At 44.5% G+C, this 116,986-nt stretch overlaps 2 protein-coding genes across 8 annotated transcripts; both read left to right on the top strand.

Annotated features, from left to right (window-relative positions):
* The first annotated feature begins 1,199 nt into the window (after positions 1–1,199).
* RNF157 (ring finger protein 157) lies at positions 1,200–71,710 on the top strand. Of its 6 annotated transcripts, none has more exons than XM_083429899.1 (20): positions 1,200–2,466; positions 26,056–26,174; positions 39,216–39,304; positions 43,065–43,211; positions 45,272–45,389; positions 46,072–46,138; positions 46,700–46,743; positions 47,715–47,762; positions 48,618–48,689; positions 49,005–49,164; positions 49,614–49,726; positions 51,147–51,385; positions 51,610–51,718; positions 52,329–52,440; positions 53,379–53,563; positions 54,594–54,659; positions 56,217–56,265; positions 59,716–59,826; positions 66,282–66,322; positions 68,700–71,710. In XM_083429899.1, exons 1-19 carry the CDS (start codon positions 2,379–2,381, stop codon positions 66,320–66,322), a joined length of 1,977 nt encoding a protein of 658 aa, XP_083286025.1. In that variant the 5' UTR covers positions 1,200–2,378; the 3' UTR covers positions 68,700–71,710. The 6 variants fall into 6 exon arrangements, with proteins under 6 accessions (XP_083286025.1, XP_083286027.1, XP_083286024.1 ...); XM_083429900.1 differs by lacking the exon at positions 1,200–2,466 and adding an exon at positions 2,542–2,876; XM_083429901.1 differs by lacking the exon at positions 59,716–59,826.
* Positions 71,711–74,853: 3,143 nt separating this feature from the next.
* On the top strand, positions 74,854–90,075 carry FOXJ1 (forkhead box J1). Of its 2 annotated transcripts, XM_083429925.1 has the most exons (4): positions 74,854–74,883; positions 75,756–75,933; positions 77,343–77,924; positions 85,500–90,075. In XM_083429925.1, the coding sequence occupies exons 3-4, from the start codon at positions 77,403–77,405 to the stop codon at positions 86,316–86,318; spliced, it is 1,341 nt and encodes a 446-aa protein (XP_083286051.1). In that variant the 5' UTR covers positions 74,854–74,883; positions 75,756–75,933; positions 77,343–77,402; the 3' UTR covers positions 86,319–90,075. The 2 variants fall into 2 exon arrangements, with proteins under 2 accessions (XP_083286051.1, XP_083286052.1); XM_083429926.1 differs by lacking the exon at positions 74,854–74,883 and having other exon boundaries at positions 75,571–75,933.
* Positions 90,076–116,986: the final 26,911 nt, after the last annotated feature.

Consider the following 116,986-nt stretch of genomic DNA (forward strand, 5'->3'; position numbering starts at 1 on the left):
ACTGATTGGCCTGCAGGAAAAGACCAATCAGGCTCCAGGAGGGAAGCAGAATCAGCCAATCAGACGGGACTCATTGTGTAAATAATGTATATAAAAGCCTGAGGTTTGGGGGGCAATTCAATCACTGTTTTATAAGCTGCAATAAAGAGCATGAAATCACTACAGGACTCCCGAGTATATTTCAGTATTCAACTATACTCATACCAAGTTGTTCCAAATTATTTATCAAATGACAGAGGTGACATTGAAATCTGATGGATTATCATTGCTGAGTTGCCCAGAGGATGGGTGTTAAATAGAGTGACTAAAATGTTACTTATTAATCTTATGGTGTGTGGTGCAGGGGAGGGACTTATTGGCACACAACTATAGAAGCTATTAAGGAAGGGCTGCTAACAGTGTTTGAACTGGCACAAAGGTAGAAATTTTATTCATTTCTTTTAACAATTTATGTAGTTTAACACCATAGTTATGAACGCAAGAGCCTGCTGGATCAGGCCAATGGCCCATCTAGTCCAGCACCCTGTTCTCATAGCGGCCAACCAGATGCCACCCCGCTCCAGTTCATTCTCAACCAAACCTTGATATAGATATGAACTGTGGAAAGGCTTTCTGTCTCAACTTCAGGGTTTCTTTGTGGTTACACGCCGTTCTAAGCATTCCTGTTGATGGAATATTTATTTGACTTCTATTCGTTCGTGACATCTTGCACAAATTATATGGCTTTTGTTTGTGAATTAAGAAACAATTGATAGTGTTTCATAAATATTGCCAATACAATATTAGCCCAAGTGTTGCCTTTTGTTAATCAGTCAATATCAGAAAGGGCACCCACTCATGGTATAATGGAATCAGCATGGTGGCACAGGTTTGTTATCGCTGCGGTTTATGAAATAGTGTCATACGAATGCAACTTTACAGCAGGCAGAAATTCAACAGGTGAATGGTTTGAGACATAGTAATATAAATAAAGCACACAAAGTGTATACGAATGTCATGCATACATTTAAAGGCACAGGAAGCCTTTCTTTGAAAGAAGGTAACAACTCTAAGGCAACAGAAGAGTCCTGATTGCCCATCTTTGCCTTCTAATTCCAGCATGTTCTTATCCCAATCGAGATATGGGCATGCTCCTTTTTATTTGTGTGCCTATTCAGGAAATGTTAGAGGACTTGAATTGGGCCCAGAAATGAGCTGGCAGCCTATGATTCGGAAATAGTGTATGTATGTAAGACATTGACGGTAAGTAAATTTCCTCACAGCGCCACCGCCGGACTTCTTTTAAGAGTAAACAAGGCTAGATGGGCTCCAGCTGTAGGGGCCCGGGCCTGCAGCCTCGCGGCCCACCGCTCCCAGGCAAGGGTGGCGCATCTTGGAAAACAAATTTGCAAAGTTGAAGCAGAAAAAGATGGGAGGCAGGCAAGCAGGCGGGTGTTCGCACCCTCGCGAAACTTTTCCCTTCCCTTGCAGCAGGCCGGCCTGTGGTGACTGAATGCCTCTAGGAAGCACCGCCTTTTATTCCAGCGAAACGTCCCCCAACTCCTACCAAGGTGAACTTGGGCAGCTGGCCGGCGGCGGAGGCCACACAGCCACCAGCACCGCGGTCGCTGCTGCTGCTGCCGCCCTCGCCCTCCCTTCCCTTCCCTCCATCGGGCCATGTGCCAGGGAGCTGCTGGGGCCGCGAGAGGAGGCGCCGCTGGCTGCTTAGCAGGCGGCCTCCATTGGCTGGAGAGCAGGGCTGCCGCTCACGTCAAGGCGGCGCCCAGCTCCTTTGCAAAGCTGCCTCCGCCGCTGCTGCTGCAATTGCAGGGAGAGGAGAGATGAGATGCTGCTGGTGCTGCCGAGGTTGCCTTCTGCACTCGTAGCAGCAGCGGCCGCAGCCCAGAGCTTGAGCTATGTGCATGATGATGCATGCAGCGCCGGCTTCTTCCCGCCCCATCCCAGCTGCACTGCTCTATAAGGGATTCCCGTTAGCCCAGCTCGCCTAAACGGTCCCCAGGTTGATTCACTCCTTTCGCTGCGGGGGGGGGGGGGGGCGACTGAGGAGGAGAGGGAGCGGAAAGGAGGGAACGGGGGTGGAAAAGATGGGGGGAATGGCTGCCTCTGTCCCCTGCTCGGTAGCAGCAGCAGCAGCAGGCACCGCCACCCCCCTGGGGGCAGCAGCAGGCAAGTCAATGCGGCAGCTTCTCCAGTGAGGGACCAGCAGCGCAGTTGCAGGAGGCAGCGGCTGACCTGAGTGCCTGCGCGCGTGTGTCTCCTTGCTGCCTTTCCGCGCCTCTCGTCTCGCTTTGCAAAGGTGCGAGCTAGGGAGGCGTCTCTCTCCAACCCCCGACCGCCTCCTCCCCGGATGCCCTCTAATACTGTACTACGTCTCAAGCATGGGAGCGCTAACCAGCCGGCAGAACGCAGGAGTGGAAGAGGTGGACATCCCGTCTAATTCCATCTACAGATATCCTCCTAAATCCGGTAAGGCTTAGCCGGGATGGGAGGAGGAGCAGCAGCAGCGGGGAGAGGCGAGGAGGGGAAGAGATCGGGGAACTAGCAGTGTGACGAAGCAAGGGCTGGACAGTTGAACTCCAGGCGGTAGCCGGGGGGAGGTCGCTGGATTTCGGCTTTGCACAAGCTGCCTGGGACGGGGGTGAAAAGCAGGACTTGCCTTTTACCGCACTGAAGCTGCTTCTTTGGCGGGGAGGGGGGCGCAGCCAACGAGTTTTCGGAGAGTTTTGGTGTCAGTCGAAGAAGGTCTCCCATGCAAGTAGCTCGAGAAGGTCTGGCGGCCGAGAATGCGGGTTTCTTTCGCCTGGGTCGACCTCCTCTAAAGCGCTCCCGGTGGCATCTGAATTGAGATAGCAACATTCATGGCATCATGCTTGTTGGTAAAGAACCTTTAAAAAATACTAAGAATTCTGTGGTGTTGTTGTTTTTTTAAAAAAGCCGAGCCTAAATCCAATGAAGGATTGCAGTTCCTTTTGGCTAGCTGTTCTCTCCGCCTTTCCTTGAGCAAAAAAACTCATTACAGTATGGTCCTGAATCGAGTTTTTTCAGCAGAGGAAAGTATTCCCCCTAAAATATGTGTGTGTCGTATGCCACCCCTTGGAATGTGGTTTTCGTACTTGCTACCTGTATTGACATTTTCACATGCTTGTTTATATTCTAATTGCTGTTTGGAAATATCCCACCCATCCTGCTAACAGTTTTTACGCTGTTGCTCACGATGGAATGTTTTCCAGTATTGATGGGACAGGGATACTGGGTTACCGAAGCTACACATGTAGCATTAGGTGAGATGAAATCAAAGTACACTACAGTACTGTACTTTTCTCACTCTCCTACATATAGGTGTAGAACTTCATGGTCTGCTTGTAAGTTTCCTCCCCCCCCCCTTTTTTTTTAAAGAAGCTAGAGGTAATGCTTAATTTTTCTAGTAGGGCTGTTTCCCATACTATTTGGTACCATTGGTCCATGCTTACTCCTGACAGGTCTCTCCAGTGTCTGGTTATGGTGTTTCTGGCTGCTGAAAGTACCCCTCCCCCCCCCAATGTCTCAACAAATGAAACGGATTTGTAAAAATGTTACATGGAACAAATACGAGAGACATTACACATACTTCTGTAAAACAAGAAAATCTTTAATAAAACAAAAAGAATAAAGCTAGAGGTAATGGTAGCTAGGAGAGACAGGATAAAATGGGATTAGAATTTAGCTTGCATGCAATGTGTTGGGTAGCTGCTTTTTTTCTTGACACTGTTCCTGTGCCTTTAACAGTAGTCTGGCATGCAGAAATTATGACAGGTTAATTTCCATTTTTTAAAAAAGGTTTTCCTGCTCCATTTTTTTTGTCAGGCAGCTATTAAAGGAAGGAGGCCATGTGCAAAGGAAGGTACTTAGGAGCTATTGTGCATAAGAGAGGATTTGAGCAGATAGTATTAGCCATGCAGGAGTTGGGGAAACATGTAAGTGCCAAATATTCTTCATCCTGCCTTTTAAAGGTGTATACTCTTTGCATCTGATCATTCTGGTTCTGGGGTCCCCAGTGTACGTGCCAAGGCTCCTCTGCCCTCTCCTCCTGTTGGCTTTTTGGTTGCATTTGGTTGGGTGGGTGGGTGGGTTTACCTGTTTTGAGTGGGTACTTCCTTCTTTCTTCTAGCTCATTTGTTTTGGGGTGAGTGTAAATGCCTTGCCTGCTCAGGGGCGTTCTGAGCATCACTAGCTTTTCCTCCTGTTAAATGGGTATTTATTTATTTTTTTAAAAAGCCTGTGAGCTCCAAAAGGTTGTGGACCCTTACTGTAGTTAATTACACAGGAGAATGCTTTGCAAAAATGGGGGCAAAAGTGTACTGCACATCCTAGTAACTTGTAGCAGTTGCATTGAGACACTACGCTACACAAACTGATAGTTTCATTTCTTATTCAGCTATCAGCATTCTGAATGCATTCCTGTGCACACTTAGAAACCCATCCCGTGGACCTCAGTGGGACTTAACTTTTGAGTAAAACTTGCATAGGGTAGCCTTTGCTTGATTACTTAAGATTAACTCCAGTTTCAGTAATTGGGGCCTGCATCTGAATACATGTGCTTTAGAAAGAAGGTGCCAGGATATCTTACTAATTATAAATGAAGGGTGTGGTCTTTTTTAGCTGCTTTCCATATTTATTGCTGGAATTTTTAGAAAGGGAGCTGTGTATTTTTACTAATATTAGTGTGGCACATCAGGTTCCCTTGAAGTCATGTTTCTATTAATTATTTTTAATTGTGTGTTTTGAAGATTTAACTCCCATTGGGACAGTGTAATTCAAAACAAAAGAGGTTTGGTGCCCTCAGATACTCAGAAGGGCATCTAAGCCTTTTGTTTCTAGTCCCTAGTGAGCAATCTTTGGAGTCTAGGTGATTCCAGAGTTCTTGTTGAAGCTCTGCACTAAGTATATTGTTAGGAACGAGTAGTGACTGTGTATGGCAGTACCAGGGGGCTGGGACTGGTGCAGAGGCCAGGGGACATGCCTAAGGAAGAGGCAATCTGTTGAGGCCTCATCATAACCGCTTCTTGCTTAAGCAAGAAATTGTCTGAATTTCTTGAGTTCACTTGTCAAGGTCTGGGTAATGGTTGCTTTCATATATCATTTCTCAGCTTAGTTGACATCCAAGACCTCATATGGAGTGCATGTTTGCAGAAGTTGTGACCTTAGCTTTCACAATAGTTTCTCTTGGTGCTACAAACATGCTTGACTTACTTTTGAATAAACATTCATAGTAGGGTTGGGTTGTAAGGCCTACTATGTTAAATAGGGCTTACTCCCGTGTAAGCTTCTACAGAATTGCAGACTTAGTTTGAATTTATATGCATACTTAACTGGGAGTAAGCTACATTCATTGTGGCAGGATTTACTTCCAAGTCAACATGTCTAGGATTGGGTTGCATGACCGCAGCTTTCTGTCTGTTTCCTTGATCCTAGCTGTCATTTAATAGCTGCTGAAAATATCAAAAGCTGCCTTATATTGAGTCAGACTATTAGTCCAGCTAACTCAGTTTTACATTGGGTTACAAACACTTCGGGTTACAGACTCCACTAACCCAGAAGTAGTACCTCGAGTTAAGAACTTTACCTCAGGATGAGAACAGAAATTGTGTGGTGGCAGCAGGAGGCCCCATTAGCTACAGTGGTACCTCAGGTTAAGAATGGACCTCCAGAACGAATTAAGTTCATAATCAGGGGTACCACTGTATTGTCCCAGGCCTACCTTGATACGTTGAGGATTATTGTTGTTTCATGAAGAGTTTTTAACCACTGCTCATTTCACTGTTTATCAGGAGCATTTCTCTTCCATTAGAGTAACATAAAAGTTCGAAGTCCTTTGTTTTATTTAATTTTCAAGTCACAACTTTATGACCTTTTAAAAAAGAGGGGGACGTAAGGTTGTGTTTACAGCAGAAAATGATTTGTTTGGCACTGGAGATTGTTAACAATAGGTGGTAATTTTGTTAAGCAGTTAGTTATTAAGTTAAGGTAAAAGAAAAAGGGTCCTTAATGATGTCTCCATTGCCCAAATTACTTGCTGATTACCAGCAAGGACCTTTGCAGAGTCATTGTTAACATAAACTCTGTTTCTGTATTGAGAATACATGCCTGGCTTTTTCAGTAGGCAGAGCAGCTGGAATCGGTTTGCTAAAACATCTGCCTGGCTGTTGGCATTTAGCAACTTTTCTTCCACCAATTGGGACAGAAGGTGTTTTCTGAAAGATTCATAAGCATAAACAGATGATGCCTGCCTTTCCTTTAAGAATTTTTTTTTAAATGGCCACACATTGGTATGGTGCCCTTTCTGTGGAGTTATGCCTTGTCCTTGATGGGCTGAGTGCGGTAGGAATGGCCTTTCCGTTTGGGCCATCAATCTCTTTAACGGCTGCTGGTCGTTTTCTTATTTGTGGCTAGTTTATTTTTTATAACAGAAAGCTTTTCAGCAGCAGCTACCTCTTGAAAGAAAGAGCCTTTGGTGTGGGGAGAGTCATTTGGATGCATGAATAAGCATGCCAAGTGAACAGATCAACAGTGTGCTTGGTGCTGTATAAAACACAGGCTGCACACAGTTCCTGCCCAGAAGCTGTGTCTGTGATAGGTTAATAACACATCAACCAAGAACACATGAGCCTTTACACCTGGGGAGTGTGGCTCTCCAGGCCTGCTTACCTGGCCCTTGGGGCACTCCTGGGACTACACCCCCTCCAACCTGCATCCTTCTCTGGCCCTGATCCACCCCCTCCTAGAATGTTTTTGGATGCTGGAAGGCACCCTTGAATTGTGATAGTGCCTCATGCTTGTCTGGATGAAGGCTGGAGAGGTGTGTGTGTATTGTGGTGATAGTGGTGGGTATCACAGAATCGTAGAGTTGGAAAGGACCACAAGGGTCATCTATTCCAACCCCCTGCAATGCAGGAATCTTTTGCCCAACGTGGGGCTCGAACCCGCGACCTTGAGATTAAGAGTCTTGTGCTCTGTCGACTGAGCTAGGTAGAAACGTTTGCATTCTGCATGTCTGCAATGTAGCCTACTGTGCAAAGGTCTCAACCTTGGCCCCGCCCACTTCTTTTGCCTATGGCCCTGCCCACTTTTTCCTCTAGCACCCCCCTTCACCCCCCCCCCCCCCGTCAAGGCTGCCCTCTAGGTAACGCAGCCCTCAAGCTAAAAAAGGTTTCCCACCTCTGCCCAGGCTGTGTGCTAAATCAAGTAAGATGCTTCAGGTGCCAAAGGGAGAGTAGGGATGGACTGTTACCTACCATTACCCACGGCCCTCTCCCATCTAGTCTGACTGTGAAGCCACAAGGGTGAGGTTTATTTAGGGAGCAATGTTTTAAAGGGAGATGTTTTTAATTTACTCTACAGGGTGGGATGCTGCCCGAGAGGTGCTGAGCATCAGGTGCGCTGATGGCTGGCTGTACCTAACTCCCCACAGGATGTGGGCTTGTTGGCAGAGGAGGGTTTAATCTCCCTAGGTGAGAGGTGGGGAGAAGGTGTCTGTATTGCCTCAGGTGGGAATGAGTGGTGTTTTTCTCCCTGCTGTTGTTTTATTGAGTGGACCTATTTTTCTCTGCATGATTATAGGTTGGTTAAACATTTGGGTGTTTTATTGAGGTCAGAATTGAGCGGCTGAAGTGATGTGCGTATAAGGAAAGTGTGCTTGTTGGGGGGCGGTTCTGTTTTTTAGAATGTGTATTTTAGAATGATTTTGGTGATTACGTGTGCGTTTGTAATATTTATGATACTTTCATGATACATAATGAAATTATTTTTGTAACTCTATTTATTTTGATTTGTGTATGTTTTGCTTTGGTTGTTCTCTTACTTCTTTTGTACATCGTTCAGAGAGCTATTGATTGATTGTGTTCCTTAAAGTGTGGAATTGTTTATTAGTAGTACAATATTGTTTTATATTTAAATGTGGAGTTTGCCTTACAATTCCCCCCCTATTGATTCATTTTTGCTGGGAAACATTTTGTTGAAATATGCTATGGCAAACTAAGAGGATGCACTGCGTATTTCTTACCTCAGAGCAGAATAATGTTGTGAGGTAGCATAAAGTAATTTGTGCTAGTAAATGAAGATCAAGAGGAAGAAGTAGAAGCATCTAAGGTTAAAAACTTTGTACATACTTGACTCTTACGTTATATGCCTTTTTGGTTTTTTACTGTAAACATTTTAAACATGGCAATGTCCAGTATTTAATTGAGAAATCTGACCCAGGGTTCTAAGCACACTTCTCTGCACGTCCCAGTATCCACCAAGATTGGTGGCGGTGTCAAAAAGAGAAAGTGAATACATAAAGCATTGGAGTCTATCAGCTAGGCATCTTCCAGATCTATCATCTGTCAGCAAGGAAGGGTACAGACTGGCTGAGAAGGTGGTCATGCATGCGTATGAAAGAGAACAGGATGACAACAGTTACTTTTGCCCTCCCCTTTGTGGCATACAGTCTCCCTCCACCCCCCAGTGTCCACCAAGGGTCATTTAGTCCAACCCCCTGCAATGCAGGAATCTCAGCTAAATCCTACATGGCAGATGGTCATTCAACCTCTGCCTCAAAACCTCCAAGGAAGGAGAGTTTGCCACCTCTTGCGGGAATCTGTTCCACTGTAGAAAAGCTCCTACTTTCAGAAAGTTCTTCCTGATGTTTAGTCAGAATCTCCTTTCTTGTAACTTGAATCCATTGGTTTGGGTCCTAGCTTCTAGAGCTGGAGAAAACAAGCTTGCTCCACCCTCCATGTGACAGCCCTTTAGATATTTGAAGAGGGCTATCATATATTATATCAGTCTCCTCATATATTATATCAGTTTCCTATATTATATCTATCAGGCTAAAGATACTCAACTGTTCATCTTAAGTCTTGGTTTCCAGACCACTGATCATCTTGGTTGTCCTCCTCTGCACACTTTCCAGCTTGTCAATATCCTCCTTAAATTGTGGTGCCCAGAATGTGCTGCAGTACTCCAGGTGTGGCCTGGCCAAGGCAGAATAGAGTAGTACTATTACTTCCCTTGATCAGGACACTAGACTTCTGTTGATGCAGCTTAGGTGGTGAGAGGGAGGGGTTCTTAACTCCTTTCTACATTTGCTGTTTCCACTGCTGTAAATCGACCAAAGTGCTTTCTCGTTTAGAAGAGACTTGTCTCTCCTGTGTCACCTCTTTGCTTCCACTGGAAATGGTTCCGCTTCATTTAAAGGAGCTGTTAGGCTGCCATGAAGCTCACACTGCCTCTAAATATGAAAATTCAGTTAGCTATCATGGCGCAATGGTCAGTGTCTGTCTGTGGGGAAACTGCTGTATTTAAGTAGTTGTTGCTAAATGTGGTCAACTATGTTAAGTGGGAAGAAATTAAAGGAAGAAATAGATGGTGCAATTAATTGGTGGCACTTGTTAGGGCGGCAAACAGGATGGCATCAGAGTAAGGAGAGTCTAGTGAATATTATCATTTTATTTGGCTGCTTGGACAGCAGTGCTTTCTGTCACGGCGCTAGAACATTGAGCATCTCTGTTCAGTTAGTGGCCTCTTGCTTAACCATGTGCTCTCTGCCAGAGCAACAGTGGACATTGTCATTCATACTCGTAGGGAAGGCACACACAGGAGAGAGAAGAGTGTGACAAAGGGTGGGGGAACCCCCAAGAGAGCCTGCCCAACTGTAACACAACAGCCCTGCAGTGCTGTCAATGGGACCTGTTCTCTGGTAGTTGCTGCCACCACCCTCTTACTTATTCTTGCAGCCTAGATGGGACAGGACCTGGGATACACCAAAGCAAAAACTTTTTTAAAGGCTCCAAACCATTGCACCCAGCACTTCTCAGTCCAACCTGCTCACAAACTGCTGGGGGAAAGCAGGGCTAGATTCCAGCTGCCTTATCCTAGCCCAAGATCAAAGCATCCTGGCAAAGCCTTCTAAACTTCCTAAAACCCAGGAACTCTGAGGCCAACGCACCCTGCATTTTTCCATACGGTTCTCTTACAAATGAGAAAACCTGAAAATATTTTGATTGAAGTACGGGGTAAAAGCAGTGGGTCCCCAATTGATGCCCTCCGGATATTTTTGAATGGCAACTCCTCTTGGTCCCAAACAGTCTGGTCAAATGTTGGGGATGATGGACATTGTAGTCCAGTATTTGGAGGGCTTCACTGGTTATGGCTGCAATCAAAAGTATGTAGAGATAGGTTCAAGCTCACTAACTAGTCTCCCCCAAAGTTCCTGGGCTCTTGTCAGCAGCAGATATAAATAAGCTCTACGGTGCCTGTTCCAGAGAGTGCTGCTTTATTAATGGCTGCATGATGTTCATTCAGCTATTGTAACAGTGGGGTTTCTTGGACAAGAATACAGACAGATGTACTTAATCTCCGTAAAGATCCTTAAGTAGGCCAGAGCACATGTCAGAACCACCACATGGATGCTGCCAAAAATATGGTCATCTTGTGGCAAGTGATTACTGGCTGTAATGAGTGCTGTATGGATCTGTGCGACCACAATATGAGTCTCCTTGCTACTATTCCATGTTTCTGATAGTTGTTGGCAAGGCTAATGGAGATACACAAACTACTCTTGGGATGGTGGTGATTTTACATTTCTATCCTGCCCTTGCTCCAAAAGGTAGCAAATTACAAAGCAGCAAAACAGTGCATCAGCAAATAAAATATAAGCACTTGAACTTCAGGAATATCTAAAAAGATTAAAATCATCTGAGAATTGTCACGTATCCTCACAGCTTATAATGTCAAGGCTGCAAGGAATACAGTCTTTCAGCCATCAAATGCCTTGGTGAACAGAGATGTTTTAAAATTCCTCTTGATGGGGACAGAAGCAGCTCACCTGGGGGCGGGGAGCATTCCACATATGGGGTGCCACTCCTGAAAAGGCCCTATCGTGCCAACTGTTCTGCCTCCACCTGTATATAGCAGTGTTGCATAGGCATAATGCCAACATTTTGGAAGTTAGACTTTTCGTAAAGTTGGGGGGGGGGACAGTCTTGGTGACCCGAGTCAGCCCTGTGTAGTAAAGTGATTGGCAGGGACTTTCTTGAATTTTTTTTTAAAACAAGGATGCAAAGTTCCAGCAGCACCACACAAAATCTTATCAGAGCGAAATTTTAAAGACTATCGATTGCAACCACGCTGCTCTGTTGCGGCTTCAGTTCACTGATTGAGGTTTGGATATGAGTAGTTCTTGACAGATGGTGTGCTCTATAGATACCTGGTCAGTTCTTTTAACATGAAATAGGGTTGTATATTTTCTGCAAAGTAGGTTTGGGTAAAAATGGCAGAAGTTTTACGAGTGAGAAGAAAAAGTGGTAGGTGGACTTGACTGTAATTAAATCTCAGCCCAGGACTGAAAATTACTTGTGTGGAATACCTATTGGCTGTATGCGTTCAGAAATTGTAAACGGTCTTGTATTTATAGTAATGCAATAGATTTCTCAAGAGATGCGTTTTTCCCCTACTCCATTTTGCACTGGCGCCCATGGAAGGAGGCAGTCAGCTACTTCTGGTAAATGCATAGGCTTATTCTGTCGCAGCAGATGAGCTGTTTACTGTGGAGAAAAGGAAGTGCTGCTTGGATTTATTGACCATTCATACTAAATACTTCTTCAAATAAGCCTCCAGATACATGGAGCTTTCTGCTGTGATTTTCCTGTGCTGTGGTTTTCCCCCTGGAAATTCCCAAACACACTCCTGGCCTTGCTGGAGCCCTTTTTTGGCCCTATGTGCAGGAAAATAGGGAGGGGGGGATACTGATAATCTGATCAGGAGGTGGAAGAGTTTGAAGGTATGGCAGGATTCAGGTGGGAAAAGATACCTTGACTCTCTGTTTAAATATGATTATATTGCCCACTTCTGTGTGTCAGTGTGGCAGAGGAGAAAGCGTGAGTTAGGATTAAGAGAAACACACCCTTCCATAAGGTTCCTTATAACCATCTAGCCTTGAGTGCTATACAGTACTTACTGTTCAATGGAAGCCTAACCCCTCAACCATTTAATGATATTTCTTCCTGTTGTAGTGATCGTAGTGTGCAGTGCTAGACGCTGCGTGATTTTAAACTTCATTTTTGTTGCTGCTTTTCTTTCTTATACAGGGTGAGTCCTTTAAAAGAGACCCTGTGGATACAGAATATACATGTTCCACGGGGCCTCTTTTAAAAGACTCACTCTGTGTATTGCAGTTTATTGTACTGAAATTTTAATTCCATAGAATTCAAGCTATAATACAATAAAATGCAATATAATAAAAGAACACAATAAAAGCTCGTATGAATATTTAATGCAATGAATGTGCCATCTTCAAACAGATCCACACACACACACACACTGCAGACTACCTGAATGTGGCCTGCAGACCAGATTTTGGAACCCCTTGGTGTGGATGATTCACAAGCCTGTGTGCAGCTTTTTATTTCTAACCAATTTAATACAATTGACATAATCAAGTGGTAAAACTCTTCCTGGATTAGCCCATTTCAGGCTCTAGTGGTTTGGACCTGGGTGGGGTTTTGTATGTTTAAGTGTGCCCTTACGGGAAGAAACCCACTTGTAAACTAGTGTAATGGAGAGACAGTTTAGAGGTTTTTAAAACAAAGAAAGCATTTAAACATGCATTGAAATAGAAAAATATACATAGTAAGAATTATGCCAACCAATCAAACCATTACAATATAATACTCACTGTGTTGTGAACACATAAGATGTAGGGAACCTTTGGTCTGCCAGATGTTGCTGAACTACAACTCCCATCAAGCCTGGCAGCAAGCATGGCCAATGGGCCAGGGATGATGGGAGCTGTAGTCCAGCAACATCTGGAGGGCCAGCGGTTTCCCACACCTGCATTAGGTGCATCGTTGCTTTACACTATTTAGCACATTTTATTTCCCACTTTCCAATGTGAGGCTCCAGACTCGGGCTGGCTTAGCTTCAGTAAAACGGCTGTATCACTTCTTCCTTAGAATAAGGGAATGTGCATGATCTGGTACTCTTTTATGTGGCTATAAATCATGAATATGAATGGAAACTCACTTGTGTTAAACTGGTTTATTAGAACCTCAAGCATATTGTGAAATATCTATTAATTTCCTTACAATAACGCTTGAGGAATATTTTAGTTAAAACATCTATTACAATATATCATAAACTAATTCTGGCTGAAGCAGAAATTGCTGACCTTGTCGAGGCCTTCCAGGTTTTTCATTAAATCTGGTTAGTTAACTAGATCATGTCCAGCAGAGGTTTCACGTTGGACAGACAATTGGGCCTGGCTGACCAGGACTGCTCTCTTCCGTGCACAGGTAAACAAATCTCCAAACTGAGAAACAGACAAGACATTTCCCCCCTAACCCCACCCCCAAAGTTGCATCATACGTATCTTCTTCAGCTTCTCTAGATACTATCCAGTAAGACCGGTCGAAAGCAGTAAGGGGCTCATGGGAAAGGAGGATTTCTGCACTTAAGTGGATTATCTGAACTGCAAGCAGCACAAGGGCTGTCTGTTTCCCTTGTTGATGTACAAATGGCTCCAGGATAAATGCCGCCTACTGCTCACAAGCCCTTCCCTTTCTGTAAGCATCTGTATAAAATGTTTCTATCTTAAATTCAAAACAAAACAAAACAATAAACCAGGGCAAAAGTAGGCAGCTAATTAGCCACTGCTCTGTCCAGGGCACAGCTGAGATTTTTTTCCTAGGCTTTCCACCTTCTGGGCCTTCAACACAATGTTAAATCCACAAAACAAGAGTCATTGGGAGCATAAGTAGGATTGAACGGTGTGCAAGCTTATATTTTTCTCCTTCACCCCCAGTTGCTCTGGGTTTGGCTTCTCTCACACACATTGGACAGCTTCATGTCTGTATTTGCAGGTGTTGGCATCTACGTTATAGAAACCTTGGTCATGTTCCATGTAAACTGCTTAGAGAGGTTATGGATGATTAAGCGGTTTGTAAACCTTGTTGAATAAACTAACTGACTAACTAATTAACTAACCAACCAACCATGTCCTAATTTTCTTTGTGACCTCGGAAGTTGCAGATTTCTTGAGGAGGACTGCATTTCCCACAATAATTTAACTCTCTTTAATGAGGTTTTAGTCCTCTTGGGGCAGGTGTCTGTTAAACAGCTGTAATTTGGTTCTTATTTCTTGAGGCAGAGGTTTCCCTCTCCTTCAAGCCTTTCTATAATAATATAATATAATATAATATAATATAATATAATATAATATAATATAATATAATAATATATTAGAAATAATATGTATGTCTTCTAGGACCAAGACCTTTGGAAGTGGAGATGGGGGGAAATGCTGTTTTAGTAGTGGCATTTCACATAGGTTGGGTGACAAACAGAAATGCTAAACATCTCTTACTACTCTAATCAAAATCTGATTAGACCAAAAGCCTTGCTTTTAATCAGCGATTAATGTATTAAGACTTCCAGCCATACTCTCACAGATGGGCAGTAATGGGTGGGTGGGTGGGCAGCTAATGTTGGCTTCGGAGTATAGCTACTAGGGCACACAAATTGTCTTCCTCTATCTTTTATGTAACCCTGAAGAGGGGAGGGAACTCTCAAATGCACACATTGATCCAGAGCTTTATCTGTGTTTAGTTGCTGGTGTCCAAATGATTATGCAGCAAGTGAAGTAGAAGGCGCTATATGCCTCAAAGAGATTTCCTCTCTCCAGTCAGTGAGTATCTAGTCAGTTTTATAGATCCTTCACTGACTACGAGCCAGACAAAGAAACAAGTCTCAGCAATACCCTTTTCATTTTTAGAATGAGGTTTTTCCAGCTTATCTGTTCTGCTGTGCTATTTTTAAAAAAACCTTTGAGGAAGAACTGTGATGATTATAGAGCCACAATTGCATATCTGAGGTTTGAAGGCTGAGTGTTCTTTGAATTTTCTGCCATTACAAAGCATGCAAATCTTGTTCCTTATACAATCAATATGGAGGATCTCTCTGTATAAGCAAATAAAATTGTTTCAGAAATGTTAGTTTAAAAATGGCTGGGTTTGCAGCAAGTTAAAAATTATGGCTTGAAGAGTAGGTGGTTTTTGTTGCCAGCATCTCTCCCCTTACCAAACACATGCCTTAAAAGTTGCCATGTCGGAGGCTGAAATTGTTGTTGTTGTTTTTAACAATCAGATATCCTAATAGAGCAGGGGTCTGAAACCTTTAAGACAAAAAGAGCCACTTGGACCCGTTTCCGAAGGGGAAAAAAACTGGGAGCCGCAAAACTCGTCATTACGGTGCCTGACTAACGCACGCACCGCCCCCATGCGACGTCACAGCCAGTACAGCGCCCGCCACAGTGGGGAGTGTTGGGGCGCACAATGCGCCTCCTCCCCTCACTAGTATCCACCCCAGAGCCGCGGCAAAGGTGTAAAAGAGCCACATGCGGCTCCGGAGCCGTGGGTTGCAGACCCCTGCAATAGAGGATCCATTTCATTGGTCTGGTGCCAATCCATTGTGTGGTTTTTAAAGTCAGCTTTAAGAGTGCCCATTTTAGTCGATGGGCAGCTTAATGCAGCTATGCATGTCAGTGAAGGAAAATAAGGACTTGGAGAAGACCTGGAAACGATATGTGACTTCTACCACACAGTTTTAAATGGTGAATGTGCCACTACCTGACAAGCAAGTAGAAGGCTAGTTAGAAGTCGTGGTAGTAGCTGCCACCATATCTGGATGGGGTGTGGGGGGGGTAGGTAGGTAGGTAGGTAGGTAGATCATTATGAGTGTGGGGGGTAGGTAGGTAGATCATTATGGGAATGGGGACCGTGGTATCTTTAGGATCTACAGTTTAATTTACAGACATATACAACCTGAGCACAGTGTTCCAACATGAACACTCCCATTAGCTTTCTGGGTTTCCCCAAAACCATAGCTTTGGATTCAGCACAGAGCAAGACTCATCCGGCCAGGTAAGGTGGGAAAAGGCCCACTCTCCTCTTCCTGGAAGCATCTCCACTTAGTGTTGCTATGGCAACATGGCTCACTCTTGGAGATGCTGATGACAATACTTAACTGGCCAGCTAAGACCATTAGTTTACAGAGAGACTGGTTTGGTCAGTTCCGCACATTTCCTCTTGTAGGTTCTAATCCAGGCAAAGGCAAAACTCCGGCCCTCCAGACTACAATTCCCATCATCTCTGACCACTGGTCCTGTTAGCTAGGGATGATGGGAATTGTAGTCCCAAACATCTGGAGGGCCAGAGTTTACCTATGCCTGTAATCTCATGGTTACAGAATCACATGTATGGAAGCAACCCACCAGTATCTTCCAGAGCAACCCTTCAAGCCTCAGTATGTATACAGGTGCCAGGCAGTGTTTTTGAGTTTGGTTGAGTAGCAGTCAGTGATGGTGTGCAATTCCTTGACATTAAGAATGCATATTGTGGCTTCAGTTGTATTCTGTGGCTTGGCTTACTTCCCTGAGTGATCTGCTCGCTTGTGTTTTGAGATCTTTGTTATAGACTGAGGTTAAGAGCTTCTAAAATCATAATCATAAATACCACCCCAAGGGCATTTTTTCCTAATCTGTAACATGAGTAAATGCTTTTTTTGTAATGCGTGTTAAGTGTTCTGTCAGCTACATATACGTGATCTGATATGTATTCTGCAGCTTGGCTCACCTGTTTGAGTTATCGGATCTGCAAGTGATTCCAGCTTTCCCCCTATGCTTCTGACACAGTTATATTGCATTAGGTTGATCTGTGGTTTCCTGATGAGGTGTGCGGATGGCTTTGCCAGGTGGTGGGGGGCTTAGAAGTATATGAAGTGGCTGTACACCTTTGATGAATAGAGTGTTTTCTGCATATATAGCAAGTCATTAGGAAAAGTGCATCTGTTATTAATCTGGACACTTGCTATGCTTGTTGCTGTGGTGATCGTGTATGCATGCAACCGGCGGAAATTAGCTTTGTATGTAACAAGTGATTTTTAAGCCTTACAGTGGTACCTCGGGTTAAGTACTTAATTCGTTCTGGAGGTCCGTTCTTAACCTGAAACTGTTCTTAACCTGAAGCACCACTTTAGCTAATGGGGCCTCCTGCTGCCGCTGCGCTGCCTGAGCACAGTTTCTGTTCTTATCCTGAAGCAAAGTTCTTAACCTGAAGCACTATTTCTGGGTTAGCAGAGTGTGTAACCTGAAGTGTATGTAACCCGAGGTACCACTGTATTTATTGAACTTCTGTTTGGTCTGTATGGGAGCAATGGTAAACACGTTCCGACTATCAGGTTTGATATAGGAAGTAGTGAGATACTATAGGAAGCATTTTGAACCCGTTAAAGTGCAGTACAGTTTCTCATCCTCATCTCACAAAAATCAGAAAGATCTGTTTTAAGCAACAAGTCTTTTAAATATGCTCATGCACCCAAAGTATGAAAGCTCTAAAACTTAAGGATTCTTCTTCTATTTATTTAGGGTGGAATTTAATGTAGCTCTGAGCTTCTTGTTCCATCAGCACAAGGATTTATCCTTGTGAAACAGAATGTTCTCCCCTATCCTCCTCCCCGTGCCCCCATTAAATTGGTTCTAAAGGTCCCCCCAACCACCTGGAGCAGCTTTGCAGAGGGTGCAAGGGGTGAAAAGTGCCAGGGCACAAGCAGAAATCCTTGCACTGGCAGAATGTGATGGTTCATTTATTTATTCAAATATTTATAAATCTGCACTTTCATAAAGGCATAATGCAGCAGTATGTAGCAATACAGGATTACAATAGAATCAGTAAAGGCATAAGGAAAAACACAAATAAAACATCTGTAAACACTGGTTGATTTGAAAGGAAACAAATACGTATTGCAAAGGCCTGGATAAACAATGTTAATTTTCAGAAGACATCTAAAACTGGGATAGCTAAGTTGGTATAGCATGAGGCTTTTAATCTCAGGGTCATGAGTTTAAGCTTAATGTTGGGCAAAAATATTCCTGCATTGCAAGGGGTTGGACTAGATGGCCCTTGTGGTCCCTTCCAACTCTGTAATTCCAAGACAAGGACGATTCCTGCTTACCCTCCAAAGTGAACCTAACATCAGGATTCCCCACCCACCAAAGCTGCAGAGAAAGTAGAGTGATGTCGAAAGGGAAAGGGTGGATATGTGCAGTTTAGGCTCTAATCACAACAGGTTGGACTGTAGAATATCTTTACTGCTTACACAGAAGTGATATTAGCCCAAAACTGGAAATCGCAAGAGATACCAAAAATAGAAGAATGGCAGGTGTAGATGTTGGACTTTTTGGAGCTGCCCGACCTGACTGGAAGAATCCGCGACCAGAAGGAAGAGGAGATACAAGAGGACTGGAAGAAATTTAAAGAATATTTAGCTAAATATTGTAATGTAAGATAAATAGAAAATTCTTGGAATTAACAAATAGGCTTAGGGGTAGAATAAGAATATGTGGTACTAAATATTAATGATTAGAAGAAGAATAAAGGAGAAGAGGTTAGTTGATGAAAGGAGTTAATATTATTAGAAATATGAAATCGGAGATCTGTTATACAGGTGATATAATGAAATTCAGATAGAGGGGATTTGAGGAAGTCAGTTACCAATGTTAAGAGATTTAGGTATTTGAAGTAATAATTTTCTTATGTGTTTAGTTTATTTTCTTCAATATGCTTTTTTCTTTTTCCTGTGTGAAAAATCTGGACAATCAATAAAAGAAATTTGGAAGGGAAAAAAAGAGAAAGTAGAATGATGCTGAAAGGGAAAGGGTGGATATGTGCAGCTTAGGCTCTAATCACAATAGGTTGGACTGTAGAATATCTTTACTTATCACAGAAGTGATATTAAGGTGCATTGCCATGTTCTCTCCAGGCTTGTCCACCTTGCTTCTAGGATGATGCAAACTTTTGTGGGTTCTGTCTGGCTAATAACTATCTGTACACCAGGGTAATGAAGAGTAGTCTCTCTGGAGAGGTCTTTGTAATTAAAGCAGCCAGTTGTGACACCTGAGATTAATTTTGGAAAGATAAAGCTACCGCTCACTATCTGTCAGGCACATAGCTGTGTGGGGTCTAACCAGTTGTTTTCTAAAAGCGTAGTTCTGCTCTTCCTGCCTGACACTTGGTTGTTGCTGTGCGTTTTTGTCACTGGGAAACAACAAGCAGCTTGCTAGGCTGTCAGGGAGCATAGGTGAATTTCGTTTTTCTGGTGGTTGTGTTCACATAACAGATGGGCAGCTGAGGGGAGGCTCAAACTGAGGACTGCGTAGTTCACAGCTGAGTCTCTTAGCCTTGGTTATGGGAGTGTGTGCTACACTCTCTTGCGTATTCAGCACTGAAAAGCAAACTTGAACTCAGAGCCATTTGGCCATTATGCTCCCTCCCATAGACCTTTTTGTGGATAGGTTGCTTTGCTGCAAATATCAAATAAGATCTCTTTAGCACCTCATAATGGATTCTTTGGAGACCAGGATCTAAAGCTACATGTGCAGGGTGAGGTATTATGTGTAGACAAGATGAACTGGAAGCTCATAGAGAGGCAAGAGGAGGGATTTTTGATAAGTACTGTACAGGTCTAAGGTTGTGCATGGAATTCCCGGACATACCCGGATTACTGCAATTGGAAGCAGTGTCTGGATGGAAATTGGCATAGCAAAAAAGCTCAACAATATTTGTGTCTGGATTTTCACTTTCTGGAATATGGCAACCTTATATGCGCAGCCCTTGCCAGGCTCAGCTTTCTTCTGCACAACTGAATCCTGACCTCCCATTGCATCTGGTCACCTAAATGTGTGGCTTGCTGTGATTCTGCATCTGTTTTTCGAAGAAAGTTGCAAGGTTTTAACTATGCTCACTTTTAAATGAGGTCCTGCATCTCTCAGCTTCTTCCATGTTTCATTAGAAGGCTAGATTAACTCTCTGGTCAAACTGCATTCCTTTTCTCTTGCCCCTCAGTCATGTGCCTGCATTGGTTTTGGTGAGCTCCAGGGTTCTTTCAAATGTCTGTCTGTCTGCCTCTCTCCCCCACAACTCTTGTTTCCCTATAAATTATGTACATGGAAAAAATGGGGCCAGAAAGCAGCAGGCATCAATAATTGATTGCAGAACCTTCCTAAATGATGAGCTGCATCTTGGCGTCTGTAGAGGTGCCTGGTGTTCTTCTTGTTTGGAAACAATTGTATAGGGGTGTTGTTGTTTTTTTGCTGACAAATATACAGTATTGATATTTGCAAGGGGACGCTGCAGGTTTTTCAGTAGATGTTTTATAAAAGAGAGCTTTGTTTCATTTTGAACTGTTGCCCTTAAATTTTTATTTCTTTTAAAACATTCTGCACTGCCTTTCATACACCATGAAAAGGCAGTGTACCCCCCCAAAAAAGGGGGGGGAAAGGGAGTGTGTTAAACTTAAAATTCAGAATGAAATGTCAGCTACTAGGTCAATGGCAAATAAGTTCAAGCCTCCTAAGTGGAGGTTTTATTTTTATCCACTCAATATCTCTATTAGTTTTGAAATTGTTGTTACCCGTGCAGTTGTTTTAACTGGACCCGTTTCAGTCTGGGTTCAGGCCTGGGCTTGGCACGGAATTGGCCTTGGTTGCCCTAACAAATGACCTCCTTCGAGGGAGAGGTGGCAGAGTGCAACCCTACTACTGCAGGATCTCTCAGCGGCTGGGGGGGCTGCACGTCTAGGTTTTGGCAATTTAACTGTGACACTCTTCTTATCCCAATGCTACTTAACATCTATATGAATCTGTTTGGAGCAAACCAATAGGAGGTTTGGGGTACAGTGTCAGTATCCCGATGACACTAGGCTTTGCTTTGCTATCAGATCTGAGTCAGAAGAGACAGTACATAGATTGAACCAGTGCCTGGATGCAGTTGTCGAGTGGATGATGGCCAACAGATTTGAAGCAGAGTCCTGCTAAGGGACACGGGTGGCGCTGTGGGTTAAAGCCTCAGCGCCTAGGGCTTGCCGATCAAGAGGTCGGCGGTTCGAATCCCTGCGGCGGGGTGCGCTCCCGTTGTTCGGTCCCAGCGCCTGCCAACCTAGCAGTTCGAAAGCACTCCCGGGTGCAAGTAGATAAATAGGGACCGCTTACTAGCGGGAAGGTAAACGGCGTTTCCGTGTGCGGCTCTGGCTCGCCAGAGCAGCGATGTCACGCTGGCCACGTGACCCGGAAGTGTCTTCGGACAGTGCTGGCCCTTGGCCTCTTTGAGTGAGATGGGCGCACAACCCTAGAGTCTGTCAAGACTGGCCCGTACGGGCAGGGGTACCTTTATCTTTACCTTTACTTGCTCAGATAGTGACTGTGTTCACACTTCCATTTACTGTGCAATCACTGTGTTTCCAGGGCAGAGTTTTTAATCCATGTTCACCCGACAACGTCATACGAAATGCATTTATATTTTGTACTTGGTTGTGAGATACTACTGCTTGATGCTGCTGTTTCTTATCACAAGACCATTCCGCTGTGAATTGATTGCTTGTTTGTTTAAAAATGTGTATATAGCCTTTCTGCAGCAAGTAATACCTCAGGCAGCTAACATACACACAAAAAGGATAAAACATACAGTGGTACCTCAGGTTACATACGCTTCAGGTTACAGACTCCGCTAACCCAGATATAGTACCTTGGGTTAAGAACTTTGCTTCAGGATGAGAACAGAAATCGTGCTCCGGTGGCAGCAGGAGGCGCCATTAGCTAAAGTGGTGCTTCAGGTTAAGAACAGTTTCAGGTTAAGAACAGACCTCCAGAATGAATTAAGTACTTAACCAGAGGTACCACTGTATTGTAAATGTTGAGGTTCTGTCTGGAAAATAGAAGTAGATGAAGATAAATCATGCTAGCTAGAGCACTCATCAGACTGGTTCAATATGTGCAAAGCCATGTACAAAATATTATGAGAACTGAAAAGAAAGTTTGGTTTTCTAGAGCCTCTGACCTGGTTTAAGATCCATCTTTGTGATATTGACTCATTGTGCAGGCTTGTTACCCAAGCTGAAGTTTCTTTATATAAGCCATAGTAACCCAGCAAAAGGAGTCATTGCAAGGCCAAACATAATAGTCTATAAAGTCACCTTGAAAGTTTTACGGGTGAAAGAGTGGGCTATCAATATTTTTAAAATAAAATAATGTCCCTCACCAGATTAAAATGTGCTACGGAAGCAATTACTAGAGTAATTGTCGTTACACATTTCTGTAACCTATGGAGTGATGATTCAGCTGACTTTTGTATACCTACCACCAATCTTCACCTCAAGGTGAGGGCAGCAGAGGAGTGAAGAGAGCACGTTTTGAATTAACTGTTGCAGCGTGCGGCTTTTAATAACGGCCCTCAACCCATCCAACTGGAAAATAGCTTGTGAAATAGAAATGTTTATATACTCCTTAAAGATGAGTATGTAGTTCTTACTTCTATGGCCTGTTCTATAAAAGCATTAGTATGGTAGCAGCGGTGATGTGGTTTTGCTCGTTTGGATCAGAGGACGGGCAGAACTTGAATAATTTGCAGTTTCAGGAGAGTAGCCATGTAAAAGTTTGTAATGGCAAGGTATGCTCTGTGTAATACCTTCAAGGTTAACCAAGCTGTTGTGGAAAGGACAACAAATGAAACCGCTCTGCCGGGGAAAGCTCTTATCCTCGTTTTCTTTAAAAGCCAAGGCCTATCTATTACCACTAGCATTGTAATACTAGATTGTTAAAAGTGCATTTGACCTTTTTGCTAAATCCCGTAGTTGGGATAAAAGTGCATTAGAGGGGGCATGGGTAGTGTATGTAAACACGTTGCAAGCCTGCTGTGAGTGGTTCTCTTCTAAGATGTTCAAACAAACAGTCAATAAAAGATATGTGAAGGAAGCTGTATGTGAGCTGTAAAGAGAGAAGTTTGTTACCCTTTTGTTTAAATTCCATACAGAGTTTTCCAAGTGTTGCCATATCCTATTATTTTTATGTGGCAGGGTAGTCTCAAATTTCACCGCTGTGGAAGTCGATCACAATCTGAGGAGACTTTCAGAGCAATTGCAAGATTTCCATTTTTGTACAAATGTTCTCTTTTTTTGGTGGTACCTCAAACTGTTTTTTTAAAAAAAACATGCACTGGGTGATACACAGAGTTTGTCATATTCCTAAATCCATTGATTTCAGTGGTTGTGCTCGTGATTGTGACTAACTTTGGATGTGATGCATAAAGCTACTTTTTCAGTATGGAACATAGTGCCTCAGGGCAGATGACCTCAAGGCTTTCTTTAACACGGGCTGGAAAATTTTCCATGGCTATATTTCTCTGCAGAAAACGTCAAACTTCTAGAAATGCATCATTTATGCATTTACTAACTTGTTTATATACCCTGCCCTATATCACATTGCGGGGTTCACAATTTGTGCAGGCGACACGACATCAGCAAAACCAAGAACGAGTAAAATGTTCTATAAAATATTCATCTTAAAGCTGTAACATTAGGCTGCAAGATTAACAGTTCATACATTCTTGAGGAACCAAGTACTAACGTGGTACCAGAACAGAGCCAAAGTTGGTGCTAGCTGGACCTCAGAGGAGTGGTCAGACCACAGACATGGTGCCACAACAGACAGGGCCCTTCGTCTTCTGTTGCTACATACTCTGAGGTGTATCTAGGCTCCCTTGCGCCCTTGGCAAGGAGCTATATTGGTGCCCCACAATCCCTTGCACCCTTGACAAGGAGATACTGGCTGCCCAGAAGAGCAGCCCGGGATGTGTACACATGGGTGGGCGGGTTCCTAGCCAGTCTGAGTCAGTCGATAGGAGTGATTTTGCGTCCCCCCTCCCGGGTCTGCACCATTTTCAGGAGCCAACTTGACCAACCCCTAGGTATGCCCCTGCAAGTAATGTTCCAAACTTAAAAATGGAAAGCGGAATGCTGGTGGTCAACAAAAGAGGTTCAAAGACTGTCTCAAGGCAAATCTTTAAAAAATGTAGTATAAACACCAACAGTTGGGAAACACTTGCCTGTGAGTGCTCCAATTGGAGAACAGCCTTTACCAAAGGTGTAACGGGCTTTGAAGACACTCGAACTCAGGACGCAAGGGAGAAATGTGCTAAGAGGAAGGCATGCTTGGCAAATCCACACCGTGATCAACTCCCGCCCGGAAAGCAACGTCCCCACTGTGGAAGGACGTGTGGGTGCAGAATTGGCCTCCAAAGTCACTTACGGGCTCATTTTTAAAACCGTGTTTATGGAAGACAATCTACGAGTGATCACCAAAAGAAGCAGCAGCACGTAATGTACGACTCTCAAAGGTGGGATGGATGCAAAGAAGGGCTTCTCCAGAAGAATTTAATGCTTAGGCAAGACAACAGAGGGAGAGGTGCCTCCTTCAAACGTCTCAGTCTGAGGCTGTCTAGGGCTTTAAAAAGTTATTGCTGACATCTTGGAATTTGGATGGGAAATATATTGGCAGTCGGTGCGGTTCCTTTCGAAACCAGAGTCACGTAGCTCAAGCTAGCTGCTCCACTCGGCAAACTAGGACCTGGTACTAGCTGCAGCATCTAAGTCATCTTGAAATGGCAACCGCTCAGAGTGCATTACAGCAATCCAGGTTTATCAGAGCATGGGTTACCATGGCAAGCCTACTTGTATACAGGAATGGTTGTAGCTGGTGAATCTACTGTCCAAGGACCAGCTGGGACTTCCAGGTATCTAAGAGTAAGGTAAAGGTAAAGGGACCCCTGACCGTTAGGTCCAGTCGTGGCCGATTCTGGGGTTGCGGCGCTCATCTCGCTTTATTGGCCGAGGGAGCTTCCGGGTCATGTGGCCAGCATGACTAAGCCGCTTCTGGAGAACTAGAGCAGCGCATGGAAACACCATTTACCTTCCCGCCGGAGCGGTACCTATTTATCTACTTGCACTTTGATGTGCTTTCGAACTGCTAGGTTGGCAGGAGCAGGGACCGAGCAACGGGGATTCGAACTGCCAACCTTCTGAATGGCAAGTCCTAGGCTCTGTGGTTTAACCCACAGCACCACCCACGTCCCATCTAAGAGTACTCCCATACATATTTGCTCCTTCGGTGGGGGGGAGGGGGGAGTGTATCTCTGGTAGAGATGTCAAATAAATTCAGCACAGGTCTGTCTGTTTTGAGTCCTATAATAGAGAATAAAACTGATCGCAGAGGTTTCCCTTTTGAATATGTACAGCTAGCCTGAACAATGCTGCTAAACCCTACTGCGGGGAAATGTATGTGTTACTCTGGCAACAGACCTTGTGTTGTCCCTGCAAGTGTTGCAGTCTCCTTAAGTGATAGCCTTTGGACTGTTTCTCAGCATCATTATTATTCATGGTTTACAATTGTGGGAGAGACTTAAGTGCACACCTGTGAAAAATGCTGTACTGGGATGGCAGAGTTAAGCAATACTGTAAAAATATGGTGTGGAATCTATAACTGTGTGTGTTTGTGTGTGTGTGTGTGCGTGCGCCAACCAATGACTTATAAAATGTAGTTATTAACAAATAATGTAAATTTAAGCCTAGCGGCTAAGCGGCTGAGCTACAAATCAGGAAGTCGACTTATTTATGTGAAGTTCAATACACATAACAATTAAAAGCACTGTAAAAGTGCCAGCTACCCCGTTTTTCCTTTCCTTTTTCAGTTTGCAAATTTGATAACTCTGCCAGGAAAAGTGGGTGTTGGAAGAGAAACATCATATGGCTTGGAGGCAGGCATACTGTACATTTGTAGGGGTAGCAGGCTGCAAGGAGGGACGGGGGAATAAAATGTTTGCTACTGACTCACCTCTTCTGGTTTCGGAGTTTTGAATGAAACCAGTAAATATCTCCACAACCATGAGGGCTAGGAGCTTACTGTTATTTTAAAATTGAAGCATTCATTTTCGTGAGTTATTCCACAATGCATTGTACTGATTGTGTCCATGTTGATAATTAGAACCTCTGTGATGGTTCCCTTCCTTCATAGTACAGTGGTACCTCAGGTTAAGAACTTAATTCGTTCTGGAGGTCTGTTCCTAACCTGATACTTTTCTTAACCCGAGGTACTACTGTATACTGAACTCTTTTCTCTGCTCCTAATTCTAACCAGCCTCTTTGTTTCCCTCTCTTTTTCAGGAAGCTACTTTGCCAGTCACTTCATCATGGGAGGTGAGAAGTTTGATTCTACACATCCTGAGGGCTACCTTTTTGGAGAAAACAGTGATCTCAACTTCCTTGGGAACAGGCCTGTAGCGGTAAGGAGAAAAAAAATCCCATTTTCATAAAGTTAGGATTTGTAGCTGGGGGGGGGGGGGTATGAGTGGACATGGAACAAATATTCCTTTTTAGGAGTTTTTGTTTTGTTTTGCATGCATCCTCACTCTACCTACCTCGCAGGGTTGCTGTACGTATAAAATGGGAGGACTATGTACAGGACTTTGAACTCTTTGGAGGAAAGGGGGGATATAAATATAATAATATGTAAGCTGTTATGTGCACTTAGTCTGATGGGAAGGCATTTTTATGTTAGATCTGTTTCAGAATCCAATTCAAGATCCCTAAAAACACAATAGGGTTCTTAACATGCCTTGGTAGCTCTTAAACCTAGCTGTGAATGTTCATTGGTTCTGAAGTGCTGTTCATTTGGTGACATGGGCAACCCAGATGCAAATTGGTGACTACTAAGAAATGCATTGTTTGCAATGATTCACATAATCAAGCGCTTCTCTGAGGGTACCAGGAGGCAGTATTGGGTGCTTTATCTAGAAGGATGTCTGAAACATCCCTCAGCCACATGTTATCCTTTGTACAATATTCCCCTGAGACTCAGTTCAAAAGCAAATGTGGAATATCTAGTTAGCATGAACTGTGTAGGAGGGATGGTATGGCTGCAGGAAATGTTAATGCATTTTGTATCTTTTGAATTGTGACCCCCCCCCCCCCCCGAATCTGCCTGAGATCGATAGATGCAGGGCAGTTACACATTTAGTAAATAAAAAGAATAAGAATAAGGTTGCTTGTTGATGTGCAAGGGTTTGAGAGGATGTGTTTTTTCCCTATGATAAGGAGACGTGTGTCCTTCTTAGCACTGTAGAGTGCGCTTCCTTAAACAAACAACTCTTAAACAGAGAGCAAGTCCATGTTAGAATTTGCAGGAATCCAATGTGTGCAATCGTGGGACGCGGGTGGCACTGTGGGTAAAACCTCAGTGCCTAGGACTTGCTGATCGTAAGGTCGGCGATTCGAATCCCCACGGCGGGGTGAGCTCCTGTCGTTCGGTCCCAGCTCCTGCCCACCTAGCAGTTCGAAAGCACCCCTAAGTGCAAGTAGATAAATAGGTACCGCTTTCTAGTGGGAAGGTAAACGGCATTTCCATGTGCGGCGCTGGTGCTGGCTCGCCAGCTGCAGCTTCGTCACGCTGGCCACGTGACCCGAAAGTGTCTTCGGACGGCACCGGCTCCAGGCCTCTTAAGCGAGATGAGTGCGCAACCCTAGAGTCGGACACGACTGGCCCGTACGGGCAGGGGTACCTTTACCTAATGTGTGCAATACTGAATAAACATTGCAAATAATAATAAAAAGTGTATAGACTTTGTGTGTTTATGTATGGCACGAAGTGCTTTTACAGATAATTGAGGAGGAAGTGCCATTATTTGGTTTAATTAACTTTGTGATTCGTGTGTCTGAGGACTGTACAAGCGTCTTGTGGATTAGAATTGCTGAATGATCTGCCTATATCTCGTCACCTAAGGGTGTTTTTTACACACTTGAGGTTCCAGGCAGTTCAGCATTTCCTATATGCTCCTGTGTCTTAAGTAGTTAATTCTTAGCTTCCCTTCCACTATTTACAAGAGAAGCCTGGCATTTTGATGCAGAGTATTTTGGACAAGCTTTTGCTCTTTTTCCACCCCCACCCTTCATTCCTCCGCTTGGGTCTGTGTGTCTTGATGTGTTTGTTCTAAAGAGCAGCCACAAAGTGTCCCTGATCCTATTTCTCAGGCTGAAGAAGCCTTGCTTTATTGCCTGCTAGCTCAGCAAAGCGTTAAATGTCAGACCGTGTTTCAGACCTCCAGGATGTGCAAGACATTAATTATGGACAGAGGGTCTTCTATCCTTCTTCCCTGTCACATTCAGAACGTTGTCCTTTGTGTGAAACGATAAGGTGGGGAGGTGCATTTCTACAGCATCCAGAAGTGGTGTTCTATGAGATGGATGGATGAAGCAGAACAGCTTTTCAGTTTAACAGAACTTTTTGCTGTGCTCACCCCCTGACTTGCCTGTAGGGTTGCTCATGTGTAGGGAGAGGGCTGTGGTTCTAGGCATGCCCATGATGTTGCACCGTCTTGTTGCTGCAGTCGCACAAAGGGCTCTCATGTCAGGCCTCCATAGTCATAGCGCCACATGTGACATCAGGTGTGGGGCAGATGGGCGTGGTGTGGGGAAAACACCTTTGCAGTCCAAAACTGGAACCCATACTAGGGTAAATAGGTCTGTGAGGTGGAGGTCTCCTGTCCCTGCACTAGACCTCCGCACAGGACACCAGCAGGAGACAGTTCTCTGCTGGTGCAAATACAAAGGTGGTTCAAAGGTAGTAGTGTTGATCCAGTAAACTCCAGGTCATCATTTGGGGAATATCTTCATCTTTAAATTGAGAAAGTAGCTGAAAACAAGGAACAAGCAGCCCAATTTGTCCTTGTTTTTTAGCAGCAGTGTAACCTTGTTTGAGGCATTTTCCCTGGGCCAATTTGGTCACGTGCATTAGCAAACATCCTGGAGAATTTCTCTCCAAGATACAGCTTCCTCTCTACGTCTCTCACAATGTCCCTGTGTTTGTTTGTTTGCCTTTTGGCTATAGAGCTTTTGCATGTACATGTGACGCTTTGCCACTTTCAGCTTCTTCAAAACAGGCAACCTGTTTCTTACGATGTACGTTAAATAATAACTGAAAGAAGATGAAGGCAAGCTATTGATTTGCTTCTAGCTTTGATACACCTGGTCCCCCTCTCTTTTGCCCTACCCACTTAACCATCTAGCCACATGATCTGCAAATATTCCTGGCCTAAAGCTGCTTCCAAAAAAGCCTTATGTTGAGTCCTGCCCAGCTATGGTGTATATTCACTAGGTTCACTGTAATTTATTTCTTGATCTAAGTGCCCACCTTAGTCCCAATAGTGCTATACAGTGAGAGGACAGTTCTTTCCCCCCTCTGTTGAAGATCCAGGTGTACAGTGCTTGTGCCCATAACATTTCCTGCGTCTATGCATTGTTTATGCACATAACCTGTTCTGTATTGTGTAATATCTTATTATCTGGAATTCAAAATCCTGCCATATATTCTCAGCCCCAATCACATCAACCCTGAACCAGGAAGCCTCTGCAATGGAACTTAGTTTTGATTTGTGATGCAATTATATTTCGCTTCTCATTTTGTTTAAAATAATGCTCAATGTAGTTTCACAGCAGAAAGACTAGTAACATAGCTAAAAGTAGCTAACGTTAAAAAAACTCGTGTTACTACCTGCAGCTTTACCAAAGAACTAAAAAGCCTAAGAAAGGATATCTTCATCCAATTGTACTTCCCACCCACCCAGTAACTACTGAGAGCGGTTTCTCTGCAGGTTCCCTCTAATAGAGTACAACGTTTATTTAAAACAAAATTGTTGTTCTGAGACATTCCTGAACTTTCAGGGCCGGGAAACAGAAAGTTGATCTGGTGTCTCTGTTTTAGGACACATATTGGAGCAAGTGAGCATTAAGAAATGGAGCTGGCAAATAATATCATAGCATTCTTTGTTCCCTTAACTTCCTGACCATGCTGTGTGCTGTTTATTCATGCTTTCTTCCTCCCCACCCCCTGTTCCCTTTTCGTTATGCTTGACCCATTGATTGTCCTGATCCAGTGGAATACAGAGGGCTTCTTTCTCTGGCAGGGAAAGGGGCATCAGAAGCTACACATGTGCCGCTTCTCAGTCAAGACAGAGAGTGACACTTTTTCTGCAGAGATGCCTATTCCCTCCGTCCTCTGTCAGGCACTACTTCCTTGTTTTGTATACTAAATGGCCCCCATTTACTCAGTAATGGGGCATTTCCTCCTAGCAAAGCATTTGGCCTAGATAATGTTTTCGCTTGCCTGTGAAGAAGCCCGCTCTTGCTGAGCATCGCTTGCTGAGCACATTGTAGTGATTAGTCTCGTCACAGCCCAGGGCTGGATTCGAAATGATTTTCTCTGGCTTGGCAGGGCCAACATAAACTGTGTTAAAGTTACAAGTGCATACTGTCTGTTCGCTTTTTTAATCCACTCATGGAACTCTTTCGTGGTGTGAGTGGATTGGTATCGATTGCTGCCTACCAGTTCCACAAATTGTTTATTTATTAAAATGTTTAAATAGAGACCATCTGTTATGTGGGCATCCCAAGGGATAGCTCAGTTGGTAAAACAGGAGACTCTTCATCTCAAGGCTGTGGGTTCAAGTCCGATGTTGGGTGAAGATTCCTGCATTGAAGAGGGTTGGACTAGATGATTGGGCAGCTAATGAAGAGGCATGCCTGCACCATTTTGTGTTCCTATCTCCTCTTCTGCTCTTTTGGATGTGGCAATCATGATCCCATGTCCATATTGCAGCCATTTTGTGTTATGCCATACGCCCACAGCAGCCATTTTGTGACTGGCACCCACAGGCTCTCTCAAAATTCCAAATGTGCCCATTGGCCCAAAAAGGTTTGCAACACCTATTATAGGACACCAACGATTTTATAAAAGGTAGAGTTGAATCAAACAGGCTAGATATCAGCCACACCAGCCACCAAACCCCATTAATCAGGGTAGATGGATTAATTGGCATTTGTTAAATTGCCAAGAAAAGTAGAATGATTTGAAATCAGCTGTTCTACTTAGGAATTCATTCCAAAGCACTAATTGCTTGCTACAATCGTTAGCATATGACTTCTGTCAATATTATCCTGAGTGTTTTAACATTTCTAAATATATTTTAGAAGCCTGTTTTTATGCACTCTTGTGGTTCATGTAAACATGAGAGAATGCAATAATAATTGAACATTCATTCTGTTAGAGATGTAATCATAGAACTGCAGAGTTGGAAGGGACTGTGAGAGTCATTTAGTCCAATCCCCTGTATTGTAGGAATATTTGGTCAAATGTGGGGCACAAACCCATGACCCTGAGATCAAGAGTCTCATGCTCTACTGGCTGAGTCAATGGCTAATGTTTGGTTTCACAAAGTTTCATGCAAGCTGAAACTATACATTGCAGAATGAAAAATAAACTTTGCCACTTTGTGCTCTGTTCTAAAGGCATCGATCAAAAGAGTTTGAAGGATTTATTTGTGGTAGGAACAAAGCCATGAGCTGTAGAAAGTGGATGACGTCAGGAGTCAAGTCTAATGGACTTGTTTGGTATCTGTGTGGTTATAGGAAGCTGAAATGTAGCTATATACACAAACATATGGGGTCCTCCAGATTTCTATCTCCAGTACAGCTTCATTTAATCTTTACATGGCAATTTACTAGTAGAACAGTAAACGTTGCTTCCCCTCCAGGCAGAGACAGTGTCCGTATTCTAGTTCCCTAAGGGAGATTGCTTATCCCTGGACCAGGTACCTGCTAATTTGTTTTTGCGCTTTTCCAAGAGCAATAGATCCAGTGCAGAGGTTTCCAAAGGACATAGTGAGCCCCTTGGGCTTACACGAACAATGCCCTGTTTCCTGCTAGGCATCCCACTACTATATGGAGATCCCAGCCACGGTTCAGATTGGCACATCTTGAAAATCTCTGGTAGCATGGTTAGAAGCAGTGCTGCACTGCTTTGAATAAATAAAGCAGTTTGAGGGTTCTTTCCCAAGTCCATGCGCACCTAAGTGCATATTTGTGGTAACAGCATTCAGCATTCACATCCTTTTTTTTCCTTTTCTTGCGTCAAAGCCATTTGGCCAAGGAGTGACTTGATATCCTCCCCCCTTTTGCCCTTGCTGTTGAATTATTTTTGGCAGCACTTGAGGATCAATGCATTTTTCCAGTGTTCTGCCGACGCAGCAGATTGTAAGGTAGAATCCACCCAGCCACACTGGAGGCAGAGATAGATGAATCACTATAGAACTTAGGCTGAAATCCATCTAAGCGTGGGCATGCACCTATAGCGAAATTTCTAGGAAGTCAGATTGTGCTTGCTGACATTCAACTGGATTAGAATATTATCTGCTGCAAGTGTCTTGATAGTGTGTGCCATTGGCGACAACAATGCATTTCCTGCCTCGTATACCCTAGACCCCATTGTCTAGAAAATAGACGGTGATGGATCCGGAACCCACAGAGCCATGAGAAAAGTCAGTGTGCATGCATTTACCTGTTTTGCACAATTTCTTTATTATTAAAAAAATCCAGGTTTTTGGAGACATGTATTCTGTTTTGTCAAGGGAGAAGGTTAAGGAGTGGCAAAATACAAAATGCCACAGAGGTTGTGAGAATCATAGAATCTTAGAATTGTAGAGTTGGAAGAGACCCTGAGGATCATCTAGTCCAATGCCCTGCAATGCAGGAATATGCAGTTGTCCCACACAGGGATCGAACCTGCAACCTTGGCATTATCAGCACCACACTCTAACCAACTGAGCTATCCAGCTTGTAGGATTAGAAAACTCCCTGCAGTGAGGCTAAGTCCTCTGTTGGGTAATCCTAGATGGGCTTGCCCATTCTATCCAGATTATACTTTAAGGATCAGCATAGACATTGGATGTCATTTTATATAGTTATTAAAATTAAGGATTTTTGTTTTGCAGCAGAACTCAGAATTGACCATGTTCATTGCTTTAATTTCTTTAAGCAGCATTCCCACTAATAATTGGTTTAAATTAGTTTAGCATTGATTTATGCACACATTGTGGCTTTAAGAACTCAAATTTGTGTGGTTCTTCCAGACGTAGATGAGTCTAGATTACTTTTGGTAGCTGTGCGAGATTTGGGGCATCCCATGGAAACAAACCATGGACCCAGGTTTGGATGTATCATAAAGCCCCGAAGCATGACTTGGCTCCCAGTAGAGTGGTAGCAGTGGAGGAGGAGCAAAGTGGCCATGAGTTTCTCACTGTGCACCAGCATGCTTGCTCAATCATGCAAAGTCATAATTTGTCTTAGTGTCATCTGAGAACCAGGCCAATGATCGGCTCTCTGGATAAAAGTATCAGAAGAACTATTGCTCTGCACACAAGGATGTCGAACCTTTGGCCCTGTGGACATGGCTGGACTCTCAACTCAATGTGGCCCATGGTTAGGGATGGTAGGAGTACAGCAGCTTCTGGAGGAAGTTTCCCCTGCAGGAAGCTGGGAAGATTTCAGCTGTTTATTTGTCTACACATACAAGATTTGGTACAAGTCTCCTCACTGCCTGCAGTGAGAGCACTTGGTGCTTTGGCTTAATTTTAATTGGCATCACCCTACCCTATCTAAAGAAGTACAACAAGGCTATATATTGTCTCCCTGCTAATATAACTTATATGCAGAATTCATCATGCAAAAGGCTGGACTGGATAAATCCCAAACCAGAATTAAGATTGCCGGAAGAAATATCAACAACCTCAGATATGCAGATGACACAACTTTGATGGCAGCGAGGAGGAATTAAAGAACCTCTTAATGAGGGTGAAAGAGGAGAGTGCAAAATATGGTCTGAAGCTCAACATTAAAAAAAACTAAGAGCATGGCCACTGGTCCCATCACCTCCTGGCAAATAGAAGGGGAAGAAATGGAGGCAATGAGAAATTTTACTTTCTTGGGCTCCATGATCACTGCAGATGGTGACAGCAGTCATGAAATTAAAAGACGCCTGCTTCTTGGGAGAAAAGCAATGACAAACAGGCATCTTAAAAAGCAGAGACATCACCTTGCTGACAAAGGTCCGTATAGCTAAAGCTATGGTTTTCCCAGTAGTGATGTATGGAAGTGAGAGCTGGAACATAAAGAAGACTGACTGCCGAACTGATGCTTTTGAATTATAGTGCTGGAGGAGACTTCTGAGAGTCCCATGGACTGCAAGAAGATCAAACCTATTCATCCTTAAGGAAATCAGCCCTGAGTGCTGTCCTTCACTGGAAGGACAGATCGTGAAGCTGAGGCTCCAATACTTTGGCCACCTCATGAGAATAGAAGACTCCCTGGAAAAGACCCTGATGTTGTGAAAGATTGAGGGCACAAGGAGAAGGGGACGGCAGAGGACGAGATGGTTGGACAGTGTTCTCGAAGCTACCAGCATGAGTTTGACCAAACTGCAGGAGGCAGTGGAAGACAGTGCCTGGCGTGCTCTGGTCCATGGGTCACGAAGAGTCGGACTAAACAACTAAACAACAACAATCCTATCCTATTTCCTCTTCCTGTGTGCATCTGCTAAAGTAACAACAAAACATTACCACTTGGTGGCACCAAAAGGCTTGACATAAGGCTCCTTGTTTGCATTGCAGTGTGTAGCAATGCAGCCAGCTATGTTTCCTTTCTTTGTGAATTGGGGGGTTGATATGTCAGCAATCTGAGTATACTATTCTATGGTTTATAGTGTTCCTAACATCTTGGAACAAAGCAGAGCTGGTATTGTGTGCTCTACGAGGTAAGTTGGTGTTCTGCAGTGCAGAGCATTGTTTGGCTCCAGCCAATAAACTTTCACATGAACTTGTGTGGCCTGACATCAGTGGCCCTTCTGAGACTGGACCCTGCCATCGTTTGATTGGCTACAAAACCTACATTTCTGTGTCAACGGTATTGGGATTGTCATGATGCCTGTGTTCCACATCTGGTAGAGCTAGGCTGAATGCTTTTAACAGTTCATTCTTTCTGGGCGTTCTTTATGCTGTGTTGTAGTTGCTTATGTCAGCCAGAAGCTGTTGACTCAAAATGAAAGGATTTGTCGTGAAGCAATGTAGCATCCATAAGCTATAGATGAGTATATCGCGGCTGTGACAAGTCCAAATGGGAGCTCAATGAGGTTTCATTCCTCAAACACAAATCCAGTCTGAATGACCCTCTTGAGGCTTATCCTCTGGCCTGGCCCTGCCCCCATACCTGGCTTTTCTGATAGGCTGTTAGTATCTTTTTGTTTGTGAGGACTTGGGGAATGGGTACGGTGCACACTGATATTTTATCAGTGGGGTTTGAGTCGTGATTGATGTTGGTTTTTAATCCACAGTTTTTTCTATGATTTGTATCTGATTTTGTTAATTTATTTTAAATTTTCTGTTAGACAATGTTCAATTTTGAACAGCACAGTATAAATGTTTCAGAATTTTTTTAAAAGGTATTTAAATTCATTATTCAGCTCTTGATTAGAAATTCTGCAGGAATTAAGCAGGTACTTAATGAAACAGGCACAAGACAGATTGATCTACATAGCTGCCAGGATCTGCTGCTTCACTGAACAAAAGGAAAGTTTTTACATGCAACATTACCTTCAGTAAACAACAAAACAATATTAACTTGGTAAGAAAAGGCAACATTCATCCAAATTAGGACCCACGGGTCTATTGTATTATGTGTTGTATACTGTAATTATATCAATAGATCTAGCAATATTTACAAATTGGTTAACACAGTGCATGTTCAAACAGGAAAATGTCACAATGAAAAACAGGGGTTCTTCAAAGGAAAGAGAGAGAGAGGACAAGCAAACACTCAACCAAATGTGAAAATAGGCAAGAATGAAGCATATAGTTCATTTGTTACAAGCATTCCAACATGCTAGGGTTTGAAACGCCATATATTGGAGCCACACCAGACAGAAGACTGAGGGCTTCTCCACGCTTACCCTTTTGCCCAGCTCTCTCCAGGCAAAGGTCCACGCTTTAACACTCTTTAAAGCTGAATCGGAGCAAATGTCAATTCGGGGTTTTCCCAGGGAAAGCTCTGGAGCTAAACAAAAGTTGCTCTGACACAGAGCTTTATAAAGCGTGGACCATGCCTAAAAAGAGCGTAGGAAAGGGAACACTGGATAAGCCCTTGGGAGTGGCCATGTGTGTGACAGAGCTCTTCTTCAGATAGCACCAAACCCTTTTGAAATGAATCCTAATTCTGCCTTGATATCTGTTCTTTAAAGTTGAAATATTTTTTATCAAGAGCACTTCAGTGAACCAAGGGCTTGTCCACATGCGCAGAATCTGGATTTGCACGGGCCTGTGTCCCCATTAATGCAGGGGCATCAACATGACACCCTCCCCATCCCAGTGTTGTCATGAACTGTTCCCCTTTGAAATGTGGGTTTGCTTGCTTGCTTGCTTGCTTGCTTGCTTTTAATCTTTGGAAAGTCCAAAGCCATTTAAAACCGCCACATTTGAAATTAGAAACTTCTCAAACAATGCTGGGTTGGGGGTCCACATTTTGCTCTGATGTGGACAAACCCCAACACTAATAACTCAAGAGTACATCTATGTTAGCTGCTTTCTTCCCAGCATTGATGCCCCCTGCATGGGTTGCACAATGCTGTGCTAACTGCCTGTCCTGCTTATTTCCTTTCCTTCTAGGGAAACTGTCTTGCTTAACTCTCTCTCTCTTCCCCTTCTTTTTTATATGCTTCGACTAACTAATATCAAGCAGGCGTAAATAATCCCTTTTCTGCTTCTGGAGCACAGTTGGTTAAATAGGCAAATCTGTAGTCATTCCGTGACAGGCAGGCAGAGAGTAATCTCTGCACCCACCTCCAGATACTGATCTAAATCGGCATTTTGCTGCATCAGCAAGCTAAAAATATCCCCTCTGTTTACTGCACTGGGCACGGTAGACTTCTACGAGAGCAATAGGAAAACAGGGAGGAGGCAAGCAAAGCATGAAAGGGTCTTCAGAAGTAGTGCCAAAGCAGCTTCCACCTCCTCACCTGTATATGTGTATATATACTGAATCTCGGTGCAGGTAATGGCTTCTGTTGCTATCTGTTTTAAGACGGTGATAGAAACTTCCTGCTTGCTCTAAATAAATGAATAACTTGGAACAAAGGTTCCCAAGGCAGCTGTAATGTGTCCATAGTGCATGCATGGGATGTATTCTGCTGCTTGGGAGGTTTTCACTGTCTCAGCAGGCACAGAGGAAAAAATGTACTGTATTCCGATCTTTCAAAGCAACCACTCTTCCAGCAAGGGAGGGATAAACCACAACTGTACCAGTCTGGGGTCTCATGCATGCCATACATTTAGAGCATGTGGCTCCCCCCCCCCCAAGTGTTATAAGAATTTTAAGGTCTTAGATATATAATAAATGTTCATAAATGTACCAAGCAAACACGTACATAAATATATAAAACACATGTCTGAAGCAGCACAGGAAGACAGCCCTGAAACCATTTTGACTCCCAAGCTGACCAAATGTTTCTCTGCAAGGAGGGAGGAGGTGAAAAAAACCTTCCTTGTTACAGGAATTGGGTAATCACCATTTCAAAGGAATGGGCAGGCTACCAGGAAAGGCAGTCAGATAAGGCATTATCAGATAACCTGACAGACAGGAAAAACAACATTCAAATTTCTGTTGTAGACTGCCTTTTCTGTGATGTAGGTATGATGTATGGAGGGGTGGTCTTGAGCTCCAGGGCAGGGAATTTAAAATGTCTATCTAAGGACAGGCACAACTTTGTTCTGGGTTCCTCCTTCTTTCCTGCGTGTGAGGGGAGCACCCTGTTGCAACAGATCAATAAAGATCAAGCTTTCTAGCTGCTTTGCTTCTCAATATTCTCTGGTTGGCCTCTGTTATTTTCTCCTACCAATAGGGAACCTATGTAAGGACTCTATGTGGGATCTTGGATACCCCATAAGGGAAAAAGGGCAGATTTTGTTTACAACACAAGAATCCTGGAAACTGTAGTTGACCCCTCCCAGAGCTACAATTTCCAGCCCCCAGCACAGTTCCCATGATTCTTTGGTGGAAGCCATGTGCTTTAAAATCTCTCTGGGATAGCTCAGTCGGAAAAGGATGAGACTCTTAATCCCGGGGACATGGGTTCGAGCCCCACTTAGGGCAAAAGATTCCTGCAATGCAGGGGATTGGACTAGATGACTCTTGTGGTCCCTTCCAACTCTATAATACCAGGTAAATGTATGGCAGAGATGTGACACAGAGCAAAATTTTTACCAAGCCGTTTTTAGAGAACACCCCACCCCAAAAAAGAGAGAGACAAGCTTGGCTGTGCCCTTCACAGGAAGTAAATGTCCATTCACTAACTTACTGGGCCTACTAGTTGCTGGAGCGCAAGGAAGGGAGCTCAGTCTTCAGATTCCAAGCTGTTGTCCTGCTTTTGCCTGCCACCTCCACTTTCTCCTTCTCCATCTCAGTTGTTACAGGGAGCTACAGAGTCTCCCTTGTGCCCTGAGGGGGCATGTGCCTTAAGAACTGTCTCCCGCCCCCATGGCATCCCTTGAGATGTTCAATATGCACGTCTGGAGCCACTCATAATTTGCCATGCAGGTTTAGCTGCTGTTTCAGGATTCTTAGCAGCAGCAGCAGCAGCAGCAAAGACGAAGAAGAAGAAAGGGTGCAGCCATTTACTGGCACCTCCTTCCAGTGTTCTAGGCCAGGGAGATCATCTGCATATGAAGCATTATATCCCTGGGCTCCTAAAATGCAACTCCTGACTTCAAGTCAAGAGGCTGCTGCTGTTCACAGACCTGGAGGTGCTTTTCTGGCTGTAGCATCATTTACACTACCAGATTGGCCTAAACATGTCATGTTGAGAACAAGCAAATGGAAACAAACAAACAGGCTCATCTATACTTCTCCCAAGCCTAAAAAGCATGGGGCTGAATAGTTTTCCACTTGTTCTCTGCTTTTTAAGCATGCACCTTAGTGGTTTTGCATTTGCCCTGCAACATTCCTATGGAAAACACATTTTTTTACTGCTGATTTGGAACAAGCGGCAATCTGAAGAAAATCCAATTGCTGTTTGGTCCTCCGCGGTAAGCTCTGGGTTTCCCCAGGGGGAAGTAATGGGGCAGGCAGAGGTGTGGACGAGCCCAGAGAGGCGGCTTCCAAAGGTTCAGGAACAACAGTTTAAGTTCCATTGCATTTCCAGTTGCGGGACTCTTTGATTTGTCATGATTCAAAATGTATCTGGCTTGTTTCTAGTGATTGTTTCTAGTGATCCTTAGAAAAGTCTCTGCTTCCCTTCATTTTCAAGGGCAAGCAATGTGTCTGTCAGGATCCTATTGCCTATGCAATACTGAGTGAACATAGAAGTTAGGCTTGTGCCAGTCACAGCAGATGGGGCCTTAGAGACCGAGTGATATCTTAAAATGTCAAATTCTCTTTCTTTCCTCTCTGTCTAGTTTCCGTATGCTGCCCCACCGCCCCAGGAGCCAGTGAAGACACTGCGAAGCCTGATCAACGTCCGAAAGGACACTTTGCGCCTAGTCAAGTAAGTCGCTGTTGCTCCACAACAGGGGTTTGTAGCACTCTGATGTTGAACCATAATTTATTTTAAACCGGTTTAACTCAAGGAGCTGACCTTATAACTTCCCAATCCCAATTCCTTTGGTTGTGGGGACAAATCATGAGCTCTGCTTTGCATGTAACATGAAGCCAACCTCTGGTTGCTTTCCCTCCTGGCAGAAGTGGGGAAGGAGCAACCTGGGAACTCTTTGAGCAACGTGCACTAACACACTGCCCGTTGTTTTAAACTACGGTTTAATGTGATGTGTAAACCAGGCAGTTGCTGTCAACCTTGGTGAGCCCAAAAAATCTGCAAGGATTGGGTCTTTTTCAGCCTTGCTACCAGAAATCCTTTTGAGTGATGAAATGAATCTGGGATCTTCTGCATGGAGAGCATGTATATTCTGCCTATGAGCTATGCCCCTTCCCTTCCTCACTTCATCAGATAACTCTGTAAAAGCATCTTAAGGCATAAATGGTTTTTTTTAAGGTGCCAAACATACCTTGGCCTTCCTAAATAAAAAAATATCTCTGCAGTGTTTTCAAATATATTCCTGGACCATGAGCACTTGTCTACTAGGGTAGGTGGGGTGTTACACACAGTGAGTGCTGTGTGCCTTTGCAGTTATTCATTCCGACAAAGGGTGCCCTCTGTTAGGTGCCTGAGAGCTGGTTTTTCTTAATTTCCTGGGCACAAAATTACTGCGTTTAAGTGGCAGAATGCATGCATGGTGTGCCAGTTATGAATGCTGCATATGTGTGTAAATGAGCAGGTTTCCCTTCAATAGAAGAAACAGAGGCTTGGTCCTTTCCCCAGTTTCGGTTAGTGCTTTTAAATGCTTAGGTCTTTGCTGCTCATTAAACATGAAAGGATCATCCTTCCCCCAGCCTCCCGCATACTTGGGCAAACTCAGCTGCTCAGAACACACATGCCATCCACAGATGAGAGTGCCATGCCTTGTTTTGCTCCTTTAAACCCCCCTCCCCCCCCATTTGAACTTGACTTCAAAAAGCAACGCTTGAATTTAGGTAAGTCTCTTTGCTCCGTTTTGATAATGGTCTGCTGGAAGCCATCCCATCAGCTGCAGTACAGCAGGGGAGATCCGTTTGTAGCTCCTCAAGATTAGTGGAGAGATTATCTGGCTGTTTTGGAGGAGGAGTTACACAGATGCCCTGTAAGACAACAAGACAGGCTGTTTGCGCCTTTATAGCTCTATCTTCTCCACTTGGCTTTCAGGGTCACTGCAGGTGACAACAGGATTAGACGGAGTTGAATTCACTCCTGTTGCTGGGCTAAAGTCAGAGCCAAATAAAATCCAGCAGTTTAGAGCTCAGGATCTGAGGGGTTGCTGTTGGGGGGGGGGGCTGACCTAGCAAAGACTGGGCAGTATAGCGGCAATAATGAAACAGGCCTTGGTGAAGGGATGTTCTCTACCAGTTTAACATGCTGAGAATTTGGTTCCTAAGATTGCCCTTTCCTTACTTGCATTCTGGATTCAATTTGCATTTGTGTTTTCAGCTATTTTCAGAGGGATGTTGCCAAGGCCTGGGAAGTCAGGCATGCAGAAAAGGCAGAGGAAAGAAAGGGGGGGGGGGAGCCTTTTGGTAGCCCTTCCCCCACCACTGCTGCCAGTGGCTGTGTGCATGGGTATCCAGAGGGGGCTCCCTCTCCAACAGTGGGTGGGTGTGAAGTAAATACCCCAAATACATAAACAAACAAGGATACATAATTTAGCACCACAGAATTGGTCTGCCATTTCTGGTAGATCTGGTAACCATGATGTCTGAGAGACTAGTACTCAAGAGCCACATCCGTACTACAGTGGTACCTCTGGTTACGTACTTAATTCGTTCTGGAGGTCCGTTCTTAACCTGAAACTGTTCTTAACCTGAAGCACCACTTTAGCTAATGGGGCCTCCTGCTGCCGCTGCGCCACCACTGCACGATTTCTGTTCTCATCCTGAAGCAAAGTTCTTAACCCGAGGTACTATTTCTGGGTTAGCGGAGTCTGTAACCTGAAGCGTATGTAACCCGAGGTACCACTGTATATATTTAAAGCACTGTGATACCACTTTAACAGTCATAGAGGATCCTGGGAACTGTGGTTTGGGGGGAGGGGAATTGTCAGGTCAGCACCCTTAACAAACTACAGTTCCCATGTGTCTTTGAGGTGTGTATGTAGGAAGCCGTAACTGTTAAAGTGGTATAAGAGTGCTTTAAATGTTTGGCACGGACGTGACTCCTCTGTCGTTTCTCAACATGGTAGTCCTGGCATCTTGATGATGCTGTACTTCTACCCACAGCTGAAACTCTCAGTTCTTTATCTGACTTTATCTGACCCACAGCTTTATCTGACCCACAGTTCTTTATCTGACCCACAGCTGAAACTCTCAGTTCTTTATCTGACTCCCACCCACCTTTTTAACTCATTGCACTGCTTGCTACAATCAATTTCACACATCCGGCAACATCATTTCCGATAATATTGACTCACACCATAGTAATCCATTTTAAACAAAATAATAATAATAATAAAACAGCAAGAACACTGGGTTTCTCTGGCCACACTTACTGACTCTGCAAACATAGCATGGGGCACCACAGAAACACAGGATTTCATTTCCAAAATGGTTACCTTCAGGGTCCATCTCAGCCCCTTACCCCAGAGGGGTGTGGTGTGGCCAGAAGTATCAGCTTTGGGCAGAGGTTTGTTTTGACAGACTTGATGTAGCAGGGATAAAATGGGTGTCTGGAAGGAAGAAGGGGATGGCATCACATTCTGTTGTCTTGCTGTGGCAGGTGGGTGCCGACGTCTGGCCAGGCTTAGCAAGTGGGATGCTTCAGGGCTACCGTATTTTTCGCCCTATAGGACACACTTTTCTCCCTCCAAAAATGAAGGGGAAATGTGTGTGCGTCCTATGGGGCGAATACAGGCTTTCTCTGAGCCCATTCTGGCGGCTGGGGTCGGGAGAAGCTCAGGCTTCCCCAGCCCCTCAAGCTCTGGGAGCGATGGTGAGGTTGCGCAGCCTCGCCTTCGCTCCCGGACCCCCAGCCCCGAGGCTAAAAATGAAGCCAGGACAGCTAGCGGGATCCATCCCGCTTGCTGTCATGGCTTCTTTGCTCTTTGGGGCTCGGGGGGGGGGGGAATAATCCCCCCCTTTATCCCCCCCCAAAAAAATAAGTGCGCCCTATGGGCCGGTACACCCTATAGGGCAAAAAATATGGTAATTTAACTGAGGACCTGGAGTTTGTGTCAATGCTAGATGGGCTGCATGCACACAGTTGCCTCCAGGGGTTAAATGTTTTAAAGTTCTGCTGCTGGTGTGCTTGCAGCACAAGCCATTTACTTTCTTAATGTTTACTTTAGCATAGTGGTAGCCAATGTAGCACCATTCATTTGTTGTTGGACTCACCATCCTTGAATGCTGGCCATGCCTGCTGGGGCTGACGGGTGTCGTATTCCAACAACATCTGGAGGGTTACACCTGTTTTAGCAGAAGAGAGGTCAAATCACTTCTTGGGCATTTTGAGTTGGGTCCTTTCTGTTTGTTGCAAGGTCTAGAGTAGGCATAGGCAAACCCGGCCCTCCAGGTGTTTTGGGACTACAACTCCCATCACCCCTAGCTAACAGGACCAGTGGTCAGGGATGATGGGAGTTGTAATCCCAAAACACCTGGAGGGCTGAGTTTGCCTATGCCTGGTCTAGAGCTAGACTAATTTCTTTGCCTGTGTCTTTATCTACCAGGTGTGCGGAGGAAGTGAAGACTCCAGGGGAAGAAGTCAGCAAAGCCAAAGTCCATTACAATGTGGAATTCACATTCGACACTGATGCCCGGGTGGCTATAACAATTTATTACCAGGCTACTGAAGAATTCCAAAATGGTGTAGTGAGGTAAATATAATGAAAGCTGGGTTGGGGAGTGTTTGCTTCCCACAGAATCAGACGGCTTAATAATAGTACTGTATTTCTGAAATTTTCTTGCATACATACTCAGATGGGGTGTCTGAATTTTTTTGCACCACCAGTGAATGGAGGGAGGAGGTGAACTGCACCTCCTGGCTCTGCCAATAGGATACATATGTTCAGCGCAACATTTGAAAGGAGAGCCTATTCACATGTGCATAGGAAAGCAAATGGGCTTTCCGTACAGTTGGGAAGCCTGCACCATTTCTCCCAGCCCCAACTTGGTGTTAGATGTATGTCTAAACATAAGAATAGCCTGCTGGATCAGGCCAATGCCCTATCTAGTCCAGCATCCTGTGCTCACAGGGGCCAACCAGATGCCTGTGGAAAACTCTCAAGCAGGACCCAAGCACAAAAGTACTCTCTCTTCCTTTTGTTTCTAGCAACTGGTATTCAGAAGCATTAACTCCTGGGAAACAGCTGCACATAGTGCAAAATGAATTAATCTGCCAATGGCTAGAATGCAGAGCAGTTTAAAAAAACACCTGCTTTAGAATTAATAGAACTCTGGGTATTTTGAGAGGCACCTTAAGACTAACACAGTTAATTATGGTGTACTCTTTTGTGGGCTAGGGCAGGGGTCTGCAACCTTTAAGACAAAAAGAGCCACTTGGACCCGTTTCCGAAGAAAAAATAACAACTGGGAGCCGCAAAACCATTGCGACATTTAAAACAAATATATCTCCGGACGTCGGGACGGTGCGTGACTAACGCACGCACCGCCCCCATGCGACATCACAGCCAGTACAGCGCCCGCCACAGTGAGGAGTGTCGGGGCACACACTGCGCCTCCTCCCCTCGCTAGTATCCGCCCCGGAGCCGCGGCAAAGATGTAAAAGAGCCACATGCGGCTCCGGAGCTGCGGGTTGCAGACCCCTGGGCTAGGGTCTACATCGGATCCTTAGTTGGTGAGTGTTTTTGTATATATATGGGTGGAAAGGGAGAGAAAATGTTAGCAGTCAGGCCATAAGGAAACAAAATACAAGAAAATAAGGAAACTGGAATTGCTTTACAGCATAAACATGTAAAATAAGGGCAGTGACCATTCGCAAAGCAGTGTGAATGAGAACACAAACATCCTGACATTGCTAAGTTTATTGAAACATCCATTCTGGGATAGAGCAAACACTAGTATAAAATGCATGTAGTTTGCAGTTCTCTTGTATGCTGCCGTAAAGCTAAGTTGGCAGAGTCCTCAAGGGACGAGGCTGCAAATCACTGTAGGTTCAGGCAGGGAGCCAACATGCGTAAATCATTCTGGAAGAGCAAGGGCAGGTGACCAGAGAAAAGGCCACACACATTGGGCCCAGAAGCAGAATAGATTAAAAGCACCTAAACAGCAACAAAAAGCCAAGTGGGTTGTTGTAAGGGCCTTGTGTTGAGCTTGCTATATGTGCAGGGGGAAGAAATCAACTAGACACAAGTTAATGGATGGGCAGAAAGATTACCTGCAAGGGCCTGTGTAGCAATTTGAGCTGTGGAATCTTAGAATCAGTGTCAGCCTGTCGCAAGGGAGAATTCATCCTAGAACAGCATTTGAGAGCATGCACAGAATCAAGAGTAATATGGCATCTGATAGCATCTCTGCGCATTTGCAGAAAAGGCAATGTTGCAGTGGCATACCGAAGCCAATCTGAGTTGAATTATGTAGATGCTATCGGGATGTAGATGAGTGACTCACCATGGATCAATGTCAGCGTGGGCTACCACATGCTGGGGTTGTTCTGGAAATCGGCCTTGAGGATACCATTAGAGAATCTTGATTGGAGGCTTGATATTCTGGATAATAAGGAAGTGGCTGTCGGGGGACATTAATATAATGCAGACCTGAAATCCCTTTGAACTAGTAAGAGCCTGTTAGAGATAAAGCTGGTTTGCTGCATGGAGGAAGATCTTTGTCTTGGAGTGCATTTGGGGGATGCTACATGTTGAGATTCAAGAATAATTAGCAGATGTTTAGTCTTTGCTGTCTTCCCTTTCCATGGTAGTTACATCCCCAAAGACAATAGTTTGCAATCGGAGACTGTCCACTACAAGCGAGGAGTGTGCCAGCAGTTCTGCCTCCCCTCCCACACTGTCGATCCCTCGGAATGGACTGAAGAGGAGGTAAGGCAAAGTGGGTTTGGACAGTGGCATAGTGTGGGGGGTGCAGGGGGGGGGCGGCCGCACCGGGCACAACATCGGGGGGGGGGCGCTCACACTCCCAGCTCTCTGCCCCTACCTGGCTCACTCACTCTCTCTCACTGCAGTGCTGGCTGTGCAAATCTGATCCGAGCCGCCAGGTCGCCGCCCACTGTGGAGGGGAGGGTGCCAGGCGTGCGGTGCAGTGCGGAGAGAGAGCGAGGGACTATCTGGGGGAGGGACAGTGCAGCGGGGGGGCGGGGCGCAAATTACTTGCCTTGCCCCGGGTTAGGGGGCGCAAATTACTTGCCTTGCCCCGGGTGCTGACAACCCACGCTACGCCACTGGGTTTGGAAATGTGGGAAGGGAGTTTAAGGGATACTTTCAGCACTGGAGGGGAGGCATAATAATTAAGGAGTCCTTAGTACGTTGTAAGGACCCATCCTGATAATACTAATGCGGCAGGATACTGCCCTATGGGAATTTACAAACAGAAGCAAGCAGGCTATATTGTAGTATAGAGGGAACTTGAGTCCATTCATCTCTTTTAAAAATGCAGTATTGAGACAGAAGCACTTAGCAACTCTAGGTGTTACTGGGGGCCGATGCCCCTGCTCACTTCGCTCACCGCTGTATATATTCCTTTCTTCCTTCTTGTTCTTTGCAGCTGGCCTTTGATCTGGACCGTGAAGTCTACCCCATGGTGGTTCTAGCAGTGGTAGATGAGGGAGATGGTAAGCAATGCTCTTAAGGTTTGGATTCATTTTGGCACTGAGTTAACAAGGATGCTCCAATTATTTTTGCCTGGCAAGCTACAGGCTTGTACTTTTTGCAACCCAGCTTCTATTTTGATAACCACATCCCAGCTATCCATCGGATGCCCTGCTGAGTGACATTAGCAAACAAATACACTCTGAAAACTGCCTATAATGAGCTATTTGTACACATTTAATTGATCTGTTTATAGGTTTTACCAACTTGAATTTTGTTCGTCAGTGGACACCTGCACCTGTACCAGGGGTGACAAACCTATCACCCTCCACGTATTGGCAAGCTGTAGCTTGCATCATCCCTGGTCATTGGCCATTCTGGCTGGAGGTGATGAGAGCTGAAGTGCAACTGTTAACTGTGTATTCTGTGAGAAACCCAGCCAGATGGGCAGGGTATAAATAATAAATTATTGATTGATTGATTGATTGATTGATTATGGAAGGCTATCCCTGACCTCTATCATCGATATACAGGCTTCTGCATGTGTGTGTCAATCACTCTCATTCTTGCCTGTTGCCTTGCAGAGCATATGGGCCATTGCCATGTACTCCTGGCAACGTTTGAGAAGGTGAGTGTGGTCTGTCTCTTGACTTCTTGTCCAAGCTAGCTTTTATGCCCAGAGATCTGGGCTCCCAAATGGGGGTAAAGAGTTTGCTCTGAATGCAAGTCCGTGGTCAACGGGTTAGGTAGACTGCTGAGCCGCTTGGGTAAGTTGGCAAAGGGGCAAGCTCTGTAGACTTCTCCATCCTCTGCTTCCCACCACATTCTCCAAGTTACGTGACTTTGGATCATGAGGAATGGCTTGGAGAGCTGCCCAAGCTTCCAAGAAGCAGCCAGGCTCTCTGAACAATGTTGGCCTTTTTGGTAGAAGAAGAGAAGTTCTGGGCCCTTTTCTATATAACAGGATTTCATGGAATCGGAGGGGATCTGAGGATGGTGATCCTACTGAGCACCTGAGGTTGCAGGCTTTGCACACTGCTTGTTTGACGCTCTGCTACACAGCGATATTGGTAGCACTGTCTTATTTGCCGTATGCCCAAACACCAAAGAAGCGGGGCATTAATGCTCAGCAGGGATATAATCAGAAGACATGCCTGTGGAAACAACCCAAACTCGCTTATACCAAAACAAATCAAGTGTCTCCCCACCCCCCAATTCCTTCAGTTAATTAAATTTAACACACACTCACCCCTTGTTCGCAGGCTGAGTGAATGTAAAAAATATTTACGTGACTACACAGTGAAATAAATATAATGGATTAGAGACTGCTTTTGAACTGTAGCAATCTTTTGTGAGCGTTTGAATAGTAAAGAAGAGTGCTAGGAGAGTTGAAAGGGGAGTGATTCTTAGAAGATTCCTGGAGCACAAGGCACAACATGAATAGGATGCATTCCTTTTGCATTCTGCTACAAGGCGGACGCGTTCTTTTTTAAAGCGGATGCTCTTCAGTAGGCGAATTCTGTTTCATCGCAAATGTATTCTGTGAAGCCTCTTTTGACAGACTAAAGCCCTATCTGATCGTTTGTGTTTTTCTCCCAGCATGCCGACGGCAGCTTTTGTGTGAAGCCCCTCAAACAGAAGCAAGTGGTGAGTGTGTGGTTGGTGCTTGGTGGTGGCTGTTTGCTGCTTTAGTTCAGGTGTGTTCCTGGTTACCACTTTTCTGGGAAAGCTGCCTAGAATCACTGAAGACCCCGAGACACAAGTATATTTGGGTGATAGCCAACATTAGTCATACTCAGATTAGATCCATTTTAAGTCCATCCATTTCAGTGGGCTGCCTCTAAGCTGGATATTGGCCAGTTGGGAGGGGGAGCATATGATTTGGGGTCAGATTTGTTTGGGATCTGCATCCCAGTCTAGTCTCAACCGTCTGTGCCTATTGCAGAGAGCATTTAGATAAAAACACGTGTTTGGAAGCCTATGTCTGATGAAGAAGCACACAATCTGCTTTCAGGAAAAAAAATGAAGAATTCTAATTTTACCTTCCAGAAATGTCAGGCAATGCTAAATAATAAAAAAATAAAATTAATATATAATAAAACCACAAGTATTTGGCAATCTTTTTTTAAAAAAAAATCTATGCAATTTTACACATATTTTACTTACCAAACAAAATTAATTATATGAATTTAACTAAAATATATTTTGATTTCCCAAGTCATGTTACAACTTTTTAGCACTCCTCCTTTTGGGAATTTGAAAGTTGAAAAATTCAACATGCCATAGCATTTAAGTATTGCAGAGAAGCATGGAGTTACTTCCCCACAATATGGGCCAGTGTGTTTAGGTGGGCTGAAGCAGACTGGTATCTTTGGATTAGAGAAGTTCTTGTTTCTCACAGAAGCTGTCTGTAGTCCTCCCCCTCCTCCCGAAGGAGCCCATTTTTTTACTCTACTTACCTCCAGTTACTTATGTGTTGATTCTCTTTCCCTGCCCATGTAGGTGGACGGAGTGAGCTACCTTCTTCAAGAGATCTATGGGATAGAAAACAAATATAATACACAGGATTCCAAGGTGAGTACTGAAGCAGAGGATGCAGGGCAAGTTCACACGATGTAAGAATACACATGAAACAGACTCAGGAAGGATTTTCATATGAGAGAATTTGCCTTGGAAAGCTGCTGTGGCAGAAATTTTAAAATTTAAAAGGGGAGGACCTCTTAACATTTAGTTACTGCTCAATTTTTACAGTTCTCGTCTCCCCCACCTCCAATACATCTGTGTAAACACAGGAAAACAGCCTTCCCATTTATTCAAACTCATTAAGGAAATATTTGAACGTCACATTTCCCCTACCTGTTTTGTATTTTGCTTTCCTTTCTTTTCCAGGTGGCAGAAGATGAGGTGAGCGACAATAGTGCAGAATGTGTGGTCTGCCTCTCTGATGTCCGGGACACCTTGATCTTACCTTGCCGCCACCTTTGCCTCTGCAATACCTGTGCTGACACCTTGCGTTACCAAGCCAACAACTGCCCCATCTGCAGGCTGCGTAAGTCCGCGAGCTTCTTTACATCTTGATGTTTGTCCAAATTAGAGGTAGCCATATCCTGGAAAAATCAGTAGCTTATCCTATTTGATCCTCTGACTTTGCATGCAGTATCTTATTTTTAATTATTATTTTTTTGTCACCATCGGCAAATTATAGCGTATGTTGTTATTTTGCACCTGTCTTCTGAGGGAGCTTCCAGGTAGGGGCTTATTACTGCAAAGAGTCATTCAAATATCTCGTATGGGCTATTGACAACAGGGGTTTCCAAATCAGATTTCACCCAGTAAGGGTAAATCTGGATTAAATTTATGAGATTGCGTTCCGGTGTTTTGTGGAAACCACATAAAATTGTGTGCATGAGGAGTTCCACTGTCTGACAGTGAGCATCCTTAATATTTGTTGTTGGAAGCTGTTTTTATTTCTCCTACCCTTCACCTCTTGCCCTGCAGCATTTCGGGCTTTGCTACAGATCCGAGCCATGAGAAAAAAGCTGGGACCCCTTTCCCCAACCAACTTCAACCCTATCATCGCCTCCCAGACATCTGACTCGGAGGAGCACTCGGTTAGTATAGGTGTGCTGGTGGTCCCAGTGTTGACACTGCCCTGCTGTCTTTGCTGAGCAGGTCTTGCGGGCTGTGAAATAGTTTGCTGAAGAGGAGTCAGGCACAGAGAAGGCTTCTTTAAAAACCTTCCCTGTAGTATCGTAGGCACAGAGCCTGTTGCGGGACTGCTGTACAGCCAGTGGCTTTGGGGGACCTAGGAAAAGGTGCCACTGATGACAAGGGCTACCAGCCTTCCTCACAATGATTCAGGTAGCGTGGCAGGAAATTCCATGCAAAATCAAGCGAATCAGCCTTGAGCCAGAAGCCATGGGTTGAAGACAGAGGAGCTAGGGTTTGGGATGCTTACTTGGGAAATGAAGCCATTGTGCCTTACAGCAATTTACTCTGCCCCAGCAGAGTAGCGTGAGTTGTTCACCTCCTGCCAGTCTGCATGTCCAGAATTTAGTGCAGATCTGGTACCTATCTAGGGGGCACTGGGATTCGTTCTAGGTCAACATGCAGAATAGATTTAAGCTTTCTAGACCAGTGTTTCCCAACCTTGGGCCTCCAGCTGTTTTCGAACTACAATTCCCATCATCCCTGACCACTGGTCTTGCTAGCTGAGGATTATGGGAGTTGTAGTCCAAAAACAGCTGGAGGCCCAAGGTTGGGAAATGCTGTTCTAGACAATAGTGCTTCAGACTGCAAGTGGAAGGTAATAATATCAATTTCTCCTCCTTTTTTGCTGGTTTCTTTTTTAAACAGCTTTGCATTTAGAAAACTAGATACTGGGGAGAAGAGCAAAATTCTAGTCTTCTCCCCTCAATACTTTAGTTTTGAGTGCATGTGGACTTCCACCACCACCCAATGGATAAATAATTTTAACAACGTGACTTTTTCCACACGGTGGGCAGCCTGAAGAGATCTGAGCCCAGAACTAATTTGCCACCACATCTGCAACGTCAGGGAACTAGGCCTGAAATGTCAAGCTTAGAACAGAAAAGTTTGCACCGTATCCTCTTGACTATGGAAGTTTGTTAGAATAGTAGCAGGTTGTGTGTTGGATGATTCCTGTGTGTTAGTTCCCCCCTCCTTTCCTCACTCTCTATCTCTCTGACTTCTGTGCCCTGCACGGCTCCAGCACCCAAGGGTGTTCCTCTACCCATTTCACAGTCACAACTTCTTCCAGCTAAAAGATTTCAGGCTAAGAAATCCAAGCGATCTGGTCTAGAATAAAGCATGAAAATATCAGCAACTTTATGTGAAATAAGCAAGTCTCCTATTGGTGATCTCAGTCTGTCTATCTCTCTTGCTCCTTTTATGTATGAGTCAGATTCCTTTGGAGGGGGTGGAGCTTACTCCTCTGTGCTGAGCTCTCTTGTAAAAAGCTATGTTTGATACAGAGGGAGAGTGTTCTTCTCACACCCATCTCCCCTCTAGTCTTCAGAGAACATCCCTCCGGGCTATGAGGTGGTCTCTCTTCTGGAAGCCCTTAATGGGCCTCTCACTCCATCCCCAGCAGCTCTCCCACTCCACGTACTTGGGGACAGCCACGTGTCGGGCATGCTGCCCTCATATGGCAGTGATGGCCACCTGCCTCCCGTCCGGACCCTGTCTCCCCTTGACCGCTTGTCGGATTGCGGCAGCCAAGGACTCAAGCTGAAGAAGAGCCTGTCCAAGTAAGTAGCTTGCTGACATCTCCTGCACTGCAGTGGCTGTTCCCCAAACTGCAGTGGCTAAGCTACAATCGCTGGCACCTGTCTGCTGTCTCTTGCTGTATCTGCTGCCTTCCAGATGTATCTAGCTGCTTGTGGACGTGTCTTCTGTTGGCAGCTTGTAGCTCTTTAGAGCTCCCCCTTCCCTTTGGGTTTCTAGTAGAAAGATGTGGTTTGTTTTCCACCAGGTCAATATCCCAGAATTCCTCAGTACTACATGAAGAAGAGGATGAGAAGACTGGCAGTGAATCTGAAATCAGGATTTCCAGGAGGAAGTCTCCTCGTCCTCATGAAGAGGTGATTGTTTGTTTGAAACGTCTTGGGTTTATATTAAAAAACCACCTCTGCTTCCTGGGAACAGGAGGGTTAAAGAGCTTTTCTGCCAGAGATGCCAGGAGTTAAACCCAATGTCTTTGTCGCTCATGCTAAGGAAGCGTGCTGGCAGAGCTCTCCTGAACCTGGTTTAGGAAGGGATTTCAGAGGCTTGGAAAAGCCCACCTCAAAGAGGAAGTGAGATTTGCTAACTCAGGAATTCTTCTCTGGCTCAGATTGTAATCCAAAGCCAGGGAAGAATTACTGGCTTCCCTTGTTGCTAAATACTTTGCCAGGCCAGGAGAGATTGAGCAAAGCCTTTCTTGGCCAGAGATTGTTGGAGCACTGCCAAGGAACTAGGTCACTTCCTGTTTTAAGGGGCTAATTTTTTTTGGAACTTTGATTGCCTTGGTAAAATGACCTGAGAGCTTTCTCATTTGTTTTCAGAAGACCTCAACTCTTATGTCCATTAATCTGAAGCAGGTTTGGGGGAGTTTGCCTATCTGTAATGGCAAGGCTAAGCACACAATTTATGGCAGTAGTTCCATCAGTGGAAATTATGTTTCCCTCTTAACATCTGATGCATTTTTTTCAGGAATGTGGTGTGACGCCAGAAAGTGAAAACCTTACCTTATCCTCCTCAGGAGCAATAGACCAGTCTTCATGTACAGGGACACCTCTCTCTTCTACCATCTCTTCTCCAGAAGGTATAGAAGGAAAGCTGACTTGCTTTGATTCTGGGGGCACATCTTCAAAAGACCCCTCAGCAAGCATATTAGTGGTTTTCCTCAATCCCACACTGCTTCCCCTATACCACCTTTTTGTATGCCTTGGCAGAGGACATAGGCTGAACACCAGTGCACAGGGATAGACCACAAGATGCACAACCTTGGCTTTGAAATAAATAAATAAATAAATAAAAGGTTTTGCAGATGTGCCACCTTTTGGCCTCCTTGCTTTTATGGATATTGTGTTGATTAACTAATGGGTTGATTAACCCTTGTTGCTGCTATACAGTTGGAAAGCAGGCAGATCAGTGAGTAGCTTTATCATAAGATTTGCTAGAAAAATGCAACCTGTTCTGTTGATAGAAGTAATACGACTCATGCAACACGTTGGCGACTAATATACACACAATAATTACCAAAATGATTATACATTCTTTATCAATCTTCTGAGAAAAATACAGAACCTTATGCAAAAGCCACAGAGACATTATAACGGAAATCAGACATTCTAAGTTCATCTTAGGTTGGGTAGTTCGCAAGTCTCTGTGGCTATGCATAAGGTTCTGCATTTTTCTCAGAAGATCGATAAAGAATGTATAATCATTTTGGTAATTATTGTGTGTATGTTACTCATTATCGTAGGATTTGAGCTAGAAGAGACAGCTCATGAAAGACACGTGATCAGGAGCCGGGTGCAGTAAGGAAAACGTGTGATGTACCGACTGAGTTAAGAGCACAACAGAGCGGACCTTTTCCTTGCACAGGACTGAGGCTCGGGTTGGATCTTGGAAGCTCTTAAAAAGCTTGTTTTTTTTTAAAAAAAATGCTAAACTTGTATCTCAGCTATTTTATTGTGTGTCCCTTTATAACCAGCCTCCCTGGCAATGTCTTGCCTGTGCCCTCCTCTCTTTCCTTAGATCCTGTTAGCAGCAGCCTGGCCCAGTCGGTCATGTCCATGGCTTCCTCTCAAAGCCAGCACTCTGAGATCAGCACTGACACCATGTCTTCCATGTCAGGCTCCTATGTAGCTCCTGGCACTGAGGAAGAGGGGGACATGATCCCATCGCCTGCTGTTGCCAGTGGGGTACCTTCAGAAGGAGATGTAAGTATGGCAAGCCTATTCAGATGACCAAGCAGCAGAAACTGCGATGTGGAGTAGTTCATTTCTGTGATGACAGCCACCCTTATTAAGTCAGGGATGGGAAACCTGTGGCCTTCCGGATGTGGTGGAACTTCAACGCTCATCACTCCCAGCCAGAAGGGAAAGTAGCCAGAGATGATGGGGGTCGTGGTCCAACAATAACTGGAGAGTTACATGTTCCCGATCCCTACTCTTGTGGGGCAGGCAAAGCATTTCATATAATGCAAGACCTTTTAAAATTCTCAAACCAAGAGAGAGATATATTCAACTGTTTTATTCAGAGCAGACCCATTGAAATTAATGGACATGGTTAAGTCATGTTCATTAATTATTTCTTCTTCTTCTCCTCCTCCTCCTCCTCCTTCTTTTTGAATTTATATACCGCCCTATACCCAGGGGGTTTCAGGGCAGTTCACAGAATAAAATAAAAGTTCTACTCGGGGTAAAACTTAGTTGAATACCACCTAGGTTTTGTTTTTTTTAAAAAAAAGTTATTCAAGCCATTTCAGCTATTGGGTGGAACCCAGTGATTATATGGCACACCTAACATCCAAGATGGCAGCAAACACACAGCATTGTAGGTTGTGGCTAAGCAGCCATTGCCTGGGTGTGGCAGAAATGGACCAATATGGCGGCCAGGTGCAGTGCTCTTTTTCTGGGGGGATGCAGACCCCTAAACATTTTGTGAATCTTCATACTTTTCTCCATTTACTGTATTTATTTTCCCCGATTTGTACTATAAAATGGTGATTTTCTTGAGTCAAAATGAGAGTACCCCTAAACATTTTTTTAGAAAAAAAGCACTGGCCAGGTGTACCTTGTTGCAAAAACTCATTTGAGAAGAGGTGGGAAGCCAGCGAGACATTAAAAAATTCAGAACATGTGTTGGGGTTGATACCACTGATGCAATTTGCCAGTGATGGTAACCTGCCTCTACAGGAAATGCACCAGTAAGTCCAAGTCCTGCCCTTTCCCCTTTCTCTTCCCTTAGTCAACCCCCGTTGAATCTCCAGATGAAAATTTTGTCAGTATGTCAGCAGAGGAACGAGATGCAGAGGTAAAGTTCCACATTTGAAAGCCTATTTACCACAGGGGGGTTTGAAGGGGAGGGATGACTGGATGTAAAAGCCAGTGACTGAAGCTTTCTTGTGAAAACGTTTTGCTTTGGCAACCTGAAAGCCTAGGCATCAATTAGGGAGAGATGGGAGCCAATGAGTAAAGGGAAATATTTAGATTGAAAATGCTGTAAATTGTGTAGTTGATAAAGGGGGAAGCTGAGAGCTGCTCAGTGATGCAGTTTGTACAGCACAAAGTCACATACAACTTTTTTGGCAAAGGGTGTTTAAGGAGAACAGAAATCACCGGGTTAAAGCTGACCGAAAGTCCGGAGGTAGCATTATTATCAATTTACAGTGGGGTGGAAGGTTCACAGGATATGAAGGACTTGCTCACAAATTTATTGACAGCTGAACAAGTTATAGCTAGGAAGTGGAAGGGGCAAGGTGAATATAAAATGAAGGAATGGTATTAAGAGGTGTGGGCTGTAGCTATTAATGATAAATTAACATGTGCTATTATGGTGGCGCTGTGGGTTAAACCACAGAGCCTAGGACTTGCCGATCAGAAGGTCGGTGGTTCGAATCCCTGCAACGGAGTGAGCGCCCGTTGCTCGGTCCCTGCTCCTGCCAACCTAGCAGTTTGAAAGCACGTCAAAGTGCAAGTAGATAAATAGGTACCGCTCTGGCGGGAAGGTAAATGGCGTTTCCGTGCGCTGCTCTGGTTCGCCAGAAGCGGCTTAGTCATGCTGGCCACATGACCCGGAAGCTGTACGCCGGCTCCCTCGGCCGATAAAGCGAGATGAGCGCCACAACCCCAGAGTCGGTCATGACTGGACCTAATGGTCAGGGGTCCTTTACCTTTACTAACATGTGCTATTAAGGTAAGACGGGGAATATGCAGGAGAAATAATTTTGAGGAGATATTTAAGGTATTTGTAGAATTTGTAGTGTTTAAATGGAAAGGGGTCAAACCATTGCAAGAGGTGTTGAAATTTTTGGAGGTTGGATAGTTACAATGGAATGGTCTTGGGCGTGGGGTGCACGTTTTAATTCTTATTTATTTATTACTACTTCATCAAAATAAAAAAAAGAAAGTTATAAAAAAGGAGGGGAGGAAATACTCTGGATCGGTGAGGGAACAGGTTCTTCTGGCTAATCTGAGTCTTTGTGGTTGCTGTTAGCTAAGCATATTCTCTGTGTTGCTATTCCTTGCTGCCCAGCCAAAGCAGCTGCTCAGCCAGAGGCTCCCTGTGAAACCTAGTGCCCCCATATGACTGGGACTCCACTTCTAGAAACAAGCACACTAAACTTCATATCCATGGCTTTCTGATCGGTCAAAGCACCACCTCACTAGGTTTCACAAGGAGCCTCTTACTGAGTTCATTTGATCAAGCCAATGTCAGGTTTCTTCTGTGGAGAAAATACAAAGGAGAATGCTTCTCTTGACACCCTTTTAAGGAGGGAACCAAGCTCTGATAACTGAGCTTTTGTGTCTTCCTCTGTGTATTGCAAGTCCTTCACTTTTAACATTTGCACCTTGTCATCTTTTGTGGCAGGGGAATGACGTCATGGAGGAAGAGGCTGGCTCCCCCACACAAGAAGATGGTAACAGAGAACAGACCATTACTCCTTTCCCCATATTTTTTGGCTATGTTCCATCACATCCAGCTGGCAGTGTTCACAGTGGCGGATAAGGAAAAGCAAGGCTGAGCGGGGGTGGGACTTCTGGACAAGCTCAGCCTTGTTTATCTTGTAGTAGCAGATGGATGGTCTAAAGAGTTTGGAGGTGTTTGCGGGGGGGAGTTGTAATATAAAGCTACTTGATGGCTTTCCCTGTATATTGTGGGTTTATGTGTTTCTGATGCCAAAATATGAGGTCTAGTTTTTGCAAAGTAGTGTAAAACAGCTTTCAGAAGTTTCAGTAATGCCGCTCACAAGTGAAATTATAAAAATGTTGCAAATGAAAAAGCCTTCAATTTCAAAATGCCAGGGTCCCTTACTAAAGCAATAGCAATTCCACACACTTCTCTGGGAAACGGAGCGGGGAGGGAAGGATGAAGCAGAGAGCAATCTTCAGGTAGCTGGAGCATCTTTGGCAATGCCCTTAGCAGTGGATGTTCTGGTGCAATATTGCAAAACTGAGAAGGGAAATCTTCACTGTTGCAGGTAATGACCTACTAGGTTCAGACTTTAGCTACTTAGAGGGCTATTGACACCAGAACTTTGCAGCAGCAAAGCATAGGTCAATACAAATCATCACGTTTTGGAAGCTAGGTCATGGGCCGCTGACATAGGGACCCTGATGGAAAACTGCTCCCCCAAATGGAAGGGATCTGCGACACTCCCATAAACCCCAGATGATGACACATCTCTTTGGTACTTTTGGAAGATGCAGAGACAAGCTCTCACTGCGGTGGGAAGAGAAGCCAGGTAAAACGGGCTTCCTCTTCTTCCTTGGTGTGTTTGGCTGATTAGAAATCAACCCGCTTTGTAAAACTTCATAATAAACATTCTTAAGAGTTTCCATACACAACCTTCCCCAAGTAAAATAGCTTTTAGTTGACTCGTGGACTTTCCTTGTGAACTCTGAGCATTTTTAAAAGGCAAGTTTCAGGTGCTCATGGTCAGCAGCAAGGAGACAAGCTCGAAAATACCGCAACCGCGTGCTTAATAATTGGAAGGTTAAAGCAAAACTTAAACCCACATGTGTGTTATGATTCTGGAAGTTGACGTCCACAAAGCATATGCATAGTGAATATGCAATTTCAATGGAACATGCCAATTAGCCTCAGGCTTCTGCCTCCTGCTATGCTTGCAAAATGTTTCATGTTGCTGTGTTTTTGCTAACATTTGAGGGTTAACTTAAAAGCTGCAGCAGGAGTTGGGCCAGGTTTACCCCTAACTGGAGCAAATTGTAACTCAGTTAAACTGTGGCATGCCACTGGTTCTGGGTGATGGGGAGGGTGACAGATCGTGTGATCTTTTTCTCTTTCATGTGCAACACTTCTCACACCCTCAGTAAGCACCAACAAGGCAGAGAACCCATTCTTAAATAGCAGTATAATGGCAGTGTTCACCAAAACCTGGTGGCTTTTCCGTGGGTCAGCAGGTGCCATTCCCTTTTCCCCCTCTAGTGGCTGGGGCTTCTGCTTTAGTGCCAGCTGCGCTTCTGGGATTCCAGTGGGGTTGCATGCTTGCCTCGTACAGCAGTCATGCAGCACAATACTTCAACACATGCCCAGCAGCCCACTCCATAAACCAGCCATGCTGGAGTACTTGGCTGTGCATCAGTTTTGCTTCTTAGCATGTCAACCAAAGCGGCTTTGAGGGATTCTATCACCATTAAGACTTACTTTATTTTGAAGCTTGAAATAGCAGAAGGCCTTCTAAACAGCACTCTTATTTAGACGTCCAGGAATGCTCTTCTGGTGTTCTTAGGACTTGCGAGTTTTTGCACATTTGCGCGTCCAACCAAGTAGGGAGTCCAGAGTAGGATGGATAGTCTGTGTGGTTGATTAAGTAAAGAACCACCCACATTATTGTGTGGAATGCTTTTCTTTCAGGGCTTCAGAGAGTTGTCACTGAAAGATTTTTTTAAACATAGTCCTCTGCTCCAGCCCCCAAAACCACTTGTCCAGAAAACAATTGAACAGATTTCCTCTTGCAAGGTCTTTCGCTTTTTTAAAAAAAACCAAATGGCAAAATTTCTATTAACTTTTCCGGAGTTGATATATGGAAGTCCTGTAAATTTCTTCCTTTACCACATATATATATGTCTGTCTCTTTAAAAACAAAACAAAAAACGAAATAGTATCCACACAGTCTAAATTTAATTTGGAATATTGCAAGGAAAAATAATGAATAAGCCTAAGGGCTTTTGTAGGGTAGGGGGAGGGGTATAGCCAGATCTTGTTAAAACAGATGTCATTGTTGGTTAGGTTGGGGCATTTTCAGAAGTAATGCATCACTCAATGTCCTGAGAGCTTCAGGTAAAAGAAGATGCCTCCATTTAAAGAGACATTTGACTCAGTTTAGCCTTCTCATTCAACTGTTAAAAATGAAAACTCACCGCAGTAATTATGACGTGTGTGAGCACCTCTTAGAATATTACTGGAGAAACGTGAAAAAGGTAGCCTAAGGCAATCACGGTTTTTGCTTTACAACATTAAGCTGTGTCAAAGCAAACAAATCTGTGCTACAGACCTTTCTGTATCTGTTTTATACCAGTGCAAGGCATCATTCAAGGAATCCTGGGAACTGTCGTTCTTGTGAAGGGGCTAAGAATTCTGTTAGAAATCCCTAGCTCTCAACAGAACAGGAAACGGGAACTCATTGAGCTCCTGGTGATATTGTTGATCTCCAGCCCAGCATGGCCAGTGGTCTGGGACTATGGGAGATGAAGTCCAGGAACATCGGGAGGCCGTCAATTTCCCCACCCCTGTCACAAAGAACTACCATTTCCAGAGCTACCCGAAGAGAAGGATATGTCCAATGGTGCTTATTTGCGATACAGAATAGTGCTTTCTTTTTGCAACCAACGGAGGTTCCTGTTGTGTTGCGTTTGCTGGAGTGGTAACAAGTTGGGGGAACGTTTTGGTTTTTGAAGCATTCATATAGCTTCCTCCACAAGGCTTTAGACACCAGCCAGAGACCTGCAAAACCATTAGCTGGTGATGGCCTTCTCTGCTGTTCCTTTAGCTTTCCCCCTGCTGCTCTGTAATCTTCCTTTCTGTGCCTGCTTATGTATTGCCTTTGCAGAAAAGGTTAAATGTCCTCCTGTGCCTGTACCCTTTCTCGCTGGCAATATTTTTTTCCCCTTGGAAACCAGGATAGAAATGGAAGTGGTTGAGGAAACCTGCCAAGATGGCTTAATGCAGACGCAACCCAGTCGAATGCCTTATTGTCCACTCTCTATGCCCCCATGGGCTGCCGTTGAGGTTTTCTTCCCCAACTCCTGATACGAACTGTTTGTGCCTTCCGATATTTTAAGGAGAAAGAATACGTATGTCAAAGCGCAGCCCCATCCCCTCTCTAACTACATTAACTCCCTTACAGGCCAAAGGACAGGCGCATACCTAGGTATGGAGTGTGACAATAACAATGACATTGGCAACGCAAGCGTGAAAGCACTGGACAATAAGCTGTGCTCTGAGGCCTGCTTACCTGGTGAGTGGCAGTCTGCTGAACATGAACTTTTGTGGGTGTGTGGAGGTGGGAGGGGAGTCTCTTACATACCCCCCCACCCTGTCACCTGTCGCCAGCAGCCAGAACGTAACACTTGCATGTACATGTAGCTATACTTCACGTTGAAGCAGGCAAAAATGAAGGTGCTCAGCTATGGCATCTTCCAGATATTTTAAACCATGCCCACTTACCTCCCCTGACCAGCCCTGCATCGCACCACAATATAGAGAACTTTTTTAGGTTTCCTAACTTAAGGCAAGTTTTTAATATGGCTTTCTCCACTGACCCCTGGGAACCAAAACTCCCTGAGGGTGTGGAAACATCTTTGTCGGAGTTCCTAGCCCATAAGACACGGGAGCCACATTTAATTCCATGTGTAGCGTGGTGCCCATTCTTATTTCTTACTGAATATTTCCATCCCCTTCTTTCTCCTTCTGTGTCCTACTCTCTCCCCCTCCACATTTTTTCCTCGTCTTTAAAACTTTTTGAAGCCCAGGGGGGAAAGGAAATGTCAGCACTGCTCGTGCAGCCCACTTTTGGTTGGGTTGTAACCCACCTGGGTGTCCTCATCCACCTGTTGAGGACAAGTGCCCGAGATCCTTCAGACATGGCAGTGAAAGCCATTTTAGGTGTACAGTTTAGATAGGTTCACATGCGTCTGGCATAAGAAATAGGGTTAAGTTTTAAAGTTGAGCCCAAGATTCAGCGTGCAGAGTTCTTCTTGACAAGATTAATAGTGGCAGGATAAATTGTCAGCTCCTAGATAGGCTTAAGCATAGATAAGTCAAAGCATTGGTTAAATCTGTTGGGTACAGAAGGAACCACACATATTCCATGATATCTAATTTAGTGACTCCATGGAAAAGATGCTCTATTGGGGGACTTCTTTCTGCACTAAAATAAGATTCAGCCATCGCCCCCAATCTCATTCTATTTCTAACCAATATGTAAAGGTCCTTTAGATTTAATTATTTTCTTTACACATAGCTAGCCTGGTTAGTAACATAACGAAAAAGCATGTTAGAGACATGCTTAATAATTCCTTGGCTTAGCCCTGGTATCACATTCCCCACCTTACTTTTTGTTACTAACCCCGGGTATGCCTTGTGTGTCTCTTTGTTGTTTCATTGATCTTTTTGCCCCACTGGGTTTCATCAGTGTGAAAGTTCATGTTCACTCTACGCCAGCAAATTTCTTGTTTTTCTTTTCGTAGCCCATGCTTCCACCCTCTCCATTTCTCCGGGTTGCTGAAATGGCTGTAAATTTTACTGACTGACCTTTAGGGGTCTGGACAAAACTGAAAAGGGGGGAATAGAATCCTGCATTATAGTTGAGCAAATTGGCCTTGCCTGGTCCAGGATTAATGAAAATTAAAGATTTGTTGGTTTTTATTTCCAGTGATTGGAAACCATGGGCACAAGTCTGTGCCGGTTCATTGAAATATAAGGGTCTTGTGCACATCTGCCCTGGATGGATTGCATTCATGTGTCCCACCCAGAGAGGACTTGGAACACTTACCTAGTATGTGTTTTAATTTCTGTTGATTTTAATAGGATTTAAGTGTTCCTAACCTCTTCTGGCTTATGCCCCAAATCTTTAAAATGCAAGTGCATCAGACCTGTCCTCCCATGTCAGTAAATTTGTTGTCATTTGTAACACCATAGCAACCCATCTCTTGCTTATTTTGCCTTCCGCTAAAGCTTTCAAGGCTGTAAACTTGAGATACCTGAAAGAATCTTTCTTGGTTGGTCTAATTCACTGCTTCGGAGAGGGAGAGCTTTCTCACATAGCTGCTAGCAAGCTAGCTCTCTTCCTCTGTTGTGCTGTCCCTCTGTGTAATTTATTTCACTTGGGAAATTCTGCAGTTAATCCAAGCTCTGCTCTGCAAAAGCATATGTGCCCGCAGATAAGAGACCCTCTAACAATAGTGGCAAATGCCATCTTTCTTCTGGGGCAGGGATTGTTTGAACACAGCCACATGCAAGGTCATTTATAGTTACGAGGTTAAAATATTTCACCATATTATGTCCTTGCAGTGTTGGTACCTTCAAGCGATCATGGCTCTGTGTATAAGCCCAGACCCAAGCAAAATCTTAACCAAATGCCTTTCTAAGTACAATTTAGTGCATATCCATAACCCTTCAAATTGTGATCTTTTAAACTAGGAAATCCTGCTTCAGTCAAGCAAGCTATTGGAGGGCAGTAAAATAAATCACTGGAGCATTTTTTCCAGGGGTCTTAAAATGGCTATTGGGCAGTGAGGAACCAGAGAACAGAGGCTGACACATGCAACCCATCTTATTCAATAAAGTCACCAGTATGGATGTAATGAATGTCCTTGATTTTCTTGAAAACTGCATACCTGGTGTAGTGGATAAGTGTTCCAAATATAGCATCAGGTATCAGAACAGTGGTTGCAGTTCTATCAGAAGAACAAGAAGCGGGGAGGAGGAATGACATGTTGCACAACATATTTCACAGCTGAGCTATTTAAAGCTGCCTAGACCCTGTGAAATAGCAGGCTTGTCAATGAGTTTTTGAATAAGGAAAGATAGAGAACAGTAGCTTAATATACGGTGCAAAGTGGTAAAAAAAAAGAGGCTTTGTAATGCATCTCTGTGCTTTTAAAGTGAACAACAGTGTGCATTAATGATCGCATGTGAACTATCATGCAAAATACTACTTTTAGCAAATCCTCCCTCTTCCCGCCCCCCTAAAAAGTCCATCATGGCAGATAAATCTCCATAACACTTGATGTCAGGTTTTTTTGTTCGTTTGACTTTTAGGAAAGCAAAACTTTCTCATATTTAAAGGCATATACTATGGCAGTAGTTAATGAGTTAGCTACTGGCCAACTTAATGTAGCACTGTCTCTTATTCTTCCTGTCTCTTATTTCATCACATAACTTCAGCAGTGGGAGAGCATTATGAGATATTTCTCTAAATGTGTTGTAGTGGAACTTACTCCCTAGCATACTTGGTTGTACATAAGCTTCCAAACCCAGAACCTTGGCTAAATTCAAGAATTGCATTGGATGAAAGATCCCATCTTTATCACATCCCAGCTGTTATCTGCATAGACATAGGAAGTATTCCCTAGCGTTGCCTGCAGTGCTTATTGAACTGTAGGAGTGGAAGCTGGGCATCAGGAGACCTGTGGAATAAATTACTATACAGTCACCAGAGGTGTCATGGCCTCCTCTGGCTTGCATACCCTTTGCTGCTTGCAGGAATCTTTTGCAGATCCCCCACCCTTCACTCTATGCAACAGACGAAGCCAAGTCCTCTTTTTTCCCTAGCTGCAGCGTGTTATTGTGCAAACCCATGCTTTGCTTTGCAGCCAGTCAGGAAACAGCATGTACCTGCTTCCATGGTGCACAAGCTATATATGTAAAGCAGATTGGGGAACGAGACTTCTTGAGTTGCCTATTCGCAGATGCTGTGCCCTTGAGCTTTTTGGTATATGGCTGGAGTAATGCTGTGCCTGGCTGATCTAATGGCAGGGGTGCATTTCTGAAGTTGTCCTCTTGTTTCCCTCACACTCCATTTCCTTCACCCCAAAGTTTGAACTACTAAAAACAAAACAAAGCACTTCTAGGTACTCCACTTCAGTTTATCTGAGGAGGGCAATCCCGCCCCAGCTCAGTCTCTTTGTTTTAAGGACTTTAGGTCTCTGGGTTCTCTTCCCCTTTTTAAAGAGTGAATAGGTACAAAGGTAAGTATGGGAGATGGAAAAGCAAAGTACAGTGGTACTTCTGGTTACGTACTTAATTCGTTCCGGAGGTCCGTTCTTAACCTGAAACTGTTCTTAACCTGAAGCACCACTTTAGCTAATGGGGCCTCCCACTGCTGCCGCACGATTTCTGTTCTCATCCTGAAGCAAAGTTCTTAACCCGAGGTACTATTTCTGGGTTACCGGAGTCTGTAACCTGAAGCGTATGTAACCTGAAGCGTATGTAACCTGAGGTACCACTGTATTAATTTTGAATTTGCGATAGTTGGCTTAGGGCTTGTCTGCACTGGGTTTTAATGTGGGTTTGCAGCTGTTTGTGTTCCCAATTGATTTGCATATAGTGCACATGACATTGCCCTCACACAACACCAGTCTTGATGCTTTTCCCTTATAAATTTTGGCTTATTCAATACGGGGATAAATCCAGTAAGTTGGCGGAAATCAGGTTCCAAGCCACTCAATTTGGGGTCATGGACAATTTGTTTCTGTGTTGTCACTTTCTGCTACTCGCCTTCTTATGTACACTACTTCTTTAGTGCTTTCATTTCTCTTCTGGCCTTGCTTGTAACCATTTCTGGAGATATTTTTGTTATTTTTTTCAGATTTTCACACCAGATTTATTGGGCAACAATCTGAAAAGTTTGTGCTTGAGAATTTACATTTGTCTTCCTTTCTTTTCTAGCATGCCAATAACGGTGTGTCAGGAACTTAGCCATCTATGTATATATGTATTCTTTAGATCACTCAAGATTTGCACAAACCCAAAAACTGCACAAGCAAATTTTCTATTGTTTGACTAAGTACTTTTGCACACTTCTTGGGTGGGGAGTATATATATAACGAAGTGGACACACAGCTATCTGTGCACATGCTCTGTCAGCACTTAATTGGCATGATAGAACCAACAAATTAGAAGGCAGGGACAAACGCAAAAGGGAATGCCTATTGATATGGTTAATAGCCAGATGTAGTGGCCCAATTGTGGGACTAAATAATTCTCAGATGTTGATAAAAACAACATAAGAGATGCAGAAGAGAATAAAGACCACTTCTTTCAGGTGTACATGCTAGAGAGCAAAATACGGAAATGGTGTCAAATACTGTTGTATGTTTCTCTTCTAAATATCTACCAAGGTCATGTGTATATGGGAGGTGGAAGGCAGCAAACCAGTCCATGCATGTATTATTTGTTATTCAAAAATCTCTGCATGTTTTGTGTTTCCCAAGTAGAAAAAAAAGTGGTACAAACAGGGCCTTTAAGTAAATTGGCAACTGGGCAAGTGGTAATTCACTCAAGCAGCTTGATGAGCATGGCTAGCTGGCAATGATCATGTTGGCCCATCTCAAGGGATTGTGCTGCAGCTATCACAGGGCCAAATAGTGTTCCTTTGGCACCCAGTAATAGGTAAATGTTTATAATTTGTTGTGTGTCTCCAGCTACGCATTTTGCTCTGCTGAGATAGTCTCCCAGCTACAAGCAGAATACTCAGGGGGAATTGTTTATTGAGCTCTTAACATCGACACCCCTGAGCCATTGTTAACAGGGTATATGCACATCTGTTGTATTCTAGAGGCCACACAACTGTACTTTCCAGTTATGACCAGACAGACACACCTTAGCTGTTGCTTCTTTCTGTGTTAATACATAATGCTTATTGAAACTGCCCTATGTTTAAACATGAAGGTCCACAGGATAGCTTACACTTCTTGCTTCTTTTAAGGTTCCGTGCAAAAGTCAAAGTGTAGCGACCTTAAATTTCAGATGGCAACACTTTGGTCTTGCAATTTGTTTTCCCAACATCAGTGTAAGCTGCTTTGGGAATCCCTTTTGAACATAGAGCATAGATTTTACTACTAAATGAATAATGTTGGGGTCTCATGGAAAGTTAAGAGTAGGTCTTCTGTGCATCAACCGTAACACCTAACATTTAGCCCAGAGAAAATTTAGCTCGGCCCATTCAAAATGCTATGTCCCATGTCTGCCTTTGGGGGCTATGGCTGATGGATTGTGCCCCCACCCCACAATCTGCTGCAAATTCTGTGCTATAGAATGTATAACAATGTTATATTGTGACATCATTGGCCATGCAAGAGGCAGGGAATCTCTGTGGAACTGTTGGCTCTCCTCTTAGCATTCTTTACAGGTTTAATGGCCTAGCTTGCCATCAAACTGTGGTCTGGACCAACAATATCTATGATGGATGTGAGCTGTTTTACAGGGGTAGAGCTCAAATTGAGTTGGGCTGCAAAGATTAGCTTGCTGCAGCACCGTTCTAGAGTGCCTAGCCCTCTCTTGAACATCCATTAATCAAGGGCCCCTGCTTCCCATCCCGTCTGCTTTAGAAATGTTTCTGTGGAAGAAAACAGCCTTTGGATTAAACCTATGCTCTGTCCCATGCTTCTTGTAGACACCTTGGGTTGGGTTCCATCCCTTTGTGATAGGCTACTCACAGTAACCAAGACTTGCTTGGAAATTGCCACTGATTTGGAACACAATTCCTAAGAGTATCAGCACACAGGCTTCTATGTGAAATCTCCTAGATTGGCATTAGGGATTACAATGTTAGAAGATAGTTTTTGTTTTGTCCCTTTTTTGTGCTCTCTCTCTTTCTCTTTCTCTCTCTCTCCGTTGCATGCATTTGCATTTGTGTTGTCTGTCCTTTCTCTTGTTCACCATTTGCTTCTGGTCTTTCCTACTAAACAGCTGCAGTTCCGGAATCCTGCCCCATAAGCATTGAGGAATAGGTATGAGATTTGCGAAGTCCTCTGCTGCTCACTTCGTCTGAATAAACCTAGATTTCATTTTGCAGTATAATCTTTCTCTCTAAGGCTTTGTTTGATCAACACAGTCCCCACCCCCACACACTTTTTTTGAAAAAAGGAAGGATTGCCTCTTGCGCATGAAATATTGGCAGGGGCAAGTGATTCTTAATCACTTCTTGTACCGAAACACAAGTGCAGAATGGGCTTTCTGAACTCATTGGTGCAAATGACTTTTAAAAGCCAAGCAACAGAATCTGAGGCTGCAATCTTACACATGCTTACCTAGAAGTAATTGCCATTGAACCCAGTGAAACTGACTTTTGAGCAGACATGCACAAGATTACACTGTAAGGCAAACCGTTTGCATCTATTCATGACCAGTAGAACTGTGCCCAGGTGCATTTTTCTGTTTCTAGCCATGTACTGGTTACCCAGGCTATTTCCTGTTCAGGGACTAAGTCCACAAATGTTACAAAGGGTGTAGTGGGATGGATTTTAGTTCACATGTACTGAGGCAATTATTACCCACCACAACTCTTGACTCTCTTTTGCCTTAGGATAGGCTGCTAAAAAATACAGGTCCCAGTACCAGTCCTTGGGGGATTTCACTTTCAACATCCCTCCATCCCTGCTCTCTACTTCCTGTGTCTTGATCCACAACAGGACCTCTCTAATTCCATGACTGCTAAGCTTACTCAGGAGCTTTTGGTGAGGTAGCTTGTCTAAAGCTGCTTGAAAGTCCAAGTGCACAATATCAACTAGATTCCGTCTCTGTTATATCTATCTATTAATCTGTCTGACTACAGAAATATATTCACTGTTTTTGTCTTGGGCGCTCAACCACTTTGATTAGCAAACGCCCATAAAATGTTTCCTTCGCAAGAGTGCAAAAAGACTAATGCTGCTGAATTGACTAAATTGGACTATTCAAAAGGTTGCTGTAAAGAATGAACTTTCATTCCTTGTGCTATCACACCACAATTAACTTTACATTTCAGCAAGGGCCCATTCCCGAATGAAGGGGGAGTTCTCATACTTCAAAGATTAAGTCCAGGAGGGAGAGAGATAACCGTTGCTGGATATTTGGTTTCTATATAATAGTTGCACTTTCTCTCTATGCAGCAATGATTTCCTAATGAAATCCCTGCAAAGTGTATGAGATTTAGAGCTGTTTTGCAGGAGTTAATTGCCTCATTTAGCATATAACTATGCTGTAGGCTGGCAAGTGGTTTTCTTTCTTTTTTTTTTTTGTTTAGTACAAATATAATGCCTTGGGGTCAAATTAAAGCACATGAAAGATGTACTTAGTTGCTTCCTGTAGTAAATGAAAATCCCAGCTTATAACTTATGGCATTTCTTGACTGTAGGCTCCATAGATGCCAAATAATTAAAATGTCTACTTTTTATTCACTGCATCAAAGATGAGAATATAAATAGCTGCGCTGTGCCCAGGGCAGCTATTTTCATGCTTGGGCTATAGCTAAACTAAGATAAGTTAGAGTTATAGGGAATGGTGTACAGCACTCTGTTAAAATGGTCCTGTTATGTTATCAAATTCCTAAGTCTGTCCATCTGCGATCACAGAACACAGGCCTGGGCCAATGTTCTGGCTGTTATTACGGAATGGAAGATATCAAAATGTTCTTAGAATGAAGAGCCTCACAGGCAATTCTTTTTACTAAATCCAGCAACCATTTGAAGATCTTCTCACAGTGTGAGGTTGCTAAGTTTAGGAAGGCACCTAAGATACTTCCAGATACCATCTGCCTGTTCTTATATGGAAGACATTTGTAGGCATGCTTTGTGTACTTTCAGAAACTTTCATTTTGTTTGAAACCACAGCAGCAGCTTCCATATTCACACTTGTATGGGTAACCTGTCAAACCTGCAGTGAAGATACTATAAACAGCTATTTATTCTGGCTGGCTTGTTCAGCATGATAAGTTTCCTTTTCTTTAAATGGATGGTTAAAGTGGTAGAAGAAATTATGACAAACCTCCATTTCTATATTTTATGTGCAGGTAGGAAAAGGTAAATGTTTTTTAAAAATAAAATAAAAATTAGTTTTACCAAACTTCAGATATACCTTGTAACAAATGTCAGTGTTATAGAATGAACCCAGGGCTCAATGAGGACCTAAAATGAGTTCTGTAAAAACTGCCACCCCTAGTTATTGGCTGTTATTAAGAACTAGTCTTCCAGTACTCTTGCCGGAGTCTGTAGGCCACTACATCTATTACTTGCCTAAATTTTAAAGCACAAACCTCTTGTTTTTCCATTCTTTGGCGCTGGTATTCTGCTTCCTATTATCCCGCTAAGCTCTTGCCAATAGTATTATCCATTACTTTTCTTCTCATAGGTATCCAGGCGTCAGCTGACAATCTTCTGAATCACAGCCAGACCCTGAGGCGCCACTTTTCTGCCAGCAGCATCAACCTGGAGTACGATGAAGATTTGCAATGCATGCTGGGACTTCTGTGCCCTCGATGATGTTGCATTGTGTGGAGAGGAAAATCACAGCACTGAACATGTTTCCCTAAAACACTTAAAGCAGCAAAGCTGTGGGCATTACCCCTGTCAAACCCTGCAGATGATGTGACATTGTTTTAAACACCACACATGGTAGCCAAGAATCCACATTGCCCTTGTAATCATTCTATGTTAAAACGAACACACAGTAGGACTGGCTGAATGGCTTGAGTTGGGTTCAGATGATGGTTGCCTCCATAAACTTTGATGCTTTGTGTCCTGTTATCATCTTGTCAACTCAGCATTCCCTGTTCTCTGCTGATCTTTGTCTTTATAATTGTTTGGTAATTGCCATAACATCTGTTTCCCTTTTTTTAAAAAATCAAGGAATTAATGCTGCTTCACCTATTTATAATTCTTGACAGGTGCATGTAGAATGTGTACCTGTAAAAATGTAATGTACACAGAGGACAAATTCATACTTGCAAACTAATGCATTGGCACAGCTCCCTATCACATCCACGCAGTGTGGAAGACATGTATTTGATGCCACCTAATACATGCACCAGACCTGATACCAGAAGAAATGAGTTTATAGTTCCTTCACCCATTCTACACTCACCCTGAAGACTTTTGAGCTGCCCGGATAATGATTCCAGGTCACAACTAAGCAATCAATATGGGGGATATGTAGTATCCATTATTCTTCAAGATTTGGGCTGAATTCTATGCTGCATAAAAGTGGCAAGATCTAGTACAAAGGGTTACCCCCCCCCTTTAAAATATGGAACATCTAGCAGCTGTATCTTAGAATGGGGGAGAGAAATGGTAAGCAGACAGCCAGTTAAGAGAAAATGACAAAAGAGATTCATTGTGTGAAAATACAACACCGCCCTAGTGGCTGTTTTCAGCTAATTTTGGACCCCATCAGAGGTGACAGGACAGGTGAAGTTAGGCATGTGGTTGGGAAAAGATTAACTGGCATCAGGTTAGAGGAGCGTTAGTAAGTGCACTTGTAAAGTGATATTATTAAGGCAGACTGTCCCTTAAACTTCATGCATGGCATTACTTAAAAGTGCAGTCTTCCCCTATGTGATTAAGGCCTTTTAAATGCATCATTAGCTATGCATTTGTTCACTGTTAATGGTCTTGGTTTCCTTGGTGATGAGTGTATGCTGAAGCCAGCAGTTCCCCAGTCATTTTAACAAGCTGTCCATCCCAGCAGTCAAATTTGGTCTTTGGTTGGGACCCACCTGTTGAGTCGAAATTCTCATCCTTCCTTGTGCTGCATTGTCAAGCCTCCCCCTACTGTGCAGAGGCTAGTTGCCAGCAGGCTGGTGAATCACCAATACAGTCGTTTTAGAGCCTGCTGTTTGAGAATATTTGCACTAAAACCATTGGAAGTTTTGCTGTTCTTGAATTGAGGGTGTGATTTCTAGTACACACTGGCAAAAAAAGAAAAAGGGAGTGAACATAAAGTGGCATTTGAGCAATTTCAACTGTGGGGGGGTGGAGTGGGGTCAGGTAAGGTTAGATTGGTGGTGGGTTTTTTGAGCTGGGCTTGACTACTCTCGCCTCCTACCACTTTCATTCCTTTAGCTCTTTCCTGCTGTAGAACAAAATGAATGGTGTAGCACAAAGATCGCTTCCCAAGTCTTTCTGGGCAGACTCTTTTGATCCTCCAGAAGGAGGAGAGCAGGTTACATCTTTAGCTTTATGTTAACCGGCCCCCATAATCAAAGACAACGACTTTGTCTCAGGCCTTCCTGTCGCATCTTCCTGTGTATGGTCAAGCAAGAAAACATTTGTGTTGCATTGTCTTCACCAGCAACACACCCTTCAATATTCCATTTCCCTGTCTACTTTTTGTTGCTCCTTGAGGGGAATGAGAGGATTAAGAAGAATGCTGGACACTTTTCAGTTTTTCTGGAGAATATCGGTTGTGTCTTTAGAAACAACAAAGAGGTATTGCGTCCCAAGTGTGCACATAGTTATTTTGTCCACCCCACCCCAGCTGGTCAGTCAGGTTTTTCTGTATAATCTGTTTACAAGAGACAAAGGGGTAAATATACACACCTTCCACTGTGAAATGCCTGTCATGTGGCTTTGGCCTTTACTGTAATTGACTGGTGGTCATGACAAAACTCTACAACCGGAGACCTTCGATACAGCCTTTAACCTGCTAATTGCCACACAGAGGAGCTTTCAGTATGGGAGTCTTGGGGAAATGGTTGTGTGGTCTTGGGAGTCCTCACAAGGGATAGTGGGGTTGGTGAACACCAGAAATGCTTGCTTTAGTTAAATTAATCAAGCTCTCCTCCCACTGCTCCACCAGTAAGCCTGTTGTAGGATAAAGTGCATTTTCTCAAGATTTACCTCAGCATTCAAAACGCTGTATGAAGCAAGACCTGAAGACTGGGAAAAGCAATAACGAGAAAAACAGGACTGGCATAGACAGCATGGTTGTGTGTTTTTCCTCAGTTCCCTCACATACCCCTCTGAAGCAAACTCTTGTTTATGTTCCAGAGATTTCTCAGAAAATTGTAATAGTGGCAAGGTGGATGGAAGGTGGGGTGGGGTGGAGTTATTGAGGAGAAATGTATTTTCTTTTTGTTCATTCCCCCCTTTACAGGGGTGGGGGAAAGTCAAAGGCAACAGAAATTGCAGGTGCAAGATGGTGTCCATCTGAATTTGTTACTGTGAAGCAGGCACGTGCAGCAGGGAAGCAAGTTGTGCCCCATGGAAGAGTACAGTCAGACTGTTCTTAATGGGTGCACATGCCACAACATGAGACTATGGAACCTTCTAGACACGCTTGTGTGCACCTCAATGGCAGCAATGCAATATGTATTTATGACTGCATGACTCTTTAAAAGAGTGAATAAAGCTGTTTACAAGGGATGGACAGCTGTTGCCTGGAATTGTTTGTGTGTGTTATTGTCTGAGGTAAAAGATGTGTTACCACCACGCTATTATGGGCAGCGGTTTAAGTCATAGGGGCAGGCTGCTGCTTGCCTGTCAATGTCAAGAGGCTCATTTGTTTAAAAATGAATTTTGATGGGGAGGCGGGGGGGGGTTCTAACATTCCTTAGGACATATTGTCCTATCTGCTTCCTCTTATGACAGCTACATCTCAGCAACACAAAAGCCATTTTCAAAATGTCAGGATTCATCTTTTTATTGATGTGCCTGGAACTGAGTAACAGATCCATAGAAGCCGGAACGATTATTTGCGTCACTTAAAACAACAGCCTAGGGCCACAGTGGGAGGTGTAGTGAGGCTTTGAAATCAGAAGATGGCATGCAAGAGCCAAACACTCTCTTACTGCCCCAGAGAAAGGGATTTGCAAATTACACAAGAGGTAGAAATTACATGAATGAGAAGCTTTTTGGGAAGAAATGGGTGGGAGAGATCTGCCAGTACTAAATTATAGTCTGGTCACAAACAAGGTTTGACCAGCAGAACGTCTCTGCCACCCAAATTTGAATTGTACTATCATAACGTCCGTTACTACACATCCAAATATTGAAGAATGTTGAATTTCATCCTTGAGATTTTGCAAGTTAGATTTTGTGAGTTAAATACGGGTTTCAGTTCAAGAATTGGAGCGCCACCTGTCCCTGAAAGAGCCGTGACTTGGGGGTAGCTCTCTTGTAGGGTGATGAACACGGTGTATAAAGATGAGCTCCAGAATGCTTGTCATCTCCCCTATTTATCAAAACTTTCCCTTAAAAATAGCAAACGCTTTTAATGTTTCCAAAATGTATAGTATCTCGCTGCTGGCAAAATATTGGGATGGTGGATTCTGGGGCTCAAGTTTAGGCAGGACGCCAATCATTGTGTTACTATACAGACTGGGGGACAGAGAGGTTCTGGAGGGTAAGAAAGAAAAAAAGGTGCCCCTGTTACTTTCCTCCCTCCTAAAATCCCCCGATATAGCACAGGAAAAGGAAGGTTTGGGGTTGCTGTTTTTTTACCTCATGAGGCACACCTCTCTGACCCTAACCCCTGAATAGTGGTTCAAGGGCTCAAGGAAGACAACTTCTAGCATCTTCTGTACCCCTTGCCTTTATAAACAAGCATAGTCATGATGAAACAGGACAGTTTTTGTTCTACAAGTACAAGCTACATGGCTGCAACAATTATTTATTCTTACGATAACTATCGGTAATACAGATTGGTAAATTAACGTCATCATGAATTAGAACTAAGTTTGTCCTTTCAGATTGCAACTGTCCTTCACCCTTCCACATTCTCCCATATACCAGCTATTTATTTGCTACTGAAAATTAAACAATGCTCACCATGCAATTCTAACTTTGCCAGCAAATAGAACTGTGCCCTATTAACTAGTTGCCAGGAAGATGGGGGGAGGGCTAATGTGTGTGTTTCGGTTTCACAGCGGTAACGCTTACCACATGAACATTTAACAGGGCGGTTGATAACTGGGGGATTGGAGACAGTCCGTAATGGGTGGTGCACTGGAGACAATGTGCTTTAAAATCATTAGATGAGGAACTGTGCCAATATAATTTCCATTCTGAGATCGGCAGAGCAGAAGTGTAAACGGCAGAGAGCACCCTTTAACTCAAGATGTGCGCTGCTCTTTGTGAGTGAGCAACTGGTATGTTGCAACTTCTGCCGTTGGCGCTGGGCCTGCTTCCAAAGTGGGTAAACTGTCTTAGCGGGGCATTGTCTGATGCTTTTGTGAGGGCAATGGAATGTAAATGTCAGATAAACAATATGAGAGAGAGAGAGAAAAAAGATCTTTAAGGGCAAGAGATTGGCTTTATGTGTGTAGGAGTGCTACTGGTCTCATAACAGTTGTATCCTGCTTTTCCTCCAAGGAGCCCAAGGCAGTGTACTTGATTTCCACACAAGCACACTGCTTCATTTAATCCACATGACAACCCTGTGAGGTAGTTTAGGCTAACGGATACTGACTGCCCAATCCAAGATCTACCCAGTCCTAGTCTGAGACTAACCAGTCCACCACTCTGGTTCAGTCGAAAGCAGCCATGGTAGAAGACTCATTTGTCTTGGTGGGCTGTGGGCAAAATCAAAACAAGGTTTTGAGAACTGTTCCACATCTCTGCTGCCCTTTTGACGCGGGGAGGGTTTCTGTCCATTTCTCCCCTGCCTGCCCATACCTTACTGCAGCCTGTTTTAATTTTTCAAAGACTGTAGGGGAAGTGACTGATTAACAGAAATATTTGGACACTACTAGCCAGGTGTGTTGATGTCACCACAGTTCAACTCTGCCCAGCAAAACTCTGCTGAAGCTCTCCAGAATAAAACACACCTCAGAGCATCAGCTGACCTGGACGAGGTAGGCTCACCTTCCATTTCTAAGACAGATTTCCATGTGGGAAATGTACTTGATTTCAATGTGTGTGTGTGTGTGTGTGTGTGTGAGAGAGAGAGAGAGAGAGAGAGAGAGAATGAGAATTGTAGGCAGAATGGTAGAATGGCACTTCAGTCATGAAGCTCCCCTTGAGCTCATTAGTACTTCTCAGCCTTGCCTACCTCACAGGCTTGTTGTAAGAATAAAGAGACATGGACTCTTTGGAGGAAGAACAGCATGAACATGTAATCAATACCTAACATCCATTTCAATCATCCTTTTTTTCTGAAAGACGGGAGGGGGCATCCTATTATGCAGGGCTGCGACTGGAGCCTCTTAATTAAAGAGGGGGGCACATCCAGTAACCTTTTTGATGCAGGGTCTGCAGTTCTCCTACACACACAATATTTCCCCCCCTATCCCCTTTCATCTAATTACTTCAGGTTACACAAAGGTCAAGGGGAGAAGGTAAACTTCTCAGAACTGAAGCAGGTAAGCAGAAGGGAAAAGTCGCGCTGGCTGCCTTCTCTGGGCCCAAACTGCACGTGGGGTCAATTTGGCCCCCGGAATTTCTTAGCATCATGAAAGGCTAACTATTAATTCAGCCATGGCCAAGGTTCAAGGAGAGCCAAGACCTTTGCACATGAATGCCCTCTCCTCCTCCACAGCCCTCCAACTGCAAGCGATGACTCTTCATCGTTTTCTCTCAAATATAACTTCAAAGCAGAGGTAATGCCTCGTCGATTGGGGGGGGGGTTGAAGGAGGGGGGGGGGGAGAAAGAGTCAGCAACTGCCCTGCCCTGCTGATCAGAGTGGACAAAAGCAACGCCAAGCTAAAGAGATGAGGGGGGAAATTGCCCCAGTGAAAGGAAGGAGCAGGCGGTTGAAATCGTTCCCTTTCTTTCCAAGGCCTGGAATCTTTCTGGTTGCTGGGTTGTTTGTTCTTGGCAGAGGGGATCTCTCTCTCTCTCTCCCCACACCTCCAGCTTTCCTTTAGTATCCCGAAGAATAATGGGCATCTGGGAGCTGCTTCAAGTGGACTTTAATTTGTCTTAATGAAACTCACAGCAAATAATTCCCAAGCGCCCACCCCTCTGTGTGCGCAGTGGCCACATACCAACCGAGCCACCCTTACAAGCAAAGCAGCCGACGGGGGGCGCGCGCACACACAAGCACGCGCTTTTGAAAAGAAGCCCCCCCACCCCCCGTTTATTTTATTTTTTTAAAAATGCGTGCAATTGCGTTTCATCAGATATTTAAAAGCACTTAGATTTTAAAGGTTTCATAAGCTTCTCTTTTCCCACCACGGCAGCCAGGATCCGTGACTAAAAATTAACTGGTGGCAAATGAAGCAGGTGGGAGGGGGGCGCGATGTGGAGGGGAGAGAGATGGATGGGGGGCAAAACAAAGTTTGTGCAAACTAGCAGAACCGCAGAGAGAGAGAGAGAAACCCTGTCAAGTGATTGCGCTCTCCATGGAGATCCGAGGACCAATGAGAGGGGCAGAAGCTGTTTATAGGGGCGGAGCGTCTCCATAGCATCCAGAGAAGCCTTTCGGAGCAGCTACTTATTGACAGTCATTCTGTTGCTTACAAATCACAGCGGCTCCGGAATAAAAGGGCTCTGGCAGCGAGGGGCGTAATAATTCATCCAACGGGAGAGCAGTAGAAATCTCCCCTATTTCCCTACCCGGCCCCCACCGCCACACACTTCACCCCACTGAATATTCGGCGCTTAGTAGTAAACACTTGGCGGTAGTGGGATTCCTTCGTAGGAACAGGTAAGATAAACGGAATTATTTGTTTCTTCATAAGGCGGGGAGGGCAGGCCAGCTTTATTTCTCCGCCACGTTATCCTGGGGAGGCTGGAATCCTCCCAGCACACAATTTTTTTATTTTATGGTTCTGGCCAGACGTGAATGCAGAGGGACCCTCTCATGAATCCATCAACGCAAATGTAACAACACTTTCATTTAAAAGGGGAAGAAATAATCCATGGTAAGAGCCTTTTGGGGGCTTGATTGAATTCTGTGTTTTTCATGTGAAGATGGTTGGCATGAATCTTCATGTACTAGTTCAGGGGGAGTAAAGCTTAAATACAGGTACTCCGCCACTCTTCTTCTGGTTCTCCAACCTAAACGCCCTCTTGTTATGCTTACATATGTGGCTTACAAGATTCATAGGATTTCAAAGCAGCCCAGTCCTATGCATAATATACTGGGCATTAAGCCCCATTGAGGTAAATGGGGCTTACTCTCTGGGTACAGGATTACAGCCTTGAGCAGCCTAGGTGTGATTTTACCCTCTGCTCTATGAACCAGCTGAGTCAAAGCAGTCAGGTTTAAACCGATTTAGCTCCCTGCCAAATCAATGGGAGCAATTTGCAACCCTAAGCCCATTACCTGAATGTAGGTCCCATTGAAATCAATGGGATATACATCACATAATGTGTTTGGCACTGGGTTGCCACTTGCCTTGATGAAAGTGCTTCAACTTATGGATTGTGTTGCTGGAGGTAGATTTTCCTTTTTTAAAAAAATTGAATCAGGTTTATCCCCAAGATAGCCTTGGAAATTCTAGGCATTATGGAATGGCATGAAACTCCCACCATCTTAACCATTTTTAGGGCAGTATTCATACCTCTAATATTGAAGAAAACAAAAACAAAAACTGATGGTGTTGTGCATTGAGTGAGGAATCAATGACAGATTTAAAACAGAGGCTACTTCAAATCATTAAGATGGAATCTGTAAAAGGGTTAGGGACTGTCAGGTTTGCAAGCTGAAGCATTTATGAAGATGAATAAATTTTTATTTACCTAGAAGGAGATACTAACATGTTCATTTCAGTTGCATGTTTCTAGCTGGGTTTTAAGTGTTTCAATAGGAACAAATGCTACTTAGATTCTTGGCAGTTTTGCGAAAAATCTTGCCACAAAAGAAAAAAAGGGGCATTTGGGTGAATTCCACCCATCTTAGGCTGTGGTCTGCATAAAGCAGGCTAGTTAAGCAGGCTGTTTTGAGAAGGGGATCCTACACCCAGGGATGGCTCAATTCTTTGGGATTACCTCAAGGGTATATTTGGCTCCAGTGCTTTTAGAGTGTCTGGCTAGAAAACAACCTGCTCAAGTGTTTGTTTGTGAGCCGCCCATTTGTTAGGGGCTTTGAACTTCTTCGTGTTATTGTTGCAGGATTGTCACCCCCCTGCCCTTCCCCCTTCTTCCCCCTTCCTGCTCTCCCACAATTCCTGAATGTTGGACTTGCCTATTTTGGCTTCCCCTGACATGACTGACAGCTGGCTGAACGTGCAGTCTGAAGAAGAGAAAGGCCAGGAAAGCATCATGGCGGATTCGAGCAACCTGGACGACAGCTTGACCAGCCTACAGTGGCTTCAAGAATTCTCCATCATCAACGCCAACATGGGCAAGGCAAGCTCTTCCCCTTGCAGCACAGATCCTCACGGCTATCACAAGATCCCTGGCTCTGCTGCACCGTGTTCCCCTCTAGCTGGTGACCCGGCTTGCATGGGGATGCCCCATACCCCTGGCAAGCCAATCTCCTCTTCCACATCCAGGACTGCACACCTGCAAGGCCAGCCATTGGAAGACATAGATTACAAGACTAATCCCCATGTAAAGCCTCCTTACTCCTATGCCACGCTCATCTGCATGGCGATGGAAGCGAGCAAGAAAACCAAAATCACCCTCTCAGACATCTATAAATGGATTACAGATAATTTCTGCTATTTCCGCCATGCAGACCCCACATGGCAGGTAGGTGCCTAGGATGGGACAGCCCATACCTCTCTGCATTTTGGCCACCCAGTCATGTGGGTGAGGTTATAGTGCACTTGCTACTGTCTCCATGTTTTCTGTTGGCTAGCCACTGCAGTTCATGACCAGCCATCCTCCCAAATCAGCCTTGATGCTTCTATGACTTGCATTATCTGACAGTGAAACTGTTTCACCACTATTTAAATTCTCATAATTTCCATGTGAGCAAGTGTTGTGTACACCTAATATGCTAATGAAGGAAATCTAAACTACTTGGCCAGAATCCTTAAAAATGGCCATGCTTAGAGCAGCAAACAGCTCCCTACATTCTTAACACACAACACAGTTGATGTTTAGTCGTTTAGTCATGTCCGACTCTTCGTGACCCTGTGGACCAGAGCACACCAGGGATTTACTTGATGGGACTTACTCCCAGCTAAGTAGAGTTAGGTTTGCAACTGGGGGCTGGACCCACACCATACCTTTTGAGCACATTCAAAGCATTTACACCCCAAATAAATCCTGGGAACTGTAGCTCACCCCAACAGAACTGCAATCCCCAGCAGCTATAACAAACTGCAGTTCCCAAGATTATAAGGGGGTGGTGGTGGTTATGTGCTTTAAATGTATGGTGGGTGTGCAAATTTAAACACTAGCACCCTTTTCCCTGGATCATCTTTTGTCATACATACATAATGTAAGGTTCCATCACTGTCAGTTGTGCCACCTTACAGGAGAACCAGCTATGTCTGTGGTCAGTTGTGGCTGTAAGACCCTCTTGCCACGAGATGAGGAACAGATCTCCTGTCAACCTTCTATGACATTAGAAAGCGACCAAGTGTTTGTAGTATTCATGCTGCAGCTCCTTTCTGTGCTTCCTTCTCCCTAGAGTGCAATTACTGTTGCTTGGTATGTTTCCTATCAAGGTGTTTTGCCTGGAATAAGCACTTAGTAGCACACAGAGGTTGTGGTAAATGAGAAAGCAGAGCAATGTAAACAGGCATTTTCTCCTTTTGAAGGTAGCAATTATCTAACAAAGACTGTGGATGATTGAGAGAATGTCCTTTTTTTTTGAGGCTCCAACAAGCGTAAAGGAAGTGCCATAGAAAGTACAGAAAAACAACACAGGGGCAGTTAAGGGGAAGAGAGAAGGAAACAGGTGGAGGGCGAAAGAAAAGCAAAGATGGCCAGAGTAGGAGCCAAGAGGCGGGTGGCATTGCCTAGAGGTGATTCTCCTCCAATCTTTCATTGGATGCTTAATGCTGATAATCCAATCAGTCATAAATGGACATTTGGAGTCAATTAACTGCACAACTGGGAGGCAGGGGTACCATTTAGAGAGGGAAGGGGGCAGTCAACCCCACTCCATCCTTCATTGTGGATAACATGTGATTATTCCCCACAAGTGTTTATATTTCTGGTTACAATGAGGTAGAAAAAATAGCCACAACAAATGCTCTCAGGATACCTGGTTTTTGAAAAATAAATTTTATCTTGAATATACCCAAGAGTAAGCCTTGCACTTTGCTGTAAATCTTAATGCTCCACCCTGAAATGTCTTTGATTTTTTTTCCAGATTTCAGTGGGAACAATCTTGTTAGGAGGGCTTTGGAAACCAGCTCTTTGAATATGGAACTATCTTCCATATTTGGTATCTGGAAGCTTAACGTCTTGTATCCAAAATTTAGTTGGTCACACAAGTAGGAGATACTTGGCCGATTTGCATCATGCCTGGAGAGCATTTAAAACAAGCAACTGCTTCACACACTTCTAGGGAGAAAGAGGAGAAAAAGTCAGGGGTATAAATTTCTTTCCCCCCATCCCACCCTTTGATCCACTGAGGAAGAAACGCAAGTGCCAAAGAAATTGATGTGTCTTTTCTGTGCGACCTGATGCTTTCCAAGATTGACTGTGGAGAAGCATTTGAGATAAGGCAAAATAAAGATTTGAGAGAGGTTATTAGGAAAGAGGAGCATCTAAGTTAGAATGGCTGGGATATTGGATCAGAAGTATGCAGTGCCTCAAATGGTCAAAGACAGAAATATTATAACTTTTCACTAACCTCTTGGAGAGGTGTAAGTAACCTGCAAGGTGTTGCTAGACTACAATTCCCATCATCCTTGATCAATGGCCATGCTGGCTGAGGGTAATGAGAGTTGAAATCCAATAACAGCATATGAAGAGCCAAAGTCTCATGACCACCAGCTGAACAGCCTTGGACATAAGACATCAGCCTGCAATGAAGGCTGTGGCCTGTAATGAGAATAAATTCACTTTTGTTACCATGTTAACAACAATATTGAAATAATGCATGTTGAGGCTCTCTCCCTCCCATAGCAAGCACTACAGTGTAAGGAGGAATCTCTGTCCTTGAGCACCACCTCCTTCAATTCCCAGTGTCTGTGATACATGGTAGACTCATTTGTGTCTTTGGCTCCTTGAGGTTTAAAAATATTTGAGTCAACGGTAGGCTGGACAAGTAAAAGTTTGGGTAGGAAAAAAGAGGGAAAGTTTTGCCTTTCAGAAAATCCAAATAAAATTTGTTCACCAGGTCTTTATAAGGTATTTAACTGGACTCTATTGCTGTAGCATCTATATGGCTTGTAATTTTTTTATGTCCTTCAAATAGTCCTGGTAAGACAGTGAATCTGTAGCCCCACACCAATAGACGGAGACCCAAAAGTCAGCCTATTTCAAGCATCCACTCTTAATTCTGTACCTTGGACTTTCCCTTCTGCTCTCAAAGCACTGTTTTCTAAAAATAATAACAATCATCATCATCTCAGTCAAAGGAAAATGATGAGTACATGTCATTCATTTCTGACAATTGATGTGACACTTTGATATTCATGGGTAGTTTTAGTGTTGAATCCTTGAGGGAAACCCTCTTGAGATGTTCCTTGCCACATCATCCTTAAGATCATAAGAGCCAACTCCTAGGGGTTGAAGGGAATTTACCCCCCCCCCAATTGAGGGGACCACTCCCCCCACTAAGCTGATGTGCATTGCCATTCAAATGGTGTGTGTGCACCGTGTCATGTGATCAATTATGAGGGGTGGGGCTTATCTGGGCCCTCCAGTAGTTTATTGAAGTTGGCACCTCTGCTTAAGGTGAAACAAAGGGTTTCCTCTCCATCCTAAGTGATTAGTGAATGAGTTAGATTCTAGGTGGCTGGATATGATGGTGATGACATGACATGGTACAGAATTATTGTCATTCCATCACCTGTCAAAAGGCTGCCACTACACACTGCTAAGCTTGTTTCCAATCCTCCTAGTAGACTGTATCACAACCAGGTCTCTTGCTGTGCCAAAACACTATTGCTTGCAGTCATTACAATAACGCTGCTCAGTGTAGTGGATGTTTCTGATTCCTACCATGGTCACAATGCATAAAACAAGTGTAACATCTAGCCTGATGAAGACTTCTGGAGAACTCAAAAGCTTGCTCACTATTTTCTGACATTCTAGTGGTCCTAAATCCTAATAAAGGTATTGACCAAAACTAAATCCATTAGGTTTCCTATGAGATTGGAACATTTTATGTTTTACAGAATTAACAACAACATGGGGATTAATAAGTACAAAAAGAAAGAAAGAAAAACCCTTGCATATTGATGTGGTTGATGCAAACTTTCCTGTTCTTTCTTTCCCCCTTTAAAAAAAACAAAAACCCAGTATTCACTCCCTCTTTATCGTGATGCAGGTGGTTTGATGGATCCTTGCAGGGAAGAATGATAAATATGCTAACTAGCTGGGTAATAATCAGCTTGTAGGCAAGCCCAGCAGATTTAAACTGACTCTAGCAGGGAAGAGGGTTATTCTCTGACCCTTGTAAAATTTCATTAAACAGTAAATTCTGACTCATCGGAGACCAGCGCGTTCACAGGAATTTCTTTCTTTCTTTCTTTCTTTCTTTCTTTCTTTCTTTCTTTCTTTCTTTCTTTCTTTCTTTCCCCCTTTTCCCATCGTGCCCATGTTCTCACCCGCCTCGTCAACCCCAGTTCCTGTAAGTGCAGACACAAAGTCAAAATGTCATGCCACCCATAAGCAGGGGGGTGGGGGGGTGGGGAGAGATTCCTGTGGGAGCTGTGTGCTTTGGAAAGGAGCCAAGATGCCCAGGGAGTTTCAGCCTAGAGGAATAGCTTCTTATTATTATTTAGCCCTCCAGGCATTCAAGCCTTGCTTTTGCTCTTTGGCAATACGGATTATGGATGAATAAGCATAAAGATATCCAGGCAACATTTTTTTTAAGGAAAAAAAAAAGAATGAAAAACTCTTGCACACAATCCTTTACCATATCCAATCTCTTAACACCCTCATGGCTTTGTGCTCTATAAGAGGGTGTTATTTACCCAATAACAGAGTTTCCTTTCTGATTGTGCACATCACTCCAGACATGCACATTCATTCTTATGAGGAGTAGCTCTATGGGAACAGTAAATGCCCCTTCTTTTGGTTTCTCTCTTTGTTGCTATTTTTTTCTAGAGCTTTTCTGATTTTTCTTTTCTTTTTATGATGATTCAGAGGGTGATTTCATATGAAGTCCATTCCAACCAAAGGATGTTCCATGGGTGCACAAATGTGTGTCTCACATGGGGTGTGTAAATATAAGCAACCCATACCAAGGAGGCCAGTGAGTGTGCAGAGCAAGGGGGGGAGTTATGTTGTGTCCCCTTTTCCATTTCTGTCAAATGAAGCGGTTATTTCACAGTGTCGTTGTATTTAGCACCATAGTGTACCATGGTAGCTGTGGTTTCTGGGATAATCCTTGAGCATCAGACGTGTTGGTTCACACATCATTTGAAGCTTAGCTGTGCTTTAAAAGGTGAACCTGCAGTGTGCTGGTGCACAGAGCAAAAACCGCAGCTGCTTCGTTCCTCCCCTACGCCTGCCAGGAATGAAACCATGGTTTGGATTAGTGACACTTGAGAACCTGAGCTCACTGTTTGTTTTGTGCAAGCAAACCAGAAGCCAGAAGCCAAGAACAAACTTAGGTAATTCACAGTTTATGGTTTGTTTGGAGGGAGAAAAAAACAATGCGCCCAGGTTTAGATATAATCCTAGCAGCCTAGCATGAGCAGAGGAAGAGCAAAGCAGCTGAGATGTTAACAGTGCCTCAAATACCTTGCATGTTCATTTTTAAACTATAGGTTTTTAAAGTGACACATCAGCCAGGTCAAAATCAGTTTTCTGGCTAGCATGGGGTTTAAAAAACAATCCAACTATGAGGGCCATAAAATGTCTGGCTTACCTTTCTGGTCTCCTAAAGCATTGAGGTCTGTTCTCTTCTGATTTTGAGGAAGTGAGATGGTGATCTTCTTCATGTCACTGTTCAGAAAGTTGCTGTGAACACTTCTGACCAAAACTAGTGAAACAGAAACTGTCTCTTCTAGCACCATGGAAGGGGAAAAGGCGCTATTTCTACTACACTATTTCACTGCATTACAGTCTGTTCTGGTCCAGACCTAATATGCAGTCTCTTAGATTGAAAGAAACTATTCATTGTAACTGAGGCTGGGGAAACCCAGCCAGATGGGCAGGGTGTTGTTGTTGTTGTTGGCATATTAAAGGAGACACTTGATCTTATGATGACTGACACTCAGGATAAATGGAGGGCATCTGCATTAGCCTTTTCTTATATTAAGGTGTTCTCCCCCTCCGGTAATTCTGAATGAGCTGGAGCTTGGGGGAATATAAATGTCTTTCCTTAAGCATCACTAAAGGACAGCAAGGCTGGGCATGTGGTTGCTTAAAAATTACTTCTCTTTCTTTGCCCTCCACCTGCAGAGATTGTTGGGGTGCCTTAATTCCAGAGGTCAATTTTCCTCTTAATCTTCCACATATGCCTCCATCAAAACTCTCTTTGCACTTTCTCTTCCACCATCCATATTTTTTTCTCGTGCCAACACTGGACTGGATCATCATATTATCTTATACATCCATCCATACCTGTCTTCAGGCTATTCCACCATGGTTTTCTGGTTTTCTTTTCCAGCTGAAACTAATTTTTTTGTGGTTACTGAGTATCATCTCTTTTTTTTAACCACATCAGTTGTTTTTAAGGATGTTTTGTACTTCTGTAAATTTTGGGATTCCCCCTAATTACTCTAGTTTCTCAGTGGCTCAGTCTTGGCTCTACTTCTGCTGGCATGTTTGTTATTTAAAGGAGTGATAGAAGGAGGGCAGCAGACTAGAAAAGGTGTGTCAATAAGAGAACGAGTGTCTGTGTACTATGAGGGAGATGAAAGACCCTTTTCACATTTTAAGTATTATTATTTATGAAAAGTTTTAAGTACAGATTTAAACAGATTTAATCTCATTTAGCTCTCTTCTTGACTTCCTTGACAACACCTTGGAAATGGTAGCTTTGCAAGAGTGCTGAGACTTATTTCTTAGAGATTTCTGCACAGAACAGCAATTTGAAAGCCAGGGCGTGCTTTGAAAGTCGTTCAAACTTGTAATATAGACACACATGGCATAAGATACCTATCTTTTCCTGAAAGCTCAGGGCAACTTAGAACATTTTAGCAGAATCAAACCTTGACACTAAGGGCAGATCCATACCCTGCATTTAAAGTACATCCAACACATGGCTTCCCCAAAAGAGTTCCAGGAACTGTAGTTTTCCCCTTGTTGTTGTTGTTGTTTAGTCGTGTCCAACTCTTCGTTACCCCATGGACCAGAGCACGCCAGGAACTTCTGTCTTCCATTGCCTCCCGCAGTTTGGTCAGACTCATGTTTGTAGCTTCGAGAACACTATCCCACCATCTCTTTCTCTGTCGTCCCCTTCTCCTTGTGCCCTCAATCTTTCCCAACATCAGGGTCTTTTCCAGGGAGTCTTCTCTTCTCATGAGGTGGCCAAAGTATTGGAGCCTCAGCTTCATGATCTGTCCTTCCAGTGAGCACTCAGGGCTAATTTCCTTAAGAATGGATGCGTTTGATCTTCTTGCAGTCCATGGGACTCTCAAGAGTCTCCTCCAGCACCATAATTCAAAAGCATCAATTCCCCCTTACAGAGCTACAATTCCCAGCACCCCTAACTGCAGTTCCCAGGATTCTTTCTGGGAAGTTCTGTGTGTTGAATGTGCCCTAACTCTATGCAATGCATGCACTAGAAAAAGCAGACAGGGTACTAAAGAACACCCCTCATCTCCCCACACTTGCCATTGGCATCTATAGGCCATCTCAAATGAAGGTTCTTACAAAATACTTCCAGTAAATATTCCGGTTCATGTCGCTCTTGTATGAATTTAAAGTGACATGATCTGACGTTCTTGGTTGATCATGATGGTTAAAATATTGTGATGGGAGTTGAGGCACGAATCCATATATTTCAAAGTTGTATAGGATGGTCATTTATCTGTAGAAATATGCCTGGCTACGTGGCTCATTTAAGCATTATTCTATTCCAGATTCAGTTTCACTGTGGCAAGCCACTTCAGCCTTCTTCCTTGTTGAAAAGACCTTCACTCTTACAGCTGATTCAGCCGCCTTCATTGTATTCACTTCAATGTGGGTTTATGTTTGCAGTTACTCATATTAAAACTCCATTTTGTTTAATTCTGGTTTCAGAACTCCATTAGGCACAACCTGTCCTTGAACAAGTGCTTCATCAAGGTGCCACGAGAGAAGGACGAACCAGGGAAAGGTGGATTCTGGAAGATCGACCCCCAGTATGCAGACAGGCTGATGAACGGAGCGTTCAAGAAGCGCAGGATGCCCCCCGTGCAAATCCACCCAGCTTTCACCGGAAGACTCCAGCAGGATGCTGGCTCCAGTTCATTGGCTCACCAGGCGGCGGCATCTTGGAAAAACAACAGCATCCTGAAAATCAACATGGAGTCTCAGCAGCTGCTCAAAGAGTTTGAAGAAGCCACTGGTGACCAGAACTGGAACCCAGCAGATGGGAAAATGAGCCATAAACGCAAGCAGCCACTCCCCAAGAGGATGTGCAAGACAGCCCATCTCTCCAGCTCCCCTCTGCTTACTCAGGAAGAGCAGACAGAGCTTGGGTCTCTGAAAGGTGACTTTGACTGGGAAGCTATCTTTGACACCACCTTAAATGGTGACTTCTCCACCTTTGAGGATCTGGAGATCACTCCTCCTATCAGTCCAATAACCAGGGATGTAGACTTGACTGTGCATGGAAGACATATTGACTGCCCACAGGAGTGGTGCCCTGCCGGGCAGGATTACATCCTAACCGAATCCAACCAGAACAGCTTGGACTTTGACGAGACCTTCATTGCCACTTCTTTCCTCCAGCATCCCTGGGATGAAGGGAGAAACGATTACCTCTCAAGTTCTGTCAACATAGATCCACTCTTTGAACTCAACGATCCTTCGTTGCAGACGGAAATGAATGACTGGAGCAATGCTGGGTGTCTTTAATGAGTGACAAGAGCCCTGGCTGGAAGGCTCAAGATCATCCCAGGTTGACCTGCTGTATGAACAAGATTGGCCCAGTGCTGCAGGACTTTACACTAACAGTAGAATCCTCTAGCAAACAAGACATCTTCATTCTTGGGACCACGTGGATCACAGAGGTGTCAGGGGTGGGGAGGGAAAGATCTGGAGAATTTGGCAGGATGTATCTGAAAGCAACACACGGGGAACTCTGTACCCCAAAAGACAACAAAATAATAATAATACAGTACTTATTTTTGTGTTCTTTTAAAGAAATATGGAATTTTTCTACTTCGGGGGTAGAGGGAATTGAAAAGGGCATATCTTCCTTGCAGGGGAGGGCATGACATTTGAATATAATGGAATAGGATGGAAGAGCTGGCCTTTTCTGGTTACTAAGAACATGTTAGATCTGTGATTTCTGTAATTTCCTCTTCCTTCTTTTGTCCATTTGCTTCTCCCTCCATCCCTCTCTTCCATGTGAGTGTGTTTGCATTGTTTCTACCCAGGGAAAATTTCTTATAGGTAAAACATGGGACAATTAAGTAGCAGGCAAATACAATTCCCATCTGTATTCTAGGAATTTCAGCCACCAGTCTATCTAGGACTAGTTTAGATGTCGACATCTGTATGTTCAGAAATGAATCAACAAGGCAAGATCTTTCAGGCTTATAAAATAGAGAGCCTACTATATATCTATATATCTATTACAAAACCTATATTTTTAGCTACAGGGCACAATCAGTAGAGTATTTACAGCGGGGGTGGGGGAATGAGGATTGTTTGTAATAATGTTAATTAAGATTGAAGTGTATCAAGCATTTGTTATACAGAGGGGAAATGTAATAAAATATGCAAGTGGGAATTCCTGCCAGTAGAGGATTTTTAAAAATCCACAAATGGGGACCTGGCATTCTCTAGATGGTCCTTTTTACTTATTTTTGTATCTTAAATTCTCTACATTTTTGCAATCTTGACTGTGTATACTGTAAAGCCTAGACATTTGAAGTCATGGCAGACAGGCCCTCTAAAGCCTTGAACAACTAACAAAGTGCCGTACCCTTTCCTAGCCGGAAGCTATGAAGGAATTTGTGTGATTAAAAGACAGACTCCGACAAATCAGTTGCCAACACAACTGATCAGTAATGAAGGGCTATTCTTTTCCTCTCCTTTTGGCCAAGCGATCCCGGGTGGGTCCTTCTAAAATATTGCTCTGCTTTAGTTAATGTCTCCGTATATTTGAGTCTCTAGCCAGTGAGAGTTTAAAACAAAACTCCAAATGGGCATGTTAATCAGTGGCTCTAGACTCATGGTAGGTGCACACTGTGTGATAATTTGTATTCAGTGCTGGATGAAAGTGCAGTTTTGAGGTGCCGTACATACCGACAACATCCTGCAGCATATTTTTAAAATGCACATTTTTTTCAAGGTGAGGAAGGAACTACACATGTGCAAGTGTGGTGAGGTGTTGCACCATTTATTCCAGCGCTTAGGGGGTGTGACTAGACTACATGAATGGAGGGGAGTAGAGAACATCGCTGTTCACTGCTTCTTAAACACTCCTCCTACCTGTATGTACAGATAGCACAGAGACTAACTCCCGCTTTAGGCAACGTTGCTGTGCAAAGCTATGTACAATGGCAAAGTGCTACGTACAAAAGCACTCTGTGGAATAACAAGCCCTGTGCATTTCAAACCGTATGTGTGCCCATAGCCTTAAGTGGATGGTTACAGACCAAAGGCTGTATATGCAGTGGAAACTGCAAATGAAAGCTTGCCCCTGCTTTCTTATTTAGCTTCCATCCTAGAACTGAAGTTGCCACCCAGCTAGGTGTTTAAAAAGGTAAAGGTGTTTAGCCCACAGCTAATGTTAAGCCAATAGTCACCTTAAGGTTTATGTGCATTTCAAATAAAGTAAACTCTGCATATTCCCAATAGTTATGGAGATTCCCCCTGGGAACCTGGCAGTCTTGTCTGGAACATAATGATATTTTATAGGTATTTACCTTTCTGGAATGGTACAGCTCTACTGTCTGCATTTAGCAGACGCAGATACAAACAGAATGTTCATCAAGCAAACGTCAATCCTTTTTTTCTTTACTTCTCTGCACCTTCCTGAATAATGTACACCCACGGGCATTATGTTTTGAAATGTTAATGTTTCCATCCCCTTAATCAGTCTGCCCCAATGATTTTTAAGTGGGGAAAGGCTACAACCTGGGGAGAAAAGTGCAGGCTTTCTGTTTCTGTGTGACAAATATGATGAAGTGCGATAAATGCCTCTTTAGAACCGCATCTGTTCACATCAGAGTATTCTGCCCGCCCACCAGTTTATTTTAACAAAAGAGCTAGACTTCCAGGGACAATAATTTGACACCTAGAGATGGCTGCTTCCCATGCTACATTCTCTTTGTTCACAGTTTTTTAAAAAAATAACCCGCATCATGGACACAGATGAATCTGCAGAGAATCCAAGCACAGCTCTTTGCTTTCTGCCACCAATATTAGTCCTGTGCTCACATTAGTGTGCAAGGAGAGATGCGGCAATGAAGCATTGTTATTTCCTAGCACTTTTAGTATTCACCGTGCTTTACAATCATCCTCACACCATCCTTCAAAGGTGGGCCATTGAATCTCTCTATAGGAAGAAGACTGAAGGCCATTCCAAATGGCCTGGGGTGTTTTTATGTGCATTTGGTTCTGAGTTGCTGCACACTGTCTATACACATCGGCTGCACATTATATTTTCCAAGCACTTGAGCCACATTCATTTTTTTATCTTGGGATATGCAGAGTGCACACAGTCTAGAAAGGGCAACCTGTTGACTACACATCCAACCTCCGATACAATTTTTATGTGTAATCAAGAGTTTATGAGTTCTGGGCAGCACCAAGGTAGTCCCATATTTGGGATGGGAATAGACATCATTTATTCCTTGATGCTTCTGCAGGAATGTAGGACATAAATTCGCAGATAAAATAAACTGCCCCCAAGCATGGACTGCTTACACCCTGCCAAGTACTAGACTCCTAAAGGGTAACAGAGCCACGCCTCCTGGGTAGTAAAAATGTTCTGCCTCGTGACATTCACAGATGAACTGCCACCACCTGCCTAGTCTTCATTACTTGGGTGATAAAGCACATGGCCCCCCAAACTGGCCATCTCTAGTCTAAAATATATTGCCTCCAAAGGTCAACGTAAGAAGACTGCTCTGGAGGTACACAGACACACACACACACACCTGGAAAAGTCACAGGCATATGAGTACCTGAAAAAGCAAAGTAATGGAAGGCAAAGTATGTTCATATTCTGGGACCAGCTGGTATTAATATTGCTAATAAAAATCAACAGAGCTTCCTGGAGCTGAGCAGGATTCAGCCCTCTATTTGATTTGTAGTGGGAGTGTAGAAGAGTACTGTATCTGGGAACCATATGGATCACCTAAATATAATGGGGGAAGAGGGGAACCACTGACATGGAACTGAAATATGAGCAATTCAGATTCTAATCCACTCCTTTGCTGTTGTAAATGTTGTTAATTTACAGTGAGTTAAAATACTAGATTTTCTTTGGAGTGTGTTTAGATTAATGAAAAATAGCAAGCTAGGAACTGTTGCTGTTGGAAACAATATTAGAAACCTTAATCATGTCCGTAGATATGTGTACATGTCTCTCTCTCTCTCCTTATTGCTTGTTTATTGAAAAATAAAAATTAGTTTGGGTAACTACTGGAAAAGAAAAGACCTTATTTTAAATTATGGAAGAGCATATATTTCAGAACTAAAATGAAATGGGGACTTACATGCAAAATGGACCAGCTGCTCAGCATCAGTTTTGAAACAAATAATTGAGGGAAAACGGAGTGATTTGCTGAATTTAAAATTTGGAACTTTAATTCAGTGCACTCAGATTTGGAATTCACCTTTCAGTGGGCACGAGGCATACAGAGTTCAGCATTTTAAAATCCTATTGTTCAGTGAAAGAGTTAAGTTTGCACTTTAACTCTCTTCCACCAAAATCAATAGGACTAAATAGAAATCCAATGGATTTTTGTTATGTCTCTTTGTATTTTGGGATTTGGCATTTGAAGCATATATATCTGAAAAAAACCTAAATATGTAAATATGTACTCTCAGATTCACAACCTAAATGTAATATTCAGCATTCAAATCAATGAGATTTTTGTCCTTGATTTCAATGGGTTCTGGTTGCAGTCAGTGACTTTACTTCAACTTATTTTTTAAAAAACCTAATACTGCTGCAAATCTAATTTCAGTGTTCTCCTAATGAGTAAAGTCACTTTATTGCAGTCAATGACCAGTATCAGGAGATATTTAAATTCGTGTTCGTCTTGCACGTTTAGAATAGTGAATTTGTTCAAGCTTTTCTCAAGAGGTACAGATCAATTTAGGTCTATGGAAGTTGGCTTGAATTTCTGGACTGCCTACTGCCTGGTCCCAGTCTCCATACAGCTTCAGGAGCACAGTGTAATTCTAGAGATCAATGGCTTCAGAAAACATAGCAAAGTCTAGAGGAGAATCAGCAGATGGAAGTTCTAACAAGAAAGACAAATGTGTCTGGCTGAACCAACTTACTCATCTGCGCACAAAAGGGCAAGTTGTGAGAGAATGGAATCAATCCAATTTGCCTCCTGGTGAACCTACCAGAGATAAAAATCAAATTATGCCCCCCCCCCTTATGTCAAACTGGGAGCATCAGGCCCACCTGTTGCTTGCAGGATCTAGGTGGAGGAACATGACACAAAGTTACTCACAAAACTCATTTGCTGCATCTGGCTTCTGCCCTCCAGATGTTTTAGACCACTGCTCTGAGCAGCTCCAGGCTATGGCTGATGTGCATTGTAGCCCAAAAACATCTGGAAGTCACAAGGTTGGCAAAGGCTGTGCTATACAAACAAGGTGGGAGTTATCTCTCAAAATGCACACACTACAAATACAAACTATTTCCAAGCCTCTGTTATGGTCAAACTTGCTAAACTTCCAACCAAGAAGCTCTGAAAAACAAATTCTCTGTAGCAATGCAAAACGTTAATTCCACAAGTGCTTTAATGGAAACAGAAACAGAGAAAAAGGGCTGCTTCCACACTGGGGATTTCTAGCACTACTGATGGACTGGGTATAATTCAACATAGTACTAAGAAGTTTCCGGATGAATCCTTAAAGCTGGCTCTTTCAAGACTTCCCTCTTTTGTAAAGTGGCATTGCCCACCCCATGGCTCCAGATCCTATTCAGCTTAATATAGTACAGTGGTACCTCAGGTTAAGAACTTAATTCGTTCTGGAGGTCTGTTCTTAACCTGAAACTGTTCTTAACCTGAGGTACCACTTTAGCTAATGGGGCCTCCTGCTGCAGCCGCGCCGCTGGAGCACGATTTTTGTTCTCATCCTGAAGCAAACTTCTTAACCCGAGGTACTATTTCTGAGTTAGTGGAGTCTGTAACCTGAAGCGTCTGTAACCTGAGATACCACTGTATGAAAGACAAAGGTCAAGCCAACTTGATAGTAGTCAGCACAATTGTAGCACAATTATTCGCATCTCCAGACTGTAACAACTGAAATTCGTCCAATAAAACAGGGCCAGAGCTTGCTACAGACACTTCCCCAGATCATCTGGATTCATTTCAAGCTAGTTTAGGCCTACTTTGGGGACTGAAATGGCTTTGGGCAGTTCCCAATCACATTTTGATGCACCAATGATACATAATGCAACCAGACCTGGGATTATGGGAAGGGCTTTCCTGAACTATGTTATATAACCAGTGAGATTTCTATTAGGGAGACATGATGCTCAGCACTTCATTTCTTATATTTCCCTGCACATCCTCCCAGCAAGGCAACCTCCTCTGCAATGTCTACTTCCTTTGTGGAGCCTTAGCTGTAATTCCACAAGCAGCTGACAGCAGAAGGACAGAGAGCTACAGTAGTGCAGAGGAGCGACCCAGGCGTACTAGGCAACCTGAAGGCAAGACCAAAAACAGGGAGTGAGCAGCATTTTGGACCTCAATGATTCAGGGCAAGGGTGAATTTTCCCATCCCCTGAAGTTCACTTCGACAGGCGGATGGAGCCATCACCTGCCAATCACCTGGTGTAACTTTGACAGCAGGAAAGCCAATGATTCTTTTTCGCTTGGCAGCCCAGCTTGAACTCAAGAGGACCCTACTTTAAGTGGGATTTTCAGGCACCACCAGCTGCCTGGAAACTCTGCTTTGGTAAGGATGAGCTGCTCCCTATATTTTAGCATCACATTAGCTATCACGGGCAGAAGCATGTTACATTGACGGACCCTTTAACAAGCCCAGGACAAAAAGCAGCTTTGGGAATCATAGAAGTGTAGAGTTGGAAGGGACCACAAGGGCCATCTAGTCCAACTCCCTGCAATGCAGGAATCTTTTACCCAACATGGGGCTCGAACTCACAACCCTGAGACCAACAGTCTCATGCTCTACCAACTGAGCTATCTCTCAGGATGAAGACAAGGAAAAGACACTCAGGAGGAGAGGAGCAGCATGGGTGTGTGTTTATGTGTGTGTTAGAGAGAGAGAGAGGCGCTTTGCTCCTGTTCTTAGTCATCCCCTCCCTTCTGTTTGCACAGTGGGGTTCCAAATAAAGGTTTACCTGCAAAATGGGACTGGTTCAAGATATAGACATTTAGCATAGCTGAAAAGGTACATCAGTATCGTGTATTAGTATCCTTTCCTTTTCAGAGAGAACAAAGAAGGGACTGAGGTAGCACTTCACACTCTAGAGCAGGTGTTGAGAAGCTCAGGCCTGGGGACTGACTGTGGCCCTCCACCCCCCTCTCCCCAAGCTGCACCCCCCTTCTCAGCCACCCCCCTCAACTGCCCTGCTTTGGAATGTGTCCTTGAGCTCTGCTAATGACCTCTGGATGAGGATAGAGAGAGGTGTGTTTGTATAGAAAGTAGTTTATGGTACAGAGGTGAGATTTAGTTCCTTTGCTCACTTTTACCTCTGGCCAGGTACCTCATTAGCCTGTGGCCCCTGGAAGGTTGCACAGAAGGAAATGTGGCCCTTAATTTGGAAAAAGATCGCCCACCCCTTCTCGGCAGGGGGCGGGGGGACGGGACTTGATGAAATGAAGAAAATTCAGTCCATTTCTGTAGTGGAAACTATTTTGTGCTCACTCCAAGCTAGAAAGCTCTGGTGTGGAGAAGAGATGGCCAAGGTACCCTGAGAAAAGCACGGGAGTGAAGCACACACAAAGGAGACAGTAATAGATGAAGCCACTTGAGGCTAATTATGATCAGAGGCAATTGCTTCTGTGAAGATGTTGGAGGCAAGGAGGGGGAAGGAAACATGAAAGGTTAGGGAGGGTGAACTAATGACCTTTGAGTGGCACAAAGGCACTTGAGGAACAGTACAGGAGAGAATGCCAGCCACACACTGGTCAAGCCATGTAGTGAGTGGGTTATTTTAGGGTGGTACCAGGTCAAAATTGTGAGCTTATGGGACACCATGCTTCATTGGGGTATGGCAGCTTCAATAGGAGGCATCCATGTATTTTTTTAATAGGAAGCTTCAGCAGTCTCATATGCTAGGGAGTATGTTAGAGAAATTACATTGGTTCAGGAAACCTTCACCTTTGGTACAGCCATAGGGAAAGTGGAAACTGGCAGCTAGTGAGAAGCACAAGACCTTTAAAATCATTATTACATGGAGGTGTGGCATCTCGCACAGAGCCCCTTCCTTCGTTCCGCTTAATGTCCCAACACCTCCCCAGGAAGCTAGCTCAGATAATCCAAGAATTAAAAAGGGGGCACAGGGATTCAGCCTGCCTCAACTCCTAACCATCTGACCTCTCTATCTAGCTGAACTTTTTGTGGCTCTCCAGATGTTGCTGGACTACAGTTCCCATCATCTTTGCACCATCCTATTAGGCATGTTGTCTGGGAATGATGTGAGCTGGAGTCCAATGGGTTCCCCACTCCTGTTGTACATGAGCAAAGGGCCCTGCATCTCCTCCCTCCTCACCCATTTACCTGCCGCCCGCCTGTACCCCCAACTTCTCTCCCCTCCAACTCTTAATATTCCCACTCCCACAGAGAGCCTTTCACCAGATGAGACTGGTATCCATGAGGCATTGCAACAAAACTCTTCCAAACTATCATTAAAAATAATAATATAATAATGGTGGACCACAGTACCGTTGAGTGAATTCTAAGATGCTCAGATCCCTTTCGTTTTATTTCCTATTATGTACCACAGCTGGGGCATCTCACTTGCCAGCATCCAAGAGGCCACGTGTGCACATTGTGCAGGGGGCTCCATAGCAAATCTACTGATGCAGAAAAGGCATCAACTGAGGTAGAAAGGACATCAATTCCCCGACAATAGGACATTTCAACTCTCCTTGTTGTACGCAGCCCAAACTACCCAGTTACAAGAGAGAAACCTGTGATTGCCTTGTGTGTGTGTGTGTGTGGTCATCCTTCTCTCCACCCCCCCTTCTGTTTTCACAATATAAAACCCCCTCCATCACCTTGAAGTTGCTGGGGTTGGGAAAATCCAGGTACCGGTATGATTTTGGCTCCCATGGGGCCACCAGGAGCTTGGGAAGGTTTAAATGGGGAGGGAAAGTGGGACTGACGGCGGGTCAAACACCTCCCCACACCAGCAATGTTGCTCCAGCTCAACTCCCACGGCTTTTAAGTAAGTACAAATCTGTCTGTCAGGGGGACAGCAGGCCTCCCAAGTTACGTGTTGTTTAGCCCGGGCAGTTGTCAAAAACAGCTGTGCCAAGCAGCGCCTTTTTTTAAAAAAAAAGCAAGACCCCCCCCCATCTCCAGCCCACTCTCTTCGGCTTCTCCCCCACCCCTGCAAAATGGAAACCCTTTGAAATATAAAAGGGAAACGTGGAAGCGGATGGAAAAAAAAAACCCACCCTCCTACGATTCTTGCAGCAGCAAAGTGTCAGCCAGGCCCCAGGAGGGAGAGCGAAATAAAAGCCGCGTCGTCATACGAGGCTTTGGAGGAAAGGGGTGGGAGGTGGGGAGAGAGAAATCACCACCTTTTGTCCAGTTTTAAAAACGAAACAAATTTCTGAGTGGTTTTCCACCTCACCAGTGCGGGGTTGGGTCGGGTCCACCCTTTCAAACTTTTGTGTGCAACAGCAGCCCACAAGATGCGTTTGTTACGGGGGTGGCGGGGAGAGTAGATGGGAACAACGGTGGCGTAACCAGGGCGAGAGGTGGGGAGGACTGAAGCCGGGGGTCTTGTTTTTCCCCCCTTTTCCTTCTTCTTTTTCTTATTATTTTTAAACTTCGATTCCCTCAGAGCTTGACGCTTTCCAGCAGCCAACAAGGAGGAGATTGAGCGCAAAGAATGCGAGACAATAAAACTTTCTCCCCCTGGGTTGTCAACTTTGCCCTCCAACGTGAGCTTGGGGGGAGACTACAGCGCCTCTTACAAAGCACTATGTGTACTCAGGGAGAGAAAAAAGAAGGGGGGGAAGAAACACCGAGAAAGGCAGGTCACGGCCCTTTCGCTGCTCGGCCTGCCCGGGCTTGCCTGGTAAAAGCAGGAGTTTTCCAACACCAAAGCTTGTGGGCAGGACTCTTCCCCACCCAGGCACCTCAAGGCCTCGCTCCATTCCCGGGGGAAGTGGCGCGCTTCCCTCCCTAACTGCAAAACCACAAGCGAGGCCGGGGTGGGGAGGAGCGAGCGGAGCTTGCCAGGGGGTTTTGTGTGTGGAGGGGGGAACGTGGTGGAATCTTATTTGTTTGTTTAAGCCAGTCAGTTTCACAAAAAGCGTTGAGGGCTATTCTCCAAAGCGGGGAAGAAAGGAAGGGTTTTTTCTTCTATGTGTGTGCGAGCACAGCAAATGCAGCGCAGTTTGGCAGATCAAACAAGAATTGTGCAACGCAAACTGTGCAATGGCCATCGACCCTGCTTGCTGCTTCTTTTTCTTTCACAGCCATGCAGCTAATTCGGGGTAGAGCAGTTTGCTCCCCAGACCCCAGTTGAGGTGAACGCAACCCTTCTAGACAATGGGTTAGTTGCAGGCTTCTTCGGATTAGGCAGGCCTCTTGTTGGTAGAGGGCCTGAGCATCTTTCCCACGGGCCTTGGCTAGCGCAAGTTGCCTTCTCCCCAACAGCAAATGAGAATGTTTTGTTCTGGTGTGCACACAATCACTTCCCGCCTCCAGAACACCTGACCAAGACACTTAAAATGACTGGGTGCCCTATGGGGCGAGGGACACATTCCTCTCTCACACCCTGCATCCAGGGCCGTCTTACCCATTAGGGTTAGTGGCGCCCTGCGCCATGGCGCCCGCCCATCAGGGGTGCCCAGCAGCAGGAGTCCGGGACCGACCAGGAACAGCTGCGATGGCATGCTGAGTGGCGGCGGCAGTGGCTCTTCCTACAGCCAGCCACGCTCTCTCACTTCCTGCCTGGGAGACGAGGCAGCGGTGGTGGCACGCAAAGCTACACAGCGCCCTTCTCCCTCCTGCCTGCCCCGCGTGGCAAGTGAGCCTCAAGCTACCCAGTGCAGGGGGCAGGGAGGATGGGGGGGCAAGAACGTAACCCTCCGCCCCTTCCGTCAAGGAAAAAGGTGGAGGAGGGATTCATTCAGATTTGGGGCAGTGGGAGGGGAAAGCTGGGGGGGGGGCGCACTACCATTAAGAGTCAGTTTGGAGGTAAGGATGGACTCGAGAGCGTGCTGTCCATGCAGTTAGTGGTTAAAAACAAACACCAACAAAAAGTCCTTTAAAGACGGGGGCGGGTTTTAAGGTCCTATTGCTTTGGAATTGAGGACTTCATTAGATTTTCTTCTGCCTTTTCATTTCATCTTGTTCTAAGGACTTGTTAGAGATAATGTGTAAGCGTGGTGTCACCTCCCTAAAAAAAGGTCACAACTCTGGGGAACCTTTCCTAAAAAAGGTCAACAACTCTGGGAAATGGGGGGTGGGGTGGGCCTCAGCGCCGGAGGGATCTTTGCACTACGCGCCGGATATGCTTAAGACGGCCCTGCCTGCACCTGCCACTTTGATTCCATAAAAACAAGAATCACAGAGCTGTAGAGTTGGAAGGGACCCTAAGGACCATCTAGGCCAACCCCTGGCAATGCAGGAATTGCAACACAGAGTTCTCCAAGTGAGCCAATTCCCAGGAAGCCAAACGCTGGCAATGATTGTGGAGAAGTTCCCTGGGCCCGGCTGGCATCAGGTCTTCCCCACCCTTCTGTACTGCCTGCCCCCTTACCTGGGCAGGACTCTCTCACCTCTCTGTAGCTCTCTACACGGCTGGCAGCCATCCTGCTCCTGGCGGGCCAAGGAGCCATCACTCCTGGTCAGCGCGTAAGTGGGGATTCCCTCGCCCTGCCCCGTTGTACCCCCAACAGCTCCCCTAAAAGTTCCTCAGAGAGAAAGAGAGATAGTGCAGGAAGATATGGGTTGCAAGTTAATGAAACTATGGCCCCCTGAGGGCTCCCCTGAACGTTCCTCAAGTCTCTCAAGGGTGCCCCGGTTGACAACTAATGCACTAGTGAGATCCTGTCCTCTGTTAGAAGAAGAAGAGTTTGGATTTGATATCCCGCTATATCACTACCCAAAGGAGTCTCAAAGCGGCTAACATTCTCCTTTCCCTTCCTCCCCCACAACAAACACTCTGTGAGGTGAGTGGGGCTGAGAGACTTCAAAGAAGTGTGACTGGCCCAAGGTCACCCAGCAGCTGCATGTGGAGGAGCGGAGATGCGAACCCGGTTCCCCAGATTACAAGTCTATCACTCTTAACCACTACAGCACACTGGCTCTAGCAATGGCTGAAACCCGAAGGGGCTGGTTTGTGTAGTTCAGGACTCCTCCAGATGTAGTTCCAGGATTCTGTGGCATTACTGAGGCTTATGGAATTACACAAGGATAAACTTGGCCATCCCTGGTCCTCATCTGGATGTCCATATGCTTAGCGGGGTGTGGTTGATTCACTTTCGAACAACCACCTGGCTTAATTAGAGCTGCAAGAATTGAGTTAGCTGGTAAGTGGAAATCTGTGGAGGGGCCTGGGCCAGAAGATTGGCTAAACCTGACCTGGGATGCAGTCCATATGGTGAGCTGGGGAGAAGATAGATCAGGGATGGGGAGGGAGCCTCTCCAGAGGTTGTTGGCAGAGGTGTTCCAAGGCTTCCTTGCACCCTTGGCAAGGAACTGTACTGGCGCGCACACACACACATGCCGCCCCATGTGCCCTTGGCGCCCCAATGGACACTTGGATGACTGGGGAGGGGCCCTGCAGGGTTGCTGCAACGGCCTACATCACCTCTGCCAAGGTGCCCAGAGGAGCCTGCATGCATCACCTGGCTGTCCAGAGCAGTGGAGGAGCGGTTCAGGGAGTATGCTGGTGTGCTCCTTGCCACTCCAAGCCAGAGTGATTTTTGCACACATACACCTGGACCTGCACCCTTTGCAGGTACCAACCTGACCAACCCCTAGGTACGCCCCTGGTTGTTGGGTTCCAACTCTCAGCTTGACCAGCTGTCAGGGATGGTAGGAACTGGCGTCAACAACATCTGAAGGACTACAGGTTCCCAATCCGTGAGGTAGAGCGCATTTGTAGAGTCAAAACTGATTGATCTTAATGATGTAAGAAATCTGAATATGACCGTAAATAAAAGCTTGCTGCAGCTGTAACAAGAGGTTTAAATCTGAACATGCATTAGGAACAACCCTTTCGCCCCCCAATTCATAGCTCCCTTTGTAAGATTATTTTTGTTCCATCCAAGTGCTGTGTAGCTCTTTCTGGAGCCAGCAACAAATCTACAGCATTTCAGAGGTTGACTGCTTCTTGGGAAAATAATGACTGTGCAGAGGACTATTGAAGAGCAAAGGTTCAACATAATACAATGGCCCGTCATTTGGATCAGCATGATTATTACTTTTTGTTGCTTGTTTACCATATTCCCCCAGCTGCCCTGCAAACTATCTTCCTTTCTCACTGGGCAAACACCAACACCTCAAACTGCTCTCCCCTTCAGAGGAAAAATATACACATAAGCCCTCCTCTTTTCCCCCTCTCTGGTTCTTGCCATCCTTTTATTTGTTGCTCTTTCTCTTCCATTGAGTACAGGGGTTGGCACAGAGCCATCTTGGCAACAACCTGCTTTCACTTGCTAATCATTCTAAATATTGAAAATCAACGCCTAGAATAAACAGCTCTGCAATGGGGCCCAGTCTTTGCTCAGTTTGGAAATGCTAATCTGCCCAGCTTTTGTTTCCTTCAGGAGGATTTGACGCCTTGCCTTCTGAGCAGGTCACAGCTGATGGTTCCCCAACCCCTACCCCCCCTTTACATTTTTTTTTTCCTCATCCTGAAAATTCGTCCCCTTCTAACATTACTCACTAGGGTGGGAAAAAATAAGGAATGGTGCAGGGGAGCAGAAGGGCTGGACACATGGTGCATAGTAATGAAGAAGTGTCCAAAGTTGAGGAATCCAGCTTCCAGTGCAGAGAAGAATCCAGAAATTCAGATATGTTGTTCAAATGCCCCTTTGCTTGGCAAAATGAAGCCAGAGATTTCGTGGGAATGGGCTCTTTTTTTCTTCTTCCTTCCCCTTTGTTCTTTTTGGGAGTACTTATGCTTGTTCTCGTCAGTTGGATAGTCTAAATTTTAGGCTCTTTAAAAAAGCAGCAAGTGTCTTGGGCTACAGTTCTAATCCAGGACCAAATGGGAAATGTTGAAGCTTAATAGCTTCATTGTTCAGTTTTGTTCCTCAACCAATTTTGGTTTGTGGGGCATTCTAGCCCAGCCCGCCTGCCCTCAACTGCCATAGGATTTACTAGATAAGAATTGCTCTCATATTTGAAGCTGAAGTCCATTTCACACATTACGCAGAAGCAAACTCAGGTTGGCCACTAAATGTGTGCTCAACAGATTGCTGCAGGCAGAACTCCCCAACTAGTACACCTGCAAGATAATGTACTGCAAACTTGGAAGGAATTCAACCTAGCGCTATGGCTATGGAAGGAATTCAACCTAGCGCTAAGGAGATTGTTCCACCAGCGTAAGGATTTCAGCTTGCAAGCGGAATGATCTCCCGTCTACTCACGTGCTGTGTTCTGGGGGTTTCCTTGACGCATACACTGAGCCAATGGGGAGGTGCAGGGGTGGAAGAAGAGATGGGAAAGCCCCATTGCACTAGGAGAAGTCCTTGCATTGGCTTCTGCTATTGGGACTCATTCGTTGACTCTAGCCCGTAGCTCAGTGGTAGAGCCCATGCCTTGCATGCACCGGCTTCCAGCTTCAATCCCTGGCATCTCCAGATAGGGCTGAGGAAGATGTCTGTCTGGAACCCTGGAGAACTGCTGCTAGTTCATCTACTGCCAGTTCATCTACTTATTTTCGGTGTTGTATCATCTCACATTTGCGAGTGACACAGCGCAAGAGACAGACAGAGCCATCCTAAGTGTGTCTACTCAGAAGTACAAGTCCTAAGAGTTCAGTGGGTTTGCTCCCAGGCAAGTGTGTGCAGTGTTGCAGCCTCAGTGACATGTTTTGGTGTCTGATTTGAAAATAATCTATCACTGAATCATGTTTATTATCCTACCACTTCTAAAAAAGACCCAGCACTGGAAAAGATCTCATGAGTTCCCCAGGCCATTCATATTGTTGTCATAGCTGGAGAGCGGATCTAGGAAGGATCTACTAGGGTTTTCTGTTTTATTATCATTGCTTAAGGTCTAAACCACTGAGCCTTGGGCTTGCAGATCGGAAGGTCGGCGGTTCAAATCCCCGCGATGGGGTGAGCTCCCGTTGCTCGGTCCTTTCTCCTGCCAATCTAGCAGTTCAAAAGCACATCAAAGTGCAAAAATAGCCCTTCACTTGTTAAATAGTATTCTAATACTATTAGAGTATCAGAATACGGAATACAGCCAATGATAATCTAGCTTGGTGTGCCACAAACAGGAGAGATCTCTCACAGACTTGAAGGCAATACCTCCATATTGAGTTGCCAAAACTTTGGGGGAGAAATCAGCTTCTGTGCTTTCAAAGAGGTTTGCTTTGCAGTCATTAGCAGGTAACTGTGCCTATCACATGCCATGAATTTCCTTTCACCCACCTTAAAGGGGTGTTGTTGTTTTTGCCATTGTCACGGGAGCAATCTGGGTGGATAGTTTGCAAGTGTCTAGTGCTTTGTATTTGAATGGATTGAACTTCTAGAGGTGTCTTGCTGCTCACAAAAGTTAGCACTGCCCTTGGCTACGCAAGAGAACTTCAGTAAAGGAAGCCTAGATGATCCTAGACTGCCATTTGGGAATAAAAGGGCTAAGGTATTTTCCTCTGGTGTTGCATAGAGACCGAGTTGGCAGAGCTAGGAACCAGACGGAGGTTTCCTGCATCTAGAGGCTATCAGCTCACAGCTGGCTTCTTTTCCAGAACACTGTCATGCATTAAATCCTAGATCAGGCTGTGACAGTAAATCAGTCTTGTCCTCTTCACTATTCCTCCTCTGTTGGATGACATTAACAAAATCCTCCTAACAAGAGGGATACTTTCCCAGTTGCTAGTTCCCACATAATATTAGTTCTGTTGCAGCCTCTCAAGGGAACAATGGAAGTTCCTGATTTTCCACATGCACACCTACCTGTCTGCTTGCTTTAAATTGCATTCTATCCCCACTTCATACAAATTCAAGGACAACCCATGACCTTACACAGTCTGTCACTTGTCCCGTAATCATAATAGCAGCCCAAATGAGAAACCCCAACCTGATTATTTTAAAATTCAGGTATGTATGCGTGATAATCATGGTTATAAATGTATGTCTGGATGCTTACAGTGGCCTGCACAGGTGCCCCATTCTGGTGACATTTCATTTTACTTTGGCCCTTCAAATCAAAGCTGCTAACCTGCAGCTTAGGTTCAAGTGTGCTTCAGATCTGCAGTTTACAGAGCCTAACACAAAAAAGAACACCATCTGTTGTGGCAAGCGTGTGTGCTCAACCCAATCTCAACATCATTAGCTCACAGCACTGTCTCCAGATAGGGAATTTCCAACCCAGGGGATTTGCAGAGAACACACTGTGCCAGTGCTTGTGTGCTAGGCTTTTTTTTTGGTCCCGGTAGAGAGCAGTGTTTCAGGTCAAAGTATTTTCTCCAAAGCAGCTGTGGGACCGTTTGATTTTGTTTTCCAATGCCCTGGATCAGCATGTGTATTTACAGCTATGATTTGGATCTTTCATAGAGGAAAGAGGGCCTAGAGATTTTGAAGCTATCTGAAAGGTTGCCAACTCACCATACTGGTCTGTTCTCTGGTGCTTAACAGCTTTAACTGCAGAAATCAGCAGGTGATACTTTTCACAACTTTATAGGAGATAAGCACCACCCCCTGCTGATATCTATACAGCAAGCTGCTTTTAAAGGCAAGGGAAGGGCAAATTTAAAGTTGGTAACCCTACCCTTGCATGTGTGTGCTCCATCTTCATTTTAATAGATGACTTGTAGTTTTAGGCCTGGGATGCATTGTGACAAAACAAGCTATTATTTGGCATATATCTTAACATGTCGTTAAAAAACCCCAACAGCTTAAAGTTAAAGGACCCCTGACAGTTACGGTAAGTCCATCTTAACTGTCATCTCGCTTTACTGGCCAAGAGAGCCAACGTTTGCCCGCGGACAGTTTTTCCGGGTCATGTGGCCAGCATGACTAAGCTTTGTTGTTGTTGTTGTTGTTGTTGTTTAGTCGTTCAGTCGTGTCCGACTCTTCGTGACCCCATGGACCAGAGCACGCCAGGCACTCCTGTCTTCCACTGCCACCCGCAGTTTGGTCATGTTCATGTTTGTAGCTTCGAGAACACTGTCTAACCATCTCGTCCTCTGTCGTCCCCTTCTCCTTGTGCCCTCCATCTTTCCCAACATCAGGGTCTTTTCCAGTGAGTCTTCTCTTCTCATGAGATGGCCAAAGTATTGGAGCCTCAGCTTCACGATCTGTCCTTCCAGTGAGCTTGTCCTTCCAGTGAGCATGACTAAGCTATTTCTGGCAAAACCAGAGCAGCACACGGAAACGCTGTTTACCTTCCCGCCGGAGCGGTACCTATTCAACAAGTGGATTTAACAAGTGAAGGGCAAATGTGACTCGAATGCGCCCTCCATCAACTGCTGAGTGTAGGGGTAAAACCAAGGTGGGCTGAGAGACAGACAGCCAGGTGAGGTTCTGCCACGTCACTGCGCTCTGCTGGCCTGCTTGGCGGCAGTCGAGATGCACGTCCTGCAGAGTGACCTGCCCCAGGGAGCCCGGCTCCTTAATTACTTCGCCTCCTTCCTTCCGCGCACCTTTGGGAGGCCAGAGAGGTAAACAAATATAAACAACATCCATGGCACCCAGCCGTTAACTGGCTGACGTGCTTCTCGGCCGAGGCAAATGTGTGGCACAATGAGGCTGGCAGGCCAGGACATGCCCATGAAAGGAAGAAGGGGCTTGGGAGAATGAGGCTACCAGTGACCTGAAGCCGCAGGTGCAGCCTGTCCCTTTCACAGCCAGCATGCCAGGAGAACAATTCCTGTCAGCTCTGGCTCCCTCGGCCCACACCCTGGTAGACACAGTTGTAGTGAACATCTCATGCACCTGTTGGCTCAGCAGGTATGTGTGCGGTTGCCAGTGTATTCTCAGAGCCTCTAGAGGAGAGTCTCAAGCTATCCCTCCCTCCCTCCCCCTTGGCTTGTGCTCTGGCAACACCCTGATGGGTTCCTGCATTTATTTACTTATGAGATTTATAAATTGCCCACTGTTTAGAAATATTGTGGTGGCATGCCAAAAGAGTGGTACAGTGGTACCTCGGGTTACAGACACTTCAGATTACAGATGCTTCAGGTTACAGACTCCGCTAACCCAGAAGTAGTACCTCGGGTTAAGAACTTTACCTCAGGATGACAACAGAAATTGCGGGGTGGTGGCACGGCAGCAGCGGGAGGCCGCATTAGCTAAAGTGGTACCTCAGGTGAAGAACGGTTTCAGGTTAAGGACGGACCTCTAGAACGAATTAAGTTCTTAACCCGAGGTACCACTGTAAATGCAAAGTCAAAACAATAAGAATGCATTAAATCCGTCTGTACTCCCTCTTTGTGGTGTAGTCCCTTTCAGCAGTTCTATGGTGAGAACCGTTAGCTATCTACTGGATGCCCCTTCAGGATTAGTTCCTAGGGGGAGAGGGGGAAAACCCTTTGATCGACAGATGAATTACTGTAGTGCTGAATTTTGGTGAACGTTAATTCTGGAACAGTATTTTTCACCACCAGTCCCAGGAAAATATTTTCTCCACTTCCAAAATGTGACCTGACTTCACTGTCCGTCACTACATTTGTAGGTGGGAAGACCCTTCATAAAGGACAAATGGTCTTCCGCATGGAGCCCCCCCTCCCACCCTCTGATCCAAAGGAGTGTTACATTTAGAGTGCCAGAACAAAAAAGAGATGAAATGTGATAATTTGTGTGAAAGATGGACTTTCTTTGGAACTGCCCATCTTGAGGTTGAGGAACACTCAAGGTGCAAAGGTCTGCTTGCTGATGGTTCCTCTCTTTCCACCCTCCGCAAAAAGGGTTCTGGTACATTATTATATGCTCAGCATGGATGTATTAACATCTGCCCTTCAGGATTTCAAAGATGAAAATAGAAACACTTGTGTGTGTTGGCATTCTCACTTCAAGGATTATTGCTTGAGCCCCCACTGCGTTACACGTTGCTGAAGGCACTTCTCTGCTCGTGGTTTATGCTGTGTTTATTTAATCTGCAGTATAGCCTGACCTTCACCAGCTTCCAAAGGAACTTTCTTTAAATGCATGCACTTTCTTAAGAATGTTTAATCTTGAGGTGGATCTGCTTGTATTTATGGCAGAATAGCAGGCACTCAAAAGACATTTACCAACATTTGCTATCGGTGTAATTATCAATGGAGAATACAGAAGGAAAACGGTGAACTGACATTTTTAGTTCATGCAGGGTTTGAAGGATGAGATGTCACAACTTGTGAAACTTATGGTCGTCCTCATGGTGCCAGAGTGCAATTTCCATCATTCCTGCCCATTGGTCATACTGGCTGGGGCTGACAGGAGTTGGAATACAACAACATCTGAAGAGCCACTGGCTCCCACCCCTGTTCTAAGGCACAGGGGTGAAGAGGGGTCTCTGGGAACAAGTAAGTGTGTCTATTCCTCTGCTCACTGGCAAAGCCAACGAAGGGTAAGTGTGCAATAGAGGGTCACTGCAGGAATTCGGCTACAGGAATCTGTGAGGCATGCATGCCTCATTTGCTTGGTTTGCAGGAGGTAGTGCTTTGCTGCGGCAGCTTTCACCACGAGACACATTAACAAGGAAGAGTGTATAAATATCCAAAGGTCACTTTGCTCCACTGTATCAGAATATGATGAGCAGCTGCTTTGTTCCATTCGCAATTTATGAATGATCTGGCCATACTTTCAGGTTGTGCAGGGCAGGAGCTGGAAAAACCTGGGGAAATTGCATACAGATATTGCACTGCAGTAAATAATTGCTCAACCAATCATCATCCTTTTACCCAAACAAGTTGACCATTTTTTGCTTTGGTTGTTTGACAATTGTTTGTAAATTGCAAAATCAGAAAATTATAAAAAAGAGAGGGAGAAAAAGTTCCCTCTGTCTACTTTCTCCAAAACACAAACAAAAAAAAGCCCCCAAACAAGTGAGTTGTCTGTGTGGACTTTAATGTGGGCAGGTGGGCTGCTGTCAGGAATGCTTCCCACCGTACAGCAATTTACTGGTGGAATCAAGTTGGGACAATAGAGATGCCATAAGAGGTTCTTTAAAGAGATGCTTTAGTTTAGATTTCTGCATTGCTGGGTGTTGGACTAGACGACCCCCAGGGTCCCTTTACAATTATATGATTCTGTAAGCTAGATGTTTTGACAGCTCTATCCACTTCTCCATGATAGTCTGGAGGGCCAGCAATAGAAACAGTACAACTTCAATGCACGTAATCCCCAGTGTTCAATAAACACCTGTATTTGCCATTCTATTGCAAGTTGTAATCCAAAACATTTAGTGGGTACCAGGCTGGCGAAGGATGATCTAGTATTTATCATAACAAGAAGGATAAAACTCTGTATTATATTGGTGCAGCTTTTGAACTCTGAGCCTTGTTTCTCTTCCCTCCCTTAAATCAGGGATGCTGTTATTGTCCACATGGGAGAGAAGAACTGAAATTTTCCAATGTTTTGAAAACCTTGAGCTCATGATTTTCTGGGTAAAGAGTAATTGCCCTAAAAGATGATGACCCAGGTGAGATGGATAAGATTAGATTGCATGAGGGGGGGAGATGGGAAAATGGCACAGTGGGCTCTCAGGCCGCCTGTTCTCACGCTTTGTATCACTGGGGAGGCGTCATGAGGTCACGCAAGGAGGGGGGATTGCAGGGAGACTGATATGTCCTTGCTTGCAGCCAAATAATGAAGGTTTTGTGATTTTATGTTAAGCCACGTGAGGCTTAAATAGTTCTTGAGCTTCTCTCCCTCCTATTTGTCAAGCCCAATCATTGTTAATGCAAAAAGAGGAAGAGGCATTTGCAAAGCAAATGAGCATGCTGGTAAATTTAGGTTTCCACAAGTTAGAAGACAATTAACGAAGGTACTGCTGTATAAGCTGTGTAAGCAAAAATGCCCTAAGTTTACAACGTCTCAGGCAGCAAAATGTCTTGATCGGGCCCTGGACCAGGTGCAGAGCTGAGGTAGAAAATGGCAACCGTACAGGTTGGGAGATAGAAAAAGGCTCTAGGTGCTAGTAGGACAGGAAGAGAACAGGACCCTGTGTTGTGGAAGACCCAGATCTAAATGACTTGTGGACATTGGTTTCATCTACCGGTAAATATTGAATTATGGTGTTGGAGGAGACTCTTGAGAGTCCCATGGACTGCAAGAAGATCAAACCTCTCCATTCTTAAGGAAATCAGCCCTGAGTGCTCACTGGAAGGGCAGATCGTGAAGCTGAGGCTCCAATACTTTGGCCACCTCATGAGAAGAGAAGACTCCCCGGAAAAGACCCTGATGTTGGGAAAGATTGAGGGCACAAGGAGAAGGGGACGACAGAGGACGAGATGGTTGGACAGTGTTCTTGAAGCTACCAGCATGAGTTTGACCAAACTGCGGGAGGCAGTGGAAGACAGGAGTGCCTGGCGTGCTCTGGTCCAGGAGGTCACGAAGAATCAGACACGACTAAACAACAACAACAACAAAATATTGCCAGCTTCAGATATAAACTGCTATGGTTTCATCTTGAAATACGAAGCATCTGCTAGCTTTGGATAGGAACGGAAGGCAAAGAAAGCATCTTTCAATTTCTGCATTACCCTATTTGTCACAACAAAGGGGAATACGGTGACATATCAGCGGAGCCTTCACCATTGTGTGCCCATCAACCTCAGCTGTGTCAATTAACTGGGGGAAATTCTCAATCTGTGATTATACGCTTTAGTTGATCTACTAATTATCTTGATTAAATCTTGCCGCCGTAATTATTTCATTTTGCAGCAAAATAGGATCCCAAATGTGAGGATCAAATGACTGTGGCTATTTTTAGCCACACAATAAGATCAAAGTGAATGAGTCAGCCAGAAAGGCCCCCTTGTCCTCCGACAACATGTGAACCTGGGGGATTGGTCACACACAATCCTGATCTGAAGACAGCATCTCCCACAAATGACAAGAGTCTCAGTAAACATCCCAACGATATTATTTTCTTTCTTGCACAACGCAGTGCCTTTTGGCCAAACAGTACTGACAAACAGGTTCCCTAGTCATTGTATAGATGTGGTGGCATGCAAATACACTTGCCTACAATTCGCTTCTCATGGTGGCAAATGAAACTGCTGCTCTTTGAATGAGAACCAAAGAAGTACAGGCACACCCTAATAGATATTCATCAGGCATGCCCTTCCTTGGCTCTCTGAAACAATATGAAGTATGCTTTGGGCTCTCCGTAAGGCTGTCTGGTGGTCTAACAAATTTATTCGCTTCATGCTGTGAAAGGAACTGAAAAGCTCCACCCTACTTTCATATTCCCTTTAAAAACGTTGAGCCTAATGAATAAAATTATAATTAAATTTGTATCTCACCCTTCATTGAAAGATCTCCTGGCAGTTCACAACATAAACATACAAAATGAGAAGACAAAATACATAATAAAACAAACCAATAGACCCCTCTTGCAAGCACCCTTTAAAAGGCCATGGAACGTTAAAAGGCCTGGTTCTAGAGAAATCTTTCTGCCTAAATAGATGATGTTGTTTTTATATAAAGAGGACATATTCTGAATCCACATCCTCTAGGCTCCATTGTGTTTCCCATGACATCATTGGGGTGTGTCACAGTGGGGTGTTTATGGCCCTCTGAAAACCTTGGACCCTCCAAACTATGTTGGCAGAGAGGGTCCTACCAATATTTGTGAAGTGCTATGGGTGTGGACAAGGCCATAGGCTCTGGATGCTGTCAAGGTGGTAACTTGTTCTGAAAGGGTCTCCCTGAGCAAGACTTTCTCAGTGGGCTTTTCTCCTCCTTGTGCCCATTGGTGGCCTCTGCACGAAGCCACTGTTCCTCTCCCTCTGAGCCCAATCCTCACCATTCCTTAGAGGGAGAAAGGTAGTCATGAGAGCAAATAGGGACAGCAGCAACAAGGAGGAGAAGTGGACGTACAGTGGTAAATCGGGTTAAGTACTTAATTCGTTCCGGAGGTCCGTTCTTAACCTGAAACTGTTCTTAACCTGAAGCACCACTTTAGGTAATGGGGCCTCCTGCTGCTGTCGCGCCGCCGGAGCACAATTTCTGTTCTCATCCTGAAGCAAAGTGCTTAACCTGAAGCACTATTTCTGGGTTAGCGGAGTCTGTAACCTGAAGCGTATGTAACCCGAGGTACCACTGTACTGGGATCAAACTGAATATGAAGTAAGCAGTTCAGACCCAAGATGCTTTGGCAACAGTTCTCTGGAATTCTGGTGAAGGAAGCCCCAGAGCTGTTATGTTTTCGACATCAGTTGATAGCTTTTCTTGCAAGTCTCCCCAGTTATCTTTTTTCCCTCCCCCCCCCTTTATTTTTTATTTTGACAAAGTAATAATAATAAATAAGTAAGAATAAAAATGTGCACCCCACCACCGAGACCATTCCATTGTAACTATCCAGCCTCCCAAAATTTCAACCCCTCTTGAGTTGGTTTGACCCCTTTCCATTTTACATATTCTACAAACACCCTCCATATCTCCTCAAAATCATTTCTTCTGTGTATTCCTTGTCTTACCTTAATGGCACATGTTAATTTATCACTAATAGCTATATCCCACACCTCTTTATACCATTCTTCCATTTTATATTCTGCTTGCCCCTTCCACTTCCTAGCTATCATAATTTGTGCAGCTGTCAATAAATTTGTGAGCAAGTCCTTCATAGTTTGTGAACCTTCCACCACATTGTAAATTGATAATAATGCTGCCTCTGGACTTTCGGTCAGCTTTAACTCAGTGATTTCTGTTATCTCCTTAAACACCATTTGCCAGAAAAATTGAACATATTTACACCCTCACCACATGTGAACATAATTCCCTGTTTCCTGACATCCCCTCCAACATAACATATTCCTTGTTTATTCCCAGGGGAGCGGAAGGAAGCAGTAGTGTGTCAGCTCTTAAAGAAAACTTCACTGGATCCTTTAGATCTATCCAATTACCTCCCAGCTTCAAATCTTCCATATCTAGGTAAGGTAATTGAGAGAGCAGTTGCTGAACAGCTTGGTAGGTTTCTGGAGGAAACATTGGCTTTAGATCCATTTCAGCCGGGTTCTGTCCTGGTTTTGGGACCAAGGCAGCTCTGGTCGCCCTAACAGATGATCTCTGTAGACAACTGGATCGAGGCGGGTTGGGACTGCTGATTCTCTTAGATTTGTCAGTAGCCTTTGACATGGTTGATCATGATCTTCTGGACCACTGCCTCGCCGACGTAGGGATATAGGGCATAGCCCGAAAATGGCTGTGCTCCTTTATCTCTGGTCGGGGACAGAGGGTGGCACTAGGGAGGGAAATGTTGTCGCGCCACTCCTTGGTGTGTGGAGTGCCACAGGGCGCAATCCTCTCCCCGATGCTTTTTAACATATTTATGCGCCCCCTTGCCCAGATTGTCCGAAGCTTTGGACTGGGTTGTCATCAATATGCTGATGACACTCAGCTCTATCTGCTGATGGATGGCCACACCAACTCGGCCCTGGACACACTGACCAGATGCTTGGAAGCTGTGGCTGGATGGTTTCATAGGAGGCGATTGAAACTAAATCATTCAAAGACAGAGTTCCTCTGGCTGGGTCAGGATGGCATGGGGATGAGGGACCAACTCCCTTCTCTTGCGGAGGCCCAATTAGTGCCGGTGCCTTCTGTTAAGAGTTTGGGTGTAATCCTTGACGCCTCCCTTTCCATGGAGGCGCAGGTTACAGCAACAGCCAAGGCGGCATTTTTCCACCTTTGCTGCATCAAGCAGTTGGTCCCTTACCTTTCCTGCTCCAACTTGGCCACAGTGATCCATGCGACGGTCACCTCCAGGCTTGACTATTGTAATTCGCTCTCCCTGGGGCTGCCCTTGAAGCTGTCCCAGAAACTCCAGCGGGTGCAGAATGCTGCAGCGAGGCTCCTCACAGGGTCTCTGCCATGGGAGCATATTCACCTAGTGCTTTTCTAGCTGCACTGGCTCCCGGTGGAGTACAGGGTCGGATTTAAGGTGCTGGTTTTGACCTTTAAAGCCCTTCATGGCTTTGGACCCTCATACGTATGGGACCGCCTCTCCCGATATGCCCCATGGAGGACCTTAAGGTCCATAAATAGCAACACCCTAAAGGATGTCAGATTAGCCTCAACCAGAGCCAGGGCCTTTTCAACACTGGCTCCAGCCTGGTGGAACACTCTGTCTCATGAGACTAGGGCTCTGCAGGATCTGATTTCTTTCTGCAGGGCCTGTAAGACAGAGTTGTTCCACCTGGCCTTTGGCTTGGAATCAATTTGATTCCCTCCCCCTCTTTATTTTTTCCTTTCTCCTTCTGTGTTGGAACTCCTATTTGGGGACTTCCCTGGCTTTTTTTCTGGCCCATGTAGGACCAGTCTGGATAGTTAGCCTTGGTGAAGACTTGATGTTTTTATCCCCCAAAATGTTTTTGATTGAGTTCCACTGAAATGAGGTTGCGTTTTAATGTTTTAATGTATTTTAATATTGTTTTTTAAGCTGTATTTCAATTAAATTGTTTTTATATCTGGTGTTAGCCACCCTGAGTCCAGTCTTGGCTGGGGAGGGCAGGGTATAAATAAATTTTATTATTATTATTATTATTATTATTATTATTATTATTATTATTAGATTTAAATATATTTTATTTCTGCAGCTTTTCATTTTTGGTTCAATACAGTTTTATGATCTGTATTACATTTTATATTCTGTGTCTGTACATTACTCAGGTATACTCTGTCCGACTGCGGAGCAGTTTATATGTACAGTGTGGAAAAAGTGAATAGAGAAATGCTCCCCCTCCCTCATAACACTAGAACTCAAGGACATCCATTGAAACGGAATGTTGGACCATTCAGAACAAAAGAAAGTACTTCTTCACAGAGCGCAACTATAGAATTCGCTCCCACAAGAGGCAGCGATGGCCACCAACTTGGATAGCTTTTAAAAAGGGATTAGAGAAATTCATGGGGGATAAGGCTATCAGAGGCTGCTAACCCTGATGGCTATATTTCACCTTCACTGGCAGAGGCAGAATGCTTCTGAATACCATTTGCTGGAAACTATGGAAGGGGAAGAGTGCTGTTGTGCACAAGTCCTTCTTGCAGGCTTTTCTTGGCATCTGGTTGGTCACTTTAAGAACAGGAAGCTGGACTTGGAGGCCTGCTGGCCTGATCCAGAAGGCTCTTTTTATGCTTGTATAAATTCTGAAATTAAAAAATGAGATTGATGCCCTCAGCAGAGGATAGTGTCTTGCCACAAGTGTCAACAGTCTGGAATGGAATGGTGGAGGCGCCATTTTGTCCTTTGCCTCAGGCAGCAAAATGTATTGGGTTGGCTCTGTATAAGGTAAAGGTAAAGGGACCCCTGACCATTAGGTCCAGTCGTGGCTGACTCTGGGGTTGCGGTGCTCATCTCGCTTTACTGGCCGAGGGAGCCGGCGTACAGCTTCCGGGTCATGTGGCCAACATGACTAGGCCGCTTCTGGCGAACCAGAGGAGCGCATAGAAACGCCATTTACCTTCCCGCCAGAGCAGTACCTATTTATCTACTTGCACTTTGAGGTGCTTTCGAACTGCTAGGTTGGCAGGAGCAGGGACCAAGCAACGGGCGCTCACCCCATCACGGGGATTCGAACCGCCAACCTTCTGATCGACAAGTCCTAGGCTCTGTGGTCTAACCCACAGCGCCACCCACATCCCTGGCTCTGTATACTATGTTGCAATAGCCCAGAACTATGAAATGTTCACAGATGGCGTTGGTGTGACATGTGAAACATGATTCAAAAGATTATATTGTGTTAGACTGATATATGATAATTATCATAGCCACCACATTCCCCACCACAAGGGGGGGAATCTCAAGCCTGGATCTCCCCCTCTGAAAATCCAGGATTTTTGCCAGAGTTATTAGGAGCATAGTGGGCCCCCCTTCTGCCCTAGTAGTTCAGCAACTTCTCTGTGTGGCTCGTAAGAGGCCAGCCGTGGGGCAGCTAATTTCCGCTCTTTTCTAACCCTCCTTCTCCTCCTCTTCCAGCTGTGACTTTGTTGCTGGGCTCCTGTCTGGCAAGAATTTGGCTCTTCACCTTTTATCCTCCAGAGTGTTTCTTTAAGGAGGACGAAATATGTGGTGCTTTAATCACTCCCCTCCCTCCTCATGCTTCTCTGGAGTAACAGCCTGGTTTCTTCTCAGGAGATATAATGCTTTGGCCAGAAATGAAAAAACTCCGGCCAGTAGCACAACAGTAGCTCCTGCTTCCCTGTTCCAGTCTTGTCCCCACCCTTTCCCTAGTCAAACACTCTGATGCTTATGGTCAGAAAGTAACCAGAAAGTCCCTCCCCAAGGGGCTTGAGAACAAGCAGAGAAAAGAAAAGAATGCAATGTCACAAAAGGAAATGAAGCAGGCATTCCTTGCCTCACCATCTGTGTTCAGGTAAACCTCACCTAGTTGGACACCAGCTAGACAAAAGCACAATACCCAGGAATAAAGAGGTGTGGGTGTAAAACAGGGGCCACACCTCTTAGTTATGTATGTGGAATATACATGGCTATTCTTATTTTGGCCAGGAAAACACCATTAGGCCATTAGGTTGGTTTGTACATAACCTAGGGTGATTTGTAGGGCTGAGGGCCCATGTTCCTTCCTTTTTCCCCTTATGCAGGGGTGCCATCTCCTAGGGGCCAAACTCTCCCCCCCCCCAATATTTTTGTGGGCCGGGGTGGGTCCCCCAATGGCAGCAGCAGCAGCAAGGGGAACTGTCAGCCATTGAAGCCATGCTGGCTGAGTTTGGCTCTGCCCCTGACGCCTCCTGACATTGTAGGTGGAGCCACACATGTTAATTTTACCTTTGTGCAGTAAGCTAGTTTCTACACACACACACCTCTTTATCCTCCATCCATGCAAGTGAAAGGCATCATCAGAGATTGGGGACACATTCCAAGGGCACCTTCCAGCCAGGCAAAAACACTCAAGGAGGGTGCAAAGAAGAGATGGAGAGGATTGTTACCTGAGAGAGAGTGTATGAGGTGAAGGGAATCCCATGAGTCAAATCAAGAGGACTGGGGGGTTGCATCTGGCCCCCCAGGCCTGAGATTCTTCACCCCTGCTGTGCATGTTTACTCAGAAGGTAGTCCCACTGTGTGCAGTTGGGTTTACTCCCAGATAAGTGGGCACAGAATCATAGAATTGCAGAATTGGAAGGGACCACAAGGGCCATCTAGTTCAACCCCCTGCAATGCATGAATCTTTTTGCCCAACATAGGGTTTGAACCCACGACCCTGAGATTAAGAGTCTCATGCTCTACCAACTGAGCTATTCCAGCCTCCAGCATTTTGTGTGCTGTTAAATAACAGCTAAAAACACAATGGCAAAAAGTTGGTGCCAAGTGGAGCTCTCTCTTTCTCATACCTGCATTGGTGGGGGACAATGTTTGACCAGATTGCAGCCAGGGAGGGAAGCGAGAACCCCCATTCCTTGTGCTCCTCCACATCTATAACAGAATAAAGAAAAACTAGATGTAGCTGTAAACTACACATTTAATGCAATGTGAACCTTGGCTCTCACCACTCCACCTCATAGCCAGTGCTATTCCAGCTGATACCTTTCCTTGCAATTGCTTTCTCACATTGTGTCCCTAAACCGGTTATAGGGAAAGCTGCCTTCTGAACAAATCCTAAAATACATGTACGGCATAAAATGGAGTCTGGGTAACTGACACCTCTAGCAAAAAGTTTTCTAGTATAAGCTGGTACACTGCTGAGTGCACAGTATATGAAACAATTGTACAGTGAATAGGATTACTGGCTTATTTCACAGAGGCCTAATCTGGAATAACTTTCCGCTTGTAACATCTCCATCTGAAAGAGTCAATGAACTCCCTGCCACGTAGTGTATTTCCCCATTCTCCAACACATTTTTGTGGTGTGTGTACTGCTGTTTGCTAAGTGGATTAGGAGTCAGGACATAGTATTTACTTTTATCTGAGTTGCATCAAAAATAGCTTGCCCCCTACCTGAAAGGAATGTCCCAATTAAATTACAAATGGCATATCCTAAGTGTAAGGACTGAAGTTTGATTGATTGGCTGAAACAAACAAAGCATTCAACCCTCACTATTCCCTTTTCAAAACTGGTACATAGGGGACACCTAGTGGAAAAGACATGTTGGTTGAGTACATTAAAAAACGAGCAAACCCCGGTTTTAGCATGTCACTAATTTCTTGTTGCATTTGTAATATCACTAAAGTGGCATCTAATTTTTGTTCCTTCTGTAAGAAGTAACCAAGGCTTACTGGTTAGAAAAGGCTATATGTTGCTACCCATTTGAATGCCTGAAGATTTGTGTCAAACCCCCCCCCCCCCCCTTATTCAGTGTTTAGAACCTCGATTACAAATAATGCACCCTTGTTTTTTCTCTCTAAGCATCCCAGCATCTTGGCATCTATGCCACAAGAAAACAACCACAGAAGGAGAATTGTCAAGAGGAAGCTTTTTGAAGTGTACTGATTTGAACTCCTAAAACAAGAGATAGTGTCTAGGGACTTATTCCCATCTCCATGTGCAGGGATTACAGCGTTCAGCTCTTTTTAATAATAATTGGCTTCATGTGAGTCAGCTATACCTCTGCAGCAAGTTGGGACCCAAATGGTCCTTTAACTGCCCATTTTTAATCTAGAGCAGAAGAAACAGCTCACAGTGTACAACAGTAATGAATGTCCTTCTGATTTATTATGGTGTTTTCCATCCAAGAAATGCAACATATATAAAGGGTATGTGTTTGTAATGTGTACAATGCCCTGTGAGAATCAAACAAATGCAGTAACATCTTTTGCTTTAAAATGGTTTATTTCTATACAACTCCTTAGACTGGAGGACATTTTCACTGGTGACCCTTCTGTAAAAGTAGAAAGAAGTAGCACTGAATTTAGTGGAACTTAACTGGCTCAGACCATCCCAAAACAGCTCTGCTCTTATGCATCTTTACCTAAAAGTAAGTCCCACTGAGCTCAGAACCACTTACACCCAAATCAATGTGTGCCTCGGAGGATTCCTTTGTGAGTGCAGACTGCAGCTCTTGTGATGGTTAAAGCAATACCAAAGAAAGTAGAAGAGTTAGAACCGTGAACCTGATAGATACGGTCCAGCATTTGATGGGAGGAAAACAGAAAATTTTCTTTAAGGTGAATGGGAACGAGCAAGCTGCATCTACAAGAGCTAGTAGTATGCTATTCTAGGGAATTCTTGAAAATTAACATTTCTGCAAAGCCGAAGAGCTCATTTCACATTTAGATGTTGTTTATGCAACATCTAAATTTTAAAACCTTCGTAATTTCAAAATGGGACGCGGGTGGCACTGTGGGTAAAAGCCTCAGCGCCTAGGGCTTGCCGATCGAAAGGTCGGCGGTTTGAATCCCTGCGGCGGGGTGCGCTCCCGTTGTTTGGTCCCAGCGCCTGCCAACCTAGCAGTTCGAAAGCACTCCTGGGTGCAAGTAGATAAATAGGGACCGCTTACTAGCAGGAAGGTAAACGGCGTTTCCGTGTGCGGCTCTGGCTCGCCAGAGCAGCGATGTCACGCTGGCCACGTGACCCGGAAGTGTCTCTGGACAGCGCTGGCCCCCGGCCTCTTGAGTGAGATGGGCGCACAACCCTAGAGTCTGTCAAGACTGGCCCGTAGGGGCAGGGGCACCTTTACCTTTTTAATTTCAAAATACAGCACACGTGCTTGCAGTGCTCTGACGTCTAGTTCCCAAGTAATATTAGTATCTGTGGCTGGAACACTTTGAAGTTTGCAAAGAGCTTTGCAATTTGGGTCAGAATTATTATTATTTTTTTACATTCAACCAAAACCATTTGAGAACTAGACAGAATATAGACAAATCTGCATATAAGGCATATGAGAAAACGG

This window comes from Podarcis tiliguerta, assembly GCF_965153285.1.
Source record: "Podarcis tiliguerta genome assembly, chromosome: 2".
NCBI lineage: Eukaryota > Metazoa > Chordata > Lepidosauria > Squamata > Lacertidae > Podarcis > Podarcis tiliguerta.

Coding starts and splice junctions, on each gene's coding strand:
- FOXJ1 (XM_083429925.1), top strand. CDS start 77,403: ATGTTGGACTTGCCTATTTTGGCTTCCCCTGACATGACTGACAGCTGG. Junction 77,925..85,499: donor ATGCAGACCCCACATGGCAG/GTAGGTGCCTAG, acceptor TTCTGGTTTCAG/AACTCCATTAGGCACAACCT.
- RNF157 (XM_083429897.1), top strand. CDS start 2,379: ATGGGAGCGCTAACCAGCCGGCAGAACGCAGGAGTGGAAGAGGTGGAC. Junction 51,386..51,609: donor CTGAAGAAGAGCCTGTCCAA/GTAAGTAGCTTG, acceptor GTTTTCCACCAG/GTCAATATCCCAGAATTCCT. Junction 53,564..54,593: donor GGGTACCTTCAGAAGGAGAT/GTAAGTATGGCA, acceptor CTCTTCCCTTAG/TCAACCCCCGTTGAATCTCC.